The sequence below is a fragment of the Lepisosteus platostomus genome, chromosome 14 (assembly GCF_059453375.1).
Source record: "Lepisosteus platostomus isolate fLepPlt1 chromosome 14, fLepPlt1.hap1, whole genome shotgun sequence".
NCBI lineage: Eukaryota > Metazoa > Chordata > Actinopteri > Semionotiformes > Lepisosteidae > Lepisosteus > Lepisosteus platostomus.
In genome coordinates this window covers 34784312-34904532 of record NC_142624.1, presented here as the reverse complement: position 1 = coordinate 34904532, position 120221 = coordinate 34784312, and the positions used below count along the sequence as shown (strand labels likewise).

General features: G+C 55.2%; 4 protein-coding genes and 5 non-coding genes across 12 annotated transcripts; 2 read left to right on the top strand and 7 right to left on the bottom strand.

The window, feature by feature from the left end:
• Window positions 1-796: 796 nt before the first annotated feature.
• On the bottom strand, window positions 797-913 carry LOC148649329 (U5 spliceosomal RNA). Its single transcript, XR_015926573.1, has one exon. It is a non-coding gene; the product is annotated as a U5 spliceosomal RNA (small nuclear RNA).
• Window positions 914-2752: 1839 nt separating this feature from the next.
• On the top strand, window positions 2753-7651 carry mob4 (MOB family member 4, phocein). Its single transcript, XM_088605861.1, has 8 exons — window positions 2753-2904; window positions 3629-3691; window positions 4859-4959; window positions 5052-5094; window positions 5202-5288; window positions 5774-5853; window positions 6763-6874; window positions 7161-7651. The coding sequence occupies exons 1-8, from the start codon at window positions 2845-2847 to the stop codon at window positions 7290-7292; spliced, it is 678 nt and encodes a 225-aa protein (XP_088461987.1). The 5' UTR covers window positions 2753-2844; the 3' UTR covers window positions 7293-7651.
• Window positions 7652-10353: 2702 nt separating this feature from the next.
• rftn2 (raftlin family member 2) lies at window positions 10354-22747 on the bottom strand. The gene is made up of 9 exons (XM_088605860.1): window positions 21382-22747; window positions 16745-16928; window positions 16294-16402; window positions 15789-15966; window positions 15015-15233; window positions 13940-14055; window positions 13706-13809; window positions 12839-12920; window positions 10354-12389 (listed from the first exon to the last, which is right to left on the bottom strand). Exons 1-9 carry the CDS (start codon window positions 21518-21520, stop codon window positions 12189-12191), a joined length of 1332 nt encoding a protein of 443 aa, XP_088461986.1. The 5' UTR covers window positions 21521-22747; the 3' UTR covers window positions 10354-12188.
• A 2996-nt stretch (window positions 22748-25743) lies between these two features.
• On the bottom strand, window positions 25744-57194 carry LOC148649326 (protein boule-like). 4 transcript variants are annotated; one of them, XM_088605858.1, is made up of 11 exons: window positions 56954-57194; window positions 54280-54484; window positions 52246-52365; window positions 37798-37889; window positions 35428-35482; window positions 34780-34855; window positions 33310-33500; window positions 32991-33077; window positions 30930-30983; window positions 29726-29866; window positions 25744-29063 (listed from the first exon to the last, which is right to left on the bottom strand). In XM_088605858.1, exons 2-11 carry the CDS (start codon window positions 54298-54300, stop codon window positions 28902-28904), a joined length of 999 nt encoding a protein of 332 aa, XP_088461984.1. In that variant the 5' UTR covers window positions 54301-54484; window positions 56954-57194; the 3' UTR covers window positions 25744-28901. The 4 variants fall into 4 exon arrangements, with proteins under 4 accessions (XP_088461984.1, XP_088461983.1, XP_088461985.1 ...); XM_088605857.1 differs by having other exon boundaries at window positions 32991-33074; window positions 33310-33503; window positions 56954-57191; XM_088605859.1 differs by having other exon boundaries at window positions 25744-29057; window positions 33310-33503; window positions 56954-57190.
• Window positions 57195-66521: 9327 nt separating this feature from the next.
• On the top strand, window positions 66522-94194 carry plcl1 (phospholipase C like 1). The gene is made up of 8 exons (XM_088605855.1): window positions 66522-67453; window positions 81201-81806; window positions 82372-84024; window positions 84367-84726; window positions 86109-86312; window positions 87887-87962; window positions 89232-89341; window positions 90619-94194. The coding sequence occupies exons 1-8, from the start codon at window positions 67250-67252 to the stop codon at window positions 90811-90813; spliced, it is 3408 nt and encodes a 1135-aa protein (XP_088461981.1). The 5' UTR covers window positions 66522-67249; the 3' UTR covers window positions 90814-94194.
• Window positions 94195-94841: 647 nt separating this feature from the next.
• LOC148649324 (U5 spliceosomal RNA) lies at window positions 94842-94958 on the bottom strand. The gene has a single exon (XR_015926575.1). It is a non-coding gene; the product is annotated as a U5 spliceosomal RNA (small nuclear RNA).
• A 1091-nt stretch (window positions 94959-96049) lies between these two features.
• On the bottom strand, window positions 96050-96166 carry LOC148649323 (U5 spliceosomal RNA). The gene has a single exon (XR_015926581.1). It is a non-coding gene; the product is annotated as a U5 spliceosomal RNA (small nuclear RNA).
• A 645-nt stretch (window positions 96167-96811) lies between these two features.
• Window positions 96812-96928, bottom strand: LOC148649322 (U5 spliceosomal RNA). The gene has a single exon (XR_015926577.1). It is a non-coding gene; the product is annotated as a U5 spliceosomal RNA (small nuclear RNA).
• A 651-nt stretch (window positions 96929-97579) lies between these two features.
• LOC148649321 (U5 spliceosomal RNA) lies at window positions 97580-97696 on the bottom strand. Its single transcript, XR_015926574.1, has one exon. It is a non-coding gene; the product is annotated as a U5 spliceosomal RNA (small nuclear RNA).
• Between the last annotated feature and the right edge of the window lie 22525 nt (window positions 97697-120221).

The following is a 120221-nucleotide window of genomic DNA, read 5'->3' as shown; positions in this document are numbered from 1 at the left end:
CTCCAAAAGGGGGGGCTCCAGTGACGTCATATCTCCAAGCGTTCTTCACGCGTTGACGTCGTTCAATTTCACAGAGATTCATTGGATGTTACTAGTCAGCACTTTTAAATGTCTGATAGCTTAGTGTGTTGATTCGTGTACAGGCTTGCCTGTGCTGTTTTTATCTTTTCTCGTGGTTTCTTGTAAGGTGTGTTGCGAGATGGTGTGGTGAAAGACGCTGTATAACATGAAGATTATTTCTCTGCCTGGACTTGTTGTGGTAATTAAAGCACATTCTTCCTCGGCGCCTTTAAGCGCAGCTGTCACAAAGCGGCCTGCTTGCTCCCAGGGTGTTCACCACACCTTGTACAACTGTACCTCTGGCCTCTTCTGTCTGCACTTAAAAAAACAGCTGAGCTTCTCCCTTCACAGCCTGGCCGCAGGGGAGCTGGGCAGCCACAGCGATTTCAGAAAGGCCCGAGTTCAACTTTAAAATCCTCAAAGTGCCCGTTGATGAAGGCAGGGCGTGCCGCACAGACAATATCCTCACAAACGTGGACAGGTGAGAGAGAGGTCAGAAATCATGGTCCATCCTTTCTCTAGTGATGGGGCAGCCACGATCTCTCCTGGCAAGGGCCAGGCACAAGTTGGGATACACCCTGCGCAGGTGCAATATATAAGTATTAAATCATATTTAACCCCATAATCATGAGATGCAAGAACTTTTGCTTGAGCTAAAACCCAGATGTGTGCTTTTGATAATATAATATAAAGTTCCCTTCATTATGTTCATATCTTATTTTTAACACAGCTGAGAAGCCCCGCCGTGAGGCAGGGCGATCAAAAAATTGGTTGAAACTCATATTGTTCCTCTCCACGGAAATCTTTAGTAAAAGGCGAAAGATTTATACGATCTGAAGAGAAACCAGAGTGTTATCGAGAAACTCGTGGGCAGGAAGAGGCCCCTCATCACAAGCGTCTCGCCCGGTCAGGGCTTCAAATTCACCTTTTCTTTTAGACTGTGCGCATAGTCAGCTGGTACATCAGTCAGAGGAAAGTGTTTTAAATTAAGAAAAATTGCTTGATTTGTAAGATATTTATTTCTCTTAAAACTCTTCTCCGGCTCCGAGCGAGGTGCACTGTGGGGGATTTATTCAGATGACGCCGTCAACGGCTCCGCGCCGATGACGTCACCCCTTTAGCGCGTGCCTTCACCCGCTGATGTCATACAAAATCCTACCGTGGGACCCGTGCAGGCGGCGCTGAGCTCGTCTCCAGTGAACCGCAGCCGAAACAAATCGCCTTGTCAGCTGTTCGAAGTTCATCTGTTAGCACTGTGGACTTCATGACTGATTTTCCATCGTTTAAAACCTAGTCGCATCCTCCTCTATGCAAAATCAGATCAATATTGGCATTCTGTTGGCTGTCTGCTTGATAACGGCACTGATTCATATCACCCTGCAGCTCACAGCTGGCAGCCCACTGAAGCTCAGCAGCTGTGAGCCTGGCCAGTACCAGGATGGGAGACCTCCTGGGAAAGTTGAGGATGGTGTTGGAAGAGAGTTTAGTGAGACCAGCAGGGAGTGCTCACCCTGTGGTCTGTGTGGGTCCTAATGCCTCAGTATAGTGAAGGAGACACTATATTGTAAAAAGGCGCTGTCCTTTAGATGAGTGTTGGGTGAGTAGTTATCCACAGTGTCCTGAACAAATTTCCCCTGGCCTTTACCCATCATGCCCTCCTAATAATCCCCATCTCTGAACTGGTTTCATCACTCTGTTCTCCTCCCCACTGAGAGCTGGTGTGTGGGGAGAGTACTGGTGCATCATCCAGGTGGGGCTGCACACTGGTGGGGGTGGAGGAGAGTCCCTATGACCTGTAAAGCGCTCTGAGTGGAGTCTCCAGAAAAGCGCTATAGAAGTGTAAGGATTATTATTATTTATTACCTTTGTACACGTTTAACACTGCAGCAGTTGTCACTTCATGCCAAGTTATCTATTTTTGTTCAAATATACATTAGTTGCATTTATCGTGTGTAGTACCACAGTGTAATTGTGGGTCACTGTCAGCATGTAGATTCACCATCCTCTTAGTGTCCCTTCGGTATCAATTTCAATTCAATTGGAGAAGCTTTAGTGGCATGAACAATTAATCAATCATTATTGCCAAAGCAATACAAATACAATCAATATGAAATCTTCAGACATTTACAGTATAGACGCATCCTAAGACATTTAAATACAAATCTGGAGCATTAGCATTACTCTCGGATTAGAGAAACATTCTTCCCTAAATTCAGATATCTAATCCCAGATTAACACACCTGCCAGAATCACAACGGGTCCCAATCCTACTGGGGGAGGGAGGAGGGAGCTCAATTGAACTGGCAGCCCAGTATGTGATCTCCTGTCCCAGCCTGAGGAACAGTGAGCCTGTCTCTCAAAAATGCTCCATATGTTTACAGTATATGTAAATATATGATGTTATGTCTTTTTTGTAAATGTCTGTAATATGTCTGTAGATTTTATTTTGCTTTTATTTTCTGTTTTGTTTCATGTGGATTTTTATTTGCTTTGGCAACACTGATTGTACCCATCGGCCACGCTAATAGAACACCTTGAATTGAATAGTGGGAGACAGGCTCACTGTTCCTCAGGCTGTGACAGGAGATCACATACTGGGCGGGCAGTTCAACTATGTTCCCTCCTCCCTCTCCCAGTAGGACTGGGAGTTGTTGCGATTCTGGCGGGGGTGGGAGTTCTGGGAATCGGAGTCTTTTGACGCGCCTGTGCGGCGGCGAGGGAGCCCCTAGCGGAAGGAAGCGGCACTGCAGCGGTGCGGGGGCTGCATCCGGGGATTGCGGCGAGATGGTCATGGCGGAGGGCGCAGCAGTGCTGAGGAGGAACCGGCCAGGGACGAAGGCGCAGGTGAGGGTCCGAGCCGCCGGACCGGACCGAGCCGGGCGGAGAGAGGGCGCACGCAGAGTGGGTGTCGTGCGCCGCGGTTCGGGCGGCGGGGAGGGGGCGGTGTTGAGCGCAGAGGTCCGCAGGACGGGTCGGGCCTGTCGTGTGTGCCAGGCAACAACAGTGAAGAGATCTCCCTGTCGGCGCTGCCGCGGAAAGACGCTGCCCCTTCGCGGTGTTTGGTCCCTTCTTGTGTGTGTAAGCGGGCCCGGCGGTGCTTCGTGCACGGTGCTGAGCTGTGAGGGACGGCGGGTGTCGGACCTGTGTGTGCGGGAGTCCAGTAGCAGCGACTCGTCTCCGGGTTGCGGGCCGGGGGTGTGTTCCCCAGTACAGGGTTTAAACCCAGCCCTTGACTGCCCAGCGGGTTGTTTTTATTGTGTGTGTTCAATTCCCAGCTGTTTGCGGTACTCGTGTCCCCACCGCCTCCCCCATGCTGCCACTTAAACACTTGGCAACGCGTGAGTCTTGACCGGTGACTGGATCGTTTTTCTCTCTCTCAGACTCTGCATTGAGCCTGTATTCCGTGACCGACACCGACAGCAGACGGCCCTGTCGCCAGTCGACTCTGACACAGAGCTGGGCTTTGTTGTGCGTCGGGGCTGCTCGGTCTTGCTTGTACTTGTGCGGCGTTTGAAAGCAGTTGACTCAGCCCCCTGTGGTCTGTCTGTCTGTCTGTCTGTCTCTGCAGGACTTTTATAACTGGCCTGATGAGTCTTTCGAGGAGATGGACAGCACACTGGCCGTACAGCAGGTAGGGTGATGGGGTGGGGAGGCCCTGAACCACATAAACACCAGCCGGTCCTGCTAAACCAGCACAAATCAGACTCAACCACATTGCAGCACAAAGCACGCGACCCTACCTAAACACAGCTCACACCGAAATGCTGCCAGGCCCTAGAAAGACACATACTTTGGCTGATTATCTGACCAGGGTATGACAAAGTACAGGCACAATGTCCACACCCTGGCCATTGACACTGGGGTACACAGACAGACAGGACTGTCCAGAGACGACAGGTTCAGTGACCACAGTCTGGTTAAAGAGACTGGACACAGGCAGACCTGACTCTCCAGAGAGGACAGGCTCAGTGACCACAGTCTGGTTATAGACCCTGGACACAGGCAGACCTGACTGTCCAGAGAGGACAGGCTCAGTGACCACAGTCTGGTTAAAGACACTTGACACAGGCAGACCTGACTGTCCAGAGAGGACAGGCTTAGTGCCCAGAGCCTGGACACAGACACTGGGCAACATGGTGACTGAGAGAGGACAGGCTCTGCTTCCAATGCCAGCAGGAAGAAGCGGAGCCAGAGATCCACTTTCTACTGCACTGTGAGAAATACTCCGGGATTTCCTAAAAATATACCTAATCAATCCCAGAATTCCCACACTTGCTGGAATTGGGTCAGTTATCAATCCCACTGAGGTAGGGAACTAAATAGAATTGCAGCCTAGTATGTGATCTCCTGTCACAGCCTGAGAGCCAGAGAGTGAGCCTCCCAGATAGTAGTATGTTCGTGTTCTAAATGTTTGAACATCTTTGCTAACTGTTATTGCTGTGGTGGCAGTGTAAGTCATCAGTCATGGTGATAGAGCTTTGGATTTGAATTTGATTGGGTGGACTGTGAGAATATAATAGAAGTACGGACAGGGAAGTGAAGGATGGGGATGGGGGTGCTCTGTTGTTACTGTGAAGAATTAAAAAGACTTCAATTCAACGACAAGGTCTCCTCCGAGAGCCTTGATTGTTACTGTTGAGGCCTTGAGCAGGAGCTGGAAAAGGAAGGGTGAAGATGGCACTGCTGGAATTCTTCTCGTTCCTTCTCTCCCCTCCCTTCATTTTCCCTCTCTCTCCCTCCCTTTTTTCCTTATCCTGTCTCTCCCCCACCCCTTGTCCACCCCTCCTCCCTCTCCCAGTATATCCAGCAGAATATCCGTTCGGACTGCTCCAACATCGACAAGATCCTAGAGCCTCCCGAGGGACAGGATGAGGGTGTGTGGAAATACGAACACCTCAGGTAACGCGCGCACACACACACCCCTTGTGCAGACACAAACACCGACACAAAGGCACGCCTCCCCAAGCTAATTGTGGTTCTCTGCGTTTCAGGCAGTTCTGCCTGGAGCTGAACGGGCTGGCTGTCAAACTGCAGGTACTGTGCGCCCATGCACGCCCGTGTCTGTCTCTGTCCCCCGTGGTGTGTGTTCAGTGACTCCCTGCGCTTGTGTGTGCTCACCTGCGCTCTCTCCCCCCCCGCAGAGTGAGTGCCACCCGGACACCTGCACCCAGATGACGGCCACAGAGCAGTGGATCTTCCTGTGTGCCGCTCACAAGACCCCCAAAGAGGTGAGGTTGCCGGGCCGCCAGCTTCCCTGCTCCACTGTGCCGGCTTTGCCCACCTGAGGCCCGGGCAAAGCGAGGGATTTAGCTGCCTGGACACGGAGTGGATTATGGGGTTTCATCTGTGCGTGTTTAATAACCGCACGAGGACGTCTCCATGGGACGGTAGTTTGGGAAGTGTTTTCTGGGACGTGGCTCGAGACGTCAAGTGGCTGAGGCGAAGGTTCAGGAACGGACAGGAATTCCTCCAGGATTCTCGTTTTCAGGTCTCAGTTCCTGGTTCCTAACTGAAACGAGATTTTCTGTAGTTGACGAAACTGACACAGCCTCACTGCTCTCTTGTGCGCACGTGCGTCGATGCCCCCAGCCGGTCGTCCTGAGCTCTGTCCAGTAAGCTGTCCAGCTCCCGATGATCAGATGAGTTTCTTATTGCATGACCTGGTGGTGACGTGTGTCAGTGCTGACCTGTCATGTCATGGACTGTTTTTCAGTGTCCGGCCATTGACTACACCAGGCACACGCTGGATGGAGCCGCCTGCCTGTTAAACAGCAACAAGTATTTCCCCAGCCGGTGAGTCCTTGCATCCGCTGACGTCCTCCCTCACATAGTGCACTGACGTCCACAGCGGCGTCACACTCCTGCTGATCCACACTGACGTCCACAGCGGCGTCACACTCCTGCTGATCCACACTGACGTCCACAGCGGCGTCACACTCCTGCTGATCCACACTGACGTCCACAGCGGCGTCACACTCCTGCTGATCCACACTGACGTCCACAGCGGCGTCACACTCCTGCTGGTCCACACTGACGTCCACAGCGGCATCACACTCCTGCTGGTCCACACTGACGTCCACAGCGGCATCACACTCCTGCTGGTCCACACTGACGTCCACAGCGGCATCACATTCCTGCTAGTCCACACTGACGTCCACAGCGGCATCACATTCCTGCTAGTCCACACTGACGTCCACAGCGGCATCACACTCCTGCTGGTCCACACTGACGTCCACAGCGGCATCACACTCCTGCTGGTCCACACTGACGCACCCAGCGACATCACTATCCTGCTAGTCCACACTGACATCCACAGCGGCATCACACTCCTTCTAGTCCACACTGACGCACCCAGCGGCATCACACTCCTGCTGGTCCACACTGACGTCCACAGCGGCATCACACTCCTGCTGGTCCACACTGACGTCCACAGCGGCATCACACTCCTGCTGGTCCACACTGACGCACCCAGCGACATCACTATCCTGCTAGTCCACACTGACGTCCACAGCGGCATCACACTCCTGCTGGTCCACACTGACGCACCCAGCGACATCACACTCCTGCTGGTCCACACTGACGCACCCAGCGACATCACACTCCTGCTGGTCCACACTGACGTACCCAGCGACATCACACTCCTGCTGTCCACACGGACGTCTGCACAGTGCTCAGCTGGCTAAGATCTGTCTGTCTGTGCAGGGTGAGCATTAAGGAGTCCTCGGTAGCGAAGCTGGGCTCCGTGTGCAGACGGATCTACAGGATATTCTCCCACGCCTACTTCCACCACCGCCAGATCTTCGACAAGTACGAGGTGAGGAGGGACTGACGACGGTCCCGTTGCCCTTGCAGAATCAGTCGTTAGAATAGATGCTTCCGTTTCACACAGAAGCCGACGCAAAAACCCTACTACCATTGCAGACATGCTATTCAGTTACTGTGTCAAGAAATGCAATTGGAAATAGAGATTTTTGGCACTTTTCTGGGTATAGAGGTCATCCAGCAGGTCCACAAACTCATCTCCTAGTGTCGCACTGTGCTTTAGATGTTAAGAGGTTCTGACTCTGCTTTTCTTTTTTCTCTCCCCGCTTGGAGTGTAGAACGAGACGTTCCTGTGCCACCGGTTCACGCGCTTCGTGATGAAGTACAACCTGATGTCGAAGGACAACCTGATCGTGCCCATCCTGGAGGAGGAGGTGCAGAGCGCCGCCTCTGGAGAGAGTGAGGCGTGAGGGCGGGGGGGCGCGGCTGGCACACTAAACACACACCTGCAGGCAGACAAGACACTCGCCCAGGCAGACAGACGCTGTCCTCCCTGTAGCTTTTCCCCCGGCTCTGGGTTCGATTCCTGTTCTCTCTCTCTGTCCTCCCTCCTCTGTCTCTCTGACTGCGGGGAGACGCGATGAATTCCTGACTTTCTGCATTATAAGTTATTCTCATTGTGTTCAAGAGGCTCTGTGTAAACACCACCCTGATTGTTGGGGCTGTTTTGATGGATTTTAATTTTTTTTTTTAATGAACTAAAAGTTTATTATTGTTGTTATTTTATCATTATATATCTGTTAATAAAAAAGGAATGAGTTACCCTGAATTTTGTCCTGGTGACTGAATTGAACTGGAGAACAGGAGGCTTTTCTATGTCATTGTGACAGAAAAGCTTGGAGTGATGTGATCTAGCTGTGGACAAATTGTGGGAGAGCTGGGAGATGGCATGCAGAACACAGAAGTCTGGATTAACAGAAACTAAAAGCCACCCAATGTAGGATTGGGAAGAGGACCTTTTTTGCAAAGTGTTAATGGTAATGAGGAACAAATACCCCACCCATACCACCCAGACTGAGGCAGCAGTTCAAGGACTGCTACTGAGGCTCTGGGATTGATATGCTGACAATGTGATGAGCCTAATGGTTTCGCCTGTACCTTTATGATTTTCCACATTTATTTCCCCATTCTTTTTTTTTGCCTCTCAAATTCAGTCTCCCTCTCAGCCCTAACCACTAGCCCACACTGCCTCCCTCTCTCTCTCCCAGTGCCTCAGCTCTCACCACTAGCCCACACTGCCTCCCTCTCTCTCTCCCAGTGCCTCAGCTCTAACCACTAGCCCACACTGCCTCCCTCTCTCTCTCCCAGTGCCTCAGCTCTAACCACTAGCCCACACTGCCTCCCTCCCTCTCTCCCAGTGCCTCAGCTCTCACCACTAGCCCACACTGCCTCCCTCTCTCTCTCCCAGTGCCTCAGCTCTCACCACTAGCCCACACTGCCTCCCTCTCTCTCTCTCCCAGTGCCTCAGCTCTCACCACTAGCCCACACTGCCTCCCTCTCTCTCTCTCCCAGTGCCTCAGCTCTCACCACTAGCCCACACTGCCTCCCTCTCTCTCTCCCAGTGCCTCAGCTCTCACCACTAGCCCACACTGCCTCCCTCTCTCTCTCCCAGTGCCTCAGCTCTAATCACTAGCCCACACTGCCTCCCCCTCTCTCTCCCAGTGCCTCAGCTCTAACCACTAGCCCACACTGCCTCCCTCTCTCTCTCCCAGTGCCTCAGCTCTAACCACTAGCCCACACTGCCTCCCTCTCTCTCTCCCAGTGCCTCAGCCCTAACCACTAGCCCACACTGCCTCCCTCTCTCTCTCCCAGTGCCTCAGCTCTCACCACTAGCCCACACTGCCTCCCTCTCTCTCTCCCAGTGCCTCAGCTCTAACCACTAGCCCACACTGCCTCCCTCTCTCTCTCCCAGTGCCTCAGCTCTAACCACTAGCCCACACTGCCTCCCTCCCTCTCTCCCAGTGCCTCAGCTCTCACCACTAGCCCACACTGCCTCCCTCTCTCTCTCCCAGTGCCTCAGCTCTCACCACTAGCCCACACTGCCTCCCTCTCTCTCTCTCCCAGTGCCTCAGCTCTCACCACTAGCCCACACTGCCTCCCTCTCTCTCTCTCCCAGTGCCTCAGCTCTCACCACTAGCCCACACTGCCTCCCTCTCTCTCTCCCAGTGCCTCAGCTCTCACCACTAGCCCACACTGCCTCCCTCTCTCTCTCCCAGTGCCTCAGCTCTAATCACTAGCCCACACTGCCTCCCCCTCTCTCTCCCAGTGCCTCAGCTCTAACCACTAGCCCACACTGCCTCCCTCTCTCTCTCCCAGTGCCTCAGCTCTAACCACTAGCCCACACTGCCTCCCTCTCTCTCTCCCAGTGCCTCAGCTCTAACCACTAGCCCACACTGCCTCCCTCTCTCTCTCCCAGTGCCTCAGCTCTAACCACTAGCCCACACTGCCTCCCTCTCTCTCTCCCAGTGCCTCAGCTCTAACCACTAGCCCACACTGCCTCCCTCTCTCTCTCCCAGTGCCTCAGCTCTAACCACTAGCCCACACTGCCTCCCTCCCTCTCTCCCAGTGCCTCAGCTCTAACCACTAGCCCACACTGCCTCCCTCTCTCTCTCCCAGTGCCTCAGCTCTAACCACTAGCCCACACTGCCTCCCTCTCTCTCTCCCAGTGCCTCAGCTCTAACCACTAGCCCACACTGCCTCCCTCTCTCTCTCCCAGTGCCTCAGCTCTCACCACTAGTCCACACTGCCTCCCTCTCTCTCTCCCAGTGCCTCAACTCTAACCACTAGCCCACACTGCCTCCCTCTCTCTCTCCCAGTGCCTCAGCTCTAATCACTAGCCCACACTGCCTCCCCCTCTCTCTCCCAGTGCCTCAGCTCTAACCACTAGCCCACACTGCCTCCCTCTCTCTCTCCCAGTGCCTCAGCTCTAACCACTAGCCCACACTGCCTCCCTCTCTCTCTCCCAGTGCCTCAGCTCTAACCACTAGCCCACACTGCCTCCCTCTCTCTCTCCCAGTGCCTCAGCTCTAACCACTAGCCCACACTGCCTCCCTCTCTCTCTCCCAGTGCCTCAGCTCTAACCACTAGCCCACACTGCCTCCCTCTCTCTCTCCCAGTGCCTCAGCTCTAACCACTAGCCCACACTGCCTCCCTCCCTCTCTCCCAGTGCCTCAGCTCTAACCACTAGCCCACACTGCCTCCCTCTCTCTCTCCCAGTGCCTCAGCTCTAACCACTAGCCCACACTGCCTCCCTCTCTCTCTCCCAGTGCCTCAGCTCTAACCACTAGCCCACACTGTCTCCCCCTCTCTCTCTCCCAGTGCCTCAGCTCTAACCACTAGCCCACACTGCCTCCCTCTCTCTCCCAGTGCCTCAGCTCTAACCACTAGCCCACACTGCCTCCCTCTCTCTCTCCCAGTGCCTGTTCTAACTGTATCAAACCCCCTTTCAAGAAAAGGATACACCAGATCAAATTTAAAGGGCTAAAAAGTTTATTAAAAATGACAAATTAGAAAAAAACATCACTTGGAATAAACATATATGTTACAGCAATTAAAAGTTACAATACTGATGCATCAGGTCCTTAATACTGCTCAATGATGGTCCGTTTGAAAAACACCGGTCCCATGCATTTGTGGAGTATAAAAAAAACAGAAAATTACAATACCTTGTCCAGCATCTTATTTCTAATCATACAATGTATTCAGGATTTTGCACTGCATCCTCTTCCTTTCTCCCAGTAAAAGATTCTGTAAACAGAAGGTCTCCATGACTGTCAGTTTAAATGTCCATTTCTTCAGGAAGCCGAAGGGTCATTGCTGCGTGTGGTGTGTTAAGAACACACGTGGTGCCCCAGCTCTAGTCCAGCTGTGCGCCCCGAGAGGCCTCTTCAGGGTGGGGGGGGGAACACAGAGAGTCAGGGCTCAGCAGAGAGGGAGAGAGCGTGCCCACCTGCGTAGCTTCTCCTTGTCTGTATGCCCATGAGAGAGAACGTCTGCAGGTCTTATCTGTCCACAGAGGCGGCGAGTGTGGGCTGTGGCTCCAGGAAATGTGAGTGTGTGTGTGTGTGTGCGCGTGTGCGTGTGCGTGTGCGTGGAACACACACCCAGGAGGTGAGGACTCAGGGACTGTGCCTGTGGATGAAGACGTGGTTCAGGTGCAGAACAATAACAGTACCCAGCCATGTTCCTGAAGCCAAGTCCTCCTACAATCGACAGCCTGATGGCCTAGGATGGAAGAAGGCGCCGGGAACAAAGTGTCTCTCCTTCATTCGTGATGTGCTCTGCGTGCAAACCAGGTGTGCCAGGTGCCCAGTTTTAGAAGACTTTTAAAATAAAGCTGGTTGAGGAAGTAACTGGGGATCATAACTGGGCAGGGGGCGGCATGGGGAGTCTTTCTGAAATCACCCGCACAGTTCAGCACAGCTGCCCCCGACCTCTTCCACTTCTCTCTGTAACAAGTAGGAGTGTGCCGATACCCCTACACTAACTACAAACAGGGTTAAACAAAGTGGGGTCACACTCAGTGAAGCCGGGGAGCTCCGGCCCCTAGGCCCCAAGGCAGGGGCAGTCTGGGGTACTAATTACAAACAGGGTTAAACAAAGTGGGGTCACACTCAGTGAAGCCGGGTAGCTCCGGCCCCAAGGCCCCAAGGCAGGGGCAGTCTGGGGTACTAATTACAAACAGGGTTAAACAAAGTGGGGTCACACCGATCAGAGTTGAGGTGCCCTGACCCCACGGCAGGGGGGGTGTGGGGCACAGCTGAGGAAGACTACAGTGATCACACACACTCCCACCCAGTATCTAGGTCCGACTCCGGGGTCTTCGTCATTTTGTTCCTTCTGAGCTCCTAAGGGCATAATTGAACTCATTACCTGCTTAAACGCTGGACATTGTAACGAGGACAGTGAAAGCTGCCTGTCCCCTGGGCGGATCTCGCGGGGAGCTGTGCGCCGCGGGCGATCGCTTCACGGCCAGAGGAAAGCACAGCTCCTCTGTGCGTCCGTGTGAGTGTCAGGCAGGCTGTGCACCTTCTCCTCTTTCCTTAGCGCCGCTGGAGGGAACCTTTGAACGACCTGCTCTTCCAGACGCACTTCAGCATCACGGCTGCCGCCGCCCCCTCCGAAAATGCCGTGCCGACATCGTGCAGGTCAGTCCCGGCAGGCTAACCCTCCGGAGAGCGCCCCCTGCCTGTACTGCGGGTGACAGCATGGGGCACAGGCGAGGGACTGGGGGCTCCCGGGGTGTCTCCATCTGTCAGCACGTTCGTGTTGGGGGGGGAGGAAGAAGAGGGTGGGTGGGGGAGGGGTCACATACAGGTTACCTGCGCCACCCCCTCGTCCTGCTCGAAGCCCCCTTCTTCCAGCTCCGTGAGGACACTGGGGTAACCCCCTCCGAACCCCGGGAATCCTCCTGTGACTCCGGAGCAGGGAGAGAGGTCCTCCGCCTGCAGCGCCCCGTCTCCGGGGCTCATCGGCTGGGCAGACGCCTCGCTGCAGGGAGAGCCGGCCTGAGAGGGAGGGAAGAGGTCAGTAAAATAAAACAGGTTTTTTTCCCCACTATTTTCCAGCAGCAATATCTGGAACAGCCAGTAGATGGCAGTATCGCCTATAGTGCGCCACCGGAGTTGGGCTTTGTGATTGGCTGTGCACTGTCCTGCTCTCTCCCTCCCTTGTAGTTTCCAGCTGGGCTGTACTGAAACTGCATTTAATCCTTTACCTTCCTACATACCATTCTAGAAACTCTTCCCAAGATCAGATGAAAGCTATTCACACGAGTCTATTTCTAATGCCAGTGATTCCTAATGCGAACTGTTCCAATCCAATCCACTACAACCTGTCTTCTGATTATCTGAAGCGCTTTAGTCCTCTATTGCAGATTTATTGTATCTGTTCCCCTCCACCCCCCACTGACCCGACTGATGTTTACTTTACCACTGGGTTGATGTCTGGCTCGTACCTGGGGCCGCCGTGGAGGGGGCTCGGAGCACCTGACGGGTCTCTGCAGGAAGACCACCTGCTTGGTAGCCAGGTTCCCCTCACTGCAACAACACGACATGTTGTATGGAGTGCGTCATAATGGGCGCAGTGTGAGCCGCTGTCTGTGCGCGCAGTGTGAGCCGCTGTCTGTGCGCGCAGTGTGAGCTGGGCGCAGTGTGAGCCGCTGTCTGTGCGCGCAGTGTGAGCCGCTGTCTGTGCGCGCAGTGTGAGCTGGGCGCAGTGTGAGCCGCTGTCTGTGCGCGCAGTGTGAGCCGCTGTCTGTGCGCGCAGTGTGAGCTGGGCGCAGTGTGAGCTGGGTGCAGTGTGAGCCGCTGTCTGTGCGCGCAGTGTGAGCCGCTGTCTGTGCGCGCAGTGTGAGCCGCTGTCTGTGCGCGCAGTGTGAGCTGGGCGCAGTGTGAGCCGCTGTCTGTGCGCGCAGTGTGAGCCGCTGTCTGTGCGCGCAGTGTGAGCCGCTGTCTGTGCGCGCAGTGTGAGCTGGGCGCAGTGTGAGCCGCTGTCTGTGCGCGCAGTGTGAGCCGCTGTCTGTGCGCGCAGTGTGAGCCGCTGTCTGTGCGCGCAGTGTGAGCCGCTGTCTGTGCGCGCAGTGTGAGCCGCTGTCTGTGCGCGCAGTGTGAGCTGGGCGCAGTGTGAGCCGCTGTCTGTGCGCGCAGTGTGAGCTGGGTGCAGAGTGAGCCGCTGTCTGTGCGCGCAGTGTGAGCTGGGCGCAGTGTGAGCCGCTGTCTGTGCGCGCAGTGTGAGCCGCTGTCTGTGCGCGCAGTGTGAGCCGGGTGCAGAGTGAGCTGCTCTTGGCAAGGGCATTGGGACCTGCAGTCCGGAGGATCCATACCTGTCGTGCCGGATGATGGGAGTGGGCAGCACACAGGTGAGCAGCCAGCCGAACTCTGCCAGCGTGTGGATCAGGGGCCCATAGTCTGCCTTCACCTCTGACCCCTGGGCAGGAGAATTCAACACAGAGACATGTGCAGGAGCCCGTCTCACACAGACAAGGCTGTGGTTTGTTGGATTTGCAAGAGGAAAGAGATGTGACAGGTGGTGGTGAAGGAGCTCTCCAGTGACTCACCTCGATGACCGTCCACTGCTCCACCACGATGGTGTCGTTGGCCACTGGGGGCGTGAGGCTGGGGCCCGGCTCCTCGTACACAAACAGCCCCTCCAGCGAGCGTGGCACAGGCTCTCCTGACACGCGACAACAGCGCACTTGTTAACCGCTTGACAGCACTGAGCTGCAACTTACTGCAGCAGCACAGCTGTCCCAGTGCCTCTCCTGGGGTGTGTGTGTGTGTGTGTGTGTGTGTGTGTGTGTGTCTCTGTACCTTGTCGTACAACTGTCGGCATGTGTGTGTGTGCCAGGATCTGCGCCACCTCATCTGTGCCTCTCCTGGTGTGTCTGCACATCTACAATGTGGTGATAAAGTAAGTATACCCCCTTTCGATTTTAATGGATTAACCTACTAAGACGTATTTGACCTTCACCTAGTCTTCCCCATGTCCTAATATAGATAAAACTGACCTCATTTGACTAACACACAATTCCACATCTTTTTCACCACGCTGTATGTAATTCTGTGCGTCTGTGATTCCTCCTCGTGTTTCCTGGCTCTCTGTGGGCACGACCCCTATGAGCCAGCGCCAATGGCAGCTCTAAACAGGAAGTGAGGTCACTGGGGCTGGCTGGGGCGATATAATTAGTAACAGGAGGGGAAGAGAGCAGGGAGCAGGCTGGGGTGGGGTAGGAGGAGGAGAGGGGGGAGAGGGAAAGAGGGCTGGGTGGGCGGAGTGTGAAACGGGGGCACAGAGAAGCAACAGAAGCAAGACGAAAGGCGCAGGATACAGAGAGGAGAGGGAGACAGAGGCAGGAAACAGACACAGCAGCCTCCCCACTTCTCCCTGGCTGCTGACAGCGAGCAATGATTTCACGATACTGTATGTTTAGCTTCACAGGGCAGCAGCTAGTGTGACATTTAGCTCTGCTGCCTCCAAGCATTTGAGTCCCGGGTTCCAGTTCCCGATTCCACAATGGGGTGCCCCCTGTGTGGAGTCTGCATGTTTCTCTGGGTCAGGGCTAGATGGGCTTGTGAACAAGGTGTCTGACGCTATGGGCACTGGGGCAGTGGCAAATGCGATTGGACCGTCACCTCTTGGGGTGTCCCAGTACACGAAGGAGTCCACCAAGGACCAGCCCTTGCGGTAGTAGGCAGCGGTCAGCTCAAGCCAGTCAGCCTCCAGTGCACTGACCGTCTGGCCCTTGCGGGACACCCGCATGGACAGCGCCCCCTGGTGGTAGGAGCAGGGCAGGGCAGGTGGCGAGCCCAAGCCGGGGGCCCAGGAGTGGAACAAAACCAGCAGCCGCAGATCTGAGAAGGAAGCAGAGACGAGCCAAGAGAGAGAGTGAAGGAAGGGAGGTGTCATGTTAACCATGACGCATGTACAGCACTTATTACACAGGAGGGGGCTGTCTTCAGCCTCCACTGGAGCGCAGCCTGACCTGGGTGACCCACAGCAGCCTGCTGGGGTCAGTGAGCTGGCTCATCTGAAACAGGACACCGTGAGGCTCTGGGATCCTGACTGTGAGCAAGGTGCCATATATCCATCCCCTGTCTCTGCTATTTGCTACACCTTGACATATGTATGGATATATTATGCTATTGTGTTTTCCAAAGTTATGCAGGTGTGGGAGAGCAGACCAAGTTCTTGCATCTTGGGTGCGATTTGGGACTGGGGCTCCTTCTGTGTGGAGTCTGCAGGTTCCCCCCCACAGGTACATGGATTTTCACCCAGAAACCTCCCGCTCGTGCTGGGATGGGCGCAGGGCTGCTCGCCGATGCTGGATGGATGATGCTGACGCTGAACTCTGCGCTGTTTTAACATCAACACTGCGAACTCCGCAGTGTTACTTTTTCCTCACTCACCCTGGCTGCAGGCTGGGCCATCCTCCTCCAGCCCCCCCTCGCCCAGCCGGGCGTGGGCGGGGCTCCTGCTGCCCCCCCGGGGACTCGAGGCCCCCCCGTTACAGCTGCGCCCCCCGCCTCCTCCCTGCTGCAGCACGGAGCCCAGGAAGCGCACCCCGAGCCGGGCGCTGCGGTTCACCTGCGGGGAGGGAGGGAGACACGCGCCGGTCAGGAGGCGCACGCGGGATCTCCCATCAGGCACAGCGCCTAGGGCCTACGAGGCAGGGAAACACGAGCCGGAACAACATGCTTGTGATCAGCTCTAGGCGCTCCAGATCAATAATCCGACGCTCTCCAGCGGCTGTTCTAGAAACCAGGAGTATCGAAGTGATGCTCGCTCGACTCGCACCGGAACAGTTTGAAGTGCGTCACGTCAATCGACGTTCCCCCCCCCCCTCTTTCTGCACATTCGGGAGCGAAAGTGCCCGGCGCCTACGGGCACCACAGTCCGGCCCCGGTCACTGACCCTGTCGATGAGCTCCGTCACGCTGTCGCTGGTCAGGGCGTCTCCAGGCAGGGGCCACTCCTCCACCAGCAGCTGGGGGGCGCCGGTAGCCCGGGGGCCGGCCTGCTTGCTGGGAGAGGGACAGGGATTGGGGAGCACAGAGAGGGAAGGGGGGAGGAGGAATGGAGAATGCTTCTCTGTGACTCGGCGCTTTCCAGTACAGCACTACAGATCGCAGATCGTCACTAATCGGCAGATCCCCGACACGTTAAAATGAAACACCCGCTGAGACCTCACCTCTGTCTGTCTAACATTCTGTGCCCCGTGTCCAATACTAAGCATTACCTTTCTGTATGAGCATCTCTGTCAGGTCCTGCAGGATATCACTGTGGTGTTTGTGCCAGCTCCGTGTTAAGCACGGTGTTGTGCTGTAGCTGCACACACAGGCGGCGGTGACTGACAGGGGGGTTACCTGGTATGGGGGCGCGCCAGCACGGCCCGGTACAGCAGGCTGAGGGGCAGGGGCCGGGAGCGCCCCACAGACAGGATGATGGGGTGCAGCGCAGCCAGGTGGAACCCCTCTCTGTAGTGGGGCTGCAGGGCACCGGGTAGCTCACACAGAGAACTCAAACACTGCACTGAGGGACGGCTGGAGCCTGGGAGAGAGACAGGGAGAGGAGGAGGGGAGAGAGGGAGAGGAGAGGAGTGACAGAAGGAGAGGAGCAGAGGAGAGACAGGGAGAGGAGGAGGGGAGAGAGGGAGAGGAGCGACAGAAGGAGAGGAGCAGAGGAGAGACAGGGAGAGGAGGAGGGGAGAGAGGGAGAGGAGCGACAGAAGGAGAGGAGCAGAGGAGAGACAGGGAGAGGAGGAGGGGAGAGAGGGAGAGGAGCGACAGAAGGAGAGGAGCAGAGGAGAGACAGGGAGAGGAGGAGGGGAGAGAGGGAGAGGAGCAGAGGAGAGACAGGGAGAGGAGGAGGGAGAGAGGAGAGGAGCGACAGAAGGAGAGGAGCAGAGGAGAGACAGGGAGAGGAGGAGGGGAGAGACAGGGAGAGGAGCGACAGAAGGAGAGGAGCAAAGGAGAGACAGGGAGAGGAGGAGGGGAGAGACAGGGAGAGGAGCAGAGGAGAGACAGGGAGAGGAGGAGGGGAGTGACAGAAGGAGAGGAGCAGGGGATAGAGGAAAAGGAGATGAGGGAGAGAGGAGAGGAGTGACAGAAGGAGAGGAGCAGGGGAGAGGAGTAACAGAAGGAGAGGAGCAGGGGAGAGAGGGAAAGGAGGAGTGAGAGAGAAGAGGAGTGACAGAAGGAGAGGAGCAGGGGGGAGAGGGAAAGGAGGAGTGAGAGAGAAGAGAGGAGAACCAGAGGGAAAGGAGCAGAGAGGAGTACATCAGTAAATGATCTGCAAGTAACCTGTTTTTCCCCTCTGTGTGAGCTGTGGATGTCCTAGCAACAGCCTCCCGGCCACAGCGTGGTTCCCTCCCCCCCCCGGCAGCAGGACTCATGCCCACCCCACCCCCACCCCCACATACCAGAGCGCCTGTGGCTTCCTGTGCCCACAAAGGAGCTGCTGTTTCATACACACAGGCTGGCACGCTGCCCCCTTCACACCGAGACACCCCGAAACTCGCCCCCTCTCACGCCAGCTCCCGCGACAAAAACAGCCCCGCCGTCGCGCAGCCTCCCGAGGACAAACAGCACGGCGGAGGGGCAGCCCAGGAACACCGGCTCTCCTTAACCCCTCTCGGGCCGCAGCGCGCACACAGCCGGGGGGGGAGGAGGAGGAGGTGAGGGGCAGTGCGGGAGAGGAAGAAAAATCTCATCAGAAATGATGGAACGGCGGTAAAGCAGCACCGCCTGATGGGCGCCTGCAGGCAGTGGTTATGAAGGGGTGCTGCGCAGTTACAGGGGCTCGGGGTGACTGTGCGAGTGCTGTTTAATGACCATCTGTGGGTGGATCTAATCTTATATTTGTTTTTACTTGTACTGATTGCAGGCTTTTTGTAAGTGTGTGTAAAACATAGCTGCTTGGATGTGAAACAGCCGACTGAGAAACCAGACAGTAAAGTATTTCCATACCATACCGTAGAGCCCCCCCCTGCACCCTGGCTGGTTTCCACAGCCCATGTGCCTCGGCAAAATGCCCTTTTCTGCCCCCTCTTTCTGCCCCCCGGAGCCCCGAGGTGCAATTCGCAAGGAGATCTCAGCAGCGCGCCTCTCCTCTCTCCCCCTGCCCTCACGCTGCCCGGCCCGGAGGCCGCAGGGTCCGATCCGGATTCTAGTTTATCGGGCATGGGCTCGGTGGCCCGGTGCCGGCCGAGCGGACCACGCCGGCCCAGGAGACGCCTGGACTTTCGAGACGGGGAAAAGATCGCAAGGCAAAAGGATCCGAGCAGGAGGTCTGGGGGAGCAGGTTCCCGTATCCCAGCACCGCGGGGGTTAACATCCTGCGTCGGCGGGCTCCGAACCTGCCTGGGCTTTCCCTCTCCTCGGGGATTCATTTATTGAAAGGAGAGGAAAACGGATTCACTGATGGGAACCTTAATCCCCACACTGGGATTAACATCTGCGGATTACAACTCAGTGGCACATGTGGCCCTGTGGTGCCCTCCGACTTCAAAGGCTCAGAGGCGAAGAAAAATATTCTGTGTATTTCACTTCTCTCACGAACCCACATCTGTCTGTCTCGCAGGTGGGTGATCTCTCTGTCTGGCATGTATGAGGATTTATTTCCTCCTAACAATTCAGGGCATCAGAAAGCAGAAGTGGGCTTCGTGCAGCTAGCAGGACGATCAGCGAGGCAGGCTGTAATTTCACTGACCCCTTGGATCATCCCAGCAACGTCCTTTAGAGCTCAGGATTATTCTGACAGCACACAGGTCTCGTACATCCAGCAGACACCACCCAGCGGATGAGCCCTCTGTCCCCTCGCCCGCTGGGCAGCGGTGACACAGGCTGTAGGGGTCGTGCATTTCTAGCTTTATTTTCCTTTATCTAGACTGATCTCCAGGGTAACTGCATCTCCCCGCACCCCACCAGCCCCGAGAGTTTCTGCACCGTCCACATCAGCAGGCCGATTAAAAATTCAGCCCGTCGTCCGCTAGGACCAATTCCATTTTTTTCTTCTAAATCGCTGTTGTGTCTCTCGGGAGGGAACATGAAACAAAAGAAGAGACCAGGAAGGACCAGAGGGATATATTCCTGGGACAGGAAGCCCACAGAATTGCTCTGCGAGCCGCTGTGCTCAGACACAAGCCCCCTTAGCCTGCCCACAGAAGAGCAGGGGACACAGTGGACAGCACACCTGCCAGACAAGCCAGGTGTGGTCAGTGATGAGTATCGTACTCATTTAGCCCGAAGATTTAAGGAGCTACAGTAAATGGCAACACGTCCCCATTCTGCTTCATGCTGTATTGCTGTCTAGAAGAAATTCAATGATATCTCTATGTGGACTCAAGAAAATGAACAGGACACCTCATTTTGCCAACCTGCTGTTACTGCGAGTGAGTTTGATATAGCTTGGCTGTGCCGTCTCTTTCTCCAGCTCCTCACACTCACTTCCACACGTTACTTTTATAGACCCTCTTTCTGCTAATGCGCCCCGCGACCCAGCCTTAACTGTAACCCCCAACCCTCGTCTTCTCACTAACCCCAGTGGTGCAGAACGCAGGCTGACCTTGACCACACAGCCCAGGAGGCCCAGCGTCTGCTGTTCCTCTTCGTGCTGCGAGACTGCAAGGGCATGGCAGCGCACCGAGAACTGAGAACAGGAGGCGCTCCTTTACCCAAAGGGTGGCGGGAGAGTGGAACAAGCCGGGCGTCTCTCAAGGAACCAGGATCTGGATGAAATCCTGGGATCAATAACCAAGTACCGAACAGGCCAGATATCAGTGTTCTCAGGAAACCCAGGAAGTCCAGGGTGCGTATGAAGAGCCACTTTCAGAGTCAGTACAAGAGGTGCACAAGAGAGAATCTTTGAGGTGAAAGGCGCTATATAAACGCAAGAGGTCTTTGTTACCACACCTGCTGCTGCCCTCTGCCCCACAGTGGAAATGCTCAGCCCAGAGCACCATCGCCTGGGAACCACAGGCCTGTGGAGCCAGTATTCAGTCCCGCTGGGGGGCTGAGCTCCCCCTCGTGTGGAGGAAATACTATCCGGGACAGGCCTGTGTGTGTGACGGGTCAGGTATCGATTTCTCCCCTCCGATAACGGCCAGGACTGCGACACCTCCCTGGAGGAGATCTTGGCCCTTGATTTCAAGCTGCACAACTCGGTGGCTTCTCCGCGGCCGGCCTTGTCCTCTTGTCCCTCTCCCGGAGAGGACTGGGGGCGGCACGTGTGCAGCTGCAGCCCTGGGGGTCCAAACTCAATCTCTTCCCGAACAGAACAGGGTACCGTACTCGTGTGCGAGAGGCCTGTGCACATCACCGGGTGTGTGTGTGTGTGTGTGGTCCCATCAGTGTGATCTCTCTCTCTCTGCGGGAAAGCCGCACGCACACAACCTCAGCTGACCTATTTCTGGGTTCTAGGAGAAGGCTGTCTGCTCCGTCGCTGCCCGATAAAAGAGGGCATGTTTCCTCTGCAGCCCCCCCAGTCCCACCGTCTCTCCCTGCCCTCCCCCCCCCTCCTCACCACACACCGACCCCTCTGCCGGTGCTCGCGCCGAGCGGGGAACCCCGGGGAGAGGGCGAGACTGCGCGAGCGGTCTGCTGCCATCATTCCTGTCGCGTTAGTAAGCGCTGGGTGCCGAGAAAAAGACCACAGTAAAAAAAAAAAACAGGAAATGAAACGCAGTCAATCGTCGTTCCTGGAGTTTTTTTTTCTTTCCCAAAAAAGGAGAACTAGACTGGCGTCTCTTTCAGGACAGAATTACCCGGTGATCACTTAGCTAACAGGATCTTCGACTCCCGAAACCACACCGTGAGAGACCAGTCCACACGGAAGCGCACGGCTTTACATGATCGCAACAGGACAAAACGACGGAGTTTGAATGAGCAGAGAAAGTTTGTTTGTTTGCGGTCAAAAGAATCAGAATTACCCCCCATCCACCCACCCACCCAGCAATAAGCCATGAGCTGCGGTCGGCGTCCGGCTCTCGGAGAGCCGCCCCTACCTTCCAGGCTGAAGTCCAGCAGCACGTACTCGTACGCGCTGTCCGTGCGGGTCTCCACCTGCGGTCTCTTCAGGGATGAGTAGATCTTGCCGGGGCTGCTGTCCTCCGGCTCCTCCAGCTTCCTGAGCCCGCAGCCCATGGCGGCGCGACGGGTCCCCTTCGCCGAGCCTAGCGGGCTGACCTCTCCATCACCAGCGCCGGCGGCGGAATCCGAGCTGCGGGCGTCCGAGAGGCGAGAGCGGGGGGGCCCACCTCCGTCTTAGCACCGGGAGCGATGGTAAAGAGCCCGGGGAGTCGACAATCTTTTTTTTTTTTTTAGGAGGAGGAGGAGGGTTTTTCCAAGTACGCTCGACAGAACTGAAACTTCTGCACAACAAAACCTTGCCTTTTGCTGCTGTGCGTGCCACGTCAGTCCCGACCCTTAAAAGACAAACACCCCAAAAGCTCCGAGAACAGAGGCTGCTACTTCTCCAAAACGTCCCCTTACCGCGAGAAGGCGAGAAATGAACACTACTTTGCAGCGCATCACGGGACTCTCCTAAAAGAAAGAAACAACACACAAAAAAATCTGCCACAGTCCCTCCCAGCCACGACTGCTTCCGAAAATAAACCCGGTTCGGTTCCGTGTGCCCCGGCTCCTCGCGAAAACCCGATAGCGGCGGCCGGGGGGAGGGAGGGACGGTGTGGGAGAAGCGAGTGTTACTTCTCTGAGTGGTCCGGGAAGCGGGCCACACCGAGGGGTGGAGGCAGCGCCTGCGCCGGCTCGGACACTCAAAAGGGGGCTGACGGACAGTCGGCCTTGCGCGTTTACTTCCAGGCAGGAAATCGGCCCTTTTCCGAGGAAACGGATAGGGTCTGATCGGGGGGGCAGCGACATAACTGATCCGACAGTTCAGGAGCGCGAACTGGGTGGGCCGCACTGCGTGTCTGTGAAGCGGGTCCGCTTCGGGTTTGTATACGAGCTCCCCGTTCGTATAAACAATCCTTAGCTCTTTTATTTTTTATTTTTTTTTTTTTAGGGCCGGCCCCCTGCCCCAGCCGAAATTCGAGCTAAAACACAAAGGTGTCAAGAGTTCAAAGGGACTGCAGTGGAGAGGGTCACCAGCTTTGAGATCCTGGGGGTTCACACCTCAGAGGACTTCAGCTGGACCCACCACGCCAACAAACACCGTGGTCGAGACAGCAGGGCAGCGCCTGTTCTTTCTCCGCAGGCTGAAGAGGTTCGGCAGGCCCTCGCATATCCAGGCCAGCTCCTACAGGTGCGCTATGGAGAGCATCCCGACTGGCTGCATCACTGCCTGGTGTGGGAGCTGCTCGGCCCGGGGTCGCAGAGCCCTGCAGAGGGGGGTGCAGTCAGCGCAGCTCATCGCCGGCTGTGAGCTACCAAGCATCCAGGTGATCTACTCAGCTAGATGTCTGAAGAAGGCCAGGTCTATTCTCAAGGACCCCAGTCATCCCAGTCATCCCAGTCACAAACTGTTTTCCCTCCTACTGTCCGGAAAACGGTACCAAAGCATTCGGTCCAAGTCCAACAGACTACGGAACAGCTTCTACCTCCAGGCAATAAGACTGCTAAACAGCCAACCTGCAGCTCCTTTACCAATCACCTGTAATGGCTACATGGACACACAATTCTCACTATATTCAGCATAGCTGCACTACATGTATATATTGCACACACCATGGACACATAACAGCTCTACTTACATTGAGTTTTATTCAATTTCAAAAATGTCACCTCAATTTTGTGATTTTTGTGTTTTTGTGATTCTTGTCATTTTTGTGAGCTCGCAGATGAAGACATTGCATTGCCAGCAACTACTGCTGCACGCCGGATTGTTGTGCACTTGATAAATAAACTTTGATTTGATTTGTTCGGATCAATGTGGTGATCTAGGTTACTGGCGTCCTTTCGGCCCCTGCATGCTCATGGCCGACCCATCTCACTGGCAGTGCTCAAGCTACAGTGCTGCAGTGGCACAGACAAGCTGGACAACTGCAGTCCTACTGTCTGTATCCCTCTCAGAGTCCACCCTCAGTGCACTGGGCCAGCCTGTCTCACTGGCAGTGCTGCAGTGGCACAGACAAGCTGGACAACTGCAGTCCTACTGTCTGTATCCCTCTCAGAGTCCACCCTCAGTGCACTGGGCCAGCCTGTCTCACTGGCAGTGCTGCAGTGGCACAGACAAGCTGGACAACTGCAGTCCTACTGTCTGTATCCCTCTCAGAGTCCACCCTCAGTGCACTGGGCCAGCCTGTCTCACTGGCAGTGCTGCAGTGGCACAGGTGACTGGCACAGACAAGCTGGACAACTGCAGTCCAGGAAGTGACCAAGAGATGAGGGGGACGGGGTTTATAGCGCAGTGTAGTGGCCGAGGCTCTGGAATCCGGACTAGAGGGTTGTGGGTTCAAATCCTAGTAGGCACACTGCTGTGGAGCCCTTACACTAGGTGCTTCTGTCACTAGTCAAACTGCTCTGGTATCTTCTTCGCTGTGTGCAATGAGCACACTCCCCGTCATCACTAAACACGAATATACTATAGCCTTAAATACAGAATAAACAGGGTTTGGAAGGATAGTGTCCTTCTATAAAAAGTAGTTTGGGGGACCGTGCATCATTCTCACCAGCCACTGCCAACTCACTGTTTTAATGTAGCACCTTTCATAAAAGGCTATTGACAATAGAACAGCTTAACGCACACAGCACAGTAACACAGCACATCCAAACCTTTTAATCAGTTTTAACTACCCTGTTTATAATGAAGCAACATCCTTTTTCACTTGATTATGCACACCTTGTATTATCTCATCAGTGACATCAGCTGGTACTACCTCGGCAACCCGGTTCAACACTGTTTCAGCAGCAGATGGAGAAAAAAGGATTTCGGTCTTTCTCTCTACACAGAAACTGGCATCCGGCTCGCTTCGCAAATTTTTCCGTCTACTTGCACGAAAACTGTAAAACTGTGGCAGTTATTCTTTCCGGGGCACGGGGGCAGGGAATAAAATCATCCCGCTGACCAGAGACGTCAGTCTTTACACCATCATGTGCTCGGTCCTGGTGCCGGCTGGCAACGAGCTGGTCCGGAGTACAACGCAATCCTGCCCCTTGGGGTCAAACCTCACCCTGCCGCCCAGCCAGCTGCCCCCTGCCAAGTGTGCAAGGGTGAGGTGCTGAGGCCCCTCCCGCCAGCGCTAATCCTCACCTCCCCCCCCGGCCGATTTTTTCCCATGGCATTCCTGAAGAGTTGCATCGTCTAGGAGCTCTGAACAGACCTGCTTTATCCCCGTTTCCCAGGAACTCTCCGAGCACTAGCAACACGGCCTGCGCCCACGGGGGGGAAGGGGCGACACCATTGCGAGCGGCCCCTTCAGACAGTTTTACACACAGCTCTGCTTTGTGCAGAAGGCCGTCCCTGCCGCTGGAGACGCAGGCCACTGCGTGAGCAGGTCTCTCTCTATCCCGGAGACCGGGAGGATCTTAGAAAGGTTTAAATTCCTTGTAGAAGTACCCAGGGTGAATCTCCAAGCCTTCCCCCTCCGCTACTGGGCTTTGCTGCGCAAGAGAGACGAGGTGTCCGCGCAGCCGCAAGCCGGCGCTGGGAGGAAGAGGCTCCTTTTGTCGCCGTGCGTGGGGACTCGACCTGTGATAACGGGGGGGAGAAGACGCACAGAACGATGGGGAAAGAGACCATCAGCTGCAAAGGTCAGGGGGACGCAAGTGTCCCAAACACTGCGGCCCTGTTCGGAGCAGGCAGGCTGTGGAAGGCCGGGGAGGCCGATGGTAAAACCAGTGCTGCGAGCTGCCAGGGGACCCTGCGGCCGCCAGCTGCAGAAACACAGGGGAACACGGCACAGCAGCAGGGAGAGCGACAGGGGTTTGGGAGAGACACTCCCGACAGACGGCCGGCCGGGAAAACAACTGGGGACAGACGGACAGGAGCGCCAGGAGGCTGGCTGGTGATTGGCTGGTGGCATTCCCAGTCCCAGCCCCCCCGGGGGCCCACATGGGGCACGGGTGCATGAGGGAGGCCCCCCTCACTTCCTGTCTGCTCCAGCTTTGCAGCCCATGAAAGAGCCCAGACACGTCCACAGCAGTGCTCACCCCCGTCGGCACGCTCCTTCCAGAGTCACAGGAGCCTGCAAACTAGACACAGTGCACGAGAATGTATTTTACTTGCACATTGTAACACAAGTAAAACACCAGTAATCACAAATGAAACCCTGGAAAAAAAGAGTTGGATAACTGTATATTTGCATATATACAAGTGATTTCAGGCACTTGGGCCACAAAACGGGTTATTTTGGAAAGGATGTGATGACTCTATAGACACTGTATACTAACCACACAAAAAACACTGGTTTCGATAAATTTAACTTTATTTTTCAGTGTACAAAACGTTTGTGCTCAACAATACAGAAAATACCCTAACACTGTATTCTTCCACTTATAAACTTCCTACTCTCTAGAACAAAGAGATAACGGCTACATCTAGCCTTGAACAACTACAAATGTCAAAAGCTATTTATTCGAACTATGTATTTTTAAATACGTACATATCACAAAGCCACTTCAATGAAAAGAGCTAGTTTTCTGTTAAAATAAAAAAAATGTACAGAGACAGGTGTGCCAATGAAATTAACTCACTTTACAAAATACCCTGATTTGTTTAAACGGTGACCTGAATCGTTCAGTTTCCAGGATTTTATTCCTTGTCCATGATCAGACTTTCACATGCATCGATCAGCCTGATTTTCTTTCAGATTTTTTATTGGAAGGGAGGGCTGTGAGAAACGACAACATGAACAATGAACAAGAAAAAAGGAAACTGCAATTTTGTTTAATGTCTGAGAATTTGGGAAAAAATGCTCTTTCCACACAAGGATAGTGTATGAAATGTGCTGCCCATGACCACATGGTGAAGATATTCTTCTTCAAGGACAGTTCCCTGTTCAATATCCCAGCATACCTTCTAATTGCTTCAAAACGTCTTACATGAATCAATACTGAATAAAATAATAGTTTATCTGCAATGTATGTACAAAACACAGATCACGAATTTCACCAGTTCAGTTATGGGCCAGGAGCGCTGCACAGCTGACACTCATCAACAAGTGCACACTTATTAAACACCTACAAAAGACACGCGCTCCTCCGAAGGGCTGATTCACCCTGGTGTTGGAGCACAGGGTATTGTTTAGTGGTTAAGAGAGAAATTAATAAAAATCTGTTCATTCCATTTATAAAAAACATCTTCCCCCACACATTCCTCGTTAAGATTAACTCAAAAGTAATGCAGGTCAAGTTCTGGTACTTTGTAAAAAAACGATCTATTTTTTCAGGTGTGGTGACCGTCCCTGTGTTGAGACAGAAGCACTTGTGGACAGTCTTCCCCAAGCACACACACAGACATGCTTTCAGCCTCTTGACTCTGCTCCCAGAAGCCCCACACAGAGCGGTTTCACTCTGTCCTGGCTCTGTCCCCTCTGAGCAGGTCTCGAAAAGGAGAGAGGGTGTTTCTCTCTCGAAAAACCATGTGCCAGGCTATCATAACAGGATTCAACACTTTAGCAGAGTTCAGATGACCATTCTTGTACCTCACTGCACTAAAGGGGCACTATTTTTTTTAATTTTCTGACTTTTTGTGTCGTTTTTCTTTTTCAAAGTGTTTATCATCAGGTGAGTGTGTGTGTTAAAGCACCATGATTCTGGGGACACTTTTTAAGTCGGGTTTAGAAATTGCACCTCAACTGAAGCATATTAAGATATGCAATCGAACACCCAAACCTCAATTAACGGGATCAGCATCGCTTGCAGACTGCACAGGGCATGGGAACCGAAAACCAGCTGGGCCTTGCTTTGCCATTGGCAGAGGTAGACAGTGTTTTAAACAGGGAAACATAATTGGCTGAAGTCAAATTAAAAGCATGTCCATGTGACAGAAACTTAACACTGACAACGCAGGATACTCTACGGTATACACAGCATTGAAAAAATCTAAGATCCTTGATATAAAGAAGCTGTAAAGTTTCAAAGAGCAACTGCTTATTCTGTAACCATGCATGGCCCTGGCCACTTCGCTGTTCATCTGTTCTCTTCTGTGGACTCTACACTGTCACGATGCCAACTCTGCCACGGCCTGGCCTGGGACCGGTCATACAGCCCAGACTGACCTCTGCGCCCGAGCCAAGAAGCACGCTTCCTCGCTCCCAAACGCAAGCCAACTTCTTTCGGAAGGACTGGTTTCCTGCACGTCTTGTATGAGGTCCAGACTGTAAGCCCCGAGCTCCGCTCCACATTATAAGCTGTAGCTCCAGAACACACAAGCCCACACACACAAAAACCACAAGACTTCTGCTCTCAAGATACCTGCCACGTCAAGTCTGGATATTAAGCATGTACGCAACCGCAGCCTTCCACTGCTTATTATCTCCCAGCCTGCAACATGGAGCAAGAGCGTGATGCACACAGGACCTCCTGACTGGCTCAGCCAGCACAGGAGCCCTGTGATCACGGGTTCGAGCCGGGGTCCGGTCACTGACTGAGCGATGCCTAGGGCAGGGTAGGATGAGTCAGCCAGGGTCCTCTGACCCCCACAGGCCCCCGAGGGTGGTCGGGTCGGAGGAGTCTGCCCAAACCGGGAGGGTGACACCAAAAATAGAAAAACCTGACCGTTCTATATTTAAGCCAAAAGTCAAAGGGGATTGCAGAGAGGCGCGACCAGTGCAGAATGTGCACCGTGGCCCTGCTGTTGCAGGTTCGAGCCTGGTTCCTGTCTTTCACAGGTGTGCAGCGCCACCTGGGAGGGGGTGGTATTGTTGGAGTCCCTTTCCTCTACTATAGTGCGTCATCCCAAGTCTCATAGGGGCCCACTAGGGAGTGCTGTTCTGTATGTTCTCCCGCGGGGTGAAGCCAAGTACACTTGACAGACAGGGCGACACAGTCGGTGAACTGTGGGCACGAGTGCAGCACTGGCCCGCGGGCACAGCCGAATCCTCCCGAGACACACGGCGTAGCGGGGAAGCCTCCCACGCGCCGGAATACCAGAGAGAGGTCAGTCCGGTTCTAACTTCACACGAACTCAAATTCTCATCGCGCAAATCACCACCCAGGGAACTTACAGGTCTTGCAAAACGTGAGGGGAAAAGTTGTAGTTGTTAACTCCAGTGGCTGTAAAAAAAAGTTCCTACGGATACATCAGATTTAAAAAAAACAAACAAACCTTCACTTCTGTCAAAACAGTACTACAAATCTACAGGTGTGGGGAGACTGCGAGTCCGCCTGCTGCCGTCCCCGAGTGGACACTGGGCTGGCCGCAGCTCGGGATCACCGTCCGGGGCGCCGCAACGCGGGTCGCGTTCCCACAGTGCCTACAGCACGCGGCGCGGGGCCACCCTCTCCGCTTCCAGATCGGCTGTCCGGCGCTCCGAGACGGAGAGAGAACCGAGGGGCTCCGGCTCAACGGGATCGGGGGTGGGGGGGGACTCCAGCGCCCCTGACCCCCCCCACCGCCCCCCGCCTACTCGGACAGGCCCGCGCTGGGCAAGGGGGGCGCCCTCGGGGCGTCGGCGCGGCGCTCCTGGTGCCAAGGCTTAAAGGGGGGGCTGCGGGCGTGCCGTGGCCTGGGAGCGACGGAGGAGGGGTGGCACTGCCGCCTTCTTCCCGGGTGCGGCCTCTGTCCCTGGGAGGGGGAGGGGGCAGCAAAGGGAGACGCACTTAGGGAACACAAGCCAGAGAAGGACAGGGGCGACCCTCCCCACTGCACACCGGGGGGGCAGCGAGCAGAGAGCCAGACCTCCGGCCCTCTACAGAGCGCCGAGGAGATGGGAGAAATCCGCGGCCTCCTGAACTCCCCTGTTTTGGGCTTTACAAGGTCCCACTTAATCTGCACAAGAGCAGTTTTTGTAACCCCCCGTTATATACTTTATTAGTGACCACTATTCACCCCTTAACGTTTCCCGATACCTCTTTATATCTCTCATAGATTACACACAAGTGATTTATATTTCATGTTTTTTTAAGGAAGGGACACCACTGCCCCCTGGTGGCAGGCCTGTGACAAGCAGGGAGCTCGGACAGAGATCGGGCTCTCCGCTGGGCCAGGGTCCCACAGCAGGACTCGAGGTGTCCGTCCCCCGGGACCTGCAAACAGGGGGAGGCTGCATGCAATGAGAGCAGGTCAACAAGGGAGCAGCCCTGTGCTACACAGGTGTTCAGCACTTGCATCTTCCGTGTTCCTGGCCTGCAGCCGCAAAGCACGCTGTCTAAATTGGGTCTGCGTACACCGCATGCGCTGTGTGAGGGGTGCAGGGCCAGCGTACGGGCTGGCAGCGGGCGACGCACCTGAGGAGCCTGAGGGACTGCGGCCTCCTGTATGGACAGAGCCGGGTGGGCGTAGCCTCCTTCAGGGGGCGCCAGGTCCACAGGGCAGTACCGCACCCCAGAGGAGGGCACATAAACCAACTGGCCAGCTGGCGCTGTGGACTGAGAGACCCTTACTTTACCACACAGGGCGCGCACACACACAAGACAAAACATGCGTGAGCCCCCGCAGGGCAGACAGCTCTGCCACACCAGCATTCGACAACTACGACGACGACGTAGCCTACTCCCAGAGCGGCCCTCTCGCGCGGACCCGAGTGGTTTCGCTTATTAAGAGAGAAAATGTTTTTTTCTCTCTCCTGAATCATACAAAGCGTTTTCTTCAGAAACAAACACGGCTGTGTGGGGACTGCATGGAGACTCGAAGGGCTATTACTGCACAATAACCAGCCAGGGCTGGGGGGTGAGGTTTTTCCTGTCCTGTTTGCCCCCCAGTTCCGGGTCCGCAACACACCCACACGTCACTCCGAATCCTTCTGGGATTCTGCACACTTGTACTGGGGCCCCTGGCAGTCTTTCCTGTTCCAGGTGAAACGGGCTCAGTTCCTGCCGTCTGCCAGTGTAGGGCGTTATTCTCTTCATCCCCAGAAGGTACGCAGCTGCTCTTTTCCAGAACAGCCATGTCATTTGAGTAACGTGGTGAGCAGAACTGCCTACAGAATTCTGAACGGGGCCTCACTGGCACACCAGGCGATTTTAACAACACCTCTCTTGGATGTGAGGTCAACACCTCTGACAATGACATATCCGAGCACCGACTGTCATTTTAAGTCTCCCCAAGATTTCGTCCCACAGAGGAGTCCAGTGACGTGTTGTTAAATCGCCCCCTCCACACCGTGAGTGCCCTGCGGTGGGCTGGCGTGCAGTCGTGTCAGCCCGGTCAGGCCCCCCCTCGCCGCGCCCCTCCGAGGTCATAGCCATTACCGACAACAAATGGACGGACAAAGAATTTAAAGGGGCTTTTTTAATATCTTGAAAAACAGCCGACGGGAAAACAAAGAAAACGTCAAAACACCGACTGGTCTTGCAAGCCAGCCACCCCGCCGACGGCCTCCCCCGTGCCCACGCCTCGGAGCGCCTCCTTCGAGCAGGGGAGCAGGAGCACCCGAGTCGAGCTCAGCGCAGGGGCAGATCCGACAGAGCACACGCAAAGAGTCTCACCCACCTGGGCCTGAGGGGGGCTCCACGGCCAGTGTCCCGGGACGCACTGCGCTGGAGCCTGGGGAGGAAACAGACAACCGCTGCTGCGTAAGGCTTGCGAGAAAAGCGTGAGGTGCCCTACCGCTTCACAAACACACGACGGTGCTCATGGGCACCCCCGCCAAACGGCATTGCAACGGAGCATTAAAACACACCGAGCTGAAAAAAGAGAAGAAAAGAAACACGACGTTTCAGCCGTGGAGCCTTCCCCAAACCTGAAGTTTTGGCGTTTTGTTTCTTTTCTTGCCCTCTCTCTCCAGCGAGGAATAAACCTGCACTTGCTCCTTCGCAGCCTACGCAACTCACGAACGTACACGATCGGCAGGTGGTTGGGGTCGAGCGACCCCAGATGAGAGAGAGGGGAGGGGGGGGTTGGCTTTCTCTGTCAGAAACAGCTCTGCTGTCGGCACCTGCCAACGACCTGCTGCTCAACAGCAACGCCGTTTCTAACCGATCGCTCTCGTCGTCGGAAGGCTGTCCCGCGCTCGGCGTCAGCAGCTCGATGGGAGGGCAGCGATCACCCCTGCGGCCGGGAGGGGGGGGAAGGGGGGGGCGCGTGTGCAGGAAATCCGACTCGCGCCGGGTCCCTCGGGAAGGCGCCCGTGGAATCCCGTGCGTCAGCAGGCTCCTGTGTCACTCCGACAGGCCTGCCCAGAGCTGCCGTTCTTTCCCTGGGAGCGACCCGCGGAGCCAAGGAGCCGTCGGCCTGGAGGGTACAGCCGGGGGGGGGGTCGCCCCCGGGGTGAAAGAGGGCCCCCCCGGCTCTCTCCCTGCCCTGCCCTGGGCTGAGCTCCTGGAGGATTCTGGACTCTGGGGTCAGGTCCCCTCACGTTCTCCTCCGGCCAGCCTCACCACCCCTCTGCACACAGCGAGATTGAAGAGGGGATCCCCGCTGGCGGGCTTTAGCACAGGGGGATGAAGAGGGGGTCCCCAACAGTGCACTTCAGCAGAGGAGAAATGAAGAGGGGGTCCCCACCAGTGCACTTCAGCAGTGGAGAAATGAAGAGGGGGTCCCCACCAGTGCACTTCACCAGAGGGGGAATGAAGAGGGGTCCCCACCAGTGCACTTCAGCAGAGGGGGATGAAGAGGGGTCCCCACCAGTGCACTTCAGCAGAGGAGAAATGAAGAGGGGTCCCCACCAGTGCACTTCACCAGAGGGGGATGAAGAGGGGTCCCCACCAGTGCACTTCAGCAGAGGAGAAATGAAGAGGGGTCCCCACCAGTGCACTTCAGCAGTGGAGAAATGAAGAGGGGGTCCCCACCAGTGCACTTCAGCAGTGGAGAAATGAAGAGGGGGTCCCCACCAGTGCACTTCAGCAGAGGAGAAATGAAGAGGGGTCCCCACCAGTGCACTTCACCAGAGGGGGATGAAGAGGGGTCCCCACCAGTGCACTTCAGCAGAGGAGAAATGAAGAGGGGTCCCCACCAGTGCACTTCAGCAGAGGGGGAATGAAGAGGGGTCCCCACCAGTGCACTTCAGCAGAGGGGGATGAAGAGGGGTCCCCACCAGTGCACTTCAGCAGAGGAGAAATGAAGAGGGGGTCCCCAACAGTGCACTTCAGCAGAGGGGGAATGAAGAGGGGTCCCCACCAGTGCACTTCAGCAGTGGAGAAATGAAGAGGGGGTCCCCAACAGTGCACTTCAGCAGTGGAGAAATGAAGAGGGGGTCCCCAACAGTGCACTTCAGCAGTGGAGAAATGAAGAGGGGGTCCCCACCAGTGCACTTCAGCAGCGGAGAAATGAAGAGGGGGTCCCCACCAGTGCACTTCAGCAGCGGAGAAATGAAGAGGGGGTCCCCACTAGTGCACTTCAGCAGCGGAGAAATGAAGAGGGGGTCCCCACCAGTGCACTTCAGCAGAGGGTGAGCAGCGAGGAGGGACTGGAAGAGTGAGGGATCGGAGCAGGTCTGGGAACGTCACGAGAGAAAGAGACCTGTCCGCAATGAGCAACAGGGAGCCAGTGACAGGAGACAGATCCTGGAGCGGGCGAGACAGACGGGGGAGAGTCCGTTTCAGGCGGACTGACCTGATAGTGCTGACAGGGAGCCTGCGGCAGAACCGCCTGGGCCTGGTGGGTCACCATCACTGGAGAGGCGGACAGGGACTGCGGCTGCTGCGCAGACAGACGGGCACAGGGTGAGCCGGGCGCACTTCACACACACGGGCCCGCAGCCGGGGCAGGCAGACAGGACAGGCGCATGCGCATACGCAGGGGAACGCACAAACAGGGAGAGGCGTCTGCACACACATATAGGCGGATGCGCATGGAGCATCACGGACACAGAACAACCAGGAAAGACAAAATGGCGGAGGGGAAACGGCCATGCCTTGACACACACACGTACCCAGATAGGCAGCGGCTGCGCTGGACTCACAGGCCAAGGGGGCTGCACAGCGCCCACCTCGGGCACATGGAAGTAGGCCACCCCGTTGTGGAAGGTGTAGGGGTACCCGGTGGAGGTGGTCAGGTGCACGGAGTCCAGGGGGTGACACAAGGGGTCCTCAGGGATGACGCCAGGTGCCAGCAACCCGCAGTCTGCTGCGCACACGCAGAAACAAGGCGCAGTCAGAAGGAGGGGCCTCTGCGCCTTGAAACGCCGCGGCAACGAAGGCGTTTCTGAATTTCAACACTAAGAATTATGTTAGAAACAGAGCAGGACAGGACCGCATGAACAGGGTTAAGGGACAAAGGGAGGGGGCTGGAGGCAGCAGGAGACAGACGTTTAAGATAAACAAAAAACACCAGGAAAGTTTCAATGGAAAACAGAGATTCAGTGCGAGAGGATGATTCAGTGTGTGTGTGTGCGAGAGGGTGATTCAGTGTGTGTGTGTGCGAGAGGGTGATTCAGTGTGTGTGCGTGCGAGAGGGTGATTCAGTGTGTGTTCGTGCGAGAGGGTGATTCAGTGTGTGTGTGAGGGTGATTCAGTGTGTGTGTGCGAGGGTGATTCAGTGTGTGTGCGTGCGAGAGGGTGATTCAGTGTGTGTGCGTGCGAGAGGGTGATTCAGTGTGTGTGCGTACGAGAGGGTGATTCAATGTGTGTGTGCGAGGGTGATTCAGTGTGTGTGAGGGTGATTCAGTGCGTGCGCGTACGAGAGGGTGATTCAATGTGTGTGTGCGAGAGTGATTCAGTGTGTGTGCGAGTGATTCAGTGCGTGCGTGCGAGAGGGTGATTCAGTGTGTGACAGGGTGATTCAGTGCGTGTGTGTGCGAGAGGGTGATTCAGTGTGTGCGAGGGTGATTCAGTGTGTGTGCGAGGGTGATTCAGTGCGTGCGCGTGCGAGAGGGTGATTCAGTGTGTGACAGGGTGATTCAGTGCGTGTGTGTGCGAGGGTGATTCAGTGCGTGCGTGCGAGAGGGTGATTCAGTGCGTGTGTGTGCGAGAGGGTGATTCAGTGCATCAGTGCGAGAGGGACAGTCAGTGCGTCTGTGCGAGAGGGACAGGCAGTGCGTCTGTGCGAGAGGGACAGACAGTGCGTCTGTGCGAGAGGGACAGACAATGCGTCTGTCCGAGAGGGACAGTCAGTGCGTGTGTGCGAGAGGGACAGACAGTGCGTCTGTGCGAGAGGGACAGACAATGCGTCTGTGCGAGAGGGACAGACAGTCCGTCTGTGCGAGAGGGACAGACAGTGCGTCTGTGCGAGAGGGACAGACAGTGCGTCTGTGCGAGAGGGACAGACAGTCCAGTCCGTCTGTGCGAGAGGGACAGACAGTCAGTCTGTGCGAGAGGGACAGACAGTCCGTCTGTGCGAGAGAGACAGGCAGTGCGTCTGTGCGAGAGAGACAGGCAGTGCGTCTGTGCGAGGAGGTACGTACAGTGAGGGACCACATGTTGCCGGCGGATGGCCTGGCCAATAATCAGCCTCTTGTCCCCGAAGTTGAGTTTATCACACTGGAGGAGGACAGAGACGAGAGCTCTGTGTCAGCAAACCTCTTTTCCTCCCACCCCTCGAGTGCTCTGCTCCAAAGCAGTTTTCTGAAAGTCAACTGTACTGGTCTGTACGAGTACAAATCTGCTGAACAAGTAATAAATAAACATATAAAGCTGAACAAGACCCCCTACCATTCCTCTCCCTGCCACATCAAATCAGTTTTCCTTTAGCGTTTAAGTACTTTGAAACAGGACAATTTGGCGAGTGGTGAACTCAGACCTTTAACGAAAACGGACAGCTAAAACTGAAAAGTTTCTGACCCCGTCTTGCCCCGATATTCAGATCCCAAACAGAGTACCTGATCTGATCCAACCCTGCCCAGCAGATCCCAAACAGAGTACCTGATCCGATCCCACCCTGCTGTAAGGATCCCATATGGATTGCCGATCCCACGCAGGTTACCTGACCTGATCCCATTCCGCTGTAAAGATCCCACACAGATTACCTGACCCAGTGCAGGACTCTGCTGCAGTGCTTTGCAGGATTAAGAAACTGGGCAGAACCGGGAAAGGGGGGTTGGGGTGAGGCTTACATCGCGCAGTATCTTCAGAGCGTCCTCCTGCGTCTCGAACGTCACGAAGCCGTACCTGGGCCGGAGGAACCATGAACACAGGTCCGTTAGTGCTGAGCTGTACAGAGATCACACTTTCACAGCAAACCGCACCAACATTGGCAGAGCTATTTCTCACCCCAGTGTGCTACTACACCGCCTTTACATCCAACCTGTTGCCTTGTATACTTGCATATCTTTGCTAATTAGTTTTAATTATGATTAAAACAGACAAATCAAAACAAATACCCCCCCCCCCCCAATTTCTTATTTAATAAAACACAACACTTCAAGTGGCATAGTAAAAAGGCCTCTTGTATGAAAGACCTAGTGTGTGTCCCTACTGAGGTGGAAGAGTTCTGAAATTTTTTTAGTGACACATGACATTTCTGTCCAGTTTAGAGGGAGGGGTCTACTGTGTGAGTGCAGACCTACAGTACTGCTTCAGCCACAGCCACTGCCATGGCAACAGAGAAACATCCCCAGACTGCATGACCCACCCCCTGTCACAGAACACAGGTTTAATAGATACCTACTTCCCAAACCACTCTCAAATCAGCAGGAGGGTAATGGAAAGACTATAAGGCTATAAAGGATAAGTCAACATCTAGCTAGTGTCACCTGCAGTTCAGGGACCTTCAAGGCCAGAAAAGAACCTAGTTTGCCAAGTGGTTTACTGGTTTACTGAGGGAATCTGCTTGTTTACCTTAGGTAATTAAGCTCTTGTTAAATCATCAAAGAGTCATCCACAGTCCAGGACAAACAAAAAAAACAATAAATTATTGGCTACATCTAAAAAACACCAACCAAAACTCAACACTACACAAACAAGGCCCTGCTGATCCAAGAGCTGAGCCCAACAAAGAGCCCTCTGAGCCAGCTGGTCCTGAAGGTCACTGACCTGAGCCACACTGACACCAGCCAGCCTCAGGACAGTTTCACAACTCAGATTCAACCACATCACAGCACAGATCAAAATGCAATATCTCACACACTGGGACACAAAGACACACAAACACAACATAAACTGGAATGCTACAGGACCCTAAACAGACAATACACACTAGCCAAGTATTTGGCCAAGATAAGAAACAGCAAAAGAAACAGACCCTGACAAAGTACAGGCTCAGTGACCACAACCCGGCCACAGAAACTGGGCGACACAGGCAGATCTGGCTGCCCAGAGAGGACAGGCTGTGCTCCCACTGCCAGCGGGGAGAAATAGAGACAGAGGTGCACTTCCTACTGCACTGTGACAGATACTCTGGGATTAGAGAAACATTCTTCCCCAAATTTACAAATCGAATCCCAGAACTCCCACCCCCGCCAGAATCACAACAATACCCAATCCTACTGAGAGAGGGAGGAGGGAACTCGGCTGAACTGGCCGCCCAGTATGTGATCTCCTGTCACAGCCCAAGGAACAGTGAGCCTGTCTCTCAATAATGCTCCATGTTTGCATTTAACTGTATTTAGATGTGTCTGTAGTGCAAAATGTCTGTAGATTTTATGTTAATTGTATTTGTACTATTCAGTCGGCACGCCAGTAAAGCTTCTTGAATTGAACTGAACTGAGAAGGGCAAGGGAGAGAGGTGAAGAAGAGAAGAACATGCCGTTCTGTTGTTCTTGGGAAAACTGCGCTCTCCTGTATAGAGATGCCCCAAGTTGGAAACGGACTCTCCTGGTCAGTGGGTGAATTTTTGGAACGTGGAGTTAAGTCTCCCATTTACTCTGTAGCTCCCAGATTTACAGAGAGAGAGATTTAACCGTAGGTTGTATTCTGTTTGGTTTAGAAGGCAGCTGTATCCCTCCTGTTGGGCATTATAAAGGATCTCTGAATACTCGGTAGCGGTCAGGGGTTGTTCTGGTGGATCAGGACGCGGGCCCCTGGCACACCCTGGGTGTCTGGTTGCAAATACAGTAACTTGCATGTCGTGGCTGTGGTGTGTGCTGTTGAGTGTTACAGTCGATGTTCATAATGACGTGTTTATCTAGCTTGTGCCTTTCGCCAAAGCCGTGCCTGAGAACAGAGAACTCAAGTGCCTCTACACCAACCACTTGGGTATATTCTCAGCATATCTTTTACAAGCTGGGGGTTATGATGATTTAATTTGCTTATCGCCTAGACATTTACAGTCATTTCTATTTCTCTAAGCCCGGGGACACGAATCTCTCAGCTGCGGCTCTCCTGTTTTTACTGCTGCCTTTCGCAGACGCTCTAGTGCTGAAAGAGGGGTTTCTGGCGGAGAGTGGTCAGTGCGGTCACCACTGGCTCCTGCCCACTCCACAGGGGTCCAGTGGACACGCTCCAGCCGGGCCGGGGGGACGCAGCAGAGGCAGAGCTCACTGACCCCTTGGACACTCCCGCGCGGTCGCTGATGATCTTCACCTCCTTCACCACCCCGTGCTGGGAGAAGAAGCGCCGCAGGTCACTCTCGTTGATCTGAGGAGACACGGCACACTGCCTCACTGACGGCCTCTCTCTGCCTTATACTGCCTCACTGACGGCCTCTCTCACTCTGCCTCACCGACAGCCTCTCCCTCTGCCTTATACTGCCTGATGGTCTCACTCACACTGCCTCACTGACGGCCTCTCTCACCCTGCCTCACTGACAGCCTCTCTCACCCTGCCTGACAGCCACACTCACACTGCCTCACTGACGCCCTCTCTCACCCTGCCTGACAGCCACACTCACACTGCCTCACTGACGGCCTCTCTCACCCTGCCTGACAGCCACACTCACACTGCCTCACTGACAGCCTCTCTCACCCTGCCTGACAGCCACACTCACACTGCCTCACTGACGGCCTCTCTCACCCTGCCTGACAGCCACACTCACACTGCCTCACTGACGGCCTCTCTCACCCTGCCTCACTAACAGCCTCTCTCTGCCTTATACTGCCTCACTGACGGCCTCTCTCACTCTGCCTCACTGATGGCCTCTCTCACCCTGTCTCATACTGCCTCACTGACGCCCTCTCTCACCCTGTCTCACTGACGCCCTCTCTCACTCTGCCTTATACTGCCTCACTGACACCCTCTCTCTCTGCCTTATACTGCCTCACTGATGGCCTCTCTCACCCTGTCTCACTGATGGCCTCTCTCACCCTGTCTCATACTGCCTCACTGACGGCCTCTCTCACCCTGTCTCACTGACGCCCTCTCTCACTCTGCCTTATACTGCCTCACTGACACCCTCTCTCTCTGCCTTATACTGCCACACTGATGGCCTCTCTCACCCTGTCTCACTGATGGCCTCTCTCACCCTGTCTCATACTGCCTCACTGACGCCCTCTCTCACCCTGTCTCACTGACGCCCTCTCTCACTCTGCCTTATACTGCCTCACTGACACCCTCTCTCTCTGCCTTATACTGCCTCACTGATGGCCTCTCTCACCCTGTCTCACTGATGGCCTCTCTCACCCTGTCTCACTGATGGCCTCTCTCACCCTGTCTCATACTGCCTCACTGACGCCCTCTCTCACACTGCCTCACTGACGCCCTCTCTCACTCTGCCTTATACTGCCTCACTGACACCCTCTCTCTCTGCCTTATACTGCCTCACTGATGGCCTCTCTCACCCTGTCTCACTGATGGCCTCTCTCACCCTGTCTCACTGACGGCCTCTCTCACCCTGTCTCACTGACAGCCTCTCTCACCCTGTCTCACTGATGGCCTCTCTCACTCTGCCTTATACTGCCTCACTGACACCCTCTCTCTCTGCCTTATACTGCCTCACTGATGGCCTCTCTCACACTGCCTCACTGACGGCCTCTCTCACACTGCCTCACTGACGCCCTCTCTCACTCTGCCTTATACTGCCTCACTGACACCCTCTCTCTCTGCCTTATACTGCCTCACTGATGGCCTCTCTCACCCTGTCTCACTGATGGCCTCTCTCACCCTGTCTCATACTGCCTCACTGACGCCCTCTCTCACACTGCCTCACTGACGCCCTCTCTCACTCTGCCTTATACTGCCTCACTGACACCCTCTCTCTCTGCCTTATACTGCCTCACTGATGGCCTCTCTCACCCTGTCTCACTGATGGCCTCTCTCACCCTGTCTCATACTGCCTAACTGACGGCCTCTCTCACACTGCCTCACTGACGCCCTCTCTCACTCTGCCTTATACTGCCTCACTGACACCCTCTCTCTCTGCCTTATACTGCCTCACTGACACCCTCTCTCTCTGCCTTATACTGCCTCACTGACACCCTCTCTCTCTGCCTTATACTGCCTCACTGATGGCCTCTCTCACCCTGTCTCACTGATGGCCTCTCTCACCCTGTCTCACTGATGGCCTCTCTCACCCTGTCTCATACTGCCTCACTGACGCCCTCTCTCACACTGCCTCACTGACGGCCTCTCTCACTCTGCCTTATACTGCCTCACTGACACCCTCTCTCTCTGCCTTATACTGCCTCACTGATGGCCTCTCTCACCCTGTCTCACTGATGGCCTCTCTCACCCTGTCTCATACTGCCTAACTGACGGCCTCTCTCACCCTGTCTCACTGATGGCCTCTCTCACCCTGTCTCATACTGCCTCACTGACGGCCTCTCTCACCCTGTCTCACTGACGCCCTCTCTCACCCTGTCTCACTGATGGCCTCTCTCACCCTGTCTCACTGATGGCCTCTCTCACCCTGTCTCATACTGCCTCACTGACGCCCTCTCTCACACTGCCTCACTGACGGCCTCTCTCACTCTGCCTTATACTGCCTCACTGACACCCTCTCTCTCTGCCTTATACTGCCTCACTGACGGCCTCTCTCACTCTGCCTCACTGATGGCCTCTCTCACCCTGTCTCATACTGCCTCACTGACGCCCTCTCTCACCCTGTCTCACTGACGCCCTCTCTCACTCTGCCTTATACTGCCTCACTGACACCCTCTCTCTCTGCCTTATACTGCCTCACTGATGGCCTCTCTCACCCTGTCTCACTGATGGCCTCTCTCACCCTGTCTCATACTGCCTCACTGACGGCCTCTCTCACCCTGTCTCACTGACGCCCTCTCTCACTCTGCCTTATACTGCCTCACTGACACCCTCTCTCTCTGCCTTATACTGCCACACTGATGGCCTCTCTCACCCTGTCTCACTGATGGCCTCTCTCACCCTGTCTCACTGATGGCCTCTCTCACCCTGTCTCATACTGCCTCACTGACGCCCTCTCTCACACTGCCTCACTGACGCCCTCTCTCACTCTGCCTTATACTGCCTCACTGACACCCTCTCTCTCTGCCTTATACTGCCTCACTGATGGCCTCTCTCACCCTGTCTCACTGATGGCCTCTCTCACCCTGTCTCACTGACGGCCTCTCTCACCCTGTCTCACTGACAGCCTCTCTCACCCTGTCTCACTGATGGCCTCTCTCACTCTGCCTTATACTGCCTCACTGACACCCTCTCTCTCTGCCTTATACTGCCTCACTGATGGCCTCTCTCACACTGCCTCACTGACGGCCTCTCTCACACTGCCTCACTGACGCCCTCTCTCACTCTGCCTTATACTGCCTCACTGACACCCTCTCTCTCTGCCTTATACTGCCTCACTGATGGCCTCTCTCACCCTGTCTCACTGATGGCCTCTCTCACCCTGTCTCATACTGCCTCACTGACGCCCTCTCTCACACTGCCTCACTGACGGCCTCTCTCACTCTGCCTTATACTGCCTCACTGACACCCTCTCTCTCTGCCTTATACTGCCTCACTGATGGCCTCTCTCACCCTGTCTCACTGATGGCCTCTCTCACCCTGTCTCATACTGCCTAACTGACGGCCTCTCTCACCCTGTCTCACTGATGGCCTCTCTCACCCTGTCTCATACTGCCTAACTGACGGCCTCTCTCACCCTGTCTCACTGACGCCCTCTCTCACCCTGTCTCACTGATGGCCTCTCTCACCCTGTCTCACTGATGGCCTCTCTCACCCTGTCTCATACTGCCTCACTGACGCCCTCTCTCACACTGCCTCACTGACGGCCTCTCTCACTCTGCCTTATACTGCCTCACTGACACCCTCTCTCTCTGCCTTATACTGCCTCACTGATGGCCTCTCTCACCCTGTCTCACTGATGGCCTCTCTCACCCTGTCTCATACTGCCTAACTGACGGCCTCTCTCACCCTGCCTCACTGACACCCTCTCTCTCTGCCTTATACTGCCTCACTGACGGCCTCTCTCACACTGCCTCACTGATGGCCTCTCTCACCCTGTCTCACTGATGGCCTCTCTCACCCTCTCTCACACTGCCTCACTGACGGCCTCTCTCACACTGCCTCACTGACGCCCTCTCTCACTCTGCCTTATACTGCCTCACTGACACCCTCTCTCTCTGCCTTATACTGCCTCACTGATGGCCTCTCTCACCCTGTCTCACTGATGGCCTCTCTCACCCTGTCTCATACTGCCTCACTGACGCCCTCTCTCACACTGCCTCACTGACGCCCTCTCTCACTCTGCCTTATACTGCCTCACTGACACCCTCTCTCTCTGCCTTATACTGCCTCACTGATGGCCTCTCTCACCCTGTCTCACTGATGGCCTCTCTCACCCTGTCTCATACTGCCTCACTGACGGCCTCTCTCACCCTGTCTCACTGATGGCCTCTCTCACCCTGTCTCACTGATGGCCTCTCTCACCCTGTCTCATACTGCCTAACTGACGGCCTCTCTCACTCTGCCTCACTGATGGCCTCTCTCACACTGCCTCACTGACGGCCTCTCTCACACTGCCTCACTGACGCCCTCTCTCACTCTGCCTTATACTGCCTCACTGACACCCTCTCTCTCTGCCTTATACTGCCTCACTGATGGCCTCTCTCACCCTGTCTCACTGATGGCCTCTCTCACCCTGTCTCATACTGCCTCACTGACGGCCTCTCTCACACTGCCTCACTGACGCCCTCTCTCACTCTGCCTTATACTGCCTCACTGACACCCTCTCTCTCTGCCTTATACTGCCTCACTGATGGCCTCTCTCACCCTGTCTCACTGATGGCCTCTCTAACCCTGTCTCATACTGCCTCACTGACGCCCTCTCTCACACTGCCTCACTGACGCCCTCTCTCACTCTGCCTTATACTGCCTCACTGACACCCTCTCTCTCTGCCTTATACTGCCACACTGATGGCCTCTCTCACCCTGTCTCACTGATGGCCTCTCTCACCCTGTCTCATACTGCCTCACTGACGGCCTCTCTCACACTGCCTCACTGACGCCCTCTCTCACTCTGCCTTATACTGCCTCACTGACACCCTCTCTCTCTGCCTTATACTGCCTCACTGATGGCCTCTCTCACCCTGTCTCACTGATGGCCTCTCTCACCCTGTCTCATACTGCCTCACTGACGCCCTCTCTCACACTGCCTCACTGACGCCCTCTCTCTCTCTGCCTTATACTGCCTCACTGACACCCTCTCTCTCTGCCTTATACTGCCTCACTGATGGCCTCTCTCACCCTGTCTCACTGATGGCCTCTCTCACCCTGTCTCATACTGCCTCACTGACGCCCTCTCTCACACTGCCTCACTGACGCCCTCTCTCACTCTGCCTTATACTGCCTCACTGACACCCTCTCTCTCTGCCTTATACTGCCTCACTGATGGCCTCTCTCACCCTGTCTCACTGATGGCCTCTCTCACCCTGTCTCATACTGCCTCACTGACGGCCTCTCTCACACTGCCTCACTGATGGCCTCTCTCACCCTGTCTCACTGATGGCCTCTCTCACCCTGTCTCATACTGACCCTGTCTCACTGATGGCCTCTCTCACCCTGTCTCATACTGCCTCACTGACGGCCTCTCTCACACTGCCTCACTGACGCCCTCTCTCACTCTGCCTTATACTGCCTCACTGACACCCTCTCTCTCTGCCTTATACTGCCTCACTGATGGCCTCTCTCACCCTGTCTCACTGATGGCCTCTCTCACCCTGTCTCATACTGCCTCACTGACGGCCTCTCTCACACTGCCTCACTGACGCCCTCTCTCACTCTGCCTTATACTGCCTCACTGACACCCTCTCTCTCTGCCTTATACTGCCTCACTGATGGCCTCTCTCACCCTGTCTCACTGATGGCCTCTCTCACCCTGTCTCATACTGCCTAACTGACGGCCTCTCTCACCCTGTCTCATACTGCCTAACTGACGGCCTCTCTCACACTGCCTCACTGACGCCCTCTCTCACTCTGCCTTATACTGCCTCACTGACACCCTCTCTCTCTGCCTTATACTGCCTCACTGATGGCCTCTCTCACCCTGTCTCACTGATGGCCTCTCTCACCCTGTCTCATACTGCCTAACTGACGGCCTCTCTCACACTGCCTCACTGACGCCCTCTCTCACTCTGCCTTATACTGCCTCACTGACACCCTCTCTCTCTGCCTTATACTGCCTCACTGATGGCCTCTCTCACCCTGTCTCACTGATGGCCTCTCTCACCCTGTCTCATACTGCCTCACTGACACCCTCTCACTCTGCCTCACTGACGCCCTCTCTCACTCTGCCTTATACTGCCTCACTGACACCCTCTCACTCTGCCTTATACTGCCTCACTGACGGCCTCTCTCACACTGCCTCACTGACGCCCTCTCTCACTCTGCCTTATACTGCCTCACTGACGCCCTCTCTCACTCTGCCTTATACTGCCTCACTGACGGCCTCTCTCACCCTGTCTCACTGACGCCCTCTCTCACCCTGTCTCATACTGCCTAACTGACGGCCTCTCTCACCCTGTCTCACTGACGCCCTCTCTCACTCTGCCTTATACTGCCTCACTGACACCCTCTCTCTCTGCCTTATACTGCCTCACTGATGGCCTCTCTCACCCTGTCTCACTGATGGCCTCTCTCACACTGCCTCACTGACGGCCTCTCTCACACTGTCTCACTGACGCCCTCTCTCACTCTGCCTTATACTGCCTCACTGACACCCTCTCTCTCTGCCTTATACTGCCTCACTGATGGCCTCTCTCACCCTGTCTCACTGATGGCCTCTCTCACCCTGTCTCATACTGCCTAACTGACGGCCTCTCTCACACTGCCTCACTGACGCCCTCTCTCACTCTGCCTTATACTGCCTCACTGACACCCTCTCTCTCTGCCTTATACTGCCTCACTGATGGCCTCTCTCACCCTGTCTCACTGATGGCCTCTCTCACCCTGTCTCATACTGCCTCACTGACGCCCTCTCTCACACTGCCTCACTGACGCCCTCTCTCACTCTGCCTTATACTGCCTCACTGACACCCTCTCTCTCTGCCTTATACTGCCACACTGATGGCCTCTCTCACCCTGTCTCACTGATGGCCTCTCTCACCCTGTCTCATACTGCCTCACTGACGCCCTCTCTCACCCTGTCTCACTGACGCCCTCTCTCACTCTGCCTTATACTGCCTCACTGACACCCTCTCTCTCTGCCTTATACTGCCTCACTGATGGCCTCTCTCACCCTGTCTCACTGATGGCCTCTCTCACCCTGTCTCATACTGCCTCACTGACGGCCTCTCTCACCCTGTCTCACTGACGCCCTCTCTCACTCTGCCTTATACTGCCTCACTGATGGCCTCTCTCACCCTGTCTCACTGATGGCCTCTCTCACCCTGTCTCATACTGCCTCACTGACGGCCTCTCTCACACTGCCTCACTGACGCCCTCTCTCACTCTGCCTTATACTGCCTCACTGACACCCTCTCTCTCTGCCTTATACTGCCTCACTGATGGCCTCTCTCACCCTGTCTCACTGATGGCCTCTCTCACCCTGTCTCATACTGCCTAACTGACGGCCTCTCTCACACTGCCTCACTGACGGCCTCTCTCACTCTGCCTTATACTGCCTCACTGACACCCTCTCTCTCTGCCTTATACTGCCTCACTGATGGCCTCTCTCACCCTGTCTCACTGATGGCCTCTCTCACCCTGTCTCATACTGCCTAACTGACGGCCTCTCTCACACTGTCTCACTGACGCCCTCTCTCACTCTGCCTTATACTGCCTCACTGACACCCTCTCTCTCTGCCTTATACTGCCTCACTGATGGCCTCTCTCACCCTGTCTCACTGATGGCCTCTCTCACCCTGCCTCACTGATGGCCTCTCTCACCCTGTCTCATACTGCCTAACTGACGGCCTCTCTCACACTGCCTCACTGACGCCCTCTCTCACTCTGCCTTATACTGCCTCACTGACACCCTCTCTCTCTGCCTTATACTGCCTCACTGATGGCCTCTCTCACCCTGTCTCACTGATGGCCTCTCTCACCCTGTCTCATACTGCCTAACTGACGGCCTCTCTCACACTGCCTCACTGACGCCCTCTCTCACTCTGCCTTATACTGCCTCACTGACACCCTCTCTCTCTGCCTTATACTGCCTCACTGATGGCCTCTCTCACCCTGTCTCACTGATGGCCTCTCTCACCCTGTCTCATACTGCCTCACTGACACCCTCTCACTCTGCCTCACTGACGCCCTCTCTCACTCTGCCTTATACTGCCTCACTGACACCCTCTCACTCTGCCTTATACTGCCTCACTGACGGCCTCTCTCACACTGCCTCACTGACGCCCTCTCTCACTCTGCCTTATACTGCCTCACTGACGCCCTCTCTCACTCTGCCTTATACTGCCTCACTGACGGCCTCTCTCACCCTGTCTCACTGACGCCCTCTCTCACCCTGTCTCATACTGCCTAACTGACGGCCTCTCTCACCCTGTCTCACTGACGCCCTCTCTCACTCTGCCTTATACTGCCTCACTGACACCCTCTCTCTCTGCCTTATACTGCCTCACTGATGGCCTCTCTCACCCTGTCTCACTGATGGCCTCTCTCACACTGCCTCACTGACGGCCTCTCTCACACTGTCTCACTGACGCCCTCTCTCACTCTGCCTTATACTGCCTCACTGACACCCTCTCTCTCTGCCTTATACTGCCTCACTGATGGCCTCTCTCACCCTGTCTCACTGATGGCCTCTCTCACCCTGTCTCATACTGCCTAACTGACGGCCTCTCTCACACTGCCTCACTGACGCCCTCTCTCACTCTGCCTTATACTGCCTCACTGACACCCTCTCTCTCTGCCTTATACTGCCTCACTGATGGCCTCTCTCACCCTGTCTCACTGATGGCCTCTCTCACCCTGTCTCATACTGCCTAACTGACGGCCTCTCTCACACTGCCTCACTGACGCCCTCTCTCACTCTGCCTTATACTGCCTCACTGACACCCTCTCTCTCTGCCTTATACTGCCACACTGATGGCCTCTCTCACCCTGTCTCACTGATGGCCTCTCTCACCCTGTCTCATACTGCCTCACTGACGCCCTCTCTCACCCTGTCTCACTGACGCCCTCTCTCACTCTGCCTTATACTGCCTCACTGACACCCTCTCTCTCTGCCTTATACTGCCTCACTGATGGCCTCTCTCACCCTGTCTCACTGATGGCCTCTCTCACCCTGTCTCATACTGCCTCACTGACGGCCTCTCTCACCCTGTCTCACTGACGCCCTCTCTCACTCTGCCTTATACTGCCTCACTGATGGCCTCTCTCACCCTGTCTCACTGATGGCCTCTCTCACCCTGTCTCATACTGCCTCACTGACGGCCTCTCTCACACTGCCTCACTGACGGCCTCTCTCACTCTGCCTTATACTGCCTCACTGACACCCTCTCTCTCTGCCTTATACTGCCTCACTGATGGCCTCTCTCACCCTGTCTCACTGATGGCCTCTCTCACCCTGTCTCATACTGCCTCACTGACGCCCTCTCTCACACTGCCTCACTGACGCCCTCTCTCACTCTGCCTTATACTGCCTCACTGACACCCTCTCTCTCTGCCTTATACTGCCTCACTGATGGCCTCTCTCACCCTGTCTCACTGATGGCCTCTCTCACCCTGTCTCATACTGCCTCACTGACGGCCTCTCTCACACTGCCTCACTGACGCCCTCTCTCACTCTGCCTTATACTGCCTCACTGACACCCTCTCTCTCTGCCTTATACTGCCTCACTGATGGCCTCTCTCACCCTGTCTCACTGATGGCCTCTCTCACCCTGTCTCATACTGCCTCACTGACGGCCTCTCTCACCCTGTCTCACTGACGCCCTCTCTCACTCTGCCTTATACTGCCTCACTGACACCCTCTCTCTCTGCCTTATACTGCCTCACTGATGGCCTCTCTCACCCTGTCTCACTGATGGCCTCTCTCACCCTGTCTCATACTGCCTCACTGACGCCCTCTCACTCTGCCTCACTGACGCCCTCTCTCACTCTGCCTTATACTGCCTCACTGACACCCTCTCTCTCTGCCTTATACTGCCTCACTGATGGCCTCTCTCACTCTGCCTCACTGATGGCCTCTCTCACCCTGTCTCACTGATGGCCTCTCTCACCCTGTCTCATACTGCCTCACTGACGCCCTCTCTCACACTGCCTCACTGACGCCCTCTCTCACTCTGCCTTATACTGCCTCACTGACACCCTCTCTCTCTGCCTTATACTGCCTCACTGATGGCCTCTCTCACCCTGTCTCACTGATGGCCTCTCTCACCCTGTCTCATACTGCCTAACTGACGGCCTCTCTCACACTGCCTCACTGACGCCCTCTCTCACTCTGCCTTATACTGCCTCACTGACACCCTCTCTCTCTGCCTTATACTGCCTCACTGATGGCCTCTCTCACCCTGTCTCACTGATGGCCTCTCTCACCCTGTCTCATACTGCCTAACTGACGGCCTCTCTCACACTGCCTCACTGACGCCCTCTCTCACTCTGCCTTATACTGCCTCACTGACACCCTCTCTCTCTGCCTTATACTGCCTCACTGATGGCCTCTCTCACCCTGTCTCACTGATGGCCTCTCTCACCCTGTCTCATACTGCCTAACTGACGGCCTCTCTCACACTGCCTCACTGACGCCCTCTCTCACTCTGCCTTATACTGCCTCACTGACACCCTCTCTCTCTGCCTTATACTGCCTCACTGATGGCCTCTCTCACCCTGTCTCACTGATGGCCTCTCTCACCCTGTCTCATACTGCCTCACTGACGCCCTCTCTCACCCTGTCTCACTGACAGCCTCTCTCACCCTGCCTCACTGATGGCCTCTCTCACCCTGTCTCACTGATGGCCTCTCTCACCCTGTCTCATACTGCCTAACTGACGGCCTCTCTCACCCTGTCTCACTGACGCCCTCTCTCACTCTGCCTTATACTGCCTCACTGACACCCTCTCTCTCTGCCTTATACTGCCTCACTGATGGCCTCTCTCACCCTGTCTCACTGATGGCCTCTCTCACCCTGTCTCATACTGCCTCACTGACGGCCTCTCTCACCCTGTCTCACTGACGCCCTCTCTCACTCTGCCTTATACTGCCTCACTGACACCCTCTCTCTCTGCCTTATACTGCCTCACTGATGGCCTCTCTCACCCTGTCTCACTGATGGCCTCTCTCACCCTGTCTCATACTGCCTCACTGACGGCCTCTCTCACCCTGTCTCACTGACGCCCTCTCTCACTCTGCCTTATACTGCCTCACTGACACCCTCTCTCTCTGCCTTATACTGCCTCACTGATGGCCTCTCTCACCCTGTCTCACTGATGGCCTCTCTCACCCTGTCTCATACTGCCTCACTGACGGCCTCTCTCACCCTGTCTCACTGATGGCCTCTCTCACCCTGTCTCATACTGCCTAACTGACGGCCTCTCTCACCCTGTCTCACTGACGGCCTCTCTCACCCTGTCTCACTGATGGCCTCTCTCACCCTGTCTCATACTGCCTAACTGACGGCCTCTCTCACCCTGTCTCACTGACGGCCTCTCTCACTCTGTCTCACTGACGGCCTCTCTCACCCTGTCTCACTGACAGCCTCTCTCACCCTGTCTCACTGATGGCCTCTCTCACTCTGCCTTATACTGCCTCACTGACACCCTCTCTCTCTGCCTTATACTGCCTCACTGATGGCCTCTCTCACACTGCCTCACTGACGGCCTCTCTCACACTGCCTCACTGACGCCCTCTCTCACTCTGCCTTATACTGCCTCACTGACACCCTCTCTCTCTGCCTTATACTGCCTCACTGATGGCCTCTCTCACCCTGTCTCACTGATGGCCTCTCTCACCCTGTCTCATACTGCCTCACTGACGCCCTCTCTCACACTGCCTCACTGACGCCCTCTCTCACTCTGCCTTATACTGCCTCACTGACACCCTCTCTCTCTGCCTTATACTGCCTCACTGATGGCCTCTCTCACCCTGTCTCACTGATGGCCTCTCTCACCCTGTCTCATACTGCCTAACTGACGGCCTCTCTCACACTGCCTCACTGACGCCCTCTCTCACTCTGCCTTATACTGCCTCACTGACACCCTCTCTCTCTGCCTTATACTGCCTCACTGACACCCTCTCTCTCTGCCTTATACTGCCTCACTGACACCCTCTCTCTCTGCCTTATACTGCCTCACTGATGGCCTCTCTCACCCTGTCTCACTGATGGCCTCTCTCACCCTGTCTCACTGATGGCCTCTCTCACCCTGTCTCATACTGCCTCACTGACGCCCTCTCTCACTCTGCCTTATACTGCCTCACTGACACCCTCTCTCTCTGCCTTATACTGCCTCACTGATGGCCTCTCTCACCCTGTCTCACTGATGGCCTCTCTCACCCTGTCTCATACTGCCTCACTGACGCCCTCTCTCACCCTGTCTCACTGACGCCCTCTCTCACTCTGCCTTATACTGCCTCACTGACACCCTCTCTCTGCCTTATACTGCCTCACTGATGGCCTCTCTCACCCTGTCTCACTGATGGCCTCTCTCACCCTGTCTCACTGATGGCCTCTCTCACCCTGTCTCATACTGCCTAACTGACGGCCTCTCTCACACTGCCTCACTGACGGCCTCTCTCACTCTGCCTTATACTGCCTCACTGACACCCTCTCTCTCTGCCTTATACTGCCTCACTGATGGCCTCTCTCACCCTGTCTCACTGATGGCCTCTCTCACCCTGTCTCATACTGCCTAACTGACGGCCTCTCTCACCCTGTCTCACTGACAGCCTCTCTCACCCTGCCTCACTGATGGCCTCTCTCACCCTGTCTCACTGATGGCCTCTCTCACCCTGTCTCATACTGCCTCACTGACGCCCTCTCTCACACTGCCTCACTGACGGCCTCTCTCACTCTGCCTTATACTGCCTCACTGACACCCTCTCTCTCTGCCTTATACTGCCTCACTGATGGCCTCTCTCACCCTGTCTCACTGATGGCCTCTCTCACCCTGTCTCATACTGCCTCACTGACGGCCTCTCTCACACTGCCTCACTGACGGCCTCTCTCACTCTGCCTTATACTGCCTCACTGACACCCTCTCTCTCTGCCTTATACTGCCTCACTGATGGCCTCTCTCACCCTGTCTCACTGATGGCCTCTCTCACCCTGTCTCATACTGCCTAACTGACGGCCTCTCTCACACTGCCTCACTGACGCCCTCTCTCTCTCTGCCTTATACTGCCTCACTGACACCCTCTCTCTCTGCCTTATACTGCCTCACTGATGGCCTCTCTCACCCTGTCTCACTGATGGCCTCTCTCACCCTGTCTCATACTGCCTCACTGACGCCCTCTCTCACCCTGTCTCACTGACGCCCTCTCTCACTCTGCCTTATACTGCCTCACTGACACCCTCTCTCTCTGCCTTATACTGCCTCACTGATGGCCTCTCTCACCCTGTCTCACTGATGGCCTCTCTCACCCTGTCTCATACTGCCTCACTGACGGCCTCTCTCACCCTGTCTCACTGACGCCCTCTCTCTCTGCCTTATACTGCCTCACTGACGCCCTCTCTCACTCTGCCTTATACTGCCTCACTGACACCCTCTCTCTCTGCCTTATACTGCCTCACTGATGGCCTCTCTCACCCTGTCTCACTGATGGCCTCTCTCACCCTGTCTCATACTGCCTCACTGACGGCCTCTCTCACACTGCCTCACTGATGGCCTCTCTCACCCTGTCTCACTGATGGCCTCTCTCACCCTGTCTCATACTGCCTCACTGACGCCCTCTCTCACACTGCCTCACTGACGGCCTCTCTCACTCTGCCTCACTGACACCCTCTCTCTCTGCCTTATACTGCCTCACTGATGGCCTCTCTCACCCTGTCTCACTGATGGCCTCTCTCACCCTGTCTCATACTGCCTCACTGACGGCCTCTCTCACACTGCCTCACTGACGCCCTCTCTCACTCTGCCTTATACTGCCTCACTGACACCCTCTCTCTCTGCCTTATACTGCCTCACTGATGGCCTCTCTCACCCTGTCTCACTGATGGCCTCTCTCACCCTGTCTCATACTGCCTCACTGACGCCCTCTCTCACCCTGTCTCACTGACGCCCTCTCTCACTCTGCCTTATACTGCCTCACTGACACCCTCTCTCTCTGCCTTATACTGCCTCACTGATGGCCTCTCTCACCCTGTCTCACTGATGGCCTCTCTCACCCTGTCTCATACTGCCTAACTGACGGCCTCTCTCACACTGCCTCACTGACGCCCTCTCTCACTCTGCCTTATACTGCCTCACTGACACCCTCTCTCTCTGCCTTATACTGCCTCACTGATGGCCTCTCTCACCCTGTCTCACTGATGGCCTCTCTCACCCTGTCTCATACTGCCTCACTGACGGCCTCTCTCACCCTGTCTCACTGACGCCCTCTCTCACTCTGCCTTATACTGCCTCACTGACAGCCACACCCACACTGCCTCACCACAGAGGCGAGGCAGCAGGGGGAGGGAGGGAGGGCGTCTGACCTTGAAGTCGATGCCCCCGACGAAGATGCGATTGGGGATGACGGTCCCGTGGCGCGGGGCGCCCAGCGAGGGCACTGTCCCGCCGAAGAAGCCCGGCACGGCGCAGGCGTCGGGGAGGACCTGTGGAACAGCAGAGCGGGTCAGGAGAGGCAGCGGAGAAGAAGAGCAGCCGGAGGGGGGTCAGAAGAGAGAGACGAGGGGAACCGGGGTAACAGGGGGCCACTGAAGGGAGAAGGGAGGATAGAGAATGTAAGAACGGATACCACCAGGCAGAGCTCAGTTACCCCCACTGGCCCGTTTACTAGCTCCTAGCCAAGGGATCTGAAGGTCTCATACAGCGCCTGCTGGAAGAGGCCAGGAGGATAACTTGGCCTGTTCCACACTCCCACCACCCTTTCAGTAAAGAAGAGCCGCCTGCTCTTGGATTTCATCCTTGGAGTGATGGAGAGAACATGCAAATGAATTATAATGCCCCTCATCATTGCAGACCACAAGCTGCCAGCAGCCATGTCACCCTTCAGCCCCCAGCTGGTAACCCCACTGCAGCTCAGCAGGTGTGAGCCTGGCCAGTACCTGGAGGGGAGACCTCCTGGGAAAAGCTAAGGTTGCTGCTGGAAGAGGTGTGAGTGGGGCCAGCAGGGGGCGCTCACCCTGTGGTCTGTGTGGGTCCTAATGCCCCAGTAAAGTGACGGGGACACTAGACTGTAAAAAGGCGCCGTCCTTCGGATGAGATGTAAAACCGAGGTCCTGACTCTCTGCGGTCATTAAAAATCCCAGGGCGCTTCTCGAAAAGAGTAGAGGTGTAACCCCGGTGTCCTGGCCAAATTTCCCCCTGGCCTTTACCCATCATGGCCTCCTAATAATCCCCATCCCCAGTTCAGATTTTTACATACATCAGTTGTGGGTTTTTTGTTCTTTTTCAAGTTGTTAATGGAATTGAAGTAACATTGCATTTCCATATTATAAGCGTTCAAGGTGGGAGTGGGCTTAGATTGTTTTGTGAATGTGAAAGCTATCCAGCATTACCGCCAGCTGAATTATATGTAAAACTTAAGTGCCACTTTTATCATTTTTCCGAATTACATCTTGCAAAGCGTGACGTTATATCACACCAAAATCTCACATTCACAGTCAAAATCCTCGCAGAGCTCCCGGCTCCAGAAGGATGACGTCACTCGTGCGCGAAGGGGTCGCGCGCGGTACACAGTCGCCATCCCGCTGGGCTCGTGCGACTAGGGGGGGCCTATGACGTCACTCACCCCGGCGCCGTCCCCGCCCCGACCAGGTGCGACGCCCCGGTTCTCTATTACCGATCAAACCCGCCGCAGCCTTTCATCAGCGCGGTGACAAACTGCGGGGAGGAAAGCCTGTTTATTTTTCACCCACGCATCAGAAAACAAACAAAGCGCTTTCCTCCACAGAGTCTCAGCTCGCCCGGCCTCCTGCGGCACTGGGCGTGATTTCGCCTCTTGGCGCGGCCGGGCGGGTCACGCGTGTGGCCGGCGTCGGGAAGCTGCGGATACAGTAACTCTGGAAGCGAGGCGTTTCCTCCAGAGGCCGACACTCGCTCCCGGACCGCCGGAACCAGGCGAAACCCGCGAACCGGCCGCCGCCGTCGTGTCGCCAACCGCCAAACACGCACTGCGGACGGTCCCGCCTAAAATCCGAAACCTCTGATCCTCAGAAACCCCCCGCCAGGGCTGCGGGACTCGCGGCGTGTACACGGGTTTCGGCCTCAAGACACGTCACACGGTCGGAGCACTGCCACGATCGCGCCGCGCCGCTTCGACAATCAGCGCGACCGCGAAACGTCCCATCTTTTCACGCAAACGCGGTAATCACACAATTTGAAAATGTTCCTATATTAGAGTAAAAGAGCCCGGAGTCTGAACTCGCCCGGTCTCCTAGGGGCGCGACTACCGGACACTCGCTGGACCACAACACAAGAAAACGCCTGCGAGTCCGCCGGGGTTTCGCGGCCGGCCAGGGAACGGGGCGGTGTGGGCGGCCGACGCCGGCGACGCCCGTCCTTACCGTCCCGTCTCCGGCGTCCATCCTCTCCGAGCGGGGTCGCCTCTCCGCGGCGGGAAGACCGGCGGGCGCGTTCACACCTTCGCGAGCGGCGGGTGCGTGGCGCGGGAGCAAGACGGCGAGGGAGCTCTTCCCCGAGGAGCCGCGAGGACCTGATCGCGTGCGCCACCCGCCCTGCCCTGGTGTGCGGCTCGAGGCATCGAGGGACCTGCGGAAAGACGGCACTGGGCTAGACCACACCGGCACGGGGGACGGGGGAAGCAGACTTCTTAAAACACCTCCCATGTACGGCTTCGGCAGCGGCATGATTCTTTATTTGTGTTTATTTGTGTCAGTTAATAACGTTTTAAAATCAGGTGATGCTGACTTATTTTATTGTTTCTTTTTACGTCGTCTTTCTAGTTCCAACTCACACCCACTCCCCCCTTGTACCATCCCCGTGTAATAATCCAGCGGCTGTGTGTGCGGAGGTCGTTGCCTTTGGCGGGAGATTGTAGGTTATTTATTACCGAATCGCAACCGCGCAGGACGTTGTCTCTCTTTGTGCTCACCCACACCCTCCCCAAACACTGCTTTGTGCAGAACAATTAGTGGGTTAAGTTGTTTAAAATGTGAAGTCATAAGGGTATCGACTAAGCGGAGGTGTTCGTACTGGAGGGTCCATTTTCTTTTGATGGGAAATGCGAAGTTTGCTTCAACGGGCCCGCGACCCCAAACATCGCTCGTTTTACTGTTTTGAGGTGGATTAAAGTTCGGGTGTAGATCAAATTGAACAAATTAAGGTTCAAAAGTGTGAAGCTGTAGTTCGGTGGATATCCTCAGTGGTTGATCTACGAACTACACCCGAAAGGCGTGAAATTGAGTAAAGGAGAATGACATTATCGTCTCCACCCAGCGTATTGTAACAGTAATGCGCGAAACCTGTTTTATTTACAAATCCTGCTATTTATTCTTTGTCCACATTCTACAAAATAAAACGACAGACCGATTAAGAAACCGCACAGACTGAGGTCGAGTTGGGGGAGCCCCCTGTAAACAAGTGGATTCGACAGAGGCGTTAGTGTGGCTCAATACCGACGGAGGAATAAATCGATATGGGCATTTTCTACAAACATGTAATATGTCGATAAAAGCTACAGCTAGTCGACGAAGAAATTAAGACATTGACCGCAGACTGGCGATTTTCACAAGAAACATTAAACCGCCGATCGAAAGTGTGTCTGTAGTTAGTTACCGTGTATTATTTCTGCTTCCACGTTCCCTAGACTCTTATCACTCCAAGTTTGAGACTATAATTATACTAAATCAGCCAGACTGTTGCCGTTATGTTACGGCCGAAACAGCTTCTCAACGAGCCCGTGAAGCCGTCGGCGCCATTTTCACATCACCTCATCTTTGATATTAAGGGTTTTAACCTTAATCTCTTAGGCTCTTGCCTGTATGCGGTGAAATGTTCCCGTTATTCGTCGTGGTTTTTAGTTAATGGGAAGAGTACAGTGGCCATGCAGCACTGGAGACCTGGGTGCTGCCCAGGGTGTACCCTGCCCTGTGTGCGTACTGTACGTGTGCCCTGTGACGGACTGGCGTACCCTGCCCTGTGTGCGCACTGTACGTGTGCCCTGTGACGGACTGGCGTACCCTGCCCAGGGTGTACCCTGCCCTGTGTGCGCACGTGTGCCCTGTGACGGACTGGCGTCCCGCCCAGGGTGTACCCTGCCCTGTGTGCGTACTGTACGTGTGCCCTGTGACGGACTGGTGTACCCTGCCCTGTGTGCGCACGTGTGCCCTGTGACGGACTGGCGTCCCGCCCAGGGTGTACCCTGCCCTGTGTGCGCACGTGTGCCCTGTGACGGACTGGCGTACCCTGCCCTGTGTGCGCACTGTACGTGTGCCCTGTGACGGACTGGCGTACCCTGCCCAGGGTGTACCCTGCCCTGTGTGCGCACGTGTGCCCTGTGACGGACTGGCGTCCCGCCCAGGGTGTACCCTGCCCTGTGTGCGTACTGTATGTGTGCCCTGTGACGGACTGGCGTACCCTGCCCTGTGTGCGCACGTGTGCCCTGTGACGGACTGGCGTCCCGCCCGGGGTGTACCCTGCCTTTTATTTTCCACTTGCTCAGTTGCTCGCTGGGTTAGGCTCTGGCTCCCTGAACTGGAAGAAGCAGTTAGAACACGAGCGGATGGAAGAGTAAAGATCTGACACGGTCACCCCTCCTCTAGAGGAGGCGGACGTCCGGACGCCTGCCTACCACCGGGCACAGGAGTGACCCGAGGGCACAGGCGTCACCACGGCGCCCTGACCTCTGAGTCCGGGGCTCGGAGCGCCTTGCCCCGTTGTGGTTTTATCCTGTCATGTTCCCGGTCCCAGTTCCCTGTTCCTGTTTTTAATCGCCTGCGCTTGTGTGTGAGACACTGCCATGCTGTTCAGTGTGAGACACTGCCATGCTGTTCAGTGTGTGTGTGTGTCACACCGTCATGCTGTTCACTGTGTGTGTGTGACACTGCCATGCTGTTCAGTGTGTGTGTGTGTCACACCGTCATGCTGTTCACTGTGTGTGTGTGACACTGCCATGCTGTTCAGTGTGTGTTTGTGTGTGTGGTACTGCCATGCTGTTCAGTGTGTGTGTGTGTGTGAGAGACACTGCCATGCTGTCAGCCAAGGCTATCGGCCCCCTACCTGAGTCAACAGCCCCAGGGGAGGGGACGTATGGGGCAGGAGGCCAGTCCCAGGCCACGGGCTCCAATTGTGAGATCCGTCCGTGGTGGAAAGGGCTCAGTCCAGGCCTTCTCCATGGCCCAGGGAGAGAGGAGGAGCAGGAGAGTGAGAGAGACAGCCAGAGACGGGCCTCCCGATCCCCTCTCTCACTCACATTCCAGGGCAGTATCAGTTAACGGTGAAGTGAGACTCTTGGTGCACTCTCTCTCCCCCCTCTCCCTCCTTCCTGCCCCCCCTGTTCTCGTCCTGTCACTCTCTCGGTCCTCTGTCCCTCCCTGTGCTCTCCTCTCCCCTGCTCTGTCCCCGTCCACACAAACCCAACAGGAAGTGCACTCACTGAGCCTGCTCAAGGTGGGCGTCAGGTCCCTTGTCCAGGGGGTGATCTCCATGGGCAGGAAAGCGAGGAGTGCACCCAGCCTGGGGACCTGAGGGCCGTTCCTCTGCTGTTAGGAGATGTTGTCCTCTTTGCCTCTCCCGGAGCATGGGGCTGTTCAAAGGCATCGAGATCCCAGTCAAGGCAGCAGGTAGCCTGGCCCTGTTCATCACCCGAGAGAACTATTACCTCAGAGATCTGTGGAGAGAAGGGAGGGAGGAAGCAGAAAATCTGTGGGAAATAGAGAGCATAGGTCAATATCTCAAGAAACTGCGAAAAACATTATCATGGTTAAGTAAAGAATGTGATTTGCACCAGAAAAAAAGAAAATTGTTGCTATGTAACTGTTACCGTGTCAAAATGTAATGAGATGTGATCATATATACTGTTTTAAGTATGTATATTAATGTAAAACTTTCTGATTTGTGATGTCCTGTATTTTTTTGTGAAAAGAAAATAAAGTTCTTAAAATCGGTTCAAAAAAAAAAAATCGACTCTGATCTCCGGGGCGTGCTGGAGAGTCTGAGGTCATGACCCCGTCCCGGGAAAGAGGGGCTTGCTCTCTCCGGGTGGGGTGGAGGAGATTAAGCACCTCCGGGGTCCTGGTCACGAGAGAGGGGAGAGGGGATCGTGGGATTGACCGGTGGATTGGCGCAGTGGCTGTGGTGACACGGGTGCCCGCAGGAACTGCAGGAACTGCAGCCGAGTTTTCGGCTGAAGCTCTCAGTTTCCCAGTCGATCCCCGTCCCTGACCTCACTTACGGTCAGGAGCTTTGGGCAGGGTGGAGAGGAGCCAGGAGAGGTGTTTCGGGTCTCGGTGTCTGGTGAGGATGCCCCCCTGGCACCCCTCTGGGAAGAGCCTGTTACCACTGCGATGATGATGATGATGATGATGATGATGATGATATATATCCAGGTGGATGCTGCACAATGGTGGTGGTGGAGGGGATCCCCATTACCTGTGAAGCGCTTTGAGTGGAGTGTCCAGAAAAGTGCTATTAAGTGTAAGCAATTATTATTATTATTATTATTATAGTACAGAACTACTCATAACCGAGTCCTAGAGATTAACTGAGTGGATTGTGGTGTGTCAGTGCCATCTCCTGGTACGTCCGCGCAATGACGTGTGATTCAAAATAGAATCGCCTGGAAAATCTCAAACCCAGAGCGCCACCAGCAGAAACGTCAAGAACATGCAGGAAGAAGGAAATGGTAATGGTGTTTTTAAAATAAGCACTGTTATAATCGGTCATGGCCGAACATACCTGGATTGCAGCTGCACCTTGAAACCATTCCTGCTGCCTGTCGTTCTGGCTCAGCGCTGGTACTGACCTTAACTGACCCCTCAGTGCTAAACCCTTAACTGACCCACTGACAAGATTAATCTGAACTCTTTATGATGGTTAGTTTCCTCCAGTGGGTGTGCAAGCCAGGGCTGTCCAAGTCAGTGTGTCTGCAGCAGGAGTGTCCAGTCCCGGTCCTGTAGGGAGGGTCAGTGTGTCTGCAGCAGGAGTGTCCAGTCCTGTCCTGTAGGGAGGGTCAGTGTGTCTGCAGCAGGAGTGTCCAGTCCCAGTCCTGTAGGGAGATTCAGTGTGTCTGCAGCAGGAGTGTCCAGTCCCGGTCCTGTAGGGAGGGTCAGTGTGTCTGCAGCAGGAGTGTCCAGTCCCGGTCCTGTAGGGAGGGTCAGTGTGTCTGCAGCAGGAGTGTCCAGTCCTGTCCTGTAGGGAGGGTCAGTGTGTCTGCAGCAGGAGTGTCCAGTCCTGTCCTGTAGGGAGAGTCAGTGTGTCTGCAGCAGGAGTGTCCAGTCCTGGTTCTGGAGGGTCAGTGTGTCTGCAGCAGGAGTGTCCAGTCCTGTGTGTGTGTGTCCAGTCTATGAAGGAGAGTGGAGTGTCCATTCTGTGTGTGTGGAGGAGGGCGATGTGTCCAGAACACTCTGTTCATTGGCACTTCTCTGTAACTTTTGAAACCACCCCTTGAGAGGGACTGCAGTTTAATTCACAGCAGGGTGAGTATGTGTATCTCGGCTCAGTGGGAAACTACCCTGGGTTCCAGCAGCCCCTTGTAGAATGTATACTGGCTTCAGACTGCAGTCCTGGGCTGCACACTGAACATACTCCCACTCTCACTCAACCTGCTGCTGAGAATGTGATCCTCGCTCTAGGCCTGGCCAGAGCCCCAGAAACACCCCCTCACTGGCCTTGCCAGGGCCCCAGAAACACCGCCTCTCTGGCCTGGCCAGGGCCCCAGAAACACCCCCTCACTGGCCTTGCCAGGGCCCCAGAAACACCCCCTCCTGGGCCTGGCCAGAAGTCCAGAGCAAACCCCTCTAATGGCCTGGAAAAAGACCTGCTCCAGCCTCTGCAATCAAGCCTATTTTTTGTTTTTTTTAAATGTCTGCATTAAGAAATAAGATTCCAGCACTGCTTGTGATTCTATAGCATGAAGGCCTTTTTCTTGTCACATAACCAGTTTACCAAGTTTACCATTATACCAAGAACAGGAAATGAACCCCTATTCCAGCAGTGCACTCACAAGTTTGCATACGTATATACACCTGTATTTTAAACCGCAGTGCGCAAAACTGAAGATTGAAAAACAGATTAAATAGAGATTACATCAGACCAGGAAAGGCTTTTGACAGTAATATCCTGTAACAAATTATATTTCGGCTATTTACACCTCGTGTGCCAGACAGAAGTTGCCTTCTGGTTTTGACCTCTCTGGGCATACTGGGAAGGCTAGATATTCCTTTCCTCGGGTTTGGTGGAGCATTGTGGACTGCCAGCCTGATGACACCCTCTCCCTGCACCAGGACTGAATCAATCTGTGGTTTGTGCCTCTGGAAACTGTGCCTGGGGAGCACACTGCCAAACATCATTACCAGCTTCGTTTGAAACAGCGATGGCGCCGGTAGGCGGGACCACCCCTCATCAGATTCCCAGGAGCCCGGCAACACATGGTCTGCGAGCATGATCACTCACACGCCTGACCACGCACGTGTATATGGAGTTGTGGCTCTTTTCCCAGATCAATCCTGTCCTCATAGTCTGTCCAGGGAACGTAGTTTCAAATAAAAGTTCAGGCCCTAATCTCATCCCCTCCCACCTGCCTACAAATCAATATCACACTTCTTGCTGACTCACCTGTGTTTCATTTTCACATCCCTCCCTCCGCCGGATCTTCACCCTTGCAGCAGCTCCCTGGCTCATTCCGCATTAAAGATGTGGGGGTGTCCGACAGCCCTCCTCCTCACACCACCACGGCACCCTCCTTGACTCCTCCTTCAGAAATGGAATGGGGTGGGAGGGTTCCAACTGCACCCCTCCTTTGGGGTGAGGTGAGTTACCTCGATAATGCTCACAATGTGAATTGTGCCCCTTCTCTGCCCTCTGCCTGAGGGGTTTGACCAAACTATGGAATGAACAGTTTCTCGGCAAAGTGGGAGAGCTGTGGGGTTTCTGCCCTGCAAAGTGGCGAAGAGACTGAGGGTGTTCAGCTGGAAGACGAGGGAGGAGAAAGAGAGCCCCCCCCCCCACCCCCACCCATCCCGCTCCTTCTCCTCAAGGGCACCCCATTCTAGGCTTGGGGAGATATGAACACCCTATATAGGATGATCATGTCGACGTCTTTTTTCCTTGATGATCTGAACACAACAGCGTCGCACACAACAGATACCCATCCCCGTTCCTGCCACAGGCAATCAGAAATGAGGTGTTAACAATGGCAGTCAGGTAGGGCCGTCCTCCCTTTCATCTGCAGTGCTCTTGTCATCTCCTTCCTCCCCCACCCGGCTGGACAAGCGCACTGAGGCCTCTCCTGAGGGGGGCCTATGGCATCTTACAGGTTCCCAGCCCTGGTCCTGGAGGAGCCCCGTCTCTCCTGGGGTTCTCAGTGGCGGAGGCCCTGCTCACAGGCTCCTTCGTGTCACATCTTCCTGTCGGGGGCGACTCACCCTCCGATTTGCTCTCCGCTCCTGAAGCGCTGCTGAGCCGCCGGCTGGGTGTCGGTCCCGGTCCGATTCCGGAGCTGAGGGTTCATGCAGGCCTGTGCAGTGAAAAGGAGTCCGGCCGGCCGGCGCAGAAGGCAGAGGGCTCGGAGTGGGCGTGTCTGGCGCTCTGTCAGTCTGTTTCGCCGGGAGCCGCTCGTCGAGGAGAAGCTGCAGTAGGATCTGTGACGGAAACCCCTGGAAACACTGGAAATGGGGTGTTTTCTGCACCCAGGACTGAGGGCAGACACAAGTTAACCCACGCTTGCCTAAAGAATAATAATTATAATAATTGCTTACACTTATATAGCGCTTTTCTGGACACTCCACTCAAAGCGCTTTACAGGTAATGGGGATCCCCTCCACCACCACCAGTGTGCAGCATCCACCTGGATGATGCGACGGCAGCCATAGTGCGCCAGAACGCTCCCCACACATCAGCGATCAGTGGGGAGGAGAGCAGAGTAATGCAGCCAATTCAAAGATCAATAAAAGGCAGCAGTTAGCACTGGAGGTTTAGAGCCCAACTGGAGAGCAACCCAGCCACCAGAGGGGACCCCAGGACTACAGCTGCTGTCAGCTGCAGTGTCTGCTCTCCTCCTCAGCTCTCTGTGTGTAAGTGTGCGACTGTGTGTGTCTGGGTTTGTGCGCAAGTGTGTGAGTGTGTGAGTGTGCGAAGTGAGTGTGCGTGTGTGCGTTTGTGTGTGTGTAAAAGTGCGTGTGTGTGCCTGTGTGTACACACCCACAGCCCCCAGTTCAGAGTCTCACTGCAAGGCGCGATATCTCTCTGTGTAACGATAATGAGCCTCCTGCTGTACTCACCCCCACTCCACTCCACACTGCCTTCTCAGATCTCCACTCCACACTCACACTGTCCTCTCAGACCTCCACTCCACTCCACACTGCCCTCTCAGATCTCCACTCCACACTCACACTGCCCTCTCAGATCTCCACTCCACTCCACACTGTCCTCTCAGACCTCCACTCCACTCCACTCCACACTGTCCTCTCAGATCCCCACACTCACACTGCCCTCTCAGATCTCCACTCCACACTCACACTGTCCTCTCAGACCTCCACTCCACACTGTCCTCTCAGACCTCCACTCCACTCCACACTGTCCTCTCAGATCTCCACTCCACACTGTCCTCTCAGACCTCCACTCCACACTCACACTGTCCTCTCAGATCTCCACTCCACACTCACACTGTCCTCTCAGACCTCCACTCCACTCCACACTGCCCTCTCAGATCTCCACTCCACACTCACACTGTCCTCTCAGATCTCCACTCCACACTGCCCTCTCAGATCTCCACACTCACACTGTCCTCTCAGTCCTCCACAGTCACACTGTCCTCTCAGATCTCCACACTCACACTGTCCTCTCAGATCTCCACTCCACACTCACACTGTCCTCTCAGTCCTCCACTCCACACTGCCCTCTCAGATCTCCACTCCACACTCACACTGTCCTCTCAGACCTCCACTCCACACTCACACTGTCCTCTCAGTCCTCCACTCCACACCGTCCTGTCGGTGTCGTCTCAGGCCGAGGACCTGACAGAGGAGCAGCTACGTGTGATCTCCCCGCCCGCTCGAACACGCCTCTTACCCGCTGCTGAGGGACAGTCACGCACGAAACTCTGACCGGCACCTAGCGACTGAGTACAATGTGCTTTTCTTTTCAAATGCACGGCACGATTTCACAGACGTTACCCTGCGGGTCTTCAAGGATACAACAATACTGCGGCTGTATCCTCAAGGACACCACAGCAGTGTCACGGCTGGGCTGCGAAACCACAACCTGCTGCTGAGACTATAACACAACACACATGAGACCTTGTGGATTTCAATCGTCCCCAGGCGTTGCATAAGTGTGCCTTTGATTTATCTGCAGGCGTCTGGCCGGCACGTCTATGCAGAGCCATTCATAAGGGTCAGAATGAGAGGACTGTCGCGGGGAATCGGCGCGGTTTCAGATCATGGGGGAATGAAGCGCTCTGTGCAGGTTTGCCTGCTGTCGTCGGCCTTTTTCAAGCACAAGCGCTGGGCAAGGGCCTTCCTCGTCAAGACCACGCGCCGAAACTGAAAAGCAATCGGCAGCAGGACGAATTCAGCTGCTCTGTGTCAGTCGTCAATGATCTCTTTAAAAGACGGGTTTCCCGTCAGGATCTATTGATGTCTATTGATCTATTGACTCACTAATGTCGTACAAACATTAACCCAACTCAACAGCCAGCAGAGCTCCTTCTTCGATCCGAAAGGCCGTAAATGAGGTCGCAAGCAAGCGGAGTTCGTTTGACCCCTCGAGCCCGCCTGGTAGCTCGTTGCTAATTGGCCTGTGGGTCTCCTGCAGCTGTTTCTTGAAAGAAGCCAGAGGATCGTCTGGCTAGCCTGCTGTCTTCTCCCCGAACGCAAGGCAAAAAACATATTTGAGCCGCGTTTTTATAAGGACGGCACTGCCCATATGCCCATAAAATGGTGAGCGTGCGTACAAAACAGCGCTGTGTCCCGTGGCGATACTCGGAGCTGTCAGGGGTCCAGCAGCGAGGCAGGAGCCGGGGGGGAAGGGAGAAACGACCGGGACCCCAGCACTGCTCCGTGAGGGACACCCGGGAGAGAGAGGGAGAGGAAAGGGGTCGGAAGGGGGAGCTGGGGGAGTCAGTGGCAGAGAGAGGGGCAGTTTCTACAGAGCAGAGAACTGCTCCATTGCTCCAGGAGAAAAGGCCCTGTCCTTTCGGAGAGACGAGGATCTCGTACGGGAAGGAAGGGTGGGGGTGAAGACAAGGCATTTTGATGAGGGGGGGGGAGACAGAGTCAAGCTGAAGAGACAGCGGATGTAAAATGCCGGAGCAGGAGCCACAGACCGGGGAGGAGACAGAACAGACAGGGCATAAAGGAGCAGAAAATACCGGTAAGCAAACACCCGTCTCTGCTCGTCTTTTCAAGCGTTACATTGATATCTGCATGTGAAGCAGATTCTTTAATCGTCACAGAGATTGCATGCTCTTATGACGGTGTTTGCGATAGAGAGAAGGGTTCTTTTAATGGATTTTGCCAAGGATTAACGTGGATAAAAAAAGTCTGTTTGCACAAAGACGGTGCCAACTCAAAGCATGCCGTCTCCTTCATCCTCGCTCACAAGCTGGGCTGAGAGAGATCTGCTCCCCAAGGCAGTTCCCCCAATGGACATGGGGGGGCGGCGCTGAGCCCGGTGCGCCTGAGCTCCCCAGCCAGTGCCAGCTTCCAGCATGTCCCACCAAGCTCCCAGGGCCCACAGAGGCCCCCCCGCCTCTGTCCCCTCTATCTAATCTAAAGACTCGGATCAGCCGCCTGGTGGGCAAACCGCTCAACAAACAGCTGTGTAACGGGTTGTGCGTTTGCCGTCTGTCACTCTTGGCCAAGGGGTCAGGATATGTCTGGCCTCAATCTCGCCCCCCAGGGTGGCGTCCACACAAAACAACTCGAACGGGACCGCGACAAGGCCGTGCGGATCGCTGACCTGGCCGGAGCGGGGACGAGCCAGTGGGCACTTTCCCAGACGTGTCCGCAGACATCCCAGTTTGAAAACAAAACAGGTCCGAGTTCTCTCTCTCATTCATAGCCAGCGGCTAGATCACCTGCTAGCCCACTGCAGCTCAGCAGGTGTGAGCCTGGTCAGTACCTGGAGGGGAGACCTCCTGGGAAAAACCAAGGTTGCTGCTGGAAGAGGTGTTAGTGGGGCCAGCAGGGGGCGCTCACCCTGCGGTCTGTGTGGGTCCTAATGCCCCAGTATAGTGACGGGGACCCTAGACTGTAAAAAGGCGCCGTCCTTCGGATGAGACGTAAAACCGAGGTCCTGACTCTCTGTGGTCATTAAAAATCCCAGGGCGCTTCTCGAAAAGAGTAGGGGTGTAACCCCAGCGTCCTGCCCACATTCCCCCCTGGCCTTTACCCATCATGGCCTCCTAATAATCCCCATCTCTGAACTGGCTCCATCACTCTGCTCTCCTCCCCACTGAGAGCTGGTGGGTGGGGAGAGTACTGGTGCATCATCCAGGTGGGGCTGCACACTGGTGGGGGTGGAGAGGAGTAAAGCGCTTTGAGTGGAGTGTCCAGAAAAGCGCTGTACAAGTGTAAGGAATAATGATAATAGTGATATGCCTGTGGCCATAGTCTTGCTCAGCGGTTGATTCTCTCGCTCATGTTCATGTGTATGGGGTTTTCTTTGTGTTGTCTGCTGCTGTGAATAATAAAGACACACTCTCTCCCTGGTGATAATAAAGACTCCCTCTCTCTCCCCCTGGGGAACTGCATATCTTCCATCCTTAACAAGCCAGACCAGGGACCTGATCCAAACAAAGAGTTCCCAGGGGGCAGCACGTCACAACGACACAGCACACGAGTGGAAAATAACGCAGAAGGCGCGTTGAAAACACGAACGGGGGGGGGGGGCGCGTCTTTACGCAGAGGGTGGTGGGAGTGGGGAACAAGCTATACTCTGCCATGCTGTTGAAGCCGATACCCTGGCTTCTCTCAAGACACGACTGGAGGAGACTCCAGGCTAGAAACTACAATTTGGATAAAAAAAAAAGACAGCGGGGAAGTGAGCACAGAAAATGCGTGGGTAAAAAAAATGAAAAGAAAAAATTAGAACGGGTTTTGCCAAAAAAAAAAAAGTTTATACGCAGTAATAGCCTCAAAGTTGGGAATCCCGTCGTTTTCAATCGGTTCTGGACTCGTGCGCCGCGCCCGCCTGTTTGAAGAAGCCGCATCCGCAGCACCCCGGCCTCGGGACGGTCCGGGTAGCCGCTGTCCCGTGCTCCCCGGGTCCTGGGAACGCTGGAATGCTGGAAGGTCTCGCGCCCCGCCCCTCTCCGAGATCGTCTCTTTCCCACATCGTCCTGCCCCGGGACGCCTGGAACCCCTCTCGCGCTATTATCCCCCCTCCCACGCGCCGCTCTGATCCTCCCCTCCTGGGTCAGTCGAGCTGGAACGATTCCAAAAGCGTGAGGCATTCCAGAACCTTTCGGCCAGCAAGGTCCTGTCCCCGCCTCCTGCCCGAGCGTGATTGGCCGGGGGAGAAGCCCCACGGGGGACGTCGGCAGCCCCGCTTCGGTAGCCGATTGGTCGGAGGAGGCGTCCATCGCGAGGAGTGGGCGGGGCGGAGGAGGTGGAGGCGGGGCGGAGGAGGCGGGGGGGTGGCGCTGGCGGAGATGTTCCTCATTCTTGTCAGAAGCGGCTGGACTCGGGCTGATTCCTCGCTGCCTGCGCTCCGGTTGCTTCTCCTTCTGCGGGAAGGGCAGTGGCGGCAGGGAGGGAAAAAACGAAGCGCGGAAAGAAAGCAGCTGATCTCTCTCTCACCCGGCCCGCCGGGATACGAGCGCGGCGCCGCGTCTGTGAGCAGCCAGCCCGGACTGAGTGACAGCTGACGGACCGGGCGCCGGTGGGCTCGGGTTGGGGTGACGGGGACACAGGGGGACGGGACCCCCCGCCACCCCTCTCCTGCCTGGGTGATGGCGCGGCGCGCCCCGCTCGCTACTTTCCCGGTGTGTCCTGCAGCAGGCACAGCCGAGCCGAGCCGGCGGGAGAAGACTTGTTGATCGCCTGGACGCGACACCGCTGGAACCGAGGATCGGCTGCGAAACCCCGAGAGCCGCCCGCCGCCCCGGCTGGAAAACTTCGGACCTCCCCGGGTGTTGAGGTTCAACGGGGGCCCGGAGCCGCACCCGGCAGCTCCCCGGAAGGCTCCCGGTTGGCGGCTAAAATAAACTTTAAAAAACGAAGAAACCCGAGGCTGCAGAATGACACGCTAGCGAGCAGGCAACCAGCACGACCATTAAGACGGGTCTCGGTCGGAGGGCATGCCCCGTCCGGGTAGTCTGTAGGCAGCGGCGCCTCTGAGCGGTTTCGGCTGGCCATGTCGGAGCGGGAGCGCCCGGGCACGGCGGACGGGCTGTGCGGAGACGGGCTGCCGGCAGAGCCCCCGCCGGCGAGGGCGCAGCGGGCCGGGCGGCGGAGCGGCGTGGCTGTCCACCTGCCCGAGCGGGGCGGCTCGGCGGACCCCGAGGCGGCGCTGCTGGAGGCGGCGAAGGCGGCTCCCCGGCGCAGCAGCATCATCAAGGTAGGAGCCGCCGGCGGGCTGGGCCGGGCCGGGCCGGGCTGGGCTGCGGAGACCCGGGTCCCCGGGCGTCGCTCGAGCCCGAGGCGTCAGGGCAGCCTGAGGAGTGGCAGAGCGGATCTGGGGTCACAGGGTGTAGTTTACTGGGGGAGACGGTGCACACGGTGCCGGCGCCTCCGCTGCCTTTAGTCAAGACAGGAGCCCGGTCTGGGCGAGGCGGCCGGGACAGGCGGGGTCTCGCCGAGGTGCACGGGTGGGGCAGGTGGCGAGCAGGCAGATGGGGCGGCTCTAGTGCGCGTGAGGGGGCCCCCGCTGGCGCCGTTGTTGTACGCGGCTCTGTGCGCGCTGTCGGCGCGAAGGACAGCGGGCACCGCCATGCCTGCTCTAAGCATGAAGGTGTCCTGGAAGCTGGGTGAGTGCTGACGGACAGCACCCCCCCCCAGGACCCCTGGGGGGCAGTGACACACGAGCCCCGTGGGGTAGAGCACACGCCCCTGTGGCGGCCTGAGGCAGAGGCCCAGAGACCCTGTGCACCCCTGCTCCAAACCCGCGTGTGGCGAGCTGGACTGCCTGTGTGAGAGCGGGGGTACCGGGGGGTACCCCTGTTGTGAGCCCCTGGCGGGGTGCTGGGCTCCTCTCCCCTCTGTGTGAGGGAGTGCGCGTGTGTGTGTGTATTTGTGTGTGTGTATCTATCTGTGCATGTGTAAGGGAGTGTGTGTATGAATTGGTGCGTGTGTAAGCGAGTGTGTGCATGCATCTGTGTGGCTGTGTAAGGGAGTGTGTGTGCATGTATCTGCGTGTGTGTAAGGGATTGTGTGTGTGTGTAAGGGAGTGTGTGTGCATGTATCTGCGTGTGTGTGTGTAAGGGATTGTGTGTGCATGTATCGGTGTGTGTGTGTGCATGTATCGGTGTGTGTGTGCAGGTGTTGGCTGCGGTGTGATCAGAGGCTTCAGAGTGTTTTGGGGGGATTGCGAAGAAGCACCGGGGGGCCGTGGGGCTGCAGTCAAACGCTGGGGTCCAGCAGGTGTAATGGGGGTGTTCCCAGCGCTGCGCCAGTGATGCCATCTCTCCGCCAGGCTCCCCTCTGAGCCCCGGCGTCCTGGGGGCGGCGAGAGAGAGAGCTCCGTCCGGCCGAGAGTTTTATCTCCTGTGCGCAGGATGGGAAATGGCAGAGCGTCCCCCTGCGCGGCGCACAGAGGCAGAGATGCTTATCTCCGCGCAGAGACGGGGACAGTGCTCAGCTGTGGAGGCTTAGGCTGCTGGCTCACGGTGTGTGTGTGTGTGTGTGTGTCTTGTCCCGTCGCTGTGCTTCTGATCTCTGTGTCAAGGCTGCTATCGGCCGAGCGCTGCGGGCCCGACTCTCTCGGCCCGCGGGCGTTTGTTTACTGGTATCCTGCTCTCACAGCGGGCTCTGGAGGGCGGCCAAGAGCAGGGACAGTCGCCGTGTTCCTGTCGGTCCCTGCGTCACGCTCCGCGGGCGGAAGGGGGGAGGGGGCATGGGAATGAGCACTGCTGAGGTACTGGTCCCAGTGCAGCCCAGTGAAACCAGCTCCTGCGGGGGAGGCGTTGCTCGGAGACGGGGGGGGGGGGAGAGGAGGGCCAGAGAGGAGCAGTATATGGGCCGCTGTGGAGAAGTCAGGGACAGGACCTCCGGCCTCCACTGGCCCCCTCGGCCAGCTGGTCCTGAAGCTCGCTGGCGCCACCCGGCCTCAGGACAGCAGGGTTACAGCAACACGGATCAAAGTCAACCAATTCGCAGCCCGGGCCCAACAGCACAGCCCCACTGGGACACACACAACCATGACACAAACTGGCCATGATGCCCTCAGTGCTGTCCTGTATCAGTGGTGCCCTGGTGCCCTCAGTGCTGTCCTGTATCAGTGCCCTCAGTGCTGTCCTGTATCAGTGGTGCCCTCAGTGCTGTCCTGTATCAGTGCCCTCAGTGCTGGCCTGTATCAGTGGTGCCCTGGTGCCCTCAGTGCTGTCCTGTATCAGTGTCCTGGTGCCCTCAGTGCTGTCCTGTATCAGTGTCCTGGTGCCCTCAGTGCTGTCCTGTATCAGTGGTGTCCTGGTGCCCTCAGTGCTGTCCTGTATCAGTGGTGCCCTCAGTGCTGTCCTGTATCAGTGGTGCCCTCAGTGCTGGCCTGTATCAGTGCCCTCAGTGCTGGCCTGTATCAGTGTCCTGGTGCCCTCAGTGCTGTCCTGTATCAGTGGTGCCCTCAGTGCTGTCCTGTATCAGTGGTGCCCTCAGTGCTGTCCTGTATCAGTGCCCTCAGTGCTGGCCTGTATCAGTGTCCTGGTGCCCTCAGTGCTGTCCTGTATCAGTGGTGCCCTCAGTGCTGTCCTGTATCAGTGGTGCCCTCAGTGCTGTCCTGTATCAGTGTCCTGGTGCCCTCAGTGCTGTCCTGTATCAGTGGTGCCCTCAGTGCTGTCCTGTATCAGTGCCCTGGTGCCCTCAGTGCTGGCCTGTATCGGTGGTGCTGGACCGAAGTGTGTTCAGCAGCCTGGGGTGAGAGGGTTGGGCCCCGGTGTGTTCAGCAGCCCAGTGTGAGAGGACTCAGCGGGTGTGTTCAGTGCAGTTCGGGAGAGTGGCAGGCTGTGAGGTGGAGTCTCATGATCCTGCATGACTGCTTTTAGCTCGCTGCTCCGCGAAGCGAGATTTTGATGCCGATAGCATACACCATGGCAACGCGTGTGCCCGTCTCCGAGCCAGGCTGCAGAGACGGAGAGGCTGGGGTACCCTTGGCCAAGATTCGAGATTAGGCCTGGTGATGATATTGCCTCTTTCCTGAGAGCGTCACGTGAACGCCAGAGGCAGATGTCCTTGAGGAGCTGTGGTCAATTAAGGTAAGAACAGACAGCGAACACAAGGACCTGTCTCCACCTCTCTCTCACTCTGTCACACCGGGAGGGAGGTGAGGGGGTTTGTAACTGCAGTGGTAATGGAAGCAGGCAGCGCTGGGCAGGGCGCTGGGCAGGGCGCTGGGCAGGGCGCTGGGCAGGGCGCTGGGCAGAGAACTGAGCAGTGCTGGGCAGTGCTGGGGAGAGCACTGGGGAGAGCGCTGGGCGGTGCTGGGGAGAGAACTGAGCAGTGCTGGGCAGTGCTGGGCAGTGCTGGGGAGAGCACTGGGGAGAGCGCTGGGCGGTGCTGGGGAGAGAACTGAGCAGTGCTGGGCAGTGCTGGGCAGTGCTGGGCAGTGCTGGGCAGCACTGGGGAGAGCACTGGGGAGAGCGCTGGGGAGAGCACTGGGCAGTGCTGGGCAGTGCTGGGCAGTGCTGGGCAGTGCTGGGGAGAGCACTGGGGAGAGCGCTGGGCGGTGCTGGGGAGAGAACTGAGCAGTGCCGGGTGGTGCTGGGCAGTGCTGGAGAGATCTTGGCAGCGCTGGGCAGTCTGGCTCTGCAGGCTGGTGGCTGCAGGTCCTGTGCCGCGGGGTGGGTTAGGGTTAAGGCACGAGGGCACGGCGCTGGGCCCCCCTGGCTGGGCTGCGCCGGAGCAGCAGGAGACAGCTGTCCGTGGAGTAGAGTCTCGGATCAAGCCTCGCTAATGAGCTCAGTGTTTAATCGCCTCTGCTGTCCCTGAGCTCTGTTAGCGGGCCTCTCGGCGGATCAGGAGGCGAGAGAGAGTGGGTGTGGGGGCTGTCCCGAGACCCCAGGGGTGGTGGAGAGCGAGGGGGGAGGCGGGAGCATGCAGGGGTGTGTGCGAGAGAGAGAGAGGCAGAGCCCTCATATGCACGTTTTATCAGACAGGAGGCGGGATAGGTTCTGCTGCTTGTAGCTGGGGGCCTGGCTTTGACCCCCGCTGCCCCAGGCTCTGCAGTGGTGCACGTCACCCCAGGGCAATCTGCTTCGCTACAGCTAGAGTCACCGCTGGAGGTTCACGGGGTCAGCGGTGTCACCCCAGGGCAGTGTGTCCCAGCACCGCGGTCACGCCTGGAAATCAAAAGCAGGTGCACTTAGGATTGAAAATAGGGGTCTCTTTTTTTTTTTTACACACAGAGTAGCGGGGGACTGGAACAGCGGCACCGAACGGAATGTTGGGATTGATTTCTAGGAGAACGGGCCTGTGTACCGGCTCGTGCTCTTGAATACCATCGCTTTGAGGTTGGTGTTCAACAGCTTCGTCACTGCAAAGCTCTGCGACATTTCCAGAAGGGTAATAAGCAGGCAGTACTGTCCCCTACCCCTCAGCCCACCCCGCTGCCTCAAGGCTGCCCCCTGCTGGCTGCACAGTAGGAGGAGACAGGCCTGGGGCCTGAGCTAAACCATCCAGTTATCGCGTCTGTTGATTTTTAGATGCTGTCAGTTCCTTGTTGCTTGGCCTGTTGTGTAGCTAGCTCTTGTTATTTACGAGGGGTGTGGTGAGTTTTGGAAGTTCTGTGTCAAAAAAGGAAGCGATTTCCACAGTAACAAAGAGCGCTTTGGACTGAACTGAGGGAGGGGGGGGGGGATGCACACACACACACACACACACACACACTTGCGCTGGTGCTCTCGTCGTCACACGGAAACCTTTCTGCAGGAGCATCCCGCTGGGCGTCCCCGCAAGATGACGCAAACGACCTTGGCATCTTATTCATATGCAAACAAGGCGTAATTAAAATAATTAGCGGTTCTTTAGTGTCAGATGTTCCTTGGCGCGGCATGTGTGCGGCGGAGCGTGCTGCTGGGATCAGCTCACGATTAGGGGGCTGTTCATCTGATCTGAGCCACGCCGTCTTATGCACTCTGCTGCGGCCAGCCTGGCACACACACACACACACACACACACACACACACACACACACACACACACACACACACACACACACACACACAAGCACGCACGCAAGCACACAGCTGCCACGGCACAGCAGGAGCTGACAACACTAGACCTTGGTAGAAACAGCGCAGGCTGGGTCTGGCTTCCACAGCATGGCATGTTCCATGCTCCCACCACCCTTTGTGTAAAGAAGCGCTTCCTGTTCTCGGGAACACCCTGCACTGCCCCCTTTTGTTTTTCCGTTGATCCTGAAGACGCCCGCTGGGCAGACTTGTCAGTGCCTGTGAGGTGTTTGGAGTTTGTGTACTTGTATCGGGAGTCTTCCCTGGTCGTGATTGAACAGGTTCAGCTCCTGCAGCCCCGTGCCTTCCTGTTTCTCTGTGAAGAGGGTGTCTGATGGTATCACTCCTTCAGGCCCGCTGTCTCCCGCCCTGGGGCTGAGAGCGTGGTGCCGCTCGCTCGGTCCTCAGACACCTGGGCTCGGCACTGTGCCACTCGGGTCTCCGAGAGGGACTGGCAGAGACTGGGCCAGAGCAGTCCAGAAGAGTCTCACACAGTACAGTCATGCCAGGAGAGTGCAGACTTCTCTTTTCCTTCTCCCTCTCTCTCCTTTTTCTCCCTCTCTCCTCTCCCTCTCCTGTCCCCTGGTAACAGTCTTTTCCAGTGGAGGCTGACTGTGCCCCTATTATGCAGCCTATTGACTATAGACTAGGTTAGCTGGGTAATCGAATCAAGCCAGCACGCACGTCACACAGGAGCTAATAATTGTATTATACCTGCTCGATAAGATGCGTCTTTCAAACAAGACATTGCCTGAAAGGCCAAGGGTTTGTCTTTTTTTGTGTAAAGGCTTTGTAAATGCACCCCCCCCCAGATCTATGTAGAAGTAAATCCAATTAAACAGCCCAGTAAAAGACAAAAGACTAATCTACCCATCTGTTCTTCCAAGAGAAAGAAATCCACCGGTCCTCTGGGGCAGACCAGCGAGACTCCCCCACCCCACTGTCTGCACCCCACATCCCCGGCTCAGTGGCCGCTCGGCTGAGCCGAGACCCACACGCTCTCTGCGATCTCCTCTCCCTCTGCTGTGTTAACATACTGTAGGCCCGTCTTCATGCCGGGGGCCAAAAGGTCTCATCGATCGATTGTCTGACCCATCGGGCTGAGAGCCTTGTCAAAAACCCAGTCCCGGCTCGGCTCAGCCTGATCGCTCAGATGGCTGGCTGTGTCCGACAGGTGTCTGATATCAAAGACCTTGGCACCGAGTTGGGTTAAAATCTGTGACCCGCCCGATCAATGATTCCAGCACCAGCACCTGCTGCCGGGCACCTGCCTGTGCGGAGTTTCCTCTGAGCAGGCGTCTCCGATGTCTTCCTCGAATAATCGGGCTGGCCTGTACGGCAGCGGAGGTCCTGCGGTCAGCTCTGCGTGGGTCCGGTGGCGGGGCTTGGACTGACCCCCCTCCGGCACCCTGCGGAGAGGACTGACCTCTGGCTGGCTGACTGACTGACCGGAGACGGTCTGGTCTGAGTGTCCGACTGGCCTCCTGACCTCTCTGTCCCTCTCCCTGGAGCGTTGCAGACATGTTATTGACGTGAGGTGATGAGTCTTGCCCAGGTGACAGCCTGTACCCAGACAGAGTAAACACTCTCCTGGCAGTGCGCCTCGGGCCCTGGGGCAGGAAAGCGCCGGGCTCGCTCTCGGTATCGGGGGTCCCCTCTCTCACGCCCCACCGAGGAAGGGCCCCAGGTGAGGCCCGTCGTCGGGTTCAGTTTCGGCGATCAGATCAAGGAGATAGTGTTACTAACAGCAGGACAGTCCCAACAATGAAGCGTGCTCATCTGGGAGGCTCGGTGTCTGTTCCTCACACACTGGGCTTCAGCTCTGAGCTCCCTCCCCCCCTCTCTCCCGGCAGCATTGGACGCTGTCCTGATGCTGGCGGGTGTGGGAATTCTGGGCTTAGATTTGTTATTTCGATGAAGGATGTTTGTCTAATCCCGAAGTCTTTCTTGCAGTGTAGCATAAAATGCATCTGTGCTTCTCCCTGCTTGGAGCACAGCCTGTCCTCTCTGCACAGTCAGGGCTGTCTGTGTTGCCTGGTTTCGGTGTCCAGGCAGCGGTCACCGAGCCTGTCCTCTCTACACAGTCAGGGCTGTCTGTGTTGCCTGGTTTCGGTGTCCAGGCAGCGGTCACCGAGCCTGTCCTCTCTACACAGTCAGGGCTGTCTGTGTTGCCTGGTTTCGGTGTCCAGGCAGCGGTCACCGAGCCCGTCCTCTCTGGATAGCCGGGTCTCCCCATGTTGCCTAGTATCGAGAGCCTAGGCCTGTCTACGGTCCCTGAGCCAGTACTTCGTCAGGGTCTGATGTCTCTCACCCTGGGCAGATACCTGGCTTGTGCGTCTTGTTCCAGTTTGTGTTGTTTGCGTGAGGTGGTGTTGAGTGGCATGGTGCTGGAGCAGTGCTGTCCTGGGGCTGGCTGGTGTCGGGGCCCCTCAGCAGGGCCTTGTGGGGGTCGGAGGTCGGGTCACTGCCTTCTAGGCATCGCCAATATTGCATTGCCCTCTTCTGTATAATAATGAGCAGGGGGCATCAGCCTAGCTCAGCCCTGCAATCCCTGCTTGGCGTTCCACACTGAAGACATCTCTCCGAGCCCAGATTCTCCCGAGACTGCTCCTGCGATTGGGCTCGGCTCCAGTTCTTTCGCTCTGCCCCTGCCGATCACTGCTCCGAAGGCGGTCAGTTTTATTTCTCTCTTGTCACTTTGCCCTTGGAGATCAACATGAAAAATGCAGGAAATGTAGCCTTTAAAACTTTAGCTTTAAACTGCGGTTCCGAACCTTGACAGGTCCGCAGTCTGTCGAGACGTCCAGCGCAGCTGACAGCGGTGTGTGTGTGTGTGTGTGTGTGTGTGTGTGTGTGTGTGTGTGTGTGTGTGTGTGTGTGTGTGTGTGTGTGTGTGTGTGTGTGTGTGTGTGTGTGAGCGCTAACAATGTGCTCCGTTGTCCCTTGTCGGCAAGGCTCCGGTTTCCACGGCGATACTGCGGTGTCGCCTTTCTGCTTCGGGGCGCACCCCGCATCCCGGATTGAAATTCAGGCTCCCCTGTCGCTGCGGCGGGGAGACGGGGAGAGGCACGCCGCCTTTGCGAGCTCTCCAGGACCCCTGGAAGACCGCTCTCCGGGGCCGGAAGTGTGACTCTTCCTGCTCGGGGGGGGGCGCTCTCTGGCCCGGGCATCGGACCAAGGAGAACCACGTGCCACGCCCTCTCGCTGCCAGGAGCCGGGGAGTGCCAGGCACTGTGGGCACGGTGGGGTCACGCTGTCGGGAAGCACAGAGGGGTGCAGAGGACCAGACAAGGGCAGCCGGCTGCATTCTGCAGCTTAACGCAGCGCCCCGCGCTGCCGGGCTGGAGGACTGAGCCTTCCCCGTCTCTCTGCACTGACGAGACGGAGAGGATACAGGCGCCCGAAGGCACTGAGCAAGTGGAAACGACAGGGAAGAGCCCGAGGCAAGGGATTCTCTTTACACAGGGAATTCGGCGAGCGTGGAGCGAGCTGCCCTGCCCCGTTGTCGAAGCGGGTACCCTGGCCGCTGGATGAGATTCTCGGGGCAGGGGCGACTGTTCCTGGGAGAGGATGTGGATGGCATGTGGTGACCCGCCCCTCGACCCTGGCCGACTCTCGAGTCCAGGAGAATGTGCTTGGCGGTGAGAACACCTGAGCATGTACTGAACACCGGTACTGGCAGTGGGAAAACCTGAGCATGTACTGAACACCAGTACTGGCAGTGGGACTACCTGAGAATGTACTGAACACCAGTACTGGCAGTGCGAATACCTGAGCATGTCTTGACACCAGTACTCGCAGTGGGAACACCTGAGCATGTACTGAACACCTGGCAGTGGGAACACCTGAGCATGTACTGAACACCTGGCAAGGGAGAGTGAGACAGTGCTCCTCTAGGTGTCCGGACAGTACAAGCCGCCGGTGGAATTTAGCGGGACCCCTTGTCTTGCAGACTGAGCCCTGGGTCCTTTAATGACCCAGTAGCCTGGACCTCTCGTCTGAAGGGTGGCGCCTCCTCCAGCACTAAGGCAGTGCTCAGAGTTCACAGCAGAGGCACAGGAAGAGAGGCAGGGAGGCAGTGCAGTTTAAGGCCCGTGCAGCTCTGTATTTGTGTGTGTGGACTCAACGCAATGTGGGAATATATGGCTGTTTACCATTCCCACGATGCTTCTTGTGCTCCCTGGTGTTTGCCATGGGGAAGGCACATCCTGCTGGAGGCTGGGAGTTCGTATATTGGTGCAGGGTCTGTGGGCGAGGCTGGCCCTGCACAGGCTGAGCACTGAGCACTGCAGCTCATCTCTCAGGGGAGGGGCTGGGCTGTGATGGGGGGCTCGCACACGTTACATAAGCAAATTAAATTACGTAATACTATGCATATTTTAAAGACGCAAAACAAAAGCCTTGCAGCTGTTACCTCTCTCTCTCCCAGTGCCTCAGCTCTCACCACTAGCCCACACTGCCTCCCTCTCTCTCTCCCAGTGCCTGAGCTCTGATCACTAGCCCACACTGCCTCCCCCTCTCTCTCCCAGTGCCTCAGCTCTAACCACTAGCCCACACTGCCTCCCTCTCTCTCTCCCAGTGCCTCAGCTCTAACCACAAGCCCACACTGCCACCCTCTCTCTCTCCCAGTGCCTCAGCTCTAACCACTAGCCCACACTGCCTCCCCCTCTCTCTCCCAGTGCCTCAGCTCTAACCACTAGCCCACACTGCCTCCCTCTCTCTCTCCCAGTGCCTCAGCTCTAACCACAAGCCCACACTGCCTCCCTCTCTCTCTCCCAGTGCCTCAGCTCTAACCACTAGCCCACACTGCCTCCCTCTCTCTCTCCCAGTGCCTCAGCTCTAACCACTAGCCCACACTGCCTCCCTCTCCCCTCCTCAGCTGTTGGCTCTGACTGCGGTGGCTGGGAGTGTGAGCACTCTCCATTACAGGGCAGATCTGAGCTGCGGCCGTGACCCAGATACACTCCAGCCTGAGCCGTGTGCTCTCCATCTTCATTTCATGCCATCGGCATCGGCACCGCCCCTCCAGATGTGACTCTCTAGGTGTGTGTGTGTGTGTGTGTGTGTGAGAGAGTGGGAGTGGGAGTGTGTGTGTGTGTGTGAGAGTGGGGGGGTGGATGAAAATAAACAGCGCACCAGCGGTGCTGCCCACTCCACGCCCGCGGCTCGCGCTGCCCCCGGTATCGCTGACCCCGTTTCACCGCAGGGCCGGTCCTCTTCCGCCACTGATTTTTCACCGTTTTGTCCCGGCCTTTGAAATCATTATTTTATGGTTATTACGTGTCCCGTGTCCCGGGCAGCGCTGGGCATGTCCCCAGACCCCTGTCCTGGGCAGGCTGCTGAGATCCTCTCCTGGGAGCTGGTGCGGACTTGGGTCCGAGGACCATCACCCGGGGTGCTCAGGCGCCCCCCAGTGGCCGCCCGGGAGCTGTCGCTTCTGACTTGAAAGCAGCGGCAGGCGTGTGGAAGGTTGTTTATGCAACGGTTGATTTCCCGACTCCTGGAGCTATTTACTGGCCGTGTGTTCCAGATCCCTCTCTAAAATGGTAACGCTGGAACTGCAGACTCCCTCCAGTGAGGGCCCGCCCCGGTGGAGCTGCGTCACGCTCACCAAGGCCCCTGCCCTGCAGGGTAGCTTTCCATCTGGCGTGTCGTGCCAATCGGGCCCGTGCGTTCTGCTTTACTGCACTCGTGAGCCTCTGAACGTTTCGCTCCGGTGTTTACATCAGAGCTCCGTCCCCCTGCTCTCGCTCTGCCCCACAGCTCCCAGTGTTCCCAGTACTGCACTGGAGCCGGGACTGGGAGCTGCCCTGCCCTGTGAGCGGAGCTACAGGAGCCAGACTGGTCGGTACGATGTGTGAGTGGCGCTACGTGTGCACAGGCGTTTGCTCCCAGGCTGTGTGAGAGGTGGTCGGTCTCGGCTTCTGTCCAGTGTCCCTCTGTGGTTCAGAACAATCCACTCGCAGCCGGGCCCGGGCCCTGGAGTGCCGTCCAGTCTCCCTCCCTCCCTCCCGGACTCTCAGGCCGGGCGGCTCCTCCGCAGCGCGGGAGAAGGAGAAAAAAACCCAGTCGGCAGAGAGATTAAAGGATTAAAAGCGACGCATGCCCTTTTAAGCCAGATCTGTGCGTTAAGAGATCGGCTCTTCTGTGGAGAGCCCGGCTCGGGGGTGCGGACGTTGCCATGGTTTCGCAGCGCCGACCCGAGAGGCCCGGCCCGCGTGGAGCACCGGTCCGGCTGCAGCTGCCTGCGGGCCCGCCGGAGATCAGCTGCCCCAGCGCCCGCCCCTCAGAGCTCCAGACTGTCCTGCAGGGCTGCGTTTCTCAGCCTCTCGCCTCCAGGGATACAGAGGTCCTGCTGCACCCCGACAGCCCTGTCCCGCCCGAGAGCCCTGGGGCAGGTTCTTCGGCGCCGTGCAGCAGGGCAAGACAGCCTGCTGGGAGAGAAACTCCTGCTTGGAGATGGCTCTCGGATGGCCCTGGTGTCTCGCCTTGATTGGCCATCCTGGTGGGGGGGGCAGTGGCGACAGGTCGTTTTTAAAGACAGGTGTGGTTTAGAAATCCGAGGTGTCGCCTTCGCCCATGTGTCCACACCTCCTGCGACTTTCCTTTCGCCAGCAGGCCGTTACCGCTGTGTCTGCTGGACCAGTGCAATGCACCATGACCTCTGCTTAATAAAAAGCTGGTACGGCTACATTACCTACATAAGACAGGTCACAGACAAGAGGGGCCGTTCGGTTTGATAGTGAGCGGCTATCCCAACATCTCGTCCATCTGCGTCTCGATCTCGGCCTCAACAACAGGGCTGAGCAGCCTGTTGCACACCCCCACAATTGTGTAAATAAGCAAGTTTTAAATGCTCTGTTATTTCCACTTGTGTCCTGTGATTCATGTTTCTATAGTGTATCTTCTTCAATCCAATGCAACATACGTACAGTATATATATAATAAAACATCAGTGCGTACGTAAGAATTTGGAAAGTGTGTCCTTCTTAGCCTGGCGGTGTACTCATGTAAAAAGCACGCCTCAAAGGTGGCTGTTGTTTTGGATGAGCAGCGATCAGCGGGTCTGCTTACCACCTCTCCCACCCTGTTCGGAGGACAGCGATGGGGCCTGGCCAGTCTGGGGGCGCAGGGGAGCCCTGCCAGGGGGGGAGAGAGGGGCCTGAGGACGGGGAGGGGTTGGGGTGCAGGGGTTGACTGGGGACACAGCCCCCTCAGTGTGCCAGCGTGTGTTTGACGTCGGGGTGGAGAATGTTTCTTCTGAGCCCGAACGGAGGAGGGGCAGGGGGGCTCTGGAGCTCCTGGCACACCACGTGACCTCCTCAACAGATGTTTTTCCAAGCGGTTTTATTTTTTTGGAAGGAGGGGAGGGGTTGTTTTGTTTCTGCTGGTTTCATTCAGACGTGCAAAGACAGGCCGTGGCCCCAACAAGGAGAGTCCCGATAGCGATCGGGGAGAGTCGCCGCTCGCTCGTGGAGAAAGTGTCTGTGGCGCAGGCGAGCTGTGGGGGCAGGCAGCTGTGTGCAAGGCAGGAAACATTTAGATTTAATCACCAATGAATAGTTTCCTTGCGGAGCCCAGAGAGCCCCGTGTTGGTGGCGTTTTGGATGGTGTTCGGGGGCTTTTCCGCGCTCCAGCCCGTTAAAGAAACAGGAAAGGTGGCACTGCTTTACACAAAGTGAAGTGGGAGTGGGGAACAAGCTACCGATGCCAACACCCCGGTCGCTTTCAAGAAATTCCCGGGTCTATTGGCTACAAGCAGCCAGACGAGTTACAGGAGCTGGGGTGAATGGTGTCTTGCTTGGAACCTTTCTCCGCACAAAATAAACCCCCGGACACCCAGAAACAGCATGACCCCCTCCCTCCTGCGCGCCTGCCGGTTGACTCTGAGGAATGGGGTGGCTGGGACCAGGCTGGGTATCAGTTGGCACCCCTTCCTGGAGAGATTGTAGCGCGGGAGATTTTTTGGGGGAAAATGTGCAATCGCCAGTATTTTAACAACTCTGATCTTTGAGCCTTTCTGATTTTGAAGCGATTATGCCGCGACGTGTGGGGGAAGGGGAGGGTTAACGGCCCGGGAAAGCCAGAAACTGGGCTGGAACAGAGCCGGCCCTGGGTCACAGGCACAGCAGCTGAAGTTTAATGTGCGGTTACTCTAGAACAGCTTTTGCAGAAAAACGGATGTGTTGCGTGCAGGCAGGGAGAGCTCAGGCTTTGCACGCCAGGAAGACCCAAGAGTAGCAGGGAGGTCAGCTGGCAAAAAAACAAGTCGCAATCAGAAGGAGCCATCAGGCCTGTTTAATAGTTTAATTGTAGCTACTTGACCAGAGGCTCTCTCCTGCAGCTGTTTCTTGAGAGAAGCGAGGGTATCGGCTTCAACAGCCTGTTCCACTCTCCCGCCGCCCTTTGTGTAAAGGAGAGCTGCCTCCTGTTCCCAGTTCTCAGTGCACTTCCCCTCAGTCTTAGGTTCGGCGCTTCTCTGCATTACTCGGCAGCTGTCTGGTGTGTCCCCAGTCTCGAATTTTGGGGTTAGGGTTTTCAGCTTTTACAGTGCTAGCTAATCCTCCTAGTTTACTAACTGTGCCAGGCTCCAGGATTTTGACATCAGCGCGTAAGTGCAGGTGGTCCTACTACAGCTCTCTGGGGTACACTGGGGTACTCTGGGGGTGTTTGTGGCTGACGTCAGCTGAAACGCACACGGCGGGCTGATGCCTGAAGTCGGAGTGTGTTTCCAGCACCAGTGTCGCGCTTCTCCGCGGGTTTTCACAGGCTCCTCCGCAGTCTCCTCCTGCCCCAGTGCCCGGCGCCACGGCGATGCCCGTCGGGGCCGTGAGGGACCAGCGCCGTCTGCTCGATACCGCTTCGGTCTCACCGTACCTCTCCCTCTCCCTCTCCTGCTCCCCCCTGACCCCTGACCCCCGACCCCAGGACCCCCAGGCCCAGAAGGCCGCGGGCAGCCGGAAGAAGACGGTGTCGTTCAGCAGCATGCCCTCGGAGAAGAAGGTCAGCAGCGCGGCGGACTGCCTGGCCTTCATGCAGTGCGGCTGCGAGCTGAAGAAGGTGCGCCCCAACGCCCGCCTCTACAGCCGCTTCTACACCCTGGACCCCGACCTGCGCTGCCTGCGCTGGGAGCCCTCCAAGAAGGAGGGGGACCGCGCCCGGCTGGACATCGCCAGCATCCGCGAGGTGCGCACGGGCAAGAGCACGGACACCTTCCGGCACCACGGCCCGGCCGAGCAGCTCGCCGACGAGGCCGCCTTCTCCATCATCCACGGCGACGGCTACCAGTCGCTGGACCTGGCGGCGCTGTCGGCCGACGTGGCCAACATCTGGGTGACGGGCCTGCGCTTCCTGCTCTCGCACCCGGGCCCCGGCGGCGGGGAGGCGCTGGAGGGCAGCCCGGGCAGCGTCATGCGCGCCGCCTGGCTGGCCGAGGAGTTCCGGCGCGCCGACGAGGACGGCTTCGGCATCGTGCCCGAGGACACGGCGGTGGGCACCGTCTGCCGGCTGTGCCCCGGCGTCAAGGAGACCAGGGTGGGTCGGCGTGGGGAAGGACTGGAGCGGGCACTGCGAGCACTCTCCTCTCCTCCCTCCTCTCTCTCACACTCCTCTCTCACTCTCCTCTCTCTCACACTCCCCTCTCTCACACCCCTCTCTCACACCCCTCTCTCACTCCTCTCACCCCCTTTCACTCCTCTCCTCCCTCCTCTCTTCTCGTCCCTCCTCTCTTCACCCCTCTCTCACTCCTCTCTCTCACACTCCTCTCTCTCTCCCCTCTCACTCCTCTCTCTCCCCTCTCTCACACCCCCTCTCACTCCTCTCTCTCCCCTCTCTCACACCCCCTCTCACTCCTCTCACCCCCTTTCACTCCTCTCCTCCCTCCTCTCTTCTCGTCCCTTCTCTCCTCACCCCTCTCTCACTCCTCTCCCTTCTCTCCCCTCTCTCACTCCCCTCTCTCTCAATCCTTTCCTTTCTCTCACCTGTCTCTCTCAACATTCACTCCTCTCACTCCTCTCTCTCTCCTCTCACTCTCCTCTCTCCCTCCTCTCCCCTCTCTCCCTCCTCTCCCCTCTCTCACCCTCTCTCTCTCCTCCCCCAGGTGCGCCGGAAGTTCAAGGAGATCCAGTGCCAGAAGGAGAAGCTGACCTCGCGCGTGACCCTGGAGGAGTTCCAGGAGGCGTTCTGCGAGCTGTGCACGCGCCCCGACGTCTACTTCCTGCTGGCGCAGCTGTCCAAGGAGCGGGAGAGCCTGGACGCCCAGGACCTGCGGCTCTTCCTGGAGACGGAGCAGGGCCTGGCCCTGGCCACGCCCGAGACCTGCCTGGACATCATCCGGCGCCACGAGCCGTCGGCCCAGGGCCGGGAGCGCGGCCTGCTGGGAGTGGACGGCTTCACGCGCTTCCTGCTGTCGCCCGAGTGCCAGCTGTTCGACCCCGAGCACCGGCGCGTGTGCCAGGACATGGGCCTGCCCCTGTCCCACTACTACATCAGCACCTCGCACCGCAGCCACCTCGTGGGGGGCCAGGCGCAGGGCGCCCTGGACCTGGCGGGGCTCGTGCGCGCCCTCAAACTGGGCTGCCGCTGCCTGGAGCTGGCGGCGAGCGACGGGGCGGGCGGAGAGCCCGTCCTGGGGGACCGGCTCCACCAGCAGCAGCAGCACCAGCGAGCGGGGGCCAGCGTGGCCCCCGTGGGGCTCCGCAGCGCCCTGGAGGTCGTCAACAAGTACGCCTTCCTCTCCTCGCCCTTCCCCCTGCTGCTGTACCTGCGCCAGCGCTGCTCCCCCGGCCAGCAGCGCGCGCTGGCGCGGCTCCTGCGCGAGGCCTTCGGCGGGCGGCTGTACGCCCCTCAGGCGGGCGCGGGCGCCGGGGCGCTGCCCTCCCCCGAGCAGCTGAGGGGGCGCGTGCTGCTCGTGGGGAAGAAGCTGCCCCCGGAGGAGGGCGGCTCGGAGGGCGAGGTGTCGGACGAGGAGGAGGAGGAGGAGGAGGAGGAGGCCGGGGCGCGGGCGGGGCGCCGGCTGACCCTGCAGGGCGAGGGGGACCCGGGCGCGGCGCTGGTGGCGCCGCCCCTCCCCCCGCCGGAGCCCCGCCGCCTCCGTCTGCGGCGGGAGCTGTCCGACCTGGTGGCCGTGGCGCGCGCCGGCAGCCGCGCCTACTCCAGCTCCTGCCCGCCCCCGGCCACGCCCTCGCCCCCGGCCACGCCCGCCGGCCCCGGCCCCGAGGCGGGCTGGGCGCTGTGCTCGCTGGGCGAGGGCGTGGCGCGGCGGCTGGCCAGCGACACGCCGGGGGAGCTGGTGGCCTACACCAAGCGCCACCTGAGCCGCGTGCGGCCCAGCCCCGCCCGCCTGGACTCCAGCAACCCCAACCCGCAGGACTTCTGGAAGTGCGGGTGCCAGCTGGTGGCCATGAACTTCCAGACGGCGGGCGCCATGATGGACCTGCACGCCGGCCGCTTCGCGCCGAACGGCGGCTGCGGCTACGTGCTCCGGCCGGCCGTCATGCGCGACGAGGTCTCCTACTTCAGCGCCAACTCCCAGGGCTGCGTGCCCGGGGTGCCGCCGCAGACCCTGCGCGTCAAGGTCATCAGCGGGCACAGCTTCCCCAAGCCGCAGGGCGCCGGCGCCAAGGGCGAGGTCATCGACCCCTACGTGGTGCTGGAGCTGCACGGGATCCCGGCCGACTGCGCGGAGCAGCGCACCCGCACCGCCGCCCAGAACCAGGACGACCCGCTGTTCGACGAGACCTTCGAGTTCACGGTGAGGTCGGTCGGGAGGGGGCGGGCTCGGCTCGACAGAGCCTGAAGACAGCCGGCTGTCCAGCAGCGGGGCTGGTTGTCTAATCGGCTTCTCCAGTTGGAACCAAAACTGGAGACGCCAACGTGTGTCCAGCAGGACAAGCCTTCCCTCGTGCACCGAGCCTGTAAGAGCCTGGCCTTCCAGGGTAAAGACATGTAAAAGGTGTTTGTTAACAGGCAGTGGAATGAAACACGTGCTTGATCAGTATGAGCTGGGCCCACGCAGCTCGTCGCAATAACAGTGACGACTTTTAACGTGGTGGTGCTGATGTCTTTTAACTGAAGGGCTCGTGTCCGTCCGCAGGTGAACCTGCCCGAGCTGGCCCTGCTGCGCTTCGTGGTCCTGGACGACGACTACATCGGCGACGACTTCATCGGCCAGTACACCATCGCGTTCGAGTGCCTGCAGCCGGGGTACCGCACTGTGCCGCTGCTGTCGCTCACCGGGGAGCCCCTCCCCCGCGCCGCGCTCTTCGTGCACGTGGCTGTGACCAACCGGCGCGGCGGCGGCAAGGCGCAGAGACGGGGGCTGTCGGTCCGCCGGGCGCGGCGCAGCCGGGAGCACGTCAGTCTGCGGCACACCGGGATCCGCCCTCTGGACGAGGCCTTCCGGCCGGCCGCCACCCCCCTGAGGGAGGCCACCGACCTGCGAGAGAACACGCAGGTCAGACACAGGGCAGGGAGAGGTCAACACGCAGGTCAGACACAGGGCAGGGAGAGGTCGACACGTAGGTCAGACACAGGGCAGGGAGAGGTCAACAAGCAGGTCAGAGAGAGGTCGACACGCAGGTCAGACACAGGGCAGGGAGAGGTCGACACGTAGGTCAGACACAGGGCAGGGAGAGGTCGACACGTAGGTCAGACACAGGGCAGGGAGAGGTCAACAAGCAGGTCAGGGAGAGGTCGACACGCAGGTCAGACACAGGGCAGGGAGAGGTCGACACGTAGGTCAGACACAGGGCAGGGAGAGGTCGACACGCAGGTCAGACACAGGGCAGGGAGAGGTCAACACGCAGGTCAGACACAGGGCAGGGAGAGGTCAACAAGCAGGTCAGAGAGAGGTCGACACGCAGGTCAGACACAGGGCAGGGAGAGGTCAACACGCAGGTCAGACACGGGGCAGGGAGAGGTCAACACGCAGGTCAGACACAGGGCAGGGAGAGGTCGACACGCAGGTCAGACACAGGGCAGGGAGAGGCTCAACACGCAGGTCAGACACGGGGCAGGGAGAGGTCGACACGCAGGTCAGACACAGGGCAGGGAGAGGTCAACACGCAGGTCAGACACAGGGCAGGGAGAGGTCGACACGCAGGTCAGACACAGGGCAGGGAGAGGTCAACACGCAGGTCAGACACAGGGCAGTCAGAGCCTCAACACGCAGGTCAGACACAGGGCAGTCAGAACCTCAACACGCAGCTCATAGACAGCTTCCATTTTTATACTTCAGTGTAGGAAAAATCCATTCTGTTCATTTGGTTGAAGCTACATATTGCCTCTAAAGTCTTATCCAGACATTTCCAGACAGGAAGTCAGCTCTCATTTTCCAGGTTTGCTACCTGAGCAAAGGTGGGCTTGGAGGGGAGCTGTCCAAGCAGCAGGGCAGCCTTCACACAGCGGGGAGCAGAGGTGCTCCTAAACACTGGTCATCGAGCACCGGGGGGTCCTAGAAGGCATTTGCACAGACACACACACAGACCCAGGCAGGCCTTCAGCAATGCTTAATTGTCCTGTGCAGCTGCTCTCCTTCCAGCTGGGTGATCAACTGTCTGTCTCCCTAATTGCACCCCCCCTCCTCTCCTCTCCATTACACAACACTGTCCCCAACTGACTCTGCTGCTTAATTAACACGCAGAGAGCAGCACAAACACACACACATGCACACACGTTCAAGGCCGGAACGGAGGGGCAGAATTAACCCCTTCTCAGACATGGCCTTGCCGTGGACGTGTGTCTGCCCACCGGGAGTCAGGGCTGCTGGGAAGGGCTGTGCTGGACATTGATGCCTCTCTTCTTCCTCTGTCTCCCTCTCTGTGTGTCTGTGTGCAGAATGCCACATTGTGTTTTAAGGAGCTGTGTGGGCTCCCCCCAGCATCCAACTTGAAGCAGTGCATTCAGAGCCTGGCGCCGCGGCTACAGACTCCAGAGGGTCCCCCCTGTGCCACCCTGGTGTTGAAGGAGGGGTACCCCTGCCTGGAACCACTGGGCAGTCTGTCGGACACCACACGGAAACTGCTCACTGCTTATGACACGGTAAATACCCTGAGGCGCACTAAATGGTCCTCTAAGATAAGTAAGTAAAAGTAATAACCCATCCCTTCGTTGTAACCACAAGCCCACACTGCCTCCCTCTCTCTCTCCCAGTGCCTCAGCTCTAACCACTAGCCCACACTGCCTCCCTCTCTCTCTCCCAGTGCCTCAGCTCTAACCACTAGCCCACACTCACTCCCTCTCGCTCTCCTAGTGCCTCAGCTCTAACCACTAGCCCACACTGCCTCTCTTTCTCTATGCCTGTGCCTCAGCTCTAACCACATGTATTTGTCTCACTTGTCTCTTTAACAGCGTTGTTCACTGCTGTGCATGTGCAGCCACTGTTCTCAGACAATCAGGTCCATTTGATTTATTTAGCAAAAATCCTGAATATTTGTAAGATCCCAAGAGGTTAAGAAGGAGAGGAGACGGCCCGGCCCGTCTAGTTCCCCTGCTTGCTAGTGGCCGATTGATCTCAGGAGCTCCTGCAGCTGTGTTTTGAAAGGCGCCAGGGTGTCAGATTCAGTACCGTGGCTGGGCTCTGTGTTCCAGACATCTTCTAGGTCTTTTGAAAACGCAGCTGTAAGTGTCAAGCTTCTTCTCCTTTGCTAATAAGATTGCATCCGACAGGCAGTGTGGGAGCAGGGAGCCTGAGAACGATTGCGACTTGGAGAGAGGGGAGGGGGGAGGGGGGAGAGGGTACGGGAGAGGTGTCAGCGTGGGAACGCTTCAGCTCTGAATTCAAGGGCTGTGGAGCACAGACGGAGAGCGCCAGAGCCGAGCTCCCGGCTGCCACTAGCTGGGGCCAGCCGGTCCGGCCATCCTGGGGCTCGTCCCTCTCCGTCCCGGTCCAGCTGGGAGATGAGGGAAGTTCTGGGAGGTCTGGAAGCAGACGCGGGTTATAGCGATAGTAATGGCTGCTTCCCATAACTCCCTGCCCGCAAGAGGGAGCCCAGGGAGCGCTGTTCCCGACCCGTGCCTGCTGCGTCTGAACAATCCCCGAACTCCACAACATCCCTTAGGGTCCTTTAAGGATCCTGCTCCAATTAGCGCGGAGCCCCGCCGCGTCCCCCCCCCCGGAGTGAGAGCATCCGGGCATCGGAACAGCTGGATCCAGCTGCTCCGGCTCCTGCTGTCCTCCGGCAGGTGGAGATGTGGCTCCTGTTCTCGGGCCTCGGTCAGCTCTCCTCTGACTCGCTCGTCCGCGTGGCAGATCCAGCCCCAGCAGTCCGCGCGCTCCGATTGAAAATGGGCCATCGCCCGAAAGAGAGCGCTTGTGCTTGAGGAGACTTTTATGGGTTGTGGGAGTGTGTACTCATTGTAGGATGTCTATCGCGGAGCAGTTTATTTTGATAGGAAATAAACCCGAATGGCGCGCGTTAATCGCAGAGAGCAGACGAGCCCGCGGTTGCAGAGCTCGCTGGGAGACGCGTCCCGTTCGGGGCAATAGCGCGCTCTGTCAGAACGAGGCGAATAGAGACCGCCCCCCCTCTCGTAGAAGGGCCAGGCGTTCTGACTGTTGCCGTTTCGGCGATGATGATGATGATGATGATGATGGCCATGTCTGTGGTTCTCAGATGATCGCGGAGCACAAGCAGCTGATCGAGAACGCCGACGGCGTGTGGGAGAAGATCGCCCAGGTGCAGAGAGACGGTGAGGGGGGAGCGGGGCTGGCAGTGTTTGGATCACTGTGATGTGTGTGTGTGTGTCAGGTAGATGTTGTCTGTTCGCGTGTCAGTGTGTGTGCACAGTGAGATGGTGTGTGCACAATAAGTGTGTGCGCACAGTGAGAGAGTCAGTGTCAGTGTGTGCACAATAAGTGTGTGCGCACAGTGAGAGAGTCAGTGTGTGCACAGTGAGTGTGTGTGTCAGTGTGTGCAGTGTGTGTGTCAGTGTGTGCACAGTGAGTGTGTGTGTCAGTGTGTGCACAGTGAGAGTCAATGTCAGTGTGTGCACAGTGAGAGTGTGTGCAGTGTGTGTGTCAGTGTGTGCACAGTGAGTGTGTGTGTCAGTGTGTGCACAGTGAGAGTCAATGTCAGTGTGTGCACAGTGAGAGTGTGTGTCAGCCTCTGTGAGCACAGTGAGTGTGTCAGTCAGTGCACAGTGAGAGAGAGAGTGAGTATGTGTCTGTTGGTTTCTGTCAGTGAGTGTACAGTGTGTGTGTTTCAGTCAGAGGGTGCAGAGTGAGTGAGTGTGTCAGCCAGCGTGAGCACAGTGAGTGAGTGTGTCAGCACACGGCACACGTGCAGGGTAATCGGGTCAGTGAGTGAGACCTTTTGTCAGTCAAGTCTGTTGGAATAGTCCAGAAGACCCCCACACGTTGGATTTTGATTCAGCCAAGATCCCAGTTGGGTAGTCATAAACCTCAATTAACCTGATCATAGGATTCGTTTTCATTTCTTTTAACATGTTCTTGTTGTATGCTTTATTTTGCCCAAGGAAAAGCGCAGAGTTAGCAAAGTCAGCCTTCTGAAAAGCACTTTCGTTAGAGGCTCAGCCCTCTAATGAAGGCACAGCTGGCCTGGGTCTCTGTGCGAGGAGCGTCTCATTAGCTGGCGTGTGTCTGAAGCAGTCAGAACAGTAAACACAACACAGAACGCACACACACAGACGCGGAGAGGTTTGGGTGCCAGCTGGCAAGAGCTATTGCCCATAAGTGGGGAAAATATGAAAGTACACGCCGATTTTTTGTCAAGATAGCTGCTGTTCTGGAGCTGCAGACGTGGAAGCGAGGATTCAGGAGACCTCGGCCTGCTGTCTCAGCTGGTTTCACCTCCGCCTCTCAACTGGGCATCGGAGACCTCAGCAGAAGGGCGTGACTGCCCCCTGCAGGCGATATTGATCAGTGCACCCACTGAAAGCTGACACAGAAGCCGCCTGCAACCTAATATAACTGTCTGTATCTTATCTCTGTCCTTCCAGGGATGGAATTTCACGAGGAGCTCCAGAAGCTGGGGGAGAGGGAGGGGCTGAAGGAACGCAAGCTCAGCAAGGCTGTGGAGAGCTTCACCTGGAACATCACTGTGCTGAAGGTCAAATGACGTAAAGAGGCAGCGATCACTGCTTGTACACAGACAGACACAGGGCAACGCAGACAGATTTGAATGTCCAGAAGGAATAGATAGATAGAAGAGGTTATTTGCCATTTGTACACGTACAGTGGGATTCTTATTTGTGCCGTTCTCTCAGGACATGCACAGTACAACAGATAAATCCCACAATCCTACACAATGTAGACAGTACATTAAAAAACGGTAAATAATAAATAGTGACTCAATGCACAGACACAGGGCAACACAAACAGACCTGACTGTCCGGAGAGGACAGGGTCAGGGACCACAGCCTGGACACAGACACTGGACACAGACAGACCTGACTGTCCGGAGAGGACAGGCTCAGTGACCACAGCCTGGACACAGACACTGGACACAGACAGACCTGACTGTCCGGAGAGGACAGGCTCAGTGACCACAGCCTGGACACAGACACTGGACACAGACAGACCTGACTGTCCGGAGAGGACAGGCTCAGTGACCACAGCCTGGACACAGACACTGGACACAGGCAGACCTGACTGTCCGGAGAGGACAGGCTCAGTGACCACAGCCTGGACACAGACACTGGACACAGGCAGACCTGACTGTCCGGAGAGGACAGGCTCAGTGACCACAGCCTGGACACAGACACTGGACACAGACAGACCTGACTGTCCGGAGAGGACAGGCTCAGTGACCACAGCCTGGACACAGACACTGGACACAGACAGACCTGACTGTCCGGAGAGGACAGGCTCAGTGACCACAGCCTGGATATAGACACTGGACACAGACAGACCTGACTGTCCGGAGAGGACAGGCTCAGTGACCACAGCCTGGACACAGACACTGGACACAGGCAGACCTGACTGTCCGGAGAGGACAGGCTCAGTGACCACAGCCTGGATATAGACACTGGACACAGACAGACCTGACTGTCCAGAGAGGACAGGCTCAGTGACCACAGCCTGGACACAGACACTGGACACAGACAGACCTGACTGTCCGGAGAGGACAGGCTCAGTGACCACAGCCTGGACACAGACACTGGACACAGACAGACCTGACTGTCCGGAGAGGACAGGCTCAGTGACCACAGCCTGGACACAGACACTGGACACAGACAGACCTGACTGTCCGGAGAGGACAGGCTCAGTGACCACAGCCTGGACACAGACACTGGACACAGACAGACCTGACTGTCCGGAGAGGACAGGCTCAGGGACCACAGTCTCAGTCTGTTAGCCTCACTCTGCCTGTTCCACTCCCCCCAGGGTCAGTGTGATTTGCTGCGCAGTGCCAAGACAGAGGCCCTGGATGCCCTTCGCCAGCTGACACTGGCCTGCCAGTCCTGTGGCCTGAGAGCCCCTGCTGACCCTCCGGCCCACGGAGCCACAGCCGCTGCCCAGCACAGCGCCCACCAGCACTGCGCCCTGGACCAGGGGATGCAGGGAAACGGACGCGTCTGACCCGAGCCGGGCCGGGCCGAGCCGAGCCAGGGGCGACCAAGTCCGGGAGCCAGGACAGTTGCACGCGGACTGAGCTCCTGGCGGGGCGGTGTGCCTGGATCAGGGGGTGTCCAGGTGTGAGATACCCTGGACTGGGCCGGACAGGGCTGGTGTGTGGCTGGGGGTGGTGTGAGCTGGTGAGAGTGTGTGTTCGGACGTGTAAGAGAGAGTGGAGAGAGGAATCTCTGGGAAGAAACAGCACTAGCCCAGGAGTCCAGAGCGGGCCGTGAAGCTCTGCTGGACCTGCTGGCCCTGCTGGGGACGGGAGGGGGGGGTGGGGGGCTGTGTAGGGTGTCAGGGAGAGAGGGATGGCTGAGCAGGAGGGAGTTATACCTTCGGTCTTAACAATTAACAGCTGCAACTTACCAGAAGAGAGCCGCTGTCTCGTAGAATTCAAAAGTAGATTCCAAAATGACCGTGTCTTAATAAGATTGCACATGCTTTTGTCTCACTCTGTGCACCGTCCCACTGTGTGTGCAGCTGCTGTACTCTCCCACACTCCAGTATTTACACATGGTGAATACAGTCCAAGGTCGTGGACTACAGGACTGCTGTACAGTTGTACTGTTGTATGCAGAGCTACTTGTTCTTATTCTGGTAATCCCTCCCTCCACCAGGGGGAGCTGTAGTTACCCACTTGTTTGAAAAGGGAATTGCTTTATTACCTCAAAATCACAGCTGGTGATAGTGCTCTGGGTGGGGGGGGGGGGGGGGGAGCAAGGGAATTAACAGGGACAGGTGGCACAGGCCCAGAATGCTTTGAGAGTTGTTCCGGCAGCGCTGTTACCTCACCCTGCCACAGGGTGGCGACGTGCGCCGGCTGCAAGGTTCTGCAGGGGGCTGTGGAGGGGAAGTGTTTCAGTGCCGCTGTGTGCGGCACAGGTGCTCTCACGTCATGGCTGTCCCTCTGTGCACTGTCAGGGGACAGGACCTCTGAGCGGACCTTTCTGTCTTCTCTAATTCATACTGAAGGGTTTTGTATGTTTGTGTGTTTATACCAGGGAGTCTGTGTGCGTGAGTACGCTCTGTATTTATGTTGGAGAGTGTCCAAGTGTGTGTGGCGTGTGTTCACTGTGTCTCAGTGCAGGGTTATGGCCTGGCTATGATGATGAAGACCAAGGTGCTAGGCTCACTAGTGAAGCACCTTGTCTGTCTTTCAAACCTCAACGCCATTCAGTCAGAGGGCACAACTCAGAACATGTGAACCAGGCCATTCTGGCACCACTTCTGTCTCTTTGGCGTGGGAGTTTGCCTAAGAGCAGTTTCAGAATACCACAGTGCCACTCTAGAATACCAGGGTATTGTTCTAGAATACTACAGTGCTGTTAGAGAATACCAAAGCGCTGTTCTAGCATGCCATGGTGATCAAACATCTGTCGAGGGTCTGATTCCAGCACCGTGGCATGTTTCCAGGCCTGTCCCAGTCTCTGCACCTGAGGGCACCCATCAGCTTGAGCAAAGAGCAAAGACACTTTAGCCTGGGCTAGGGCTAGGGAGTCCCTCCGGGCTGTCCCGTTCTCTCCCTCCCTCCCTCTGGGAGCAGAGTCACAGGGACCCTCTGGGCTGTCCCGTTCTTTCCCTCCCTCCCTCTGGGAGCAGAGTCACAGGGACCCTCTGGGCTGTCCCGTTCTCTCCCTCCCTCCCTCTGGGAGCAGAGTCACAGGGCCCCTCCGGGCTGTCCCGTTCTTTCCCTCCCTCCCTCCCTCCCTCCCTCTGGGAGCAGAGTCACAGGGCCCCTCCGGGCTGTCCCGTTCTTTCCCTCCCTCCCTCTGGGAGCAGAGTCGGGAGAACCCCTCTGGGCTGTCCCATTCTCTCTCTCTCCCTCTGGGAGCAGAGTCGGGAGAACCCCTCCGGGCTGTCCCGTTCTCTCACTCTCCCTCCCTCTGGGAGCAGAGTCACAGGGCCCCTCCGGGCTGTCCCGTTCTCTCTCTCCCTCCCTCTGGGAGCAGAGTCGGGAGAACCCCTCTGGGCTGTCCCGTTCTCTCCCTCCCTCCCTCTGGGAGCAGAGTCGTGAGAACCCCTCTGGGCTGTCCCATTCTCTCCCTTCCTCTGGGAGCAGAGTCGCGGGAGTCACTTCCCAGCGAGCGAGCAATAATTAAAATAACGGGGATGACTCAGCTTCTGTCGGCGCTGGCGGCTCTTAAACCCTCGGAAGCCGGCAGCTGACTTCCCAGTTTCAGAAGCAGGCTGAAACCAGTCGCCTTTCCCGGAATTGAAAAATTCCATTTTCAGGCGACGTTTTCCGTGCAGAAGGCAGGAGTGAACGTAAGACGTCAATGAGGCAAGGCGTGAAGGAAGGCAGGGGAAAGTGAGAGCACCCCCCAGAAAAGGAGCCTCCCCTCTTCCTCTTTAGAGAGGAGTTTTGGCGCAGTCCGTTGGCCCCGAGTTTCCCGATTTCGCTGTGTTTCCATGAGTATTGGCAGACCACCTGAAGGGGTCGTGGCTCAGCATGTTTTTTGTGCTGCGTGTGGCGAGAGAGCTCCACACCTGTTGTCATGGTATGCGTGTTCAAAGTGACGGTTGGAAAAGGGGGGGTCCCCAGGCACCGGTTACCCCAGTACCGCCCCTGGATAGCGGGTGAAGACCTGCAGTGGCTTGTGTGCTGGCTGATCTTTCGCATCACAGTGTACAGCACTGTTGTAGCAAGGCCCTGAGGGAGGTGACTATTAGATGTGCACTTTCTAAAACATTAAACCCGTTATTACTGATATTACTACTCTGTTTACATTTATTGGCATTACTTATGAAGTCTTAACTTGTCTGTGTGCTGATACTAGTGTGTTTAGAGTTCCTGTGACTTCATCAGGGGGTCTCCCAGCCCTGGTCCTAATTAAACCCTTAATTTACTAACGAGATGCTTGATTTGAACCTAGGAGTGTTTTTTTTGGAGACCTTGCAATTACTCATGAAACACTAATTAATGGTGAAAAGGAAGCCTCTGATATGTTCAGGAAACAATTTTGTTTAGTTTTTTTTTTAAAGAACTTTCCATTTCACAGGTAGATACAGGTGTGTTTGGGAAACGAGCGCCTGTCTGGGTCAGTCCTGTTTGAGGCTTATTAAGGGTTCGGTTACGAGAGGGAGCCCAGCGGATGTGGGGGTTCCCTTGTGGCGCTGGTGGAACCCCTGTTGATTCTCCTCACTGTGTGCCCCGTCTTGTCCAGCTGATTGTGTGTCATGTCACGTGTTTGTGAGTAACAGAAGAAACACAATATTTATTTGAAACAAAAAAACAACAACACAGAATCGTTGCTTTTATTTTAAAAAGCTGGTTTGTATTCTATTTGGTTAACAAATGTAACTGACGTGCTCCTGACTAAATATAGTTACCTTTTCTGCTGACCTTGTCTCGTTTCATTTTCTCTAATGATGTGACCTCACGGTTGGGGATTTGGGGTGGGGGGGGGGGGGGGGAGTTGGTCTCTGAGTCTTGCCACACGAGCAGACACAAAGCCAGGCCCACAACAGCAAAGCACAGATGGGGAGCAGAGCCCAGCTCGCCTGCAGGCGGGAGCCTGGTTGTGCTTTCTGCTATGCAGGGCCTGATGTCGATGAGGAGGTCTGCCTACCAGCACGATTATGTAAGTACCATCTGCACATAACTCTGAGTCTTGCTGAAGCTGGGCAGTGGTTTGTGACTGATTCTCCAGGCCTTGAACACCACTGCCAGTTGACTTTTTATAAATCTGTTTCGATTGCATCCCAGCTCCCAGCTTATTCATCAATTCTTTTGCATATATAAAAGAGTTGGGGAAATGCACAACTGCTTTCGGTAGCCCATTTAGCTTTTGTACGAACCAGCTGCCTGAAAAATGTAAGTGGTTGAGCTGTTATTCAAAGTCAATGTGCTACCTAATAAGTAAATCAGATTATAAGTACCTAAATAATTCGAAGTACTCAATTTCTTATTAATTAGGAACATAAATTACTCCACAGATCTTAAACTAAAAGCACAATCACATAGTCATCTGTTTTTCAACAATTTTAGAAGCCCCACCGCAAGGCAGGGCAGTCAAAAAATTAGTTAGAACTCATATTGTTCCTCTCCACGGAAATCTTTAGTAAAAGGCGAAAGATTTATACGATCTGAAGAGAAACCAGAGTGTTTAACGTCCTTGATCGAGCTGGAAGAACCCCTATATCAGCTAAGGCTTTTCTAGTCAGGGCATCATATTCACTTTATTTTATAATCATGCAGCCAATCAGACGTCCTGCAACAAGAACCACCCCTTTATTTGTGATGACATAAAATGTAATACATCATACATGCGTGACCATAAGATGTTTATTTATTTGGACATACTACTCTAGCGAGAGAGAAGTGCATCATGGGGGATGTATGCAAATCATTCCTTAAAGAGCCCGCCCAATTACGTCACCTATTCAGAGTTCACGCGTTGATCTCGTACAATAACCCAGAGACTCACATGATCTTACTAGTAAGCACGTTTAATAGTTTAGTGTATTGCCTCATGTACTCGTTTGTCTGTGCTGTTTTTCTCTTTTCTCGTGCTTTATTGTAATGTGTGTTACGAGATGGTGTCGTGAAAGCGGTAACAATTATCAAGATATTTACAATATGACCATACCTCTCCGGACAGTCAGGTCTGTCTGTGTCCAGGCTGTGGTCACTGAGCCTGTCCTCTCTGGACAGTCAGGTCTGTGTAAACTTCATTATCAGGACTTGTACATGGAGGATGTTTTTACACAGAGTCTCTGTGGGGTGTTCATCCCCCTTTTATGTAATCCTGGTGTGAGTGGATCCCACACTTCACTGTCATACAGGTGGAGGGGGTGGATGACACGCTCAGATGTTTGTAGCCAGATTTTGATTGGCGGGTGATGTTGTAGTAGGACTCCCTGCTCGCCTGCTCCTTCAGCGTCCTCAGGGCCAGGTGAAGTGATCGTCAGTCCGAGGAAGGCGCTGTTGCTCAGTAAGACGTAGAACCTGTCTCCCTGAAATCTCTTCTTCTTCCTCACCTTTGAGACACTCCGAGTCTTCCAGCTCGTACCGGCTGGAGCAGCCAGGGGGCGACACGAACCAGGAAACGATTTAGATCAGAAAGAGCTCAAGCAAAATCACAGGTAGAAAAACTACTAGATTATTAAGAATGTTATTAGCAAACATCTCAATATCAACCGAGTGTGAGCTTGTATTCCTAATGTAAGCTTGTATCTGTTTTTCACAATATCAGGAAGCCCCACCGTGAGGCAGGGCAATCAAAAAATTAGTTGAAACTCATAATGTTCTTCTCCACGGAAATCTTTAGTAAAAGGCGAAAGATTTATACGATCTGAAGAGAAACCAGAGTATAATTTTCAAACAAACGAGCCGGACAAGACCCTATATCAGGAAAAGTGTTTCCTGTCAGGGCATCATATTCACTTTCTTTATTTTATAATCATGCAGCCAGTCAGACGTCCTGCAACAAGAACCACCCCTTTATGTGTGATGACATAAAATATAATAAATCACAAATGCGTGACTATAAGATGTTTATTGATTTGAACATACTACTCTAGTGAGAGAGAAGTGCATCATGGGGGATGTATGCAAATCATTCCTTAAAGAGCCCGCCCAATGACGTCACCTATTGAGAGTTCACGCGTTGATCTCGTACAATAACCCGGAGACTCACATGATCTTACTAGCAAGCACGTTTAATAGTGTATTGCCTCATGTACTCGTTTGTCTGTGCTGTTTTTATTTTTTCTCGTGTTTTATTGTAATGTGTGTCGGCAGCTGGTGTCGTGAAAGCGGTAACAATTATCAAGATATCAAGCCAGAGGGCGACACAATCCAGGAAACGATTTAGATCAAAAACAGCTCAAGCAAAATCACAGGCAGAGAAACTATCATGAATGTTATTAGTAAACATGTCAATACCCACTCAATATCAACCGAGTGTGAGCTTGTATTCCTAATGCAAGTTTGTATCTGCTTTTCACAATATCAGGAAGCCCCACCGTGAGGCAGGGCAATCAAAAAATTGATTGAAACTCATAATGTTCCTCTCCACGGAAATCTTTAGTAAAAGGCGAAAGATTTATACGATTTGAAGAGAAGCCAGAGTATTAATAAAAAATATGAGCCGGACAAGACCCTATATCAGGAAAAGCTTTTACTCTCAGGGCATCATATTCACTTTCTTTATTTTATAATCATGCAGCCAGTCAGACGTCCTGCAACAAGAACCACCCCTTTATGTGTGATGACATAAAATGTAATAAATCACAAATGCGTGACTATAAGATGTTTATTGATTTGAACATACTACTCTAGCGAGAGAGAAGAGCATCATGGGGGATGTATGCAATCATTCCTTAAAGAGCCCGCCCAATGACGTCACCTATTCAGAGTTCACGCGTTGATCTCGTACAATAACCCGGAGACTCACATGATCTTACTAGCAAGCACGTTTAATAGTGTATTGCCTCATGTACTCGTTTGTCTGTGCTGTTTTTCTCTTTTCTCGTGCTTTATTGTAATGTGTGTTGCCAGATGGTGTCGTGAAAGCGGTAACAATTATCAAGATATCAAACCAGAGGGCGACACGAACCAGGAAACGATTTACAACGAAATTTCAGCACTGCTAGCAATACAACTGGCTGTTGAACTATAAGTATAGAAAATAAATAAATCATGAAGCCACTCTACAGGTATCGGATATCAACCGTGTTGCAGTCTAATGATTATAAGCTACATCTGTTTTTTACAACGCTTGGAAGCCCCACCGTTAGGCAGGGCAATCAAAAAATTAGTTGAAACTCATATTGTTCCTCTCCACGGAAATCTTTAGTAAAAGGCGAAAGATTTATACGATCTGAAGAGAAACCAGAGTGTTATTTGCATGTTGGCCGGCCGGAAGAGTCGGTTCATCATAGACAGGCCACCCTCTCAGGGCCTTAAATGATAATTTTTCCTGATACTGAGCTACTAGTCAGATCCTCCTGCAGCACGAACCGAAGCCTTTATTTCTGTTGGAAAAACGTGTTTTAAATCAGAAATGCGTGACTGTAAGATATTAATGCACCTAAACACACTACTCTAGCTGCGAGAGAAGTGCACCATGGGGGATTTATTCAGATGACACTTTCAAAGAGACCGCGCCGGTGACGTCAACGTCTGGTAAGCGTTCTTAGCGCAGGGATGTCGTACAATAATCAACGGCGGAGTCTTGCTGGCGGCCATGAGCTCGTTTTAAACGTAAGGCAATTGAAATAAATATCCAGGCAGACGTACGGACATGGTCTCTTAGTACTGGAGACTTCTCTCTTTATTTAAACTTCCAGAAGCAGGCTCGGTGTGCTCTGCACTAGCAGCAGAGCTCTGAAAGGATGATAAATATTCTTCTCACGAGTATTGAAGCGTGAAGCCCAGCGGTCACAGGGACAGCGAACAGGGCCTGCAACACGAAACCGCCCCCCCGTCCTCACCTCGTCTTCCTAAAGCCAGCCCTTGTCTCTCGGCTCGGGCTCCTCTCCGCCGCGGGGCTGGTTAAAGTTTTGCCCGAGTTTATTTTATTCGATTTCAATTCAATTCAATTCAATTCAAGGTGCTTTATTAGCATGACCGATGGGTACAATCAGTGTTGCCAAAGCAAATAAAAATAATAAAATTAACATAGAACAAAACAAAAAATAGAAGTAAAATAAAATCTACAGACATGTTACAGACATTTACAACAAAGACATATTATATAATATTGACATATACTGTAGGCGGCTGGAGCATTATTGGGAGACGGACTCACTGTTCCTCAGGCTGTGACAGGAGATCACATACTGGGCTGCCAGATCAACTGAGTTCCCTCCTCCCTCTCCCAGTAGGATTGGGACCTGTTGTGGTTTTGGCAGGTGTGGGAACTCTGGGATTAGATTTCTGAATTTCGGGAAGAATGTTTCTCTAATCCCAGAGTATCTGTCACAGTGCAGTAGGAAGTGCACCTCTGTCTCTATTTCTCCCTGCTGGCAGTGGGAGCACAGCCTGTCCTCTCTGGGCAGCCAGGTCTGCCTGTGTCGCCCAGTTTCTATGGCCAGGTTGTGGTCGCTGAGCCTGTACTTCGTCAGGGTCTGTTTCTGTTTGTTATTTTTTATTTTGGTCAAATATTCAGCTAGTGTGTATTGTCTGTTTAAGGTTCTGTAGCATTCCAGTTTATGTTGTGTTTGTGTGTGTGTGTCCCAGTGTGTGAGATATTGCTGTTTGATCTGTGGTGTGATGTGGTTGAGTCTGGGTTGTGGTGCTCTAGCAGTGCTGTCCTGAGGCTGGTTAGTGTTGGTGTGGCTCAGGTCGGTGAGCCTCAGGACCAGCTGGCTCAGGGGGCTCTGTTTTGGGCTCAGCTCTTGGCTCAGCAGGGCTTTGTGGTGGTAGGAATTTTGGTCGCTGTTTTTTAGGTGTAGCCAATACTTTAATATTCTTTTCTGTATGTTTATCAATAGTGGGTACTGGCCTAGTTCGGCCCTGCACCCGTTGTTAGGAGTTTTTCTCTGCACACGGAGGATGATTCTACAGATCTCCATGTGCAGAGTTTCTGTGGGGTGTTTGTCCCATTGGGTGTAATCCTGGTCTGTGAGGGGACCCCAAACTTCACTGCCGTATAGGGCAATGGGTTGGATTACACTTTCAAATATTTGGAGCCAGATTCTTGTTGGTGGGTTGATGTTGAAGAGCCTCCTTCTTATTGCGTAGAAAGCCCTGAGTGCCTTCTCCCTCAGTGCCTTCACTGCCAGGTCAAAACTCCCGGAAGAGCTGATGGTGAGACCGAGATATGTGTAGCTGGATGTGTGCTCCAATGTGTTGTTGTTCAGTGTGAATTTGTACCTGTTTCCCTGAGGTCTGGCTTTCTTCTGGAAAACCATAACTCTGGTCTTGTCCAGATTGACTGTCAGTGCCCAGGTCTGACAGTACTGCTCCAGCAGTGCCAGGTTCTGCTGCAGCCCCTGTTCTGTGGGCGACAGCAGGACCAGGTCATCTGCGTAGAGCAGGAACTTGATTTCTGTGTCGTGTAGTGTAAGACCAGGAGCTGCAGACTGCTCCAACATTCCTGCTAATTCATTGATATAGATATTGAACAGTGTTGGGCTCAGGCTGCAGCCCTGTCTCACCCCGCGGCCTTGGGTGAAGAATTTAGTCCTTTTGTTTCCAATTTTCACTGCACATTTGCTCTCTGAATACATTGATTTAATGATGTCGTACACTTTGCCCCCTATGCCACTTTGGAGTAGTTTATAAAACAATCTCTCATGCCAAATCGAGTCAAATGCTTTTTTGAAATCGACAAAGCAGGCAAAAATTTTTCCTTTGTGTTTTTGGTGGACGTGTTTGTCTATCAGTGTGTGTAGGGTGTAAATGTGATCAGATGTGCGGTGATCTGGCAAGAAGCCAATCTGACTTTTACTCAGGACATTGTGTTCGGTAAGGAAGGCCAGTATTCGTGTATTTAGGATACTGCAGAATACCTTCCCCAGGTTACTGTTCACACAGATGCCCCGGTAGTTGTTGGGATCGAGTTTATCTCCACTCTTATAGATGGGCGTGATCAGTCCTTGGTTCCAGGCCTCGGGGAAACATCCGGCTGTCATGATGAGATTGAGGAGTTTGAGCAGGGCTTGTTGCAACTTTGGGCTGCTGATTTCTCTGACGTTGTTATGCAACCTTATTCTTTAACCTTAATTTTGTGCGTTTTTCCCCCCCAGTGAGCTCGTAGTAAAGACATTTCACGGCCAGCAACGACTGCTGCTGCACGCTGTATTGTTGTGCATTTGATAAATAAACTTTGATTGATTGATTGATTGATGGAAACAAGCGGAACTGCAGAGGAGAGGACGCCACCCAGCCTGGCCCTTGGCACGCCGGCGCTCAGGGCTCATCCCCTCTCCTGCCACCAGGTGGCAGCACTCGCCCGCAGACGCGCTGTCTGTCGCTGTTGGTTTTGTTTGTTTTTTTTCTTTCATTTCCACAGACGCTCGTTGTCGGTGAAAAGCGTGACGAGTCCATTTCAAAACTGAGCGCAGCTGGGCGGCGGGGCGCTGCCCGGAGGAGGTGACGCAGGGCGAGCAGCGGCTCAAGTCGCGTGGGAGTCGAGGCAAGAGAAGGACAGACCCGGGGGTGTGGGGGGGGACCCCAGTGTTGGCTGGGGCTTGATCCGGGCGTCGCCTGACCCTGCAGGCATTTCATTCCGCACTCCGGCCACTGGGGCCGGTCGGATCAAGCCTGCCTCGTCCCTGGGAAGTGGGTGGAAACTCCCGGGGAAAACCCAGGAACCCACGTAAACATGCAGACTCCACACCGGCTGGCGCCCCCTGCTGGTGGCCCCCTGCAGTGCCGCTGACACCTCTCCTGTCGCACTGCAGCACCTTCTGACGTGTTTGTCAGGAGTGGGGCGGTGGGGAACAGGGGAAAGGTGGTGGGGAACTGGGGGGTGCTCAAAGGCATCGAGGCTCCCGTCAGGGCAGCAGGTATCCTGGCCCTGTCCGTTATCAGAGAGAGCCGTTCCCTCGGAGGTCTGTGGAGAGCAGGGAATCTGCGGGAAATACAGGGCAGAGGACTGCACCTCAGAAACCTGGGATATCGATTATCAATGAAAGGAAAAAAATGGCATTTGTCTTTTTCGGAAGTGATTCCAAATGACACGTGGAAAAATGCACCCGAACCAAAGTAATTCTCATTATGGAACTGTTGCCTTTTCTGAACCATATGGAGATGTGTTCGTACAGTAGATACTGTTTTAGGTCTGTATAATAATGTTAGGTTTTCTGCTGTGTGATTCCCTGTATTGATTTGTGAGAAAAAAAAATCAGGTTCTTAAGAAATCGAAATCGGAGCGCCGCTGAGCCAGCACTGGGCCGGCGCGGTCTGGGCAGGACCCCCACTCGGGGCCCGAGCTGTGCCGCTGTCCCGCTGTCCCCGCGGCCTGCGTGCCGGGCTGACGACTCGCCCGCGGCGCCCAGGACGCTGCTGCAGTGCGGCTCCCGGGTGCACCTGGATGAGGGGGGTTGAGAGTGTGTGTGAGAGTGTGTGTGTGTGTGTCGGGGGGGTCATGCACCCTGTCACAGCGTCCCTCGAGACGAGGGGGGGGCGTGAGTCTGATAGGGCTGGGAGCGGTACATGACACCCTGTCAGCTGTAAGTGCACAGAAACATCTGGCTGCTGCTCTGCGTTAGAGCACGCTCGGATGGCCCGGCGCACCGGGGGGAGAGGGCGATGGCGACAGGAGCCGAGCGCGCGGGAGTGAGCAGCGTGTGTAACTCAGTGTCGGTGCAGAGTGGGGTCAGTGGAGAGTGGGGTCAGTGAGGAGCTTGTGGGTGGCCCAGCTGCAGAAGAGCGCTATGTCTGTGTCCTCATGAAGAGCTCAGGCCCTGTGGTCAAGCGCCTAGAGACTACTGCCAGGGCGTCCCAGGGCTGCCTGTCCACCGGGCTCTGGAAGACCAGCAGGGAGTCGGACAGAATAAAGAACCGCACCACCCCCTGTTGTTACGAAGCTGACCAGCGGATGAGAAATCGGGAGCTCCGTGAACAGACATCACAAACAATAAAACCCACCTCAATCGTTAGTGCTACGTTTGTGCCGGTTTGTGCCCTTGAAAGTAACTTCCCAGCTTCTTTCTTTCCCGGGATACAGCGCTTTCTTTTTGGGAGGTGTGACGTCACTCAGCCCCCCTACAACGTCGTAGGGGAACCAGACCGGTCTCATTCGTTAGTGCTACGGTTGTGCCGGTTTGTGTCGTTGAAAGCAGCGTCTGTGCTGCTTTCGTTTCAAAGATATAACACCCTGTTTTTCCGGTGATCACGTGACCATGCACGGTGACTTTGACCTCCAGTGACCCCGTCTGCCGAGTTCAAGCGTCTGTTGCAGTTTAGCTCGTACCCTTAACATTTTAAAGACAATCAATATCCATAAACATATGAGCCTTCTTAGAAGTGAATAATACTAAGACATGACGCATGCCAACAAGTTAACCATCTATGACAAACCTGTGGTTGTAATGTATGTAAAATCACCGTGATTGTAAGATCGATGTTTTTTATTTTCTAAGGCACGTTCTCCTTTACTTTCCCAACCGTGATACGCTGTTGCCAAACGCGTAACTGTGGGATACCATCGCGACAAGACCTCCGCAGCAAGTCATGATAGGAACCCCATGTATATCGCATGTATATCGTGGCAGTGTATATCACGACTGGTGCCTTGCTTCCATGTCACCCTGGCGCCGCTGTCGCAACAAAGGTCTCATATCAGGACCTGATATACCCAGATAGGACGTGTCGCTATATATGGACTTTGTGTCCCGACATGGGGTCAGCATTTCCTGTCAGGGTATGTCCTATCGCAACATATGGACTCCATGTTGCAACATGGGGGCAGAGCATTTTGACGGGGTATGTCATATCGCGATATATGGGCTTTCATGTCGCAACATGGGGTGCGGGCTTTTTGGCTGGGCATGTCAAATTGCGATATAGGGCTTTTCATGTCACGACTTGGGGCGGGGCACTTTGTCGGGGTATGTCATATCGTGATATGTAGGCTTCATGTCGCGACATGGGGGGCGGGGCGTTTTGTCGGGGTATGTCATATCGCGATATGTGGGCATCATGTCGCGACGTGGGTGGCGGGGCGTTTTGTCGGGGTATGTCATATCGTGATATGTAGGCTTCATATCGCGACATGGGGGGCGGGGCATTTTGTCGGGGTACGCCATATCGCGATATATGGACTTAATGTCGCGAATGTGGCGCCATGACAGTGATGTGCCAGTCACAATGAGTATCGCGATGTGATCGTGATGCGCGCACTCCAATCGTGACATGTTATCGGAGTCGTGAACGCGCTGTGGATGCCATGGCATTCTTTGTCTGCTATTCAGTTTTGTCCTCAGTGCGACTTCTCTTAGATTGATCAGTAATTGGAAACAAATGGATGTGTAACTGTATATCAAGCGTGCTCATACAGCACACACGGTTAACCGGGGCTACAGTATTTGGACCAAGAAGAACATCCATCCCCTGTGTATCTACATGTTCTCGGAACTTCCGCTGTGGCGCTGTACCCAATCAGAGTGTCGATTCTCACTCTTCACCCAATCGCGACCCGAGCTGTTCGGGGGTTTAGCCAATCACGGGTCTGAGAGCTGTTCAAGCGAGCAGCGCCAGGTGGATCGGCTTGTTTACTGTCAATGAGAATCTGATTTGAAAATGCTTTACTTATAATAACTATTATATGTTTATTTAAAGTTATAAATATTTAAATATGATCATTATATTATTATGCTCGTGCTTTCAATTTTGTTTTTTATTGTTAAATTATATCGATCTTGAAACTAATACCTGAAAATGTGAATATGGGCTCTCGTGTTGTACCAGCGGTAATTTGGAAACTGGTGTCTCTTCACCAATGAAAGGAGTACACAAGAAAAACATTTTCGAGAACATGGTTAAAAACTAAAAGAAAACACCTAACCCAATGAACTCATAGTAACTCCTCCCTAAATGTAAGACTGTTTATTCACGTAAAGGCTGCGAAGTCTGGGATCAACTGATCAAAAGATCAAAACTGAAAGATCTGATGGTCGTGACTTTGCTGTTTTGTACGTCAGAGTGACGTCACAGCCAGGAAAAGAAGGCGCTATATTGAAATATATTGAAACATCCACCCCACCCGACCAGACAGACTCGGAAAACAAATTGCCCCCATTGTTTTCGTCACAATCAGGAGTTCAAGTACCGAGTTTGTTGGTACTGTACCTGTAAACTTCCTTGTAGATAGTCACGTGATTACCCGAAAAACCAAGGCGCTATATCTCGGAAACGAAAGCAGTACAAACGCTACTTACAGCGACACAAACCGGCACAAACGCAGCACTAACGATTGCGGTGAGTTTCGTCGTTTGTGCTGTTCGAAGGGCGGGTGGGGAACTTCATGGAGCAGGACAAGCAAACATGTCTGAGTCTTTACGTTGCAGACTGCAGACGACTCGACTTCACCTGAGGATGTAACACAGGCACCCATACCTGTGTCTTCAGAGGGCAGGTGTGCCCTCCCGCTGTATTCTACACCAAGGACTGGCCGGAAACACACAGATACAAGGACTTCATCGCTTCATGTTTCTCGCATAAGACCCCTGAAAATACAAACACACGGATAATGAGTTTATTAAAGAATTCAGATATATGTTCACTTCTGTTATGTGAAAATAAAAATATGTTTCCAATATTGCCGCGGTCCGCAGGTGTGAGACAGTGGACTTTCTAAGTGTTGCTTCTCGGGTGTGTTATTTACTACCCGCGACAACCTTGCACGTAGTGCTCCTAAAAACACCCTGGTTCTTTTTCACGTTGACGAATGTGCTTTGCATAAATAGTTCAGCAGCGGTCTTGTTGTTTGTGAAGTTGCAGATTCAAGACTTTTTGAACACGTGGCTCGACTGACGGGTCGAATCTTTACACGTCCCTTGGTGCGCGTGTTTATTTAAGAAGGAGTGAGAAACTGATCACTTCAGATTTTTTAAAAAACACACCGCTACGAAGGTGGTGAGTGTGTCGAACCCGGGCCGGTTTGTTCAGTGTGTGGTGAGTGTGTCGAACCTGGTCTGTCTGCTCTGTGTGTGTGGTGAGAGTGTCGAACCCGGGTCTGTCTGCTCTGTGTGTGTGGTGAGGGTGTCGAACCCGGGCCGGTCTGTTCAGTGTGTGGTGAGTGTGTCGAACCCGGGTCTGTCTGCTCTGTGTGTGGTGAGAGTGTCGAACCCGGGTCTGTCTGCTCTGTGTGTGTGGTGAGTGTGTCGAACCCGGGCCGGTCTGCTCTGTGTGTGGTGAGTGTGTCGAACCCGGGTCTGTCTGCTCTGTGTGTGGTGAGTGTGTCGAACCCGGGCCGGTCTGTTCAGTGTGTGTGGTGAGAGTGTCGAACCCGGGCCGGTCTGTTCAGTGTGTGTGGTGAGAGTGTCGAACCCGGGTCTGTCTGCTCTGTGTGTGTGGTGAGAGTGTCGAACCCGGGCCGGTCTGTTCAGTGTGTGTGGTGAGAGTGTCGAACCCGGGCTGGTCTGCTGTGGGCTGTGCGGGACTTTGTCACAGAACAGGCAGGGCAGCAGGTGGCACAGGTAGCGCTGGTGGCGTTCAAGACGGCAGCATTAATAAACCCGAGTTAATTTTAGTCCTCTGCGCGTGGAAGAGGCACTTTGTATTTAATTACAGGCTTCCTGGAGCAGTAATTTCTCTGCGATTGACGAAAGATCACTCTTAAAAGTCTGTAAATTACATCTTATTTTTTTCTTTTAACCACAACAAAGAGAAGCCAACAATAGCACTGTATGTTTCCAGAGTGGGAACCAGCAAATTACTGCGGCCATTATCTGTAATGTATTAACGACAGGCAGGGAGCCTGGCGCTGTGATTGAAAAGTTTAGAGACAAACTTTCCCTGACGAGCAGCGGCGATGACTGTTTTCCTTGTCTCCTTCCTCGTTCCTGTTCTGCATTTCCTTCTGCCTCTGCTCCTCTGGCTCTCGAAAGCATGCCCTGTGTGTTGAGGCCTCTGTGTGTGCGCAGAGAGAAGTTCAACAGCACAGCGGGCAGTGACGTCAAGCTGCTCCTGGACACAGACGGACAATTTAAGGGCGATTCCTTTGGTGTCAGGTTGCCCCCCAAATCAGGAGCAGGCACCTCTGAGCCTCTTGGGGTACAGAGCCTTCCGTTTTTCAGTTTTAACTGCTTGAGACCACCTACCGTGAAACGGACCATGTAAAAGTTATCATTCACGGCGGTAATGAGCTCTGTGACCACAGCCTTCCAGGTACAAATCCAGAACCTGACCACTGCTCAGCTTGTCCTTTTTAACAGCAGCTCCTGACCTCAGCGTCCAACCGGAGAACAGAACTTTATTTTCCTTTTACAAATAAATACAGATAATCACAAAATAGAAAGCTTTACATTCATGTACTGTATATACTCAAAACTGTGAATATGAACACATCTCATTAAGCTTAGACAAGGTAACAGTTACATAACAATAATTTATCTTGTGCAGGTGCATTTCTTCCAAGTCATCACTTCCAAATCAGGACAAATCCCTTTGGTTATGTTTACATGATCATCTATGATCCCAAAAGACTCGCGGACTGGGTGGAAATCTGTCTTCAGGTCTTGTTTTTCAGTGAGTCTGTTGTGCACAAACACACTGGCTATGGTGTGAACATGAGTGTGTGTGTCTGGATGCCCGGTGATGGGCTGGCGTTCCCTGCCTTGCTGCCCGGTGCTTGCTGGGATAGGCTCCGGCTCCCCTGCAACCCTGTACTGGACAAAGTGGTTTACAACAGGACAGGAGACGTCCTTCAAAGTCACATTTTTACATCTGCGGCCTCGCAGCTGGTGAGGAAGAGGAGGACAGGGAGGAGAGCTCACTCTGAGGCGAGATGGGCAGCAGTCCCAGCAATCAGCCTGCACACCGAGCGCCATTGTCTTCCAACACGCTCATAATCGTCTTTATTCATCCCTCTTCTTCCTGCTCGTCCCATCACACCCTACCTCCGTCTCCATCCCTCAGTCTCTGCAGCTCAGATTCCAAGCAGAGAGCCTGAGAACTTTATAGGCGCAACTTGTGAATGAAGGGGCTGTCAAAGTCATAAGCATGAGCAAGACAGTTACAGACATTTGCGAACACTGAAAGTACGACTTGAGAGGCTCACTCTCTGCACACAAGCTCGTCTTCCTGTGTCTTCCTGCGTCTCTCTCTTTTCCATCTTGCTCTGTCTCTCTGCATCTGTGTCTCTGTCTCTCAGGATCTCTCTCTCACTTGTACTTGTATTCCTGCCCTTGGGACTGGTCTTCCCAGGCTAGGGAATCAGCACACAGTGGAAAAGACACTCACAGACAGACACACAGACTCACACAAATCCACACACTGACAGACACACAGACTCACACACATCCACTCACAGACAGACACACAGACTCACACACATCCACACACAGACTCACACAAATCCACACACAGACAGACACACAGACTCACACAAATCCACACACAGACTCACACACATCCACACAGACTCACACACATCCACACAGACTCACACAAATCCACACACAGACAGACACACAGACTCACACACATCCACACACAGACAGACACACAGACTCACACAAATCCACACACAGACAGACACACAGACTCACACAAATCCACACACAGACAGACACACAGACTCACACAAATCCACACACAGACAGACACACAGACTCACACAAATCCACTCACAGACACACAGACTCACATCCATACACACACAGACTCACACACAGACACGCACTTACACACACACAGAGACTCACACAAAGACACACAGACACGTGCACAAACACGCACTCCGACACTCACACAAAGACACACACAGACACAGAGACTCACAAACACGCACACAGAGACTCGCGCGCACACACAGACACGCACTCACGCCCCGTTGTTCTGTCCCAGTCCCCTCCCCCAGCGCCGTCTTTCTTTTTGAACACTTGTGAAAACGCTAATGGCGGCGCTGGCTAATTGGTGCCGGCGAGTGCCAGCTGGGGCTGGGCTGTGTTAAATGAACAGGTACCCCCTCGTAATTACCGCAATCTTCCCGCGGCTCCGCTACACTTAGGCAGATGAAGTTGTGCGCTCATCGCTGGCGCAGGAAGCACCCTGCTGCCGCCACAATAAAGGAAAATGGGTAAAGAGAAAGAAAAAAAATTACACTGCTTGCTTAGCACACCGAGAACCACTTGTAATAACCAGTTGCTTGGCTGAGGGGGGCTAGGGGAGAGAGCTATCTATCTTTAATTAAATAGCAAGACAGGCAATTTGGGCTCTCTTCCTAATCAGACTGGCAGAACTTTCTCAGTGTGCTGTACTGTATGTGTGCTGTATGGCCGCTCCACACCACTGCACTGGGAAGTTGTTTATACCACGACTGCTCTCGGCTTTCTGCAGTACAGACAGTGGACTCTGCTGGTCCAGTCTTGCCCAGTAGTGGCCTGTAGCAGTGTTGTGGCCTTTGTCTGGCCTGGAGTTTGGAGGAGAACTCGAGAGGTTCCCTCTCTCCTCCTCTGCTCCTGAGCTCTGTCTTCTGCCACACCGTGTCACTGTCTCCTCACTCACGCCGCTGCAGCACGCTGACACAGCCTGCTTGTCTCCAGCTGTCGCTGCTGTCTGTCCTGAGGCAATGTGTCAGCACAGAGTCCTGTTTGCTAGGCCTGGGACAATGTGAGCTGACACCTGACAGCTGTTGTAGTCACACAGCACTGCGCAGCACTCAGACACACAACACTGTACGGCACTCAGACACACAGCACTGCGCAGTACACAGACACACAGCACTGCGCAGCACTCAGACACACAACACTGTACAGCACTCAGACACACAGCACTGCGCAGCACTCAGACACACAACACTGTACAGCACCCAGACACACAACACTGTACAGCACTCAGACACACAGCACTGTACAGCACTCAGACACACAACACTGTACGGCACTCAGACACACAGCACTGCGCAGTACACAGACACACAGCACTGCGCAGCACTCAGACACACAACACTGTACAGCACTCAGACACACAGCACTGCGCAGCACTCAGACACACAGCACTGCGCAGCACTCAGACACACAACACTGTACAGCACTCAGACACACAACACTGTACAGCACTCAGACAAACAGCACTGCGCAGCACTCAGACACACGACACTGTACAGCACACAGACACACAACACTGTACAGCACTCAGACACACAACACTGTACAGCACTCAGACACACAGCACTGCGCAGCACACAGACACACAACACTCTACAGCTCACAGACACACAACACTGCACAGCACACAGACACACAACACTCTACAGCTCACAGACACACAGCACTGCGCAGCACTCAGACACACAACACTGCGCAGCACACAGACACACAACACTGCGCAGCACTCAGACACACAACACTGTACAGCACTCAGACACACAACACTGTGCAGCACTCAGACACACAGCACTGCGCAGCACTCAGACACACAACACTGTACAGCACTCAGACACACAACACTGCGCAGCACTCAGACACACAACACTGTACAGCACTCAGACACACAACACTGCGCAGCACTCAGACACACAACACTGTACAGCACTCAGACACACAACACTGTGCAGCACTCAGACACACAACACTGTACAGCACTCAGACACACAGCACTGCGCAGCACACAGACACACAGCACTGCGCAGCACTCAGACACACAACACTGTACAGCACTCAGACACACAACACTGTGCAGCACTCAGACACACAACACTGTACAGCACTCAGACACACAGCACTGCGCAGCACACAGACACACAGCACTGCGCAGCACTCAGACACACAACACTGTACAGCACTCAGACACACAACACTGTACAGCACTCAGACACACAACACTGTACAGCACTCAGACACACAACACTGCGCAGCACTCAGACACACAACACTGTACAGCACCCAGACACACAACACTGCGCAGCACTCAGACACACAACACTGTACAGCACTCAGACACACAACACTGCGCAGCACTCAGACACACAGCACTGCGCAGCACTCAGACACCAGTGAGACAGTAGAGATAATGTTAGCCACAGGAGCAGGAGATCTTAGAAATGTTCCCCAGTCCCGGGCTGTGAGGCAGAGCAGGCCGGCGTGTGTGCTGGGAGAGAGAGGGCCGGGCTGTGCAGGCTGCCCTGTCCCTGTGCAGTTTTAGTGCCGTGAGCGGGCGCTGACTGGACAGCTCCTATATACACGCTCTGGTGTTTGTTTAAACAAGTGCCGGCCACGGAGGAGCTGTGTGGAGCCGGGCGAGCCGCTGCCGGCACCAGATGGCCCGTGGAAATTGTTCCCAATCCTCAGAGGGCAGTCGGACTCCGAACCTGCAGACTGGGAGCGGGCCGGGAGGAAGCAATCACAGCTCCCTGCCGCTGTGCGCAGACCGGGGGGAGTCTGTTCTGTATGAGCCTGCTAGGGCCCTGCCAGTCACTGGCACACGGCTAATTTATTAAACCCGGTCTCTAATATAAACAGCAATTCATTTCAGCTGCTGACAGCAGGGGTCTGGATTATGTGAGGCAAAGAAATATGAATCATAAAAAGGGACTCCCTTCCACCCAGAACCCCCCACTTAACCCCCCAACATTTCAGCCGGCCCCAGTCCCCTCATCCCCAGTCCAGCGCCCCCCTCTGCACGACAAGGGAACTTCAGCCTGACCCCTGCCGACGCCCAGCACGCCTGTCCGCCTGGGTGTGGGCGGCTGGGGAATTGATGATGTACAAACCGAGGCGGCTTTTTGTTCCTGAGTCCTGCTTTTGAAACGCGTCCCGTGACTTCAGTTATCTGGACTGACTGTCTGGAATTTCGGGGCTGAAGCAGCAAAATCAGACTTTTTCACTACTAGTCACTACTACCTCTAGAACTATTTTTTTACTTCAGTAATTAGATCCTCAGACTCCCCACAAGAGCGAACACACACCCACGTCCTGCAGGGGTCTGTTGCGTTGTCGTGTTGGCTGGATTCTGAGCAGCTGCCCTTCGGAGACTCAGCCACAGGTGCAGTTCCGCCAGCTGTGATGAGGGAGACAATCATGGCCTCCCCCACAACTGGGGCGCACCCCTGTCCGGAGAGGGGGTCTCCCTCACTTGAACAGGGCCACTTTCCAGTCCTGCTCCCCCCAGTCGCACCCCCACCCGAGATCTCCCCCAGGGGTGTCAGTCGGGGCAGGAGGCTGGTGGGGGGTGAGGGACCCAGCTCTCCAGGAGACACGCGGCCGTTCGCTCGCCGCCAGGGATGTGGTCCTGAGGCGCGATCCCGTCCCGGCCGACAGCTGGACAGTGGGCACACGGGCACTGGGCCTCAGCCCAGCGGCGGGCCGCGGCCGCCTGCCTGTCAGCCGTCAGGCGCTGGCGGTAATGCTCTGTGACACGGGCCCAGCCTCTTCGCGCTTTTTGAGTGCGTGTACTGGCGTGAGACACTGCAAAAAGCAACAGATTCCGTTTTCCTGCTGCATGTTTGCAGCTCTGAAAGCTTGCTGTGGTAGGGGGAGCCCAGACAGCGCGCTGCTCATTAAAGCTTAACGACCTCCTGCATTCATCGTACATGACAGTCCTTTTACTTGGGGTGCCCGTGCCTAGAGATTAACCCGTCAACAGCGGGCACACCTGAGCCCCTGAGCTGGGGGGACAGTGGGGACTTGCTAGTGTGTGCTCATTCCTTGCATCTCTTCGGGGAGATTCCCATAACGTCCCGCTACAAGCATGATGCTGTTGTCCACCCATCGGCCCTTTCACTGCTTAACAAACCCACCCTTCGCCTGAAAGACCCCAGTACTGGTGAGGGCTGCATCCACCTGGTACCCCTCATGGAAGCACAGGGCACATGGTGGGGCTGTGGGAAGCACACACACACACACACACGCGCACACACGCACACACGCACACAGACAGGGATAATTGAGATGCGCCAGTTAAACTGGGCAGCGGGTCTCTGGCTGCAAACTGGATCAGCCAGAGGAAGCCCATGTGGACATGCAAACTCCACCCAGAAGGATCCGCACCGCGCCTCACTGGTGAAGGCAGAGCCAAAGTTGGGATAAGGCAGCTGCGGCCTCGAGTGGTAGGACAGGGAGGTGCTGTTCCTAAAGAACTCCCACTCAGTGTTTTAGAAGCAGCCCTACACCAGGCTTCCGCTGTAGGTGAGCAGTTTGACTGACTGAAGCCAGGGTGACCATATTTCTTCAGGTCCACTCCACCTCCCGCTAGTCACTGGCCAGGCGAGGAGGGGACCCCGGCAGGCCCCTCTGGACCAGCAGGTGCTGAGTGCCCACCCTCACGGGTTAGCACACAGGGCTTGAGCCCCAGACCCCGGGGGACCTCCGAATTGGGGCTCAGGGAGCTGCAGCCCCCAGATCTGACTTCAAAGCTAGGCAGCAAGAAAATAAAAACAGCATTTTAAAGGGGTTTCAGGATAAATCCGATTCTCGGCTGCAGGTGGCTGCTCCTCGCCTCTCAAAGCAGAGTCAGGCTGTGCCCCGGGCTGGCGAGGGGTGTGGGGGGGAACTGGCACCTCATGGGTTACAGTGCAGCAGCTCTCCGGGCCCCCTGCCTGCCTGGGGGCTGGGAGTGAGAGAGGAGAGAGGGGCTCTGTCAGCTGTCACTCCTGCACTCTGTCCGTGAGTGACGAGACACGAGCTCCTCTCTCTCTGTGTTCCTGTACTCTTATGAAATTTTAAGGGACATGCATGGCTGGGTCCTGGTGGAGGCACAGGACCTTTCCTTTATACCATATTTGACACAGCGTTGCTATAGGTCTTGCAACAGTCCTTCCTCTCTGCACCTCCTCTGTTGTAAGCTATAGGCTCAAATCCACAACTTAACGATTCTACTGTTTTCCCAGTGTGTGTGTTTGTCCAGGCTTATTCCTAATAACACCAGCGCTCCTGGACGCATCAACAGCAGGCTGACAGGATTCATCCTGAGGTGCTTGTGCAGTTTTCCTGTCCTTGGAAGACAGATACACATGCAGGGGGACAGAAAGACACACAGACAGCCAGGCACACAGCCACACACACACACACACGCGCGCGCACACACATACACACGCAGGTAATTCTGTGGCGCAGGAAAGTGCCTTAGCTAGCTCGTCTCTTCAGTCTCCCTGCTGTGACAGACAGATTTTCACACCATGAGCCTTTAGATCCATTTCCCTCATCAAACCTCAATCACTCTGCGCCCCTCCGCTTGCTACAGCCCCCTACTGACCCAAGAGAAACGGAGGGAGGGGGGAGAGAAAAACAACTCAGTATCAAAAGACAGATTTGTGCAGACTGGAAGGGAGCGGTCAGCCAGAGGCAGAGAACTGCATATTGTAAATCCCCACAGAGACAAACACATGAAACCTAGTAAGTGCTTGGCCAGCACAGTGGTGTGACAGCTCATACTATTGCCTTCTCGGTCCAGGGTTCAGTTCTGGCCCTGGGCGTCTGTCTGTGTGGAGTCTGCATGTTCTCGCTGGGTGCTCTGGTCTCCTCCGAGCTCCCGGAGGCATGCTGGTTAGGAGTGATGGTCTTTTCTGCACCGCCCCTGCCTGCTGCCCTGCACTGGGCGGGCGAGGGGAGCAGCTATGTGCCCTCAGTCCCATCAGCACCCTGGAAGAGTGCTTGACCGTACTGGAGATGTCCTTCTTGCCAATAAGACTTCACGTCTTCTGCTTTGAATTTGACTGCCAGGTAGACAGACAGAGGGATGGACAGATTGTACTGTATTGTAACCTCTATATTGTACTGTACCACACTGTACTGTATTGTACTATCTTATACTGGACTGTAGTGTCAGCTCTATACTGTACTGTACCACACTGTACTGTATTGTACTATATTATACTGGACTGTAGTGTCACCTCTATATTGTACTGTACCACACTGTACTGTATTTTACAATCTTGTACTGGACTGTAGTGTCAGCTCTATACTGTACTGTACCACACTGTACTGTAATGTACTATATTACAATGCACTACAGTAAACCCGGGGTCCTGGCTAAATTCGAGTCCGTGTTTGTGCAGTGCGCTCTTCCTTCGTTTCCTCTTCAATTCCCCTGGCCAAGCCGCGTCTCTCCTTTTGCGACAAAAGCCGTGAAATAAACGCCATGGATCGTGAAGCAGTGTGGCCACAGGCAGGGACCCCGGTCAGGCCAGACAGGCGACCGGGTGGCCAGGCGGAGGACGCAGAGCCCAGGGCGGGGGATGGCCCCGTGACCCAGAAACCAGGCAGAAATGGACATCCTTAGAAAAGAAGAGAAGAAACACATTAAGGCTGTCACATACTGTATCTGTTTGCTTTAGTAAAATGAGACAAGGCTGGGTCACCGACTGACCTTGAGCGTCCTAAAAACGCTTCGGAGCGAAAGTACAAATAACCGTAACTTTGTTTTTTGCAACTTTTGAGTTCAGCATAATCAATTGTAAAAAGAAAATGGGAGCTCGTCAAACTGGACGTTAAGCTGTTTGGCTTTAAAACAAGATGCAGAGAGACGGATTAGACCGCGCGATGGGAAGAGGACAAACACGATCGTGATCAAGAGCAGTGTAACGATGAACCGCGGTCTTCAAGTCTCGACGTGTGTTACGCCTCTTTACCACAAGAGGGCAGTGTGTCAACACCGCCGGGGAGTAAACTGTCCCTTCAGCACGGAGTGGTGGAAACGTCCGGACCGACCGGCCCAGTCAATCAGCAACACTGTCACACGCAAACGTCGGCTTCAGCCTGACTGTCTGGTTTGACCAGCCTAACAGTGAGAGGTGTCCTTTTGTCTTTCTTTGGTGTTCTGCGTTTCGTACGCCTGATCCCTCTCTCTAGATGTACATACGGCCCTTTAAATGGTCTCCTGTAGTGTTTTGTCAGCCCCTCAATGATCAATTGTCTGCCCTGCGCATATGAAGCCGGTCTGGAGTATTCTGTGAGCGAGTTGTGTGGCTCCGACTAAGTCAGACAGCGATTTCCTTGTGAATCGTCTGCTCTCGACCCCCAGCAGCAAGGCAGCGAGTTTCCGTGACGGAAGTGAACATTTCGGGAATGTGGGTGTCCTTGCTGTCATAACCAGGGATATACAGCCCTGGCTTCGAGGTGCAGGAGAGCCTCACTCAAGCCTCACTCGACTGTGTCCTTTATTTCCTTGTTTGCAGCAAATTCACACCTTTCCCTGGCCCATCTGCTGTCCATCTCCTTGACCTGACTTCCTTTCCTTTCATGGGTATGGCTGTGCAGGCCCGTGTGTGTGTGTGTGTGTGTGTGTGTGTGTGTGTGTGTGTGTGTGTGTGTGTGTGTGTGTGTGTGTGTCAGTCAGTAATTCAGTGTGTTTCAGTATGTCTGGATCAGTGTGTGTATTAGTTATTCAGTGTGTATCAGTTTGTGTTTCAGTGTGTCTGGATCAGGGTGTGCATATCACTAATTGGTATTGTGTATTAATGACACAGACCAACACCCCTGTGCCCTGCTACACAACCAAACACACCGACAGATGTGACAGTCCTACACTCCTGTGCCCTGCTACACAAACAGACAGATGTGACACAGTCCGACACTCCTGTGCCCTGCTACACAAACAGACAGATGTGACACAGTCCGACACTCCTGTGCCCTGCTACACAAACAGACAGATGTGACACAGTCCGACACTCCTGTGCCCTGCTACACAAACAGACAGATGTGACACGGTCCGACACTCCTGTGCCCTGCTACACAAACAGACAGATGTGACACAGTGCGACACTCCTGTGCCCTGCTACACAAACAGACAGACACACAGACAGGGTTTGTCCTAGTGGCTTTCAGCTAAACATCACTTACACAGGAATCTGTAATTAGCCGCTAAAATTACCATTTCTTTTTTTCAAACCATGGCTTTCTTTTAAGGACGGCAAAAAATAACGAAGGCATTCCTTTGAAAATACATCAAGAATACAATAATGGCACACAGATCTCCAATTAATGGTTTAAAGACAATCCCAGCGGCTGGCCTGCTGCACCCTGGCAGCCTGTTTCCTTCCAAACCTCCCTTCTATCAGATTCCTCTGCTTCTCAGACGCCTCTCCTCTCCCATCTCAGTGCTGCTCCAGTGACCAGACTGCCTGCTCCAAACAAGCACTTCACTATCGGGACACCTCTGTAACACTCTGTGAGAGAGTCTTTTCAGCACCTGCTTGGGAGGCCTGACAGCAGCCAGGTCTCCCTCACCTCTGCTGCCCTGACTCCTCATCCTCTGTGATGTCACTTCCTGAGGAGTGACCACTCCCAGAGTTCCCTCCTTCTTTCTCACTGTCTCTCTTCTGATTTGATCCCCTCCTCCATTTCCACCTGCGAGGGACAAATGCTGCTCTTGACCAGCAGCGCTGGAGTGCCATTATCCTGATGGATCCGACCTGGTTCTGTCGGAATACCCAGGAGCTCAGAATTACCCAGAAGGAAACGTAGGAGCGTGTCCGTCTGCGCCTGAGGGTGTGCAGTCTGGGGACACACTCTGCATCTCCATCTGCAGGACCTGGACACTGATCCGGTTTGACTACTGTTTTCCCAATTTTCTGGAAGGAACAAGAGGACCTCCTTGCCCTGCAGCTTGGTCAGTCACTTGGGATAACTCTATTATCGCCTATCCCATATCCCATATTCCATATCCCAATTCCATAACCCATATTCCATATTCCATATTCTATTTCTCATATCCCACATCCCACATCCCGCATCCCACTTCCCATATCCCATATCCCATATCCCATATCCCATATCCGAAATCCCATATTCCATATCTCATGTCCCATATCCCAGCCATCAGCGTCAATGGCAGGCTGTGTGTGGTTGTGTGTGGGGGGCCTGGGGTCTCCGCGCTGGGAGAGCACCGTCTCCGTCTCCAGGCGTCTGTGTTGGTGCCGGCGCTGGGGGTTCGTGCCCCGTGTGTGTGTGTGTGTGTGTGTGTGTGTGTGTGTGTGTGTGTGTGTGTGTGTGTGTGTGTGTGTGTGTGTGTGTGTGTGTGTGTTGGCACTTCCATAGCACCTGACCAACATGGCCAGTCACTGGGCGGGTCGGGCACAGGGCACACCCCCGAACACATGGATTCGTTGTGGGGGACAAAATGAAAAGAAGAAGAGGAGAGAGGGAGGGAGACAGGACAGCATGTGTTATTTATTTCCTCAGTAAACAGAGAGAGAGGCAGACGTAATCAATAGGAAACTCAAGACTGTAAATAGGCCCTTTAACAGTCTAAACACTCGTCACTACGGTTACACAGAGACATCACAGAGAGGACAGGCTGGGCGGCTGTCGTTCGCCAGCTCAGAGGGCGGAGGGCAGGGCCAGCAGGCCGGAGACACGCCGCCCCTGGTCCAGGGTGCGAGGGCGCATGGCCGAGCTTGTGCTTCCCCTGAGGTCCTCTCGAACCCGGGACCTCCGCGGCCGCCCCCCCAGGCTGTCCTCTTCATTTTTGGCAGCTGCTGATCCCCCCCAGCACCCTGGCGTCGTGGGAGCAGTCCTGACGCCAATGCAACAACAGCCCACAATCTCGGGCTCCCGGGATCGCGCGCACAGCGGGAGAGGAAGAGCAGACCCCCGGCAGGCTGGCTGCGCGTGTGCGGAGGTTTTGGGAATTGGCCACTAAGCACCACAGCCCAGGCAGGGAAAGACTCCGCACTCCCTTCAGGTTCTGGTTCCGGTCGGGCTCTGTCACAGTATCACGTAGGATGCTTCCCCGCCTCCCGCTGGGACCCTGTCCCCTCCTTCGGTCCCAGGCCGATCACAGACCCTTTCGCTGCTCTGCACCTCCGCCCTGCCGTCTCTTCAGGTTCAGGTTCTGGTTCTGGTTGGGCTCGGCCACGGAATCATAATGGATCCATTCCCGACTGCCTCTGTGACCTCGTCCCTCCTTCCAGCAGTGTGCGGCTCTGACCGCGGGCCGACCCACTCTTCCCTACCTGTGAGCCGAGACTTCAGGTATCGCCAGGCCATGAGCATGTGCAAGAGCACGCCACTGGCACAGGCCACCTGGGAATTCTGCACAAATAGACATTAATATCGACGCACGCCAGCCTAAAGCTGTGAGGCGGACAGAGTTTTAATTTCTTTGTCTACTCAACTTGACAGGACAGAGTTTACATCTGTCCAGCCAAAGAAGGATTGCTGTGACTGACATTAAATATCGGGCTGGCTCTTCTAACCCATTTGCACAGAGTAATCTGGGTACAGCTCACGAGCACGACAGTGATTCAAACCCGCAACCTCCCAGCCCAGGGCCCTTGACCGCTCCTGCACACTGCTGATGTGTGATGTGCCTGCAATTCGCTCTTTCTGTCCTCCGCCACTGGGTTGGGTTCCCAGCCCAAAACATGAAATGTCCGGCAGAAAAAGGATCCAGCGGTCTCCTCCCAAGCTCCCAAGACAGAAGTGCACACACACACACACACACACACACACACACACATTTAGATGTGCTCTCCCAGTGAGGAGACCATAGTACCACACACATACAGACTGGAGTACGCCCAGCTGGCCAGGGCTGCAGTCGTGCTCGTTGCTGGACCGGTCAGTGACGGGCAGCAGTGAGTCCCGCAGGCTGCGAGACTCGTGTCTGCATGCTGACGCGGCGCTGGTGCCCTGTGTTCAGCCTCTGCCTCTGCTGCCCCCTCTGGGGCAACAGTGTGGCACAGTCGTCACAACACAACAACAGTGTGGCACAGACCTGTAATTGGAGGGTTGCGGGTTCGAATCCCAGGTGCAACATTCCACAGAGGAAGCCTCCTTTGTGAGGAGTTCAAGTGCGGAGGCGTGTACAGAACTGATTGGCGACTGCTAGGGCTGCTGTTGAACAGTGTTCGGTATGAAGGGGGCTGTGGAGAAGTGCAACAAATCGGGAACAAGTGCTTCCTTACACTTCCGGAGGTGGGAGTACGGAACATGTTGCCAGGGCTGAAATGAGTGGATGAGGTTCTTGGATCGACTCACTGGTAGTTAGTTACAACCTATCAGACAGTCTCCACTTGTCTGCACCCTTCATTATGTTCTTTCGATAACCTCAATTCCTTGTTCTGGAGTGCCCCTGCTGCTTCTGGTTTTTGTTCCAACTGAGTTCTGGAGAAACGAGGCTTATTAAACGTTGAATTGAACTATTTGCTTTTTCAGATCAGCTTCAGGCCTGGAGCAGTAAGAGAGTCTGTGCCAGGAGCTGGTTTCCCAGTTCCTCACATGTGGGTTTATTGTTTCTAGGTGGAATTTAAACAATAGAGCCTGTCCATCACTGAGAATGCTTACAATCTGACACACTGTCCCTCCTGCCTATATATCATTAACTGGTATCCAGTTTTACGATAACTATTGTAGACTTTGTGGAAACAGAGTTCTGTTTGCAACATTTCCTGGGACATAAATTAAAGAGATTATTGCTGAACCCGGGACCTAGTTGCAGAATTGAGAAGTCCAAAATCAAACAGTTGCCTCGGCATTTAAAAATAAGGTGCACCAAGCTAAATGAAAGAAGAACTAAGCTGAAACAAATGCCGAAGGAACAGGGCTGCTCCAGAGCCTGGGAAACACTGCTCCTGAGCATTGGCCAGGTCTAGAGTAATCGTCACATTCTGCCACGTTCTGGTGCTCTAGGTCTGTGATCTAAACAGTCGGTTGTGTTTTATTTGCAGAAATGCTTTTATGTTGTTTTTTTTTACCATTTTCTTCATGCAAACCTGTTCTTCAGTCATGTTTTTCTCCTGCTGCACAATGCGAGGGTTGCCCACAGCAGCCTGCGTGAAGCATCAGTGGTGCTCGCTCTCCGTGTCAGGGGC

What these genes read in the sequence shown, in the direction of transcription:
- plcl1 (XM_088605855.1), top strand. Translation starts at nt 67,250, where the DNA reads ATGTCGGAGCGGGAGCGCCCGGGCACGGCGGACGGGCTGTGCGGAGAC. An exon ending in ACCTGCGAGAGAACACGCAG is followed by an intron (nt 84,727 to 86,108) that starts GTCAGACACAGG and finishes GTCTGTGTGCAG; the next exon opens with AATGCCACATTGTGTTTTAA. An exon ending in CGCCCAGGTGCAGAGAGACG is followed by an intron (nt 87,963 to 89,231) that starts GTGAGGGGGGAG and finishes CTGTCCTTCCAG; the next exon opens with GGATGGAATTTCACGAGGAG.
- LOC148649326 (XM_088605856.1), bottom strand. Translation starts at nt 54,300, where the DNA reads ATGGACGCCGGAGACGGGACG. An exon ending in GGAGCCCCCCTCAGGCCCAG is followed by an intron (nt 29,867 to 30,929) that starts GTGGGTGAGACT and finishes AGGGTCTCTCAG; the next exon opens with TCCACAGCGCCAGCTGGCCA. An exon ending in CAGTCCCTCAGGCTCCTCAG is followed by an intron (nt 29,064 to 29,725) that starts GTGCGTCGCCCG and finishes TCCCCCTCCCAG; the next exon opens with GGACAGAGGCCGCACCCGGG.
- rftn2 (XM_088605860.1), bottom strand. Translation starts at nt 21,520, where the DNA reads ATGGGCTGCGGGCTCAGGAAGCTGGAGGAGCCGGAGGACAGCAGCCCC. An exon ending in TGACGGAGCTCATCGACAGG is followed by an intron (nt 15,967 to 16,293) that starts GTCAGTGACCGG and finishes CCCTCCCCGCAG; the next exon opens with GTGAACCGCAGCGCCCGGCT. An exon ending in GTACTGGGACACCCCAAGAG is followed by an intron (nt 14,056 to 15,014) that starts GTGACGGTCCAA and finishes GTCGCGTGTCAG; the next exon opens with GAGAGCCTGTGCCACGCTCG.
- mob4 (XM_088605861.1), top strand. Translation starts at nt 2,845, where the DNA reads ATGGTCATGGCGGAGGGCGCAGCAGTGCTGAGGAGGAACCGGCCAGGG. An exon ending in GGCTGGCTGTCAAACTGCAG is followed by an intron (nt 5,095 to 5,201) that starts GTACTGTGCGCC and finishes CCCCCCCCGCAG; the next exon opens with AGTGAGTGCCACCCGGACAC. An exon ending in AGATCTTCGACAAGTACGAG is followed by an intron (nt 6,875 to 7,160) that starts GTGAGGAGGGAC and finishes CTTGGAGTGTAG; the next exon opens with AACGAGACGTTCCTGTGCCA.